This window comes from Neovison vison, chromosome 1, assembly GCF_020171115.1.
Source record: "Neovison vison isolate M4711 chromosome 1, ASM_NN_V1, whole genome shotgun sequence".
In the NCBI taxonomy this organism is placed as follows: domain Eukaryota; kingdom Metazoa; phylum Chordata; class Mammalia; order Carnivora; family Mustelidae; genus Neogale; species Neogale vison.
The window spans coordinates 212,101,969-212,223,864 of NC_058091.1; the positions used below are offsets into that span (position 1 = coordinate 212,101,969).

The 121,896-nt window shown below is 41.1% G+C and overlaps 2 protein-coding genes and 1 pseudogene across 2 annotated transcripts in view; 1 reads left to right on the forward strand and 2 right to left on the reverse strand.

Annotated features, from left to right (window-relative positions):
* BHMT (betaine--homocysteine S-methyltransferase) overlaps window positions 1-14,813 on the reverse strand; it is a 16,853-nt gene extending 2,040 nt beyond the window's left edge. Inside the window, exons 1-7 of the mRNA XM_044240507.1 lie at window positions 14,553-14,813; window positions 12,755-12,887; window positions 7,613-7,731; window positions 5,715-5,906; window positions 5,204-5,351; window positions 1,614-1,796; window positions 1-197 (exon numbers count right to left, since the gene is read on the reverse strand). The exon at window positions 1-197 is cut by the window's left edge and continues 32 nt beyond it. Coding sequence (XP_044096442.1) covers window positions 1-197; window positions 1,614-1,796; window positions 5,204-5,351; window positions 5,715-5,906; window positions 7,613-7,731; window positions 12,755-12,887; window positions 14,553-14,585 — 1,005 coding nt within the window. The 5' untranslated portion in view covers window positions 14,586-14,813. The remainder of the gene's footprint in view (window positions 198-1,613; window positions 1,797-5,203; window positions 5,352-5,714; window positions 5,907-7,612; window positions 7,732-12,754; window positions 12,888-14,552) is intronic.
* Window positions 14,814-37,497: 22,684 nt separating this feature from the next.
* LOC122918270 lies at window positions 37,498-51,722 on the reverse strand (annotated as a pseudogene).
* Window positions 51,723-51,873: 151 nt separating this feature from the next.
* Window positions 51,874-117,361, forward strand: DMGDH (dimethylglycine dehydrogenase). Its single transcript, XM_044266503.1, has 16 exons — window positions 51,874-51,974; window positions 52,877-53,051; window positions 60,948-61,046; window positions 63,069-63,233; window positions 66,296-66,500; window positions 73,193-73,441; window positions 75,230-75,428; window positions 82,030-82,199; window positions 83,007-83,160; window positions 85,051-85,216; window positions 85,689-85,819; window positions 87,078-87,295; window positions 89,173-89,330; window positions 92,081-92,140; window positions 109,083-109,217; window positions 116,242-117,361. Exons 1-16 carry the CDS (start codon window positions 51,874-51,876, stop codon window positions 116,455-116,457), a joined length of 2,601 nt encoding a protein of 866 aa, XP_044122438.1. The 3' UTR covers window positions 116,458-117,361.
* The last annotated feature ends 4,535 nt before the right edge of the window (window positions 117,362-121,896 follow it).

The following is a 121,896-nucleotide window of genomic DNA, read 5'->3' on the forward strand; positions in this document are numbered from 1 at the left end:
TAAACCACTTCCCCAGCTGCCATGCTTTTCTGAAGCTGGTGGCAAAAATCCCCTTTCTGGGGCCAGCTCCTCTGCAATCGCCCGGATGTGGTAGGGCTCAAATCCACAGCACCCACCAATGTACCTAACCCCCAGGTTGTAGGCCTCTCTGGCATATTTTTGTATATCCCATCTGGTTGCAACTCTGGGCTCCAGTCCTATAATAAATGGAATGAATTCTTCATTTAAAAAACTACTCAAAATAAACAGCTATAATATGCTTGTAATTTTCAACAGCTGAATTAAATAATTTGTCAAGACCTAATTCTTAACTTTCAAAAACCATTAGGTAATTTGTGTCTACACATCCAGTCTTAAATGTTGTTGTAGCCAACTTTCAGATAGTTCCCAATGAACGGTGCCCTTTGATATTCTCACCCTTGTGTAGTCCCCTCTTGTATTATATCAGGTTGGTCTCAGAGACCAATAGAATGTGTCAGAAGGGATCATTAGTGACTTCTGAGGCTGGGTTATACAAAGCACCGTGGTTTCTGCCTCAGTTTCTCTTAATCTCTTAGAATGGCTACCATGTTGTGAGGACACTGAAGCATCACAGTGGAAAGGCCCATAAGCTAAAATACTGAGGCCTCTACAAGAGACCACAAGAAGTGAATATCTGTTCCCAATAGCCAATTAAGGGAGCTTGGAAGTAGATTCCCTCACTCCCTTTAGGCCTTCAGATGACTGCAGACCTAACCAATATCTGGACTGCAACCCTTTAGGGGACCCTGAGCAAAATCTCTCCAGCTAGGCTGCTCCCAAATTCATGACCCATAGCAGCTCTGAGATATAATAACTATTTATTGTCTAAAAGTACTAATTTTTGCAATAATTTGTTCAATGGCAAAAACACAGGTGACTTGCCATTCCTCCATGGTTCTTCTGCATGGATTATTTTGTAATATCTTACTTCTCTGAGAGTCCCTATAAAATATAGTACCTTAGGACTATAGGACCTTAGAATGGAACAGACTGGCTGGGCTCTGGCCCGGGTGACCTCTCTGGTTTGATTTTCAGGTAGACCCATACTTCCCAAACATGCTTTCTCCCTTTTCCCAGACTGCAAGTCTGCCCTCACTTCATCTGCTTGGTCTTTTTGTTCAGATTTGTTACGTAGTGAGCCTGTGATGGTATTGTCTCCTTCCCCCAAAACTCTATAGTATCTGAGCAACATTCAGAACAGGAGAAAAGTGTCTTAGACATAAATTGGTCTGTCCTTCTAATTTTTCTGATGAGGAAACTAAGGTCTAGAAGAACTAATGGGTTTTGCTAAGGTTATATGATTGGGCAACCAAGCTGGACCAGGGTCACTATTTCTGCCAATCTCACCTGGAAGGGCATCGTTTTTTACCAAACTACAGGTAAAAGGTTTAGAAGTCTTTTTTGTCTGGTGGTTCTATCTTTTCCTTCTGCTGTGGTCCAGTAAATCAAGGAGCTGTCTGTAGGGAGGGAAGCTGGGGGCAAGAGATGAGACATGCTGCCATTTGTTTACTATGAGAATGCTCTATGGCTACAGTTAAGGAAATCTGTCCAACATGAAGACACTGAGATGATTTATAAAATGTCTGTCTTACCAAAGGGAAATTCTGGTAGGTCGATAAATCCCTGTTTGTTGCAGTCAGGAGTGTGGTAGGCCAACGGCTGACTCATCAGGTGGGCTTTTAGTCGGGCAGCCTCCAAGCCTTCCTTCATGAGCTTCACCGTTTGTAAACTGATTGTGGGGTCAAAATGGCAGTTCACACCAACGATGGACGCTCCTGCAAGTGGGAAGAACAGTTTAGCTTTAGGGATTCATCAGACAGGTGGGCTCAGCTCTCCTCCCTTAATTAGGGAGCTTTTATTTGGAATAGTGAATTGTAAATACAGCCTTTGGTTCTTGCTTCCTTGCAAACCTGTCTTAGGTTCGGGTGGGGATGATTGCTAATAGGCAGCAAGGGCTCTCTGTGAAAGGTGTTTTGAAGAATCTGTTAAAATGGAAGTGTCATTTATGCACACTTGGGTGTCCCACCTTTTTTCCAGAGACTCATTATTAGAGTTTTTTTAACTCCACATTTTAAATGTCAATTTTTCAGTCTTGGATACAGTAATTTTCCAACACTCCCAGCTGCTCGATTGCACCTGTGGTTATCATACCATTCATTTGGGGAGCAATGGTTCCTTTTATTGGGCCAGTTTACTAATATCACTAATCCAGATTCCAGGAGCTGCTAAGTTGATGCCATAGGTCATAATATCCAGTGTTCAGTGACAAGCATCTCAGTAGTCCTCATTGTGCTGGGTGATCGTTTGCTCCTTCATTCTTGTTCCAATCCTGCCTCCTGTTATTCCTCTGAAAAAAATTTTTTTTCTTTTTTTGGTCAAGAGCACCAATGACCTCAACCTTGGCAAGGCCAGCAGTTACTTCTCTGTTCTCATCTTACTTGATGTCTCAGCAGCATTCAATCTACTGGACCATTCTCTCTTTCATCAACACTCTCCTTCTCTTGGCTTCTCATACTCTCTAGTGTTACTCCAACCTTGCTGGCTGCTTTCTTTGGATGTTAGGTGCTGAGCCCCTGCTCACGGCTGAACCTTTCAATCCTTCATTGTCCCAGGATCTCCATGAGCCATCGTCTCTTCACCTCTCCTTCCTTTCCAGTCCCAGGGCTCTTGGGATCCAGAACTAGATCCAGAACTCCCAAATTTCTCTCTTTAAGCCAGAATTTTCCCTTGGGTCCCAGACTTGTATATTTAATAGCTCACTTAACATCTTCACATCTTCACTTGGCTCTTGAGTACCTTCTCTCTTTCTTCTCCTTCTTTTTTGTCTTTAAAAAATTTTTTTTTATTTTTTTGATGTTCTGCTGCCAGAGTTTCTCTTTCCTTTCTTGACTTCATTACACTAATGAATTAATCATAGGTTGGCTACTTATTGGGTGTCTGTTAGGTATAAGTGTCCTTCTAAGGGGCTGTAGAGAAATAAAAACGTAGGACATGGTCCCTGACATCAAGGATTTCATAATTTAGCACAGGGCTTCCAAAGGTGTGCTCCATGAGAGTAGGCTCTGAGATCGATTTAGAAAGTAGCTATTTAATTTGTCCCTTTCTTGGAGACTACCAATATATATAAACATATCAAGACTCAGAAATTCTGTGTATTGTTCCAATTTTAGTATGTGTGCAACCTAAGTGAGCAGTAAGGCCCTGAGAAACTCTGTTAATTGGTTTAATACAGCATTTTCTCTCTTATTTTTTATTTTTTATTGTGTTTTGTTAGTCACCACACAGTACGTCATTAGTTTTTGATGTTGTGTTCCATGATTCACTGTTTGCGTGTAATACCCAGTGCTCTATGCAATCATGCCCTCCTGAATACCCATCACCAGACTCACCCACCTCCTCATCCCCCTCTTTTATTTTTAAAGATTTATTTATTTGAGAGGGAGAGAGACCGCATGAGCAGGAGGAGCAGGGGGAGAAGGAGAGAGAATCTCAGACTGACATGGGGACTCCCATCTCACAACCCTGAGATCACAACCTGAACCGAAACCAACAGCTGGATGCTTAAGGGACTGTGCCACCCTGGGACCCCTAACCCAGCATTTTCTAAATGTATTTCACTACAGAACCCTACTAATGTTCTCACAGATTAGAAAATGTTGATTGAGGAGATCCCAAATGTGTGGTATAAGTAGAAAGATTTCGTTTGCTGAGAGGAGGGCATGTTCACTTGTGCCCAGTGCTGTCCTAGGCATGGGGGTGCTCAGCCATGAGCCAAACATAATCTCTGCCCTCTTTGATCTTACAGTTTCGTGAGTCAGACATTAAAGAGATAAACAAATAAGGCAAGTGGCAAGTGCTACAAAGAATATATATAGGGTACGCTGATGTCAAACACTGCACCTACCTTGAATGGAATGGTCAGGGAAGAAATAGATGCAGGCCAAGAATCGCTGCCAGTTATCAACGGGGTGATGAAAGCCTTCTCTGGTCTTTTTGAAACAAGTTAACTTGCTTCTTCCCCTCCCCCCATGTTTATATTTCCGGTAAAAAGTTAAGATTATTTAGTTTCATTCCTAAATCTAATTGTTATTGTTAATGACAAGTATGAAGTGAGTTTCATGAAATATCAGGAGTTGGATAAAAATCAGAAATCAAACATAGCCAGTCAAAATCTCCCCATTCCACAGAATGAGCTGGGCTCTTCACTGACATAGAGCAACTCCTTGCATTAAAAATGAGGCAGCTTTGGGCGCCTGGGTGGCTCAGTGGGTTAAGCCGCTGCCTTCGGCTCAGGTCATGATCTCAGGGTCCTGGGATCGAGTCCCGCATCGGGCTCTCTGCTCAGCAGGGAGCCTGCTTCCTCCTCTCTCTCTCTCTGCCTGCCTCTCTGCCTACTTGTGATCTGTCAAATAAATAAATAAAATCTTTAAAAAAAAAAATGAGGCAGCTTTGAAAACAATCTGTGAGTTTTCCTTTATTGAAATGAAACCCAGTGTTACGAATGGAAATTACTTGGGCGCCTGGGTGACTCAGTGGGTTAAGCCTCTGCCTTGGGCTCAGGTCGTGATCTCAGGGTCCTGGGATTGAGCCCCGCATCAGGCTCTCTGCTCGGTGGGGAGCCTGCTTCCCTCCTCTCTCTTTGCCTCTCTGCCTCCTTGTGATCTCTCTTTGTCAAATAAATAAATAAAATCTTAAAAAAAAAAAAAGAATGGAAATTACTTAAAAAGGTAAATTACATGGCCCCTATTTCATCCAAAATTTTTAAAAATTTATTATACCAATTACAAAAAGCAAAACATATCAGGAATTTATGAAAAGGAGAAAACTTCTGCAAAGAAGGCAACTGACTTAAAAGTTACTATCTTAAAACCTCAACTTAGGGTTAAAATAAAATGCACTTTTTCCTCATGCTCGTTTTGATTTACTGAAATTCTTCCTATTTCTAGGTGTTATACCTTGGTCTAGTTGCCCCTTTCAGAACAATGGTATGTGTGTATGTTTTTTTTCTTTATTTTACTTTTTTTCTCTTTAGGAGTCCATAGTGATATTATCAGTACTCCCAGGAAAGTACATTAATGGTTTTCCTTTTAACAAAACAAGTATATAATGATTCGTAGGTGGGCCTGTATTTGTCGTTTTCAAAAGACTCACTAATTGCAAACTGGTTAAAATCCATCATCACCTGCTTTAACCAGGCGCACTGCGCACTCGCCGGGTCTCACGCCGTGCAAATCCCCCTCTGGGCCGATGCACATGGTTGCTGCCACGGGTTTCCCAGATGTCTTCAAGGCTTCCACTGCCCACACAGCCTCTTCAACATGCTCAAAATACTGAAATAAGATCAAATTAAGGTACTTTTTATCTCGTTTCTTCTGAACGATTAGAAAACTTATTTTACTGTGTAATAATTATCACTAAATGACCAGTCTTCAAACTTTTGAGTTGTGGCCCATTAGCATTTTTTGAAACGGAATAGAAGGGTAATTACTGTGAAGTGCAGTCAAAAGGTTTGAAGAACACTTCATTAGATTAACTGAATCAAATTCAGTAGAAGCCCTAAACTGGAAAAAGATTTAAAAACTAAATATTTACTAACCATGATCGGCAACTATCCCACATGTTCCTCAGGAAAGCACAAGGTAGAGAAAATACACGAGCTACGATGTCTCATCTTTTGTCATATATTTGTTTACCTCAGCAATCAAGAAGTCCACATTCTTCTTCAGAAAGACCTCTAGCTGTTGCTGAAATACTTTTTTAACTTCCGTTTCACTCTTGCAGCTGAGGTACGAAGGCGTTTGACTCACGCCTCCTGCCACCAAAGCGTCTCCCTCATCAGCCACTTGCCGGGCAAGATCACAAGCGGCTTCATTGACTTTCTGCCCCTAAAATGAGTGAAATAGGATGTATCTACATTTTCATGCAGAATTGAAACCAAATTATTATTCAAATGTCCACATCTCTGTTGGATATTACCATGGAGAGTTCTAGAAGATGACGGTGATAGAATAGTTCAATTTACCAAGCTGAGCAATTTGCAGTAACAACACCACCACTAATAGTAATGAAAACAATAAATCTAATGATGGTATCTAGGATATTACATACCAAAGCTCTGTGAGAGGATAAAGATCTTTACATAAAAGGATCTGGTATCTTCCAGTGTCTAAGTGGCACTTAGAAGAGTATTTAGCAGATAGTGGTGATGATGATGATTACTTGCTGTCAAGATCAATGAGAATAAAACGTAATTAAGATGACTACAGAATTGGGGCACCTGGGTGTCTCAGTGGGTTAAAGCCTCTGCCTTTAGCTCAGGTCATGGTCTCAGGGTCCTGGTATCAAACCCCGCATTGGGCTTTCTGCTCAGTGGGGAACCTGCTTCCCTCTCTCTCTGTCTGCCTCTCTGCCTACTTGTGGTCTCTCTCTCTGTCAAATAAATAAATAAAATCTTAAAAAAAAAAGATGACTACAGAATTCAAGACTTTTTATCATTATGTATTTTCTTTTTTTTTTTTTATTTTTTATTTTTTTTTTTTAAAGATTTTATTTATTTATTTGAGAGAGACAGTGAGAGAGAGCATGAGCGAGGAGAAGGTCAGAGAGCGAAGCAGACTCCCCATGGAGCTGGGAGCCTGATGTGGGACTCGATCCCGGGACTCCAGGATCACGCCCTGAGCCGAAGGCAGTCGTCCAACCAACTGCGCCACCCAGGCGTCCCTCATTATGTATTTTCTTAATTAACAGATGCATGTATTGCAAGGTATTTTCTAATTACTTAGACATTAAAAATTGACACTTGTCTTCAATAAACCCCAGTGCTGTGGCTCACACAGACTCGTGCAATTTTAGAACTTGGTCTTTTAGACCGCCTTTTAGAGCTCAGTCAGTGAAACCTCTGACTCCTGATCTCCACACAGGTCTCAGTCTGATGGTTGTGAGTTCAAGCCCTGTACTGGGTTCCATGCTAGGCATGGAGCCCACTTAAAAAACAAATGAACAAAAAGCTTCTTTTTCATTATAGGGATTGAGAAATTGTCACTTTGATGGTGTAGGTAAATGGTTTGCCCAACATGACACAGTTGATTATAGCTGAGTCAGGAAAGTTCCAGGATCACTGTGCCCTTCCTTGTGTCTTTGACCTTTCCCTACATTGCCCCACATTAAAAAACGGTAAGGATGTAAGAATTTGTCAGGATACCCACTCAACAACTTAGGATGACTGGGAGAATCATTAATCATTAACTACCTCTACTTTGATATGCTTCATTAAATGCCTTTCTGTCAATTTTGGGGACTCCACCTAAAACCTAAAAGAGTTATTCACACATATCTCATTTCTGTATTATCTAAAAATTATATTCTGAGTTACTGGGAAAATGTTCTTTTTATAAAATGCTAGTGAGATATAGCAGGTGTTTGTTTTTGTCAGGAGAATTAATGCACAAAGTAAGAAATCAGCAATCCTGTATCACACACATCCCATTTCTGTATTATCTAAAAACTCAACATTTTTCTCTATGAGAACTTTGGTGATGACATGTAATGCCTACTGTGCCCATCTAAGAATGCCAAGTATGGCTTTACTCACAGATATTTTCTCTGCAACATAGTTTCCCCTGTTCTCCAGCTTGTCTTCACTTGCATAAAAGGTGAAGGTTTGCATGACATTGGATCCAGCTCTGAGGAACTCTCGATGAAGCTGGCGAACTGGGAGATTGGTTGAGGAAGGTTATTCATGACTATCAGTTTATAACCCATGATGCTTGCAAAAGGCTACCAGATATACAGCTAATGAAAATATCTTCTTTGCACATCCTGAGAGCAAACGAGAAGCAGATCTGGGGCTCTTGCTATGAAGGGGAGGTTATTTCTACCATGGATGTAGGGTGAAAGGAAGAGGGAGCTCCCACAGAGGAGGAATCATTTAACGTTTTTGCTGGGCAGAGGTGGGGAAAAGATTCCCTACAGAGGACCTGAACAAAAAGGAGGAGGCAGCAATAGGTTTGGATTTGGGGGTGCAGCAGGTAGTGTCAGCAGCTGAAGTTGAGGATGTATCAGAGAATTAGTAGGAGATGCAGGTGGAGAGGGGGTACTGGGCCTGCAGAGTACAAATGGTCTAACACATCATCCCAAGGAACCTAGGCTTCAGACCGCAGGTATTGAGAAACACCAGTACTTTGTAAAAATATGAATGATGTCATTAGCTCAGTGTATTTGAAAGATATTTCTGGTAACTGAGTGGAATAAGAATTGGAGGAAGGGTCCTAAGCATAGGTCCATGGATAAATGCCAAATGGCAAAGCTTTCACTGGCTAAAGAAAATATGATGGGGCAGCTCCCCCCATATAACCAATTATATTCAATTTAAGGAATTAACCTTTGCTCTAAAATAGTGGTCCTAAACTCTGGTTGCCCATTAGATACCCCGTAAGCTTTTTAAAAATAATGGATGCTGGGGTCCAATCCACAGATATTTTAATTTAGTTGGAAACTGATTCTTAGCTTACATTTTATTGAGAACCGCCATTCTAAGTGACTGGGAAAATGCTCTTTTTATAAAATGCTAGTGAGACTTAGCAGGTGTTCATTTTCATCAGAAGAATTAACTAAAGTAAGGAATCAGCAATCCTGTATCAGCCCCTGAATCTATTTTGAAATTTCGTTGGCTTTTCAAAGCCAAAGATCTGGGAGTGACTACATTAGAGGCTAGGAAATTTTTAGGACACTGGAGTTCCTAGCCCTTTAGTCTGGCACGTTTGCATCCCGGGGGCCTAGTGAAGTGCAGAGCACATAGGAAGCTCAGTGTGGTTTTAAAGGAACAAGTCAGTGGGGCCAGAAAGCTTCTGAATTTCAGAAAATGGGTTTCTAAGCATGGAATCTCTAGTTCTGAGAGGGAACTTAAAAGCGTGCCTAATGTGGAAGCTTCAGACTTGTTTTAATTAGCAACAGAACCAATGAAAGACATTTTATTAGGAGTCCCTGTTCATGGATCAAACACAGAGCTGCTGTGGCTGGAGCGGGGTGAAGGGCCTATCGATGAGGTCCTTGTACACTAGGAGGAAATGGATTCTAAACAGGAAGTCATCCAGCTGGTCCTTGAGTGGATTTCCAGGGACTGTGTTAAAAAGCCCTGGAATGGTGTGCTAATTGAGCATATGTATATTTTACACTGCATTTTACACCCTTTTATTAGATTTTCCCAGAGGGCAGTGGCCAACTCCTTGCTCTTAATCGATCTGGTTATTCTACGGTGCTTCTTAAAGCTGCAGTGCTTCTCGAAGTGTGACCCAACTGAGACTCACCTGGGGCAATTAATAAGAATTCAGATTCCCCAAGCCCCTCCAAATTCAGCAAGCCTGAATTCTTTGCTGAATTCTATGCTGATTCCACTGGGTGCAAGAACTGCAATTTTTGGCATAGACTTTAGTAGGACAATTAGTCCACTTAAATGAGCCCAAAATACTCAAGAAACAGATGGCCAAGAGATAAATGTGCTGTTTCTGTATTAAGAAAGTCAAAGTCAGTATCAGAGCAGTTTCTCTTGAACTCCTCTAATGTATAACTTTAACAAAAGGTGACTTGTAAGATTGAAGCTTAGTTTAAACTTCAGTTTAAAGCACAGTCTTACTTTATTTACACGGCGGAGTTTTCGCCAAAGTACCTCAATGTTAATACCAGTTTTGCCCGAGAAATATTTCACTGAATTTAACCCAGCAAGCAGACCTTAAGAAACAAACCGCAGATATATTTTAAATTCTCATTCTTGGATCTTAATTATACTATTGTGTTCCTTAAAGCCCTTTAATGCAACACTTCTCAAAGTGTGGTTCACCTTGCTATTGCCTGGGGACAGTTAAAAATTTGTAGGTTCCTTGACCCACTCACAGACCTAATGAGTCCACATCTCTAAGTGAAGGCTGGGAATCTATCACTTTTTTTTTTAATTAATTTATTTATTTTCAGAAAATCAGTATTCGAATCTGTCACTTTTAATAAAATGCTGGTGCAATGAAAATTTGGAGACTACTAAGTTTCCCAAGCTTACTGAATTCTCTTTTCCTTTCCTTCCTTCCTCCCTCCACAACTGCCTGCCTGCCCCTCCCTTCCTCCTTTTCTTCCTTCCTTCCTTCTTTCCTCCCTTCCTCTTTCTTTCTTTCCTTCTTTTAGGGCAGAATACAGTATTATTTCTACTTTTATTTGGAAATATAAAAGTTGTGTGTATTTGCCAGGCTTCATGGTGTGACTGTAGCTCTTTTACTTTGAATACAATTCAGAGCTAGTGTGATTTGAACACAAGATTTCTATACTTCTCCAGCAGAAATAGATACATTACAACCAAGACACTATCAAGAGAAGAAACAATGAATTTAATAATAGACTTGTAGTGTTTCACATTATCAGGCAGTATTTTAACGACTTTACACATAACTTATTTAAATCTCATAACAATCTTAGAGGTAGATGTCAATATTATCTCAGTTTTATAGAAGAGGAAACTGGGTCCCAGAGAAGCTGAGTAATTTCCCCATGGCCACACAGCCTAGTGTGCCAGAATTTCATTCAATTATTCATTCATTCAATTAGTCTGGATCCAGAATCTATTTGCTTAACCTTAAAGCTGTACTGTCACTTTATAGGCTTTGTTAGTTTCTGTCCTTTATCACTGAATTCACTGAAATACACTCTTTAATAAACATTAAAGACAGCTCTTCAACTTGGGTAATATTCACAAGAATTTCCTCCAGTTTCCTCTAAGTCAGCTTCTTTCAGTGTTGGCTACTGATGGCTGTTGACTGAGACGTCTCTAGGAAGTACCCTTGGCCAAAGGGAGCTTCCTTGCAAAGGGCTAAACCCTCTCCTGGGAGAGGGGAGAGTTGGTAGTTTGGATGCAATGCTTGGTCTCTTAGTAGGGAGAGAGCAAAGGTCCAGCTCCCTTGCCTCGATTTGGGACTACTCTGAAGGGCCTATCCAAATCCAGAGCTTCCTGAGGGACTGGCAAGTTGTTGTCTTTAACAACTGCATCACAGTGTAAATGCACTTTCCATTAAAAGTTCTGAGCACAGGGTGCCTGGCTGGCTCAGTAGGTTAAAGCCTCTGCCTTTGGCTCAGGTCATAATCCCGGGGTCCTGGGATCGAGACCCATGTCAGGCTCCCTGCTCAGTGGTGCTCACTGCTTACCCCCCTCTCTCTGTCCACCTCTCTGCCTACTTGTGATCTCTGTCAAATAAATAAAAATCTTTAAGCAAACAAACAAAAAAACAAAAGACTTCTGAGCACAAATCTCCACTTCTGGCCAACTGGCAATGAGCCCCTACCTCGTGATGGGTGTTAGAGTCCCCAACATGCTCTAGGGGTACAGTTGTTTCAAAACTCATGTGTGGTGAGCTGGAATGAGATGCCCTTAGAAGGGAATGTACTAGCAGGTGCAGTAGCTCAGATGGTTGAGAGGTTCAGAGGCAGTAGTAATTATAAGGATTTCAGAATCAGATGGCTATTGTTGGGTACAACTAACATACTAGAGAAAGACAGTGAAAGGTTAAGGGTGATTCATCACCAAATTAAGGCCAAGTATGAAGGTCTGTTGGGTTCCTGGGTGGCATAACAAGAAGCTCACCTTTTGTAGCTAGAGAGCAGAAAATGCTGAGGATCTGGCCCTGGACTAAATTATACAGGGAGCCAAAAGTCAGAGAGGGTGAATTCTCAACCAGGCAAGCCTTCTATTGCCAAAGTCAGGGCCTGATTAGGAAGATACGGCTCCCTGAGATTGGGATGAAGACATATAGGTAGAGTCACTTATGAACCTCAAAAACCTAGATCCACCTTGAGCCCTCTGGACCTGCAGAAGTGGCCCATTTCTCCCTTTAAAGGGTAATGCTTCGTACTTGGTTTAGGCTGATAAAACCCTTGTAAGACAGCATTATCTCCCTCATGTGCCATCTTAGAACCCCATCTTGGCACTTTACCATAAAAGATTTGTGGTCAAAAAAGTGAAATGAGAATAGGCTGTGTGGGTGCAGGTGCAAGGTAGGTAGACAGTTCAATTTAAATAGGATGGGACAAGTATACAATAGATTTAATGAGTTGGCAAATATACAGTGGAGGAGAGCTTATCTACAAGAAGTGATTGTTACTGTAGGTAAGATGGATGATGAACACATGGGGAGAGAATGGATTAGAAATGCTAACATGGAAGGGATGAAGGACTGAAAATATTGATGAGGTTGTAGAGTGGGAGAATTAGAGTGAGCAGAAAAGATAGAAGGTGCTTGTCAGAGTGGGGTCTTTGTAATTGAGATTTCAGGAGTAGACAGTGGTGATGGCAAGATCTAGGAGTGTGTTGCTGAGGTGAAGGATGGAGGAAAAATAGAGTTGGAGATGAGGAGGAGATCAAGGCATTGACAGGAAGAGTCCTAGGTAGACCATCTGCATGGATATCGAGGTCACCCAGAAAGGTAAGGGAGGGAGGAGCAAAAAGGAAGGCAGTGAGCCAGCTTCTAGACTCACCTAAAATGAAGGGCAGGAACCAAGAGGTGGTTATAGGTGATAGCACAGGGAGGACCACTGTGGTCAATCAATGTATGAGTCTGTCCTTACATACCTAGCACAATGCCCAGCAGGCAATAATAAATGTTGGGAAATGTATCATAAATGGATCTGTTTGATGGTATGCTCCTAGACTGGTCATTGCAGTGCTCTTTTATGAGAACTTAGAATAGACCTATGCACCAACCTGCTTCTGGGTGTTCCACAGCAGCCTCTGGGGTCCAGGGGCCTGCTTTCACGTAGCCCCTCTTCTCCAGTGCGAAGACAAACCCTCCATCTCCAATCACAACTTCTCCAGAGTTTAAACGTTCTAGGATGCCCTAAAATTATAGAAAGGAGTTACTTGAGTTTTGAAAACAATTTTCTATTTTTAGTACTTTGGTTATCATATTCTTGAAAAGAATGATTTCGTTAGAATTCTCAGAAAGTACATATATTTATAAATTCATGACTATAAGGCAAACAATCAGAATGCTCACATAATGAAAATATGTGTATACATGCGCTGGGGGTGAGGGTCTTTCAGAACACATCAAAGAATTTAAAAAATTTATGTTTTATTTTGATTTTTTTAAAAAAATTTTTTAATGTATCTATCCATCTGTTGGTCATCTATCTACTTAGAAGGAGCATGAGCAGGGAGGGGCAGAGGGAAAAGGAAAGAAAGAATCCCAAACAAGCTATTCATCCGATGCAGAGCCCCATATGGGGCTTAATCTCATAATCCTGAGGTCATGACCTGAGCCAAGATCAAAAGCGGGAAGCTTTACAGACTCAGCCACAGAAGCACCCCAGAACACATTAAAGTATTTTGAAGAATATGGTGGAAGAATGTTACCGTTGAAGAAATAAGTACAGAAGAATTAAAAGAAAAGGTTTAATTGTAAAGCCTCAAATGAATACTTAGGCACACATTCTTAAAATGGTGAAAGCTAGTCTTCTTATTCTGTTGGTAAGGTGTCCTTACAGTTGTCCTTGATCCCCGGCTGTCTCCCTGGGGGCCTGTGTCAGCCGGGTGGGGGGGCACTTTGATACCCCAGGGTCAAGTATATTTCCTCCTCCCTTGACTCTTTTCCCACCAGCCCACCCATAGTCCTGAAGTCGCTCCAACTGTCTGCGCCATGCATCTGTCCTCCTTCATCTCCCAATCTAGATGAAGGCCGACAGTCTGGACATTCATCCCAGCTAGGGAAGAGAGAGGATTGTCATTAATCAGGTGTTGGAGCTGCTGGTTTTTTTGGTTTTTAAATCTTATTAACAGCCCTTACTCAGTATCTTAGAGCCTCTCTATCCGTTTTTGTTTGGTTTGGTTTGGTTTGGTTTGGTTTTCTGAAGCATGAATGGTACATTTTGTTGTGATCGCAGAAGCCAAGCTGGGGGTAAAAACTTACCATGGCCCAACCAACGAGTGAGCCTTGGAGCTGCGGCGGGACTGGTACGCCTGCACGCAAGAACGGGGCAGGGAGGCGGCCCTGGGGGCTCCGCTGCACCCGTCCTAGCGCGGGCAGGAACTGTCGGACCCCGCCCGCGCGCCTCCCTGGCGGGCCCGCGGACGGCGCAGAGGGGCGCGCACGGCCGTGCGGGCACAGACGCGGGGTGGCCAGGGCACGCCCTAAGGAATCCCCTACTCCCACCGCTGTAGGGAAGAAAAGTCCTGTGTTTGGGTCTAGGAGCCGCACTTCTGGGGGAGTGCTGTGGTGTTGGGGTGCTGGACTCAGAAGATGTTGGGAGTCGTGGGGTTCCGGGGTGTCCTCGAGTCCGCGGTCACGTAGATCTAGGGCGCGCTCGGGATATGGGCAGGGGAGTTGGGGGGAGCTCAGAGGCACCTTGGGAGCCTGCCCGAGAAGTTCTGAGAGCACCTTCTGGTCACAGCCGGGCTCCAAGGACCCCTCTGCGCTTCCTGAGGCTGGGGTGTGGGGCCGGTGGGCCGAGACTCAGAGCCCCCACTGGGATGGAGAACGCCCTCGGGTGCCCCGCAGACTCACCCTCTTGGCCTTTTTGCCCCCAACGGGTGCCATCTTCGAGGTGTCCAGATGGCTGCTAGGCACGGATGCGGACCGACGAGGGGAGTGTACCCCGCGCGTAGCTTGGAGCTGCACCACTGTCGCCGCCGGGCTCTTTATACTGTGCGCTGGGCGCGGGGTGGGTTTCCCCAGCCTTGGCGCGGCCAACGCGGGCCTTGCTTGGGAAACACGCCTCCCCGACTTTTTTTTATTGAGGCCGGCGGTTAGTTGGGAACTTGCCCTACAGAGATGATCGAGACTGTTATCTCAAATCGGTGAACACACAAGGCAAGTAAAATAAGAAAAACTAATAATGAGGTTGCCCCTCGCTCAGGTTTCTACCTTACCTATGCAGGGTCCCTCCCATTCTCCGCCCCCGCCCCCCTCCCACTGCTTACAGGGGTCCCGACCCTGATTTATTTCTCTCTTGCCTGGGCTCTTGCACAGTTACCCACTTAAGACACCGGAGGAGGCCTCTAAGGATTCTATTCATGCACAAATATGTGTCAAAGGTCAGGATACAAGGTTACTGAATGACATTGTGTCCTCCAAGAACTTCAGTCTATAAAGTGTGATCTGTGGGCAATATATCAAGTAGTTTCATAACGGAATACAAATGGAGCGTTCACAGAACGGTCTCTGATACGAACTCTGAATTAGTGGGTATGTTCTGAATGACCTTCTGCTCTTATATCCAAAAATGCCGTGCAGTTTCTAATAATGAAGTAGTTTCTAGTAAAAATATCTTTGCATTATTTAACCAGGACGGACTTCTAATGTCTATATATCATAGTGGAGATATGTACCTTAGCCACTTCAAAATTCAGTTCAAAATCTGTGTGTAAAAGCCTATAGGCACCAGAAAAGCTGGAAAGAGATAGAGATGGTAACAGCGGTTATTTGACGATAGTGAGCTTATGGTGTGCTCTTGTTTTATTCATATATTTTACTATATTTTCCCAAATCTGTTTACAATGAGGACACATAGATTTTAAAATAATAAAAAATATTACTTTAAAAAATGTACAGCATGACTGTAAATATTCTAGAGGACAACTAAAAATTTTGAGAGTTTGGAACCTTTTACCCAAATAAAAGCACACAAGGACATTTTCTATGTGGAGCAATAACTTCCATTTCAACATATGCAAAGAAGAGAATTACTCAAACGAAGGATGAATTAGTAGAAATGTAGTTTCTAAGGTGATGTGCACTCGAGATACAACAGAGAAAGGAGAAAAGTCCTTTTTGTTGTGGTAACTGTCAAGTTAAAATGAAAAGAAAAAAAAAAGTATGGATGATGGATGCATATATTGTAATTTAAATAATGCAGTGTTTCGTTGTCCAGCAAGGATGAAGAGTGAGGTAATGTCCTTCCCAATGCTTTTTTCGACCATTAAAGCAATGGAGTGTCTGAGTATCTAATAGTTTAGTTAATCCATGAACTACTTATAGTTGTATCCTGATGAGTATTGGAATAAAGAACACGTTCCCAAAGAGCCCAGCCGTGGCTGCAGGGAGTAGATGTAGTGGTGGGTACCAGACGCCAGGGGGCGGTATCAGGGCTCTGACAGTAAAAGCTGAATGCAAACATTCTCAATTTCACTGTTCCAAATTTAGCAAAACTTAGGAGAGATTTTAAAGTATTAGCATTTAATTTAAAAACGAATTGTGAATTTTTACTACATAATATAGACACATGGCAAAATTTTAAAAAATCTTTCCCCAGCTGCTCTTCCCAGCACAAGTCCTCCCAGGAGGTAACCATTATTCCCTGTTCTTTCAGAGGAACTTTATATGCTTATCTATACATGTACAGATAAGGATGTGTATATAAACATAGGAAATTTTAGTTATTTAAACACTTGTCCACCTCCAGCTTTTCTAAAATAATTTATGGGCCATTGTTGAAATATTTTTGTTTTTTCCACAGCTTCTCAGTTTGCTATCCTACCTCCCTACTTCCATCCCAATTAGGGCCATCAAACAGAATTCAGTCACCTAGTAGTTCCACAGTTGATAATAATATCCACAATTCACTGTTTACTATGTGCCAGGCACTATATTAGGCCTTTTACATACATGGTATTATTTACTCCTCACAACTCTGTGAGGTAGGCAACCCCACTTTGCCCTCAAGAACTATGAAGTCAGAAAACTAGAGCAGTTATCAGTGTGACTTCTAAATTTCCTTTGCCCCATTCCCAGAGGACTAAGTCCATTTTCATACCACCTGGGGAGTGAGTTCTGTAATAGCTGTTCTTGGGTGGCTGCCCATGTTCTCTGTTCTTTGCTAGAGCAATGAGATGACCAAGGTCGTAGCACTGAAGTCTTTGGCCTCTTCCAAAGCTGTTTAGGATTAAAAGTAATCCCAAAGGGAAGAAGGAGAGTTAGAGCTGGTGATCCATCCTGAATCTTCAGATTTATGACCTTCAAACGGAAGTTGTCCTTCTATCTTCTGCTGCTGCTTTGCTCTTCTTAAAACCCCTTCATTCATTCAATATACCTTTAAATGTTTCACTCATACAGTGTTTCAAACACCATGTTTGCCTAGGAGGTAAAGGAGGTAATGGGATAGTGCCTCCTTTTTTCCAAGGGGGAGATAGATGCCATCTCATGAAACAGGTAAAGTTAAAATGTCCCCTTTATCAATATATAGATGGGAAAATGTCAGGACTTTTCATTTTCCATTCAATTGGGATCATCTTTATTTATTTATTTATTTATTTATTTTAAAGATTTTGTTTATTTGGGAGAGAGAGCGTGAATAGGGAGAGGGCAGAGGGAGAGGGAGAAGTGGACTCCCCACTGAGGAGGAAGCCCCATGTGGTGCTCGATCCTGGACCCCGAGATCATGACCTGAGTCATGACGTGAACCTAAGGCAGATGTTTAACCAACTGAGCCACCCAGGTACCCCACCTGGGATTGTCTTCAAAATGAAACTGGCTAAAAAGAAAGAAAGAAAGAAAAAGAAAGAAAGAAAGAAAGAAAGAAAGAAAGGCTTTTCATAGATCTTTTTAGACTAAAAATGTTAACTTTATCCTTTAAACCTTTGAAGATGTCTCATGTTTTAACACCATGTAGAACAATGTTTACAAACTGGTGGCATGGAAGTGAAGCCAACCTCTGTATTTCCTTTGGCAGGGCCAGTGCTTTTAGAAACTAAGTTCCTTTATGTGGAGCCTTCCTGTTTGTCAGTCTGTCCCACATCCAGTTGTCCTACACTCTTCTGATTCACATAATTACCTCATCTTGAAGGCATTTGAGTTTTCCATTCCTGCTGAAAACAGAAAGTATATATGGAATTATTAAAAACATTTGAGATGTTTTTTGGTTTGAATTCTCCCCCAAAGCCCCCAAATTGTAGGTTTTACTTTCATTTACATTTTTCCATTGCCAGTAACTCCAGCTGTCTTTTGTTGCCACTGCCCAAGATCAAAATGACGGGATGGTGGCGGTGAGTTTTTCATCTACGACCCTCTTCCCTGGTGCACGGCCTTTCCTCACTTTATCTTTTCTGGTAGTACCTCATTCCCTCTGTCCACTGCAGTAACCACACTCAACACACCAGGCATACCAAATCACCTCACACAATTACACCCCGCTTTTAAGAGCCTTGGTTTATTCATATGTAAAATTCCAGTTGAAAGTAGGTGGTTTTTCAGATTTCTTTTTCAATTGGCTTGGCATTGACTTAGCTTGGCATATATTGGGTCTTAAAATAGCCTTTTCCCAGGGTGCTCACTTTGCCTTCCCCTTGTGGTCATCAAGCACTCTCTTGGGTTGGCTTGGAGAGTGCCTCTGGCTCCTGTTCATGCCTCCAATGTTACCTCCTTCCTACTTCCTGCAGATACAGCAGAGTGTTTTGCTAGACTGTTCATGGATTCCTTCTACCACAGGTGAAAACACTTGTCTCAGAGCTCACAGATCTGCCAGCTTGTACAGAGTCTCCTGAATGCCGCAGAGAAGTCCTCCAGCGAAGGTTTCTGTGGGTTCTCAACACACCCAGTTTCCCCCACTATCCTCTGGTTTGGTAATTGCATCCCATTTTCCTTCTAGCTCTGAATTTTTTTCTCTTCTCTCCAGTTTTTCTTTTAATGCTTTCTAAAAAGATAATGGGCCTGTCTTCTGCTGTCATGCGCCCTCTTCCTTCTTTTGTTTGGAGTCGGCTGGTACTTGACTTTAGTCTATTTTAAGATTCTTACCAGTACACAGCCCTCAGTTGATTTAGAAAAATAATAACATATTTCTAAATAGCAAAATTGGCATCGCCTACCAGACTCTGAACCTCAAGAATATAGGAACATATTCTTGTAAAAATATGTATAGGAACATACATATTTTTCAACTTAACATGCATATAATAAGGACCCCAAAGAGTAAAAAAAGGGCATCCATAAAAAAAATAAGGCTCTCTCTAACTTCCACTTCTCCACGTCAACCTTTTTTAATAACTTACCCAGCTTGAAGAATTTTGGGGAAAATATGGTACTTTCCGAAACCAGCTTCCAATGATACCAATACACATGCACCAGAACAGCTGAAATGGAAAATAGGAGATGTTGGGGAGGATGGGGAGCACCTGGAACTCTCATTGCTGTTGTGGGAGTATAAACTGGCACAACTGTTTGGAAAGAAGTATTTGGCCGGTATCTTTTAGAGCTCCACATACCTCTATCAAGCATTTCTTCTCCCGGTGGAAACATGTGGGCATTCCTTAAAGATGTTTATAGGACTGATCACAGCAGCCCATTTATAAACCAAACTGAAAAGTACTCAAAGCGTGCATCAGCAATAGAATAGATCAATGAATTGTGACACAGTTACACAAGGGAGTGCTGTACCCAGTGCATATAATTCACTTCTAACTACATGCAACGGTGAGAATCAAAGCTCACAAGCAGTTTTGCATTAGAGAAGCCAGACACAAAAGGGCAATCCTGTCCACTTACCTGTGTATGATGTACAAAAACAATTAAAACTAAGCTATCCTCTTAGAAGTCACAGGATTGATTACTGAAGGGGGAGGGGAGAGTGACAAGAAGGGAATGGGGTACTTCGGGGATGCTAGTAATAGTCTTTTTTTTTTTTAATCTTAGTGCTATGCATATAAGTTTGTTCAGCTTATGAATATTCTCTAAGCTGTACACTTAAAACATATGTACTGTTTTTTGTATGTATCTTATCCTCGAATAAAAAAATAAAAATGACATAAAGCAGCTTCTTGGACTTTTGTGGATCCCACAAAAATCCAATGAACTAAATAAACTAAAAAATCTAAAATAAGCCAGTCGAGATTTTGAATATAGTCATTTTACCCATGGTGGGGAGTGATTCAGGCAGATGGAATTAACTCTAATAATTTTCTTATTATAAAAGTAATCCATTTTTGAAAAATAAATTCAGTACTTAATATATACAAATGGTACCCAACATTCAAAAGGTCCTTAATTGTTAATGAGATTAACTATACCAGCATGATCTAGAATAAACAGTAAAAAGAAAAAATTAAAACGCTATTTCAGGGTGTCAGTTTCATTTTATTTTTAAGTGACTGTTAGATCAGCATTGCATAATGTGTAGAAGATCCATTTTTTTAAAGTTAATTTCACTTTAATTAATGAGTTAATTAAAATAGGTAAGATGTTCATTTAGTCCAAATTTCAAAAATTAAAGAAGGGCATCCTGCCCTTCATGGCACCCAGTTCCAGTCCACTAATGTTCCAGTCTTGTGTGACCATTGAAATATATTTTAGGCACATACAACAAATATATATAAACATTTTTGCCCACTTAACCAACCAGTAGTACACCATAGACACTGTCTTTATCTTGCTTGCTTTTTTCCCCTTTCACATGTCTTCTCAATCATTTCTCATTAGTAGACAAGAAGCTTCCTCTTTTCTCTAATGGCTTAATATTTTATTGTATTTATTTATTATGAATGTAGCAGGGTTTATTTATCTTTATCTTTATTTATTTATTTATTTATTTATTACTTATGACTGTAGCAGGATTTATTTATTTATCCCTATTGATGGGTAGTAACATTATTTCAAGGCTTTGCCACTTCAAATAAAACCAAAATGAACAGCTTTCTACCTATGTTATTTCATACATTTGAATAAATATCTATCTAATAAATCTAGAGGACTAGTTAACTTTGTAGCATCAATATTTATTTGCTTTCTCCATGTAATTGTTTTAGTTTTGAGGTTAAAACAATCAAAAATGAGTTCTAGAGTTCTAAATCGTGAGGGTATTCAGGTAGAAGAGATTGATTGAACCATGAGTTCATTAATTTCTTCAACAAATAATTACCAAGTCCTACTATATTCTCCCAGATGAAAAAAGGGGACATTTTCTGCTGCCCTGGTGTTTACATTCTGGTAAATGTGGGTAGGGAGAGGAGAAAGACAACACATGAAATGGCTAAGTTATATATACATGTCAGGAAAGGTTAAATAATACCCTGGAGGAAAATAAAGCAGGGATGGGGAGTAAGTCATTCCAGGAAGGGCGTCGTAACTTCCAAAAGGGTCAACAGGGCCACTGTAAAAACTTGGTATTTACCCTGTGTGAGCTGGGGGCCGTGGGATGATTTTTTCTACCATTATGTTTTTTCTCTCTTTTTGAAAAATATGGGTTTTGTTTTGAAATAGCTTTAGGTTCATGGAAAAGTTGCAGAGATAGCATAGATAGTTCATTGTTTTATCCTCATTGTAGAGGTCCTAACAGGAGCACATCGCTCTTGAAAAGTTTGCTACAAGGATTTCTAAAAGTAGGCTGCCTCACCCAGTTTCAGTTTCCCCTGAAGATACTACCCCTCATTGCTGTGGTGCTTTTCTCAAAACTGAGAAACCACTGTTGGTATACTCTTACTAACTCAACTGCAGACTTTACATAAAGTTTTCACCAGTTTTTCCATTCATGTCCTTTCTTTATCTCAAAATCTGATCCAGGATACTACATGGCATTTAGTTCTTAATGTCTCCTCAGGTCTCTTGGCCATGACTTTCTCAGTGTTTCCTGGTTTTTCATGACCTTGACAGTTTGGGGGAGTACTGATCAGTACTGTCCCTCAGTCTAGATTTGTCTGGTGTTTTCTTTATGACTAGAGTGGGGCAGTGGCTCTGGGGAAAGAATACTAAAGAAATGAGGTGCCTTTCTCCTTCCGTCATGTCAGAGCCACCAGGGCAGGTGATACTGACCTGGTCATTTGGGTTGGTAGGTCTGCCACGTTGCGCCACTATTACTTACTATTTTCACTATTTTCCCCCTTTCTATTCGTTATTCTTTGGAAGCCAGTCACTATATACAGCACACACTCAACTCACATACATTTTAGAAGGGCTTTCCTGCTTGCTGATTGACACTAGATTGTCAACAGGACAAGGGCAAAGGCAAATATCAGGCTGAGTTCATGGAAGCTGGAACCCGTGCAGCCACAAAGGAGGCAATGAGAAGTGTCTGGCTTCCATTTCTAAACTCCAGAGCCAGGGAACCCTGAGCCAGCTCTGTAGGGATGTGAGGGTATGTATGGATGTAGCGATAGACCACCTGAAATCGTGTCCTTCTCGCCCCTCTGGGCTGGGCTTGGGCTTTATGTCGTTCCCTTTGCATGTTAACCTGGAGAAGATTCTGGCTGTAGATGGGACATGGGGAAGTTCGGTTTACTCACTGAATTACATAATTCACATATAATGCAGGGGTGTACAAGTCCCAAATACGTGATACTTTGGCTCTTGCTATTATTTCACTTGTTGTTCAATAATTAATAATGGAGAGTCAATGATTTATTTCTAGATGTAAGTGAATAATAATTGTTAGATGAAAACAGAGCACAGAGTGGGGCTCTCAAAATACTTGTTGATTCAGCCACAAGAAATTAGGCAGCAAGTGACTGACAGAGTCAGCCCCTCTCACCTGGTGACCTTGGCCTCCAGAGCTTCTCCTCTCCTCCTCTCATGGCCATCACTTGGAGTTTCCCCTCTTCCTACTCTTTTTCCTTTAAATTGCTGCTTTCTAGGGATAATCCCTTCACCTCCATCCCACGTTGGGTGAGATGGTTCTGGGGTCGGTTTGTTATGCCACAGAAAGTAAAAAGCCCCAAAGAAGTTAAGTCGAGAAACATCTCACCTATCTAGCCTTATTTCCTCCTGAAATAAAATGAATCTCTTCTTGCTTCTTTGTTCTGAGTGTCCAACAGTCTTTCTCTGGGGGTGACAGAAGAGTTATTCTTTCCCATCTTACCAAGTCTGCTTTCAGAAATCCCCATAAGGGTATGTGCTATGGTGAGTGCTGTGAAGTGTGTAAGTCTGACGATTCACAGACCTGTACCCCTGGGGCTAATAATACATTATATGTTAATAAAAATAATTAATTTAAAAAAAAAGAAATCCCCATAGGTAGGTTTTAAAGAGCGTGGTGGTCAGGTCTCTGCTGGCTCAGTTAGTTAATCTGACTTTTTTTTTTTAAGATTTTATTTATTTATTTGACAGTCAGAGATCACAAGTAGGCAGAGAGGCAGGCAGAGAGAGAGGAGGAAGCAGGCTCCCTACCGAGCAGAGAGCCCGATGTGGGGCTTGATCCCAGCACCCTGAGATCATGACCTGAGCTGAAGGCAGAGGCTTTAACTCACTGAGCCACCCAGGTGCCCCATCCTCTGACTTTTGATTTTGGCTCAGGTCACAGCCTCAGGGTTGTGAGATTGAGCCCTGTATTGGGTTGTGTGTTGGTCCTGGAGTTTGCTTACGATTCTCTATCTCCCTCTTCCTCTGAACCGCCCCACTCCCCCACCGCTCCCTCGCTCTCTCTTTCTCCCAATAAATAGTTGGGTACTTGTATTAGGTCCTGTAGAGTTGGGGTGAAAGCTGAAGCTGTGCTCTGTTCTGTTGTTCTTCCATCTGCAGTGGGCTTCTTGTCCTTGAATTGTTGGTTATTCTTTAAGATTCAGGCCCAAGTTTTCCCTGGTAAATCCTTTCCCAACCATTCCTTCCCACTTCTCCCAAAGTAGGAACTCTGTTCTGGCTTGGGAGCCTAATCAAATTCTGAAGTAGGAAAATTGTGTTCAAAGTCTCAAAATATTTATAAATTTGTAAATATACTTTAGAACACAACTATGAATTGCTTGTATCTTTAAAAAACTGCCAAGCTATAAAATATTAAGGAAATTAATATAAAATTAATATCATAATGTTTTTAATTAGGCCTTTGAGATATGGTTTTGGCTTTAGGTAGTTTACCTGGGACACGACTTGAGGCAGCCTGAAGGAAGAAGTGGGAAGAGTGAGACAGGAGAGGGGTAAGGTCCCTATGTGGCGTCCTATAAAGGTTGCTAGCTGTAAGCAATGGGGTTGCATTGCCTCTTCTGTAGGACCTCCTGAGAATCATCCAGAATATCTGTTGGAATTGTCTACTTGGAAGAACAGGATGCTGGAGCAGTAATCCACTGGATCTGCTCCCCAAGCAATTGAGGGTTGTCTTCAGGGTGTAACCTCTCTTACATTTTTGGTCATCTGTCTGTGGAAACAGAGGTTGCATCTGCATGGGTGAGTGCCTTGGGCCACAAGCAGGATGAGTCAGGTGGTACCAGAGAAGGTGCTGTTGGTGCCAGGTGAGTCTGAGCTTCAGGGGAATTCCAGTCGGAGGACACGGGGCACTGGGGCTGCCTGTTCTAGTTATAGGATGAATCAAGTGCTTAAAATGGCAGGCACTGCCATGGCTTGAAATTCTGGTCTGGGGCTTCTTAAAGTGTCAAATAGAGGAACTAATTCTGGGTGCTTAACTACTATTAACTTATTGTATAAGTTCCCAGATTTGATTGCATACAACTCTGTGATATACTCCAAACAGATATTACTCTCCTGAGTCTTTTTTTAAAATTGTGGTAGGAGATACGTAGCGTTAAATTTGCCATTTTAATGATTTCCATGTGTACAGTTCAGTGATGTTAAGTACACTCACATTATTATGTAACCATCACCACCATCCATTTCTAGAACTTTTGTAATCTTCTCAAACTGAAATTCCACACCCATTAAACAGTAACTCCCCATTCTGCCCTTCTGCCATTTCCTGGCACCCGCCATTCTTTCTGTCTCTTTGAATTTGACTACCCTGGGTATCCCATATAAGAGGAATCATACAGTATTTATCCTTTTCCGACTGGCTTATTTCATGTAGCATAATGTCTTCAAGGTTCATTCATGTTATAGCGTATGTCAGAATTCTCTTCCTTTTAAAGGCTTAATAGTATTCCATTGTCTATATATACCATTTTTGTTTATCTATCCACCTGTTCGTTTTTATTTGGATTACTTCTGCTTCTTGGATATTGTGAATAATGCTGTATGAACATGGGTATACAAGTACCTGCTTGAGTCCTTGGTTTTGCATTTCTTTTTTTTTTCCAATTTATTTATTTTCAGAAAAACAGTATTCATTATTTTTTCACCACACCCAGTGCTCCATGCAAGCCGTGCCCTCTATAATACCCACCACCTGGTACCCCAACCTCCCACCCCCCCCGCCACTTCAATCCCCTCAGGTTGTTGGTTTTGCATTTCTTATGTATATATCCTGAGTAGACTCATTTGATAATTCTATTTTTAATTTTGTAAGGAGCCACTATACTGTTTTCCTTTTTTTTTTTTTTAAGATTTTATTTACTTATTTGTCAGAGAGCGAGCACGCAAGCTGGGGGAGTGGCAGGCAGAGGGAGAAGCAGTCTCCCCTCTGCGCAGGGAGCCTCATGTGGGAGTTGACCCAGACGCTGCCAGTCATGACCTGAGCCAAAGGCAGACACTTAAACAACTGAGCCACCAGGCGTCCTGAGGAACAACTATACCGTTTTTTACAATGGCTGTACCATTTTACATTCCCACCAATAGTGTTCAGATGTTTCAGTTTCACCACATCCTTGTCAATACTTGTTATTTCTAATGGTGTGAGTGATACCTCATTGTGGTTTTGATTTGCATTTCCCTAATAATTAGTGATGTTGAGCCTCTTCCCATATGCTCCTTGGCCGTTTGTTTATCTCCTGTGGAGAAATCTCTAATCAAATCTTTTGTCCAGTTGTTTTTTGTTGTTGTTTTTGAGTTCTTTAAACTCTATAAGGAGTTCTTTATGTATTCTGGATATTAACCCTTAACCAGATACATAATTTACAAGCATTTTCTCCCATTCCATTATTTACCTTTTTCTCTGACTCTTTTGTTTGTTTTTAAGATGTTGGGCCTTAGAGTGACTTAGTGACTTGTAAAGATCACAGATATCAAGTTGGAGCCACTGGAACTTGAACCCAGCTCTCCTATTCTTTACCTAGTCTCCTTTTTTCACTGTCTCACCCCAATCTCCAACATTTGGTCACATCACCATAAAAAGTAGTTTGTCCTGCGTAGGCTAAGTACCAAGTAATAAAATTTTAACTGGTCCTTTGGATGACCCAGGCTCTTCCTGCTCTCCCCAGTTAGTCCTCCTCTCCCATCGTCCAGTGCTGATGCTTATAAAGATATAGAATGCACCTGGGTGACTTTAGTTATGTTAGTTAGCTAATTAATGAATTAAATTTATTTTCTTCATTGTACCCACCTTAAAGTATTCTATTCTGCTCCTTAAAATGTTTTTAGAAATCAGAACATGTTTTCCAAAGGCTATCTTTTTTTTTTTTTTTAACTTAACAACTGCGTGGTGTTTTACAATGTAGACGGCTATGGGTTTTTCTACCACATTTTAAAGAAGAGACTTTTATTAGATGGAGTAAGTTTCCATCCATCCCAAATTAATCCTAAAGCATCGATGCTAATAAATGCAGGCCACTGCTGAGTAGAATGCCTGACACAAAGTAGGTCTCCAATAAACATTTGTCACATGAGTGCCACGATGCCACAATGGGGGGGGGAGGATTTATAGGGGAAGCAGGCTCAATTGTTTGATTTAGCAGGGGAAAAGAAGCAATATTTTCTACATTATGGCCTCTGTGGAAATTGGTTTTATTTGTCTCATTCTTCATGTCTGAGGCTTTGGGACACAGCATGCTCCGGAGGGGGCAGGCATAAATCTCCACAGGAGAACACAGCAAGCTGGAGTAGCTCTCTGGCTGGGTGTTGCAGGGAACTTGGGGGTGGGCCCTTTTGAGCAAAGCATTCTGCTTCCCCACTGTATTGTGGGAGGCTCTGAAAAAGGATTCTTGAAGAAATGAGGAAACTATTTGGACTTTCAACATGATTTCTTTTCAGCAGAGACCCCTTGAGCAAATCACTAAACTTCCCTGGGCCTCTGTGTCCTCTCAGCAGCAATAATGGAGGTGAAGTAGAAGAGCTACTTTCCTTGGGCTCTAAGATGTTATATTTCTAGTTCAGTATTCAATGTGCAGGAAAAGTCTGGAAAAATAACTTGAGCAGGCCTAAGAGTTAAATATACATATTTTAAATCAGATCTTTTTTTAAAATCAGATATTAACTGTTATTAAAATTTTGGAAAATCTATTTATTTTTACTTTTTTTTTAAAAGATTTTATTTATTTATTTGACAGACAGAGATCACAAGTAGGCAGAGAGACAGGCAGAGGTGTGGGGGGAAGCAGGCCCCTTGATGAGCAGAGATCCTGATGCGGGGCTCAATCCAAGGACCCTGAGATCATGACCTGAGCTGAAGATAGAGGCTTAACCCACTGAGTCACCTAGGCGCCCTTATTTTGACTTTTTAAGAAAGACTTTATTTATTTATTTTGTCAGAGAGAGAGCACAAGCAGGAAGAGGGGCGGGGGGGAGAAGCAGGCCCCCTGCTCAGAGGGAGCCCGATGTGGAGCTTGATCCCAGGACCCTGGGATCATGACCTGAGTCGAAGCCAGATGCTTATTAACTGACTGAGCCACCCAGGTGCCCCCAGACAGCACATCCGTAACACCACTCTGTGACGGTATGTTCATGTTATGTGAGAGTTGTGATTTAGATGACACCATTTATAATCTTCATGTTTGAAACTGTTTCTCTTTTATTACAAAATTTAAGGATCAATAGTCATAACTGAACCATGAAAGAGTAGACTCCTCCTTTTTTTTGAAAAGATAAATCTGGGGACACCTGGATGGCTCAGTTGATTAAGCATCTGACTTCTGCTTAGGTCATGATCTTGGGGTCCTCGGATCAACCCCCACATCAGGCTCCCTGCTCAGCAGGGAGTCTGCTTGTCCCTCTTTCTCTGCCCCTCTCCCCTGCTCATGCTCTCACTCTTTCTCAAATGAATAAATAAAATCTTTAAAAAGAGAGATAAAAGGAACATAATCTTTCCATCAGTTTCGTTGGGCACAGCTGAGAAGGACTAGAACTTTCCAAGAAGATAATTTAAGGGGCACCTGGCTGGCTAAGTCAAAAGAGCCAATTCTTGATCTAATCTCAAGGTTGTGAGTTCAAGCCCCCTACACCCCCCCCCGCCCTCCTCCCCGACCCCTGCCGCCGTTGGGTATAGAGATTACTAAAAATAATAATAATAAAAGGACAATTTAAATACTACATCTCCCTGTCCTATTGTTTCCCTTCTATGGCTTATTCTTAACACAGCAGCCAAAATGATCCTGTCCCTTCCTAGGTCAAAACTCTCCTGTGCCCTCTCCTATCACTCAGAGAAAGCTGAAATCCTTGCTAGGACTGGCATGTCCTCACATAATCCATCTGCCCTTGTCTCTCGGATCTCTTCTCCTTTGCCTCTCCTCGCCCTGTGTCCTCAGCAATCCTAGCTTCTTAGCTGCTTCTTGTGCTCATGGGGCCAGCAGGGCATCTCTGGCTTTGGCCTTTCTGGACAGCTCTTTTCCAAGAAATCTGTGTGGCCATTATTATCTACTCCAGGGCTTTTCTTCAAAATAATCTTTAGCAAGGGCTTCCTAGGGCCCTCTGTACCTAAAATCTCAATTCTGTGGGCTCTGGGATGACCAACATCAACCCAGGAGAGAGGGCTTTCCTAGCACAGAGGACTCTCAGCTAAAACTAGGTTTCTCCTGGGCACACCAGTCCAGTTGGTCACCCTGTATAGTCCCAGCACCTAGAACAGAGCTTGGCTCATCAGAGTCTTAATAAATATTTGTTGAATACAAGGAACGAATGAATGAATGAGCAAGTAGGTAAAGGAAAGAAGCATTTTTAGTGGGAGTGTAGAGGAGGTATATATTGCCCATAAAATCAGAATATATAGATATATATGTTCACCATAGCAACTTGTAAGGCTTCTTTAGCATGGAAAGAAACCCAACTTTCGTGAACAGGGGACCAGTATTTCTTAATCTCCTAATCAGAAAAGTCTAATTTACCAATTTTGCTGCTACCGAGAGTGGTTTAAACATAGTGTCCTGAACTCATCTTTTAGAGAAAATTAATGTGGCTTTGTTAGCTTCCCTGTTTTTAGACTTTAACATGGTTTCTGTATTTTAAATGGCACTGACGCATTTCTCAATGTGTACTTTTTCCATCACTAATGACCCTGAGTCAGAGCCCCCTCCTCTATCCTAATCCTTCCCTCAACTCTTGCAGCCTGGACCTTCCTGGAGCTGCTCGTTTAGTCGTTCTGCTCACACAGCCTGCCATTCCACTTATTGATGCCCCCTGTTTACTCCCACCCATCTCTCCAACTTCAGCTCCTTTGAGTCAGCACGGCTAATGCTGTTCTATCATACATGATGTACTTGTTCTTCCAAATTTTTGGTTAGAGAATTCAACAAGGCAGCATAAGACAGTGGTGTATGCGTCTTTGTAACCCTGGACCCGACTCTGGTTTGTATGTTCATTCATTCATTCAGCATCTTTTTGAGTCCTACAACGTGCCAGGCCCTGGGACTCTAACAATTAACAAGATATTTCCTCTGTCCCCTCAAATAGGGACAGGCGAATTAACAGGAATGATCCAGGGAGTACTGACACTGTATTGTACTTTTTTATGATAAATATTGGGTACTATGGGAAGGGTGCTGTGACTAACACAGGTCAAGCACTAAGTGCATGTTATTTGGGTAATGAATGGATGAGTCAGTGATTGAGAGTGGATATAATTTTTTTTTTAATTTAAATTCATTTAGCCAAGGTTTGGGACATCATTAGTTTTTGCTGTAATGTTCAATAACTCATTAGTTGAGTATAACACCCAACGCTCATCATATCATGTACCCTCGAGAGTGGATATAATTGTTATGAGAGCACAGAACCCTCAGAGTAGGTCATCACCATCAACTGGAAAGATGCTTCTTCCATTTTTCTGTTTTGAAGAGGCCAGCTCATCTGGGTCTCTATCATGAAGAGTATGGTTTCTCTTTCCCTTTCTCTCCTTTCCGCTCTAAGTAACAGAATGGAAGCGCAGGTGGCCGCAGAGTGTCGGCAAGGCCCCTCAGCACGCCCCATCTCCTTTGCTAAGGACTCTTTAGGAAAATAACTCTGATGGCCGGAGAAATTGTAGCCTCCTGAAATTCTCTCCAGCATTTGCATTATTGATTAGACAAAGTGTGTGCTGGTCTCCAAGGCAGCTGACTGTACAGCCAAAATGAGTTGCTTAACTCTGCTTACGGTTTTGCAGAAGGGAATCAAATCTGGTCTATGCTGCGGGTGAAAGGAATTGTTTTTCCAGCTGAACTTTGCCCCTTAGATGCCACACGTGTCTTCCAGCCCTTACAGCTATTCGGCGGGCGTGCACTGTTGATTCTACTCGCAGCGCAAGCAGGGTTTATCAGGGGGGCCATCGACTCTTCTAGGTAACTCCCGGGTACAGTAAACATCTGCTGCAGAACTGGAAAGAGCTGGTTCAAGCCAGTCATTCTTCGTTTCACTGGGCAGTCTTGATTTTGACAATTACCTTATTCTTAATTCGCCCTACCAAATCAGAACCTTGCTCTTTAAGAAAACCCTCGTTTTTCTATGTTGAAAATATTTAAGGTAAATTTTAAACGGGAATTTAACATTTCAGTGTGCATTAAAAAATTCATATGCATCTCTGTAAAGGGAGGACATTTTCCTATGCAGTCAAAATTAATTCTGATTCCTTAATACCCAGTCTGTAGCCAAATAGTCCCAGTCTGTACCCAAAAGGTCTTTTATGGCAGGTTTATCAAAACTAGGATCCAATCTAGGACTATGTATTGTGTTGGTTTCTCCTTCCTTTCTTCCTTCCTTCCTCCCTTTCTTTCTTTCTTTCTTTCTCTCTCTCTCTCTCTCCCTTTTTATTTTATTTTATTTACTTATTTGAGAGAGAGAGAGAGAGCAAGTAGAGGGAGGGAGAGGGACAAGCAGACTCCTCACTGGGCATGGAGCATCTGATGGGACTGGAGGCAGGGCTCGATCTCATGACCAGAGATCACAGGATCACGACCAGAGCCAAAACCAAGAGTCAGAAACTCAACCAACTGAGCCACCCAGGTGCCCTGCATTGGTTTCTTATATATAGATGAGCAATCCCAAGGTACTGACCTGTGGAATAGACCAGACCAGCTCTCCTATTGAATATATGATTCTCCTGATTGCTTCCTTGTGGTGTTGTTTACCTTATGCCTGTATCACTTGTATTTCCTCTAAACTGGATTAGATTCCACTCAGGTACGTTTGGCTCTATATATTATTGATGATGCAGTGTTTCTAATACTGTGTCATGACAGGGAACTCATGATCTGATGATTTTTCCTGTTACAATTAGCAATCTTGGTATAAACTTTGAAACTAATTGATTTTATTGAAAAAGTCATGACTACCCATATTAAGACACTAGAAAAGGTATCAGAGAAAAGCAAATCTTCCTACTGTACCATAGTTTTGTTAGGGTAGGCAGTTAGGTTCTAACAGGATACCTAGAGGCTAATGTGGAGGAACTCATGGGCAGCTATTGGGCAAGTCAGAGGCCTGTCATGCAGCCCTCCCCAAGAAGCCAGATCAAACCAGATATGACCAAGATGGCAGGTGCCATGACCGGAAACTCCTGACCAAGTGAAAAAGAAAAGGCATGAAACCCAACTTCCAAGAAATCCCTTCTCCAGGTAAAGAATATTCTAACCCCTAATTAAAGACTGTCAATAAAACATTGAAACCCAAACCCCAGGTCAGCTGCTCTCTCTCTTGAGTTCACCAGCTCTCATATTCACTCAAAGAATATACTTTTGCTCTCATAAACTTCCCTGCTTGCGTTGTATGTCCGTCCTTGAAATCTTTCTTGTGATGAGACCAAGAACCTTTAGTGACTTCTCTGGGATGGGTTGAATCAAGGCCTCAGGGCCTGGGATCTCCCCACCAGGCAAAAGTCTCAGTCACTAGTCTCCTTTTCAAAGGAGGGAAGCATTCCTCCTGGAAATATTCTGAACAAACACAGTAGGAACATACTTCCATTTAACAACATATCTAGGAGATCCTTCCATTTCGGTACATGTTGACCTAATGTATTCTTCTTAATGGCTCCATTGTTTATCATCCTGTAGATGTTTCTTAATGCACTTAACTGATGTTTCATTATGGATATTTTGGTAATTTCCAGATACGTACTTCTGCACAAATATGAAAATAAATATAGGTTAAATTCCTAGAAATGATACTGCTTGTTGCTATGGCCTATTCTTTACAAATAGTACCAGTTTACACTTCTACAAAAAGCCTATGTGTGATGCGTCTTTCCCCCATACCCTTATCACCATAAATTATTATCAGTTTTTTGGTTTTTATCAATGATAGATGAAAAAAGATATTTCATTGTTTTGACATGTACTTATCTAATTTTAATGTGTTGCATATCTTTTCTGACCCTACATAGATTAAGGAAATATATTTCCTAATCTATAGGGTAAGGAAAGTCTCTTAGTTTCTGAAAAGTGTGGTATTTGTAGCAGGATATTAGCATTCAGTTTGCTTTAATCTGTAAATCTGTTATCCCTCCCTTTTCCCTAACTGCAAAGCTCTAAGGCAAATATTTCCCCTGCCTCCAATAAAAGTGCCTTTTAGGAAAGTGGACTTCATTTTTCTGTTAATTTTGGTCTAACATCCTATTGTAACTCATACAGTGAGAGGAAAAGAGGCTTTCTCTGAAGACCTTAAAAGACTGTGGGAATTGAGGGAAATGGAGAGAAGACAGTATGATGCCCATGTGCAGGGTGCAGGAGCTGGGAACTGATCCCCAGAAGTTGCCACAAAAGGGAAAAGACCTGCTGCCTGGGAAAGGAAGAGGCAAGGAGCGCTTAGCAAGTACCATGTTAAGGGATAATGAATGTGTCCATGCCCAGAAGCTGCCTGAAGTCTCTGGCAGTGCCTGGAAGCTCACATCATCTCTACTCGGTGCACTGTGCTTCCTGGCACTGCTGACTCCCAGCGTCATAGCTTACAGTGGAATAATGATTGTCGAAGAATGGTGATGTTCCTGGGGCTTACTCCAAGGTTTTGCTTGGTCCCCAGTTGCATACAGCTCCTTCTCCTAACACTTGGAAGCCCAAGAAAATTGAGTGGAATGGAACTCTGAATCCCAATCTCAGAGGTGAGCCCCACCTTCATAATATCTGCATAGAAGGGAAGACAGTTGAACTAAGACAGCTCAAGATCCCCTCCTGGAACAGTAGTTATTAACCGTGTACACAGTATTCCCCTTTGACTTTACCTTTGTTTAGAGGATTTTGAGTTTTGTGCAGACATTTAAATTTTTTTTGCATGGTAAAACTGATGTTTCTTTTCTTTAATGACTATTCTTTCATGCATTTATGTTTAAAATCAAACTTTGATCAACCTTGAACTTGTTTTAAGAGATCTACCTTTTTCTTTCCATATGATTGTCCATTATTAAACAGTCCAGTTTTTCTTCACTGACCTGAAATCCCCCCTTTATCATACATTAACTTATATTGATCTTTCTTTCTTTTCTTCTTTTTTAATTTTTTAATGCACATACCCAGTGGCTTTAATCGCTCCAGCTATGTTATATATAGTGATTTTTTTGGGCAAGGCTACACCTTCCTGACTACCTCGGTTTTTCTAATTTTCCCATAAGCCCTATGGTTTTTCTCCTGATATGAACCCAAGAGTTTGCATGTTTATTTTCCCTCAATCCTGATGATATTTTTCACTGGGGTTATATGATAATTATTAATTGATCTAGAATAACTTAGCATCTTACAAGATTGTGTCTTTGTCTTCATAAGCATGTGTAGATGTATTCATCTTAATCTGTATCCTACAGTAGCACCCTCAAATTCCCTTCAACAGCTCTTGTACATTTCTTGTTAATTTTTTCCATAGCTACTTAATCATTATGCTGAAACTGTAAGAGATCTTTACTTCCACTATACTCTCAAAATACTTGTAAAGTTTATGTAGAAAACAATGACTTACATATATAATTAAGATTTATTCATTTGTTTATTTCATCTATCAAGCTGTTTACGAGCATCCACTCCTGGAGTGTGGAGTTCAGGACCGAGTTACCAAACTTAAGGAGAGGGGCGCCTGGGTGGCTCAGTGGGTTAAAGCCTCTGCCTTCGGCTCAGGTCATGATGCCAGGGTCCTGGGATCGAGCCCTGCAGCGAGCCTGCTTCCCCTTCTCTCTCTGTCTGCCTCTCTGCCTACTTGTGATTTCTCTGTCAAATAAATAAATAAAAATCTTTTTTTTTAAATCTTTTTTTTTAATAAATAAAAATCTTTAAAAAAAAATAAATAAACTTAAGGAGAGACTTTGGTGCTGGAGTGTGGCCAGAGGAGAGTCGTCGTGAGGGTACAGGGAATGGGAACCAAGTCACTTAATTATATTACACTATATTATGTACACTGAATGCCTGCTATATGCCAGACACTCTTCCTAAGTATCTTGTTATTTTACTTAATCCTCATAGTAATCCAATGAGGACGGTTCTGTTGTTATCCTCATTTAAGAGATGAGAAAATGAAGGTGGAAAAGTTAATTGTCCAATTCACAGTGCTAGTATGGCAAGGCACATCTTAGAAGTCTATGTCTTTGGTTGAGGGAAATGAGGTAGAGTAAGTGAAGGGAAGCATGACACCTACTTTCAAATTTTTTTTCTTTTCTATTTTTTTTAAATTTTTAATAAACATATTTTTAACCCCCGGGGTACAGGTATGTGAATCGCCAGGTTTACACACTTCACAGTACTCACCATAGCACATACCCTCCCCAATGTCCATAACCCCACCCCCCTTCTCCCCACTCCCCTCCTCCCAGCAACCCTCAGTTTGTTTTGTGAGATTAAGAGTCACTTATGGTTTGTCTCCCTCCCAATCCCATCTTGTTTCATTTATTCTTCTCCTACCCTCTTAACCCCCCCATGTTGTATCTCCACTTCCTCATATCAGGGAGATCATATGATAGTTGTCTTTCTCCACTTGACTTATTTCGCTAAGCCTAATACCCTCTAGTTCCATCCACGTTGTCGCAAATGGCAAGATTTCATTTCTTTTGATGGCTGCATAGTATTCCATTGAGTATATATACCACATCTTCTTTATCCATTCATCTGTTGATGGACATTTAGGTTTTTTCCATAGTTTGGCTATTGTGGACATTGCTGCTATAAACATTTGGGTTCATGTGCCCCTTTGGATCACTACGTTTGTATCTTTAGAGTAAATACCCAGTAGTGCAATTGCTGGGTCATAGGGCAGTTCTATTTTCAACATTTTGAGGAACCTCCATGCTGTTTTCCAGAGTGGTTGCACCAGCTTGCATTCCCACCAACAGTGTAGGAGGGTTCCCCTTTCTCCACATCCTCACCAGCATCTGTCATTTCCTGACTTGTTAATTTTAGCCATTCTGACTGGTGTGAGGTGGTATCAATTTTTTGAAGCTCTCTCATATGTAAGAAACTATAATTTTTTTTCTTTGGGTGCCCAGACACTAATATGTGGACAAATAGGCAAGAGCTGTTGATAAGTAGATTTCTGGCTAATGTACGTAATAACTTTCAAAGAATGAAATATATCTTAAAAAAGAATATGTGATCTTGCAAGGAGAGAGTTCCGACTGGTAAAGTCCAAACAGTGGTTGGATGGCCTTGGTTGAAGATGTTGGCAAAGCTACTCAGGCTTAGTGATTTGTATTAATCATTCTTAAGGACCCCCAGGGCCTTGGGAGGATGGTAAAGGATTTACCCTTTAATTTCCAGTGTAGTGGGGTTATTGGTACAGTGGCAACATTTAATGAGTTCCAGGTTATCTATCTTACAAAAACAGGATTGAAGGGCTGATTCATATTAAGCAAAGCTGATAAAATCCATGAAACTCCACAACAGAAAAATTTGTATAGCATCTAATAAAAGCAGCAGCAGTGTATATGATAGTGGTTGTGCAGTACAGTCCTTGTGAACATGGATTCCAGAGCCAGACCACGTGGGTTCAGATCCCAGTTCTACCATTTACTAACTATGGACATCAGGCAAGTTAACTTAGCCTTAGTCTCCTCACATTTAAATTACTGCGTTAAAAACACTCTCGTATTTTAACCCCTGTAAGGGACAAATTAGTGTAAATAGGTAGGTAGGTGGATGGATGAATGGATGGCTGGTTGGATAAATAGAGTGTGAGAATGAGAAAGAAGCAATAACCTGAAACACAATAAGTAATCAATGTTTGCTATTATTTTTCCAAAGGATTTCCATGGTATTTTAAATATTCAAACACAATAACAGTAAATCATCTTTAATTGTATAAATTGTCACAAACTAATACATTGTTTTGGAAAAAATAAAGAGATGCACATGGCAAATAACACAAACATAAGTCAAGAAAATACTAAACTATGATAGACTAGAACTCTGACTCTTTTTTTTTAAAGATTTTATTTATTTATTTGTCAGAGAGAGAGATCACAAGTAGGCAGAGAGGCAGGCAGAGGCAGAGGGAGAAGCAGGTTCTCCGCCAAGCAAGGAGCCCAATATGGCACTCGATCCCAGGACACTGGGATCATGACCTGAACTGAAGGCAGCCGTTCAACCAACTGAACCACCCAGGCTTCCCTAGAACTCTGACTCTTAAAAAGTTCTTCTAAAACTGTCGATCTATTTTTATTTATTTTAACAATCAAAAATAAGTATTTCATAGAGCATCTAGAGTGTCTATTATTAAGCCCAGCACAGTGCTAAATACTTGAAGGAAAAATATAAGACTATCACATTGTCATTGTCCTTAAGTAGTTTATAGTTTAGCTATTTGTGATTGTAACGACACATTTTTTAGATTTATGTTTTTTACTGAGGGTGGAGGGGCAGAGGAAGAGCTAGAGAGAGAATGCCAAGCTGGCTCCACGCCAACTGCAGACACAGGGCTCACTGCTGGGCTGGACGTAGGGCTCGATCTCATGACCCTGAGATCATGACCTGGGTGGAAATCAAGAGTCAGATGTTTAATTGACCGAGGTGCCCCTCAGTCTGGTGCACCTCTTAAAGACACATTTAAAAAATGTGCCCCTCTGGTGCCCCACCAAAGACACATTTAAAAAATTCTAGGACCTAACACCTTTTTTTTTTTTTTAAAAGGACCTAACACCTTTAAGTAAAATCATCTCTGAAAGTAATCACTTTGAAAAGTTATACATTTACTTCAATAACTCTGCCATTGTTCAAAACACTTTTTGCATCTATCCCTTTGGGATTGCCCTTGGAGTCATTATACAAGTAAGTCATGTAAGAAAAGTAGACTCATTGCTCCTCCTTCTTCCTCCAACAACACCTAGCTTAGTTGCCTGAATTCATCAGTAGATTTGGTGTTAAGTGACTTCTGGTTATTTTAACATCTCAGACTGACCCTAAAAGACAAGTTTTGCTATTCTTGATGACCTTCTGAAGAATGGACCGTGACGTTACTGGACAGTAAGTAACTGGAGGACCAGGGGCCTTTCTCATTGTCTTTGCATCTCCGGCAGCACCCAGTTGGGTGCGCATCCACAGCAGGAAGGCAAGAGGCATATGTTGACCTGAACTGAAGGTCCAGGAGCACATTAGCTGTTCACCTGGAGGCAGCAGAGTGCGCTGAGGGTAAAGGCGAGTAAGAGTTCCAGATGGGACTTGAGGGGGATTTCTTTCTGTTCTGTCATTTCACTGTTTCCTCTTACCACTCCTTAGGTGTCCGGAAGGACAGAAAGGTCTGCCTGAAGCTGGCAGCAGATTTTCCCAATACTCCCTTCTAGCCCTATGTTTGAAAAAAATAATTAATTAAAAATGTATACCTACTTTATAATTCCAATATGTTTTATATATATATTTGTGTGTGTGTATATATTTATATAAATATATATATGTATGTGTGTGTGTGTGTATTTGCCAAATACACACAGAAATTCAGTTTCAACCTTCAGACTAAAAAACTATGTCCATTAATGCCCTTCTCACATTTCTATCAAAAGCAAGCATTGGGTTTCATAACACCTTTCAGAAAAAGATGTGTTTGAAATCTGGAGGTATTTAGAATCACCAGGAAGGACAGCTAGACCCCCCCACCCCGACCCACCCATAGGGGTTATCTCGAGTGACCTGCTGAAAAAGCCAGGATCTGAAAGGGAAGTAGCAGACAGTGAAGAATGCAATGCCTGTGGCATGAGAAGTACAGACCCAAAGTTCCCAGTGGAAGCCTGTAAGGAGCACTGGTAAAGACCTGGCAGGCCCAGAAAATGCAGTCTTCCTGTTAGGCTGTCAGCCAAGTACAAGCAGTTGACTCCCCTTGCCATCCTCTCTTCTCTCCCCTTGAATCTGAAGAGCTCAGAAATCCTGGTTAGCAAGATAGGAAGAGAGGGCTAGAAGCATGAGACAGAGAAAAAGAAGGATCAGGCTGGCCTGGCCTTCCCTAGTTGCCTGCCTTTTGAAGACAACTGCTGGAAAACCAGAGAAAATACAAGTGTCATGTGTTCCAGATTTTTATTTTATGTGGAACTGAACATTTTTTTTTTAAAAATCAGCCTCCATGCCCAGTGTGGACAGCCCAATGCAGGGCTTGTACTCACAACCCTGAGATCAAAACCTGGGCTGAGATCAAGAATCGGATGCTTAACTGACTGAGCCACACAGGTATCCCTGGAACTGAACACTTTTAATTCCTGAATTAAGACTATGTTTGCTAAATAAAGTGGTCATGGAGCTTTCTGTTGCCTAAGATGGACCCAGTGAAGTCCTAGAGCATGTCAGTATTTTCAGATAGGGAGAGAGGATAGACTTCACCCAATGGGCAGGTTTAAAGAGACAGAGGAAGACAAAAAGAAAGTTGCCTTCTGATTATTATATTTCATGAATCCTGTTTGTTTATTATGATAATCATAATAATATTGTAAATGTTATTTACTAGCTTTACATTTTTATTATAAATCTATAAAGCTTGAAAGACTTAATTATATTTATAGAGCAGAACACAATGGCTCTAAACCTTGAAAATTTAAGAATAATGGCATAACTTAAAGAAGCCAAGAGGTAGGGGTGCCTGGGTGGCTCAGTTGGTTAGGCAACTGCCTTCAGCTCAGGTCACAATCCTGGAGTCCCAGGATCGAGTCCCGCATCGGGCTCCCAGCTCTATGGGGAGTCTGCTTCTCTCTCTGACCTTCTCGCCTCTCATGCTCTCTCTCAAATAAATTAAAAAAAAAAAGAAGCCAAGAGGTAGATGAGGGAGGAAGAGTAGAGGGGAGTGGAAAGAGTTAATTCTTATTTTACAGAGTGTAAGTAAGAGATGTTGCTTTACATCAATGGATTAAAGAAATGGGAAGTTAAACAGAAAATTCAAAACATAAAGATAATGAACAGAAGAAGTAAAAATGTAATCAAAATTGGGAAAAGTAGAACAGGGAAAAAAGGGGGAGTGTTACATGATTTAAACGCTTGAAGCTTTGTAAAGGGTTAGCAGTAATTACAGCTTAAAATGGTAAAACCAGACATTAGGTATAAGACTTCAAAACACAAGCAGCAAACAGGTCATTAACTCTGGGAATTGGAATGGTGTCAGGAGAGGGACAGCCATTAGTTTTAATCTTATACACTCTATACTTTTTGAATATTTATTGCATGCATAGTGTTTCTACCAATAAATAAAATGAGGTTAGAGAAAAAGAGTGATCTTAATTAAACAATTCCTCCCTGGCTCAAATCTAGGGTTTGATGTGCATATTAAGGCTACTTCTCCAGCTGCCATGTTTTTCTGAAGCTGGGGCCAGAAATGTACCAGACCCCTAGGTTGTAGGCCTCTTTGGCATATTTTTTAATATCCCATCTGGTTTCAACTCTGGGCTCTAGTCCTGCAACACGATGATCACAGCATGTCTGTCACCGTCCCTACATTCACATCGTAGGCGCTCTGATGAGCATCTTTTAAAGTTAAAACATGATTGGGATGTCTGGTTGGCTCAGTCCGTTAAGCAGTGCCCTTGGCTCAGGTCATGATCCCAGGGTCCTGGGATTGAGTCTCACATTGGGCTCCCTGCTCATCGGGGAGCCTGCTTCTTCCTCTGCCTTCTGTTCCCCCTGCTTGTGCTCTCTCTGTCTCTGATGAATAAATAAATACATAAAATCTTTTTAAAAAATAAAATATGATGAACTTTAGATTATCTCATTTTTTTCATTAACATCAACTGTTTTTGGTCTTACTCTGTCTCTTTTCATTAGACTGTACCATTACTGTTCATTATAGTCTTTTCCATGTTCTCAGCATAAAAAAAAACATGAGGACAGGGCACCTGGGTAGCTCAGTTGTTAAGCGTCTGCCTTCGGTTCAGGACATGATCCCAGAGTCCTGGGATCGAGTCCTGCATCGGGCTCCCTGTTCAGTGGGGAGTCTGCTTCTCCCTCTGCCACTCTCCCTGTTCCCTCTTTCACTTTCTCTTTCTGTCTCTCAAATGAATAAATAAAATCTTAAAAAAAAAAAAAGAGAGAGAGAGAGAAATTAAAAGAAAACACAAGGACCGCTCCTATGCCCTGAACTTACCAAAGGGATATTCTGGGAGATCCACAAACCCACCTTTGCCACAGTCAGGGGTGTGGAAGCCCAGGGCCTGCATCATCAGGTGTGCCTTCAACCCTGTAGCCCTAGAGGCCCCTCCTTCATGAGTCTCATTGTCTTCAAGCTGATGCTGGGCCCAAAGCAGCAGCTCATGCCCACGGTGGCCATTCCTAGGCAAAGAAATAAAGAACTTGTACATTTTACTTATTTTATTTTTTAATAGTTGGAAATTGCCTTAGAGATTAGTTATCCTGCTCTACTTCCCAGGTTTTACCAAGAGGGAAACCAGTGCCAGTTAATTCTATTTCTGAACTGTTCTCACAAGATTAAGCAACCCTTGTTAAATTTCTCAAACAAAAGCTGAATTGCTGACCACATTATGGGTCCATTTACCTGCCTTCACCAGCTTAACACCATTCTCCTGATGTCATACTGCGCATATCTCCTCCGAGCCTATGTACATGGTAGCTGCCACTGGTTTACCCGATTCTTTTAAGACTGCCACAGCCCATACGGCTTCTTCGGCATGTTCAAAATACTGAGAGATTTCACTTTTTCTATTGGTCCAAATGTAAAGCAGATTTTGAAAGGTGAAATAAATAGGTTGCAAAATCGTTATAAGAATGACCAATTATATGTGATAAAACTTGCTGAGGAACAGGTCTTCATCAAACTAAAGAATACTCTTCTGAGTAAACGTTTTAATTCCTTTAACAGTAATACAAAGATTTGCATTCAGAGATCATTGATTCAGCAAGATGAAGACTGTTACGGAAAGAACAGAAAAACAACACAAAGGTTTTTGACGTACTTGAGTATTTAAAATCATAATTTTGAAAGAACTAAGGTTTGTTTGTTTTACGATCTTCTATTTATTTGAGAGAGAGAGCAGAGCAAGCAAGAACATGAGTGGTATGGAAGGGGCAGTGGGACAGGGAGCTCCTCACTGAGCAGGAAGCTGGATGCAGGACAGGATCCCAGGACCCTGGGATCATGACTTGAGCCGAAGGCAGACACTTAACCTACTGAACCACCCAGGTGCCCCAGGAATGAACAATTTAGAAATAAATATTATTATTTTTAAATTTTTTTTTAAATTTTTTTTATTAAGATTTTATTTTATTTATTTGAGAGAGAGAGACATTGAGAGAGAGCATGAGCGAGGAGAAGGTCAGAGGGAGAAGCAGACTCCCCATGGAGCTGGGAGCCTGATGTGGGACTCGATCCCGGGACTCCAGGATCACGCCCTGAGCCGGAGGCAGTCGTTTAACCAACTGCGCCACCCAGGCGTCCCTATTATTATTATTTTTAAAGATTTATTTATTTGAGAGAGAGAGAGAGAGAGCACACATGAGTAGGGGAAGAGGTAGAGGGCGAGAGAGAGAGAAAGAGAGAATCCCAGACAGACTCCCCACTGAGAGCACAGCCCAATGTGGGGCTGGATCTCACGACTCTGAGATCACAACCCAAGCTGAAACTGATTGACCGACTGAGCACCCAGGTGCCCCTTACTAATAAATTTTATACTCCTCTTTATGGAGCTGGGGTAATCTCTGAAAAATAATGAATAGTTTATTATACTTTCTACTTCAAAGTGATTTTATATTCACTTCTCTTTAGATGGGATTTCCCCCCATGAGACCGCTGTGGCACAGAGCAGGGAGGAATAGCTGCTGAGTTTCTTTGTCGAGGGTGGACAAGACACCTTGCCTGGCCAACCCAGGTCATTTGTAGGGGTCTTCCCAGGAATGCCCTTAATGCCACAGTTGAAAAGCTGACCTTAAGTAAGAAAAAAGCCAGCAAAAATCTAAGTCTTCTTGACTTAGATTCTGCAGAAGCAATGTGTGAGGAATCACAGAGAGAGTCCACAGAGAGGTTCTTAACAAAATGAACTTGTGTTCCCATCCATCTGGAGAACCTATCAGGTGGAGTTTGTGCCCATCTGTGCAGGTGATTGTTGCCAAGTACGTCTGCCAGGATTGGGTGGCCCTGAGCCTTGGGAAGGTTGGTGAAGCAACAAGCTTTTCAACAGATTCAGAGAGTGATAAGGGAAACAGCAGCTGGGAAATTATTGGCCTTGTTGGGGGCTAGAGACTTGGGCTGAGAGCTCGACTCCAGGTGGATGCAAAGATGGGAAATGGGGAATGAGGGCTTTTTCATTTTTAGAAGGGGAAGAAAAAGAATGTTCTGGGCCTTCCTGTCCAATCAATGACGAATTCTCTTTCCTTCTTCAAAATATCCCTCATGTGTTATAGCTTGAGTGAAAGCAGAGGGATGGGAGTGAGCACAGCACTGACAAAGGAGGGCAAGGAAACTTGCTGGTACTGAGTATTACTAGCGGGGCCTCAGGAGCCTGACTAGCCACCTACCTCTTAAGCTTTGCTCACTCACAGCCTCCACCCCTGCACAGCTCTGTCCAGCTCTGCCTCTCCCACAGGAGAGGTTGCTCCCTGAAGCACTGTTCCCTTCTCACCCAACATTGTAGGGTCCCCTTTGAGTCCCCTGCTACAACCATCCAAAGAAAACCAAGGCTATGGCTGGGCCTCTTCTGGGTCTGCCCTTGAACTTCACTAAACCCCAGCATGCAAGTGAGAGATATTTGCCTTGACAGTAATGCATGTACATAAACCTTTGACCCTGTACCCTGAGGAAATGAGGGCACAAAGCAATCCAATACCCTCATGAAGCGTGAAGACTATGTAGTGGGATTTGTCAGAAGAGGGTGACTCCTCTCCCTAAAATACTAGGCTTACCCCTGCAATCAAGAAGTCTGCTTTTTTCTTTGTAAAAACCTCTAGCTGGAGTCGAGAGAGTTTTTTTTTTTAATTTTTTATTTTCTTATTAACATATAATGTATTTTTATCCCCAGGGGTACAGGTCTGTGAATCGCCAGGTTTACACACTTCACAGCACTCACCATAGTGCATACCCTCCCCAGTGTCCATAACCCCACCCCCCTCTCCCGACCCCCCGACCCCCAGCAACCCTCAGTTTGTTTCGTGAGATTAAGAGTCACTTATGGTTTTTTAACTCTAGTTTCATCCTCGTGGTGTCTGCACACTGATGTCTGGCAGATCCCTCTGCTATTAAAGCATCACCTTTGCCAGCCACTTCGCCGGCAAGGTCACAGGCACCAGCGTTCACATCTTCCCACTGAGGTCAGAGAGCAAGAGTTTGGATGGTGAGCCTGGCATTATCATGATAAATGTAATAGATAACAAAGGGGGCAATGAGCAAGTCAGACGAATCCCAGTCATGGTTTAAACTGCAGTTTGAGGGGGATGGGGTGGGTGATGGACATTAAGGAAGGCATGTGATGGGATGAGCATTGGCTATTATATGCAACTGATGAATCACTGAATTCTACCTCTGAAATTAATAATACACTCTATGTTAATTGAATTGAAAAAAAAATTAAATTAAAAAACCCTGCAATCTGAGAAGACCAGCAGAGTTAGGGACCTTCTCCTTTCCTACCAGTGAGCTTGTATTTCCATTAATGTTCTCACCACATGGCATTTTAGTAAATGTTTGTGTTTGCCTCTCTCACTGGACTGTGAGCCACTTTCGAACAGGCTCCGTGGCTTTCTTTCATCTTTGTTTTGAGCACAGAGATTGGACTATAACAGGTACTCAATAAATGTTGGTTGGTTGGCTGAGTAAATGGGCATGAGCATTGACAAGTATGGACACTTTACATGTACACGGTATCACACAGTACCTCCACGTTCTTCCCCTGCTCTAGTTTTCTCAATAACCCTGTGCATTTAAGCACAAATGATCTCCATTTTGCACAGAGAAGACCAGTGCTCTGAGCAGCCAAGTGTCCTGCACAAAGTCACATGCCCAGCAGGTGGCAAACTTGGGCATCAAACCCAATTCTTCTCATTCCCAGGCCAGTGCTGTGTTCCCAAGGACTACCCTATCTCTAGATGGACAAGTTAGAAGAGAAGATGGTTAAATAAGGTGAAAAGGGCACCTAGAAGTGTTTTCTCTACAGAAAAATAGCACAGGATAACCATGTCCTTCCAATGGCTTATTCCTTTCCAGTCCTATCTTCCCCTCCTCCCCAGCTAAAGATGCAGAGAAAAGCTCATTTATGTAGTACATATTCATTCTCATAATAATTTCTTAATAAACATTTTATGTGGAGTTTGTTATAAGTATAGTAACATATCAGGTCAGTTCCATACCTTACCCTCAAGAGGTTATTTTTATTACAGATGATCCCTCGCACTAAACCCTGCCCTCCTCCCACCCCCCATCCCCACCCCCACAAAAATGACAGTTTATCTTGCTCTCTAGATTGTCCTCACTGGCAGAATAGTGAAAGTCTGCATGACACTTGATCCAGCTCTCAAGAATTCCATGTGAAGTTGACGAACTACAAAGTAGTTTTTGAAATTAAAATTAAGGAGATAAAATTCATAGGAGCTATCATGTGCAGCAAATGCAGCTTACGCACTCATAATCTCTCTCAATCACACACAATTTCAAACCTAGTTCTAAAAAATTGCAGTTTGAGGTCAGTCGAGTTCAAGGGCAGGAAATGGCAGAGTCAATACTAAATTGGGACTGTTTGGAGTGGCCTCATATTGTCCTGTCCATGGGCCTCAATGGTCTGGTGCAGCCATAGGCAGACATTAAGGTCTAGGTGACCAATTGCCCCTTGGTCTTTTGGTCTACAGAGGGTTTATTCATTCGCCTGTGTTGTGGAGGATGTGGCTAGTCTACTTACAGTCAGGAAATCCTTCCATGAGGAAATTCTCATGGCGGACAAGGTGTGTGTCGGTGGTGCCCCCACCAAACTGATTCAATGGCAGGCAGCTGGGGAGACGCGGTCAGAGAGCTTCCGTTGGGCTGTCAGGACATCCCTCCTTTCTCTTCATTTCTTCCCAGCCTCAGTCCTCATCCTTGCTATTTCAACACTTTCTTTCTGGTTGAGCAAAAAGATCTTCTAAAATTAAGAACAAGTTCTCTGTGGGCCAGATGAAATCTTGGTGCTAAGCTCCAGAGAAACAAAACTTGGTCCTACTATATAACTCTGAGTGTCTGATGAAACAATAAAATTGCACAGTGGGTATGATGTGTTGGGCTTTTTATGCTGGTTAACCCAGGAGACCCCACAGCTAGCGCCTGTCATACCCTCCTGTGTCATGTGTCAAAAATCTAAGCCTGGGGGTGCTGAGTGGCTCCTTCAGTTGAGCAGCCAACTCTGGATTTTGGCTCAGGTCATGATCTGGAAGTCGTGAGATTGAGCCCCGCATTCGGCTCCATGCTCAGCGCGGAGTCTGCTTGTCCTTCTCCCTCCACTCCTCCCCCCACTCACACGCTTGCTCAAAAATAAATGAATGACTCTTTAAAAAAAAAAAAAAAAAACAGAAATTTACCCTTGGAAAACTCAAATGACTTGAGCAGTCACACAGCTGGTGGGTGGAAGCATCAAGACAGGAGCCCAGGTTTCTCAGATACACAGTACATATATGAATATGATCAGAGCAAATCAAAAGACCCATTCCCAGCTTGCAACCATTTCATTCTTTCGCTTTATTTTCCGCTTTAGTTTAGGAGACTGCTCTCAAAGAAGAGTAAAAATAGAATCAAAGCTCCAGTTTGATGTTACTCGCCAATCCCATCACAGTTTTTACCTCCAACTCTTACTGTTTGTTTGTTTTTTTTCCTAGCTCAGGGGATAAGGTGAAACTGTGTTGGTCTCTTCACACCCTTCTCCCCCAACAAAAACCAAATGTCTGCTATCTATGCTGTGTTAGTCTGGTGGTTACCATTAATCATCTTTACCAAACACACTGTTATAGTACAAGACACAAATTAGCCAGAGGCATTAATGTGAAGCAATAGCAGTTTCACTTTATTAAGGAGACTCTTGAATATCCACAGGGTGGATATTCATGGAACAAATATTAAGGTGTGTATTTTAGCACTCCCTATACCTGAAGATGCTGGTGTGTGTGTGGAGGGGGGCACTGGAAAAGGGAGAGGTCGTTTTCTTCTATATGCTTCAGCCCATGTACTGTCACTGTCTCAACGTCTTAGCAACTCTGGCAAGGGAAACGGTCCTTAGGCAACACTCAGAATTATTTATTCATCTTCTCTCAGTCAGATTTAAACAAACTCTCACCCTCTGAATTAAACACTGTCTTGGGGGATGCCTCCACTGACCTGTGTCAGGATGGTCTGCGGCCACTTCCAGAGTCCAGAGGCCTTCATGTAGCCCCTCTTCTCCAGAGTTATGAGAAAGCTGTCACCTCCAACTACAACCTCTCCACTACCCAGACGTTCCAAAATACCCTGATGGAAAGAAAGAAAAGTCACTTGGGATACACACCTTTTTTTTTTTTTTTCCCTCCTAAAAGCAGTCTCCAATTTTAGGAAAAGTGGTACTGTTTTCTTACAGCTCCAGTTCTGTTAAAATCCTCAATGTCTAATAATATTTCAGAAAGATTGAGTATATTATATGTCTTGGACACTCCAGATATTCGTTTTGTGCAAAATGCTGTGAATAGTTTTTCTCAAATAACATTTAATCTGAGTCAAGTTACAGTGAAAGTACTGATTCTATGATAATTAGTTTGCTTTTTCAACATGTTTGTGGCAGGCAGTGATAGTTGCCTAATTAATATGTATTTTCTCTCCTCTTCTCTGTTAATGTATTTCATTTGGGGAGACAAATGTCCCTAACTTAAAACAAATCCTTGGGCTCCCTTGCTTCTAGGGGTGGCCATTTGACACGGTGCTGGCCAGTGAGACATAGGTGGAAGTCAGTTAAAGATTTCTGAAAAGTTTTGCTTTCCTGATGTAGAGGGGCACTCCCTTCTAAAAATCTGGGCATTTTTCCTTCCCCTTCCTATTTGGAATGTTACCATAAGTCCTGGAGGAATATCAGTCATCTTTTACCCATCCCATTGGAAGCTGACTAAAAGCTGGTGTAACTAGCAGGAGTGTGTGTATGTGTGTGTGTGTGTGTGTGTGTGTGTGTGTGTGTGTGTGTAGCTAGCTGCAGCAACCAAGGATTCAAAGACCTCATGTTAGGTGGAAAAAATAGCCTCTTTTTTGTGTAACCACTACACACAATCCTAAGGGACACGTAGTTTCATAACAATGCCCTACATTTTCCAGCATGTTTACATCCACGTTTTTATTTGGTACTCTGGACAACTTTATGAGCTAGACAAGGCAGATGGTTTTTATTCCCATTTTATAAATGAGGAAACAGACATTCAGAGAGGCTAAGTGACTTGTCCAAGGTCACAGAGCTAAGCATGTCAACAAGTAGACTTTGGATCTTCTAAATTCCTAATCTAGCCTCTTTCTACTCCCACTTCTCTGTTGGGCCCAGTCATACTTGTATCCAGAGCAGTTCTCCCAGGACTTACAGTTTCCATTGTCTAAAGGGTGACTCCCCCAGATACCTGCATGGGTCACCCTCTCACTTCCTTCAGGACTTTGGTCAAGGATCATCTTTTCTGGGAGGGCTTTGCTGACCATCTTATAGAAACACTGCAAACACCCCATGGCCATCCCCATTCCTCTTGTATAGACTGCCTTAGTGTAAGGTAGGGTTTTTCTTTTTTTAATTTTTAAAGATTTTTAATTTATTTATTTGTCAGAGAGAGAGAGAGAGAAAAAAAGAGAACACAAATAGGAGGAGTGGCAGGCAGAGGGAGAAGCAGATTCCCCGCTGAGCAGGGAGCCTGATGCAGGGCTCGATTCCAGGACCCTGGGATCACGACCTGAACCGAAGGTAGACGCTTAAAGACTGAGCCACCCAGGCATCTCAAGATACAATCTTTTATTGAAAATCAAGGCCAGTTCATTTCAGCCAGTGTACGGTTGGACACAGAGCAATGCATGAGTGGGGGAGAAAAGCATCTACTTGCTTCTTCTAACCAGTCTGCAGTCCCAGAAGGTACATTAGCAAGGCTTGTACTTGAGGCCACCTTATCCACGGCATCTCCATTTTGGAATGGAATTTGGAAGTGGAATGGAGACCAGCTGTGTTAACTGTGTTAGCCAAAGACACTGTTTTGACAGAGAGGCTCCCGACTCTGGGTACTTTTTCCATACTTCATATCTAAAAATGAATTTTAGATGAATGTGGAAGAAATGTTAAGATTTATTATGACTCTCTCTTCTCTCTATAAAATGCAATTCACCCTTTTGATTATGAACTTTTGAAACATAAAAAGGACTTCAACTTTAAACTCTCCCAAGATCTTTCCACCTGCCAGGTGCAGTTCCAGGCAAAAGGGATAGAATAATACACCTTGGAATAAGATGAGGTCCCTGCCCTCAAGAAACCCAATGTCTGGCCACCTTGGGGAAAGCCAGGGTGTCAAAAAGCCCTCACAACTCGCGTGATAAATAAATGCTGCAGAGGACTATGGAAGAGAGAATCAGAAGCAGAGTCGTTTGCATAAAATGTTGTCTTGAAAAATCTAACACTTCAGTTAAGCTAACCATGTTAAGAATCAAATTTAGTTCTAGAGGGGGAAAAACACTGCCATACAATCTGGGTGTTACAGGATAGTATCTCACCTCCCACATCCAGTCTGTCCCAGGGTTATGACAAGTGTATCTATTTAACACTTCTTAGAAGTGAAGCCCCCTCCCGTCCTCACTGCCCCTACATTGTTGAAATGGCCTCCATCTCACTCCAGCCCACTCCAGCATATCTTCCGTTGCTGCAGAGTGAAACCCTGCCTGACCTACTCTCATCTGGGATTGCCGCCTGCTTTGTTCTGCCCAAGGCCAAACACCATCCATTCCTGCATCTATCACCTGTACTGCACGATCTGGTTACCTTCCCGTCTCCTCTGTTTGGCTTTAAAATGCTTGAGGCTCAGGTGACAAATCTCATTTGTCTCTCTCCCTACCACCGCATACGGCAGCTCACCAAGAGTAGGCCCTTCATAAACTGTGCCAAGAGTTAGCAGACAGGGAAGACTTTTGAAAATGTCCCTTGTTTCATAAATGCTGCAAGTCTGGTCCTGAAGAGGGGAAAAAATGGCACTCTGGAACAGAAAATTAGCTATTTTAAGAAAATGACAGGGCTTATTTTTATTGTATCCTCGTGATAACAAGTCAAGGCATTTTGATCTGTTACCTAGATATTTGTCCAAAATTTCAAATTTTGCCTGTTTTCTAAACAGCCATTAGCAAAATAACCACATCATCAAGATTTGAATTCAGAGCATCTTTTAGTTCCTCCTTCACTACTCTATTTACCGCCTCAATTAATTTCTACACCAGGAGGATCTAAAGACAGCACTAGTATGACAGAGGACTGTGGAAAACACAGATCACTGTAAATTTACTTTCAGTACATTTCTATTTTCATTCCATTCTGTCTTTCATTTTGGCAGTGACTCTGCCTCGGAGCTGACAGTGAGCTCCGAGAAGCATTTTTTCTTCGTTTTTGCAGACCTCAGTCTCTAGACTTTTGGATTTAAGGTCTGGCTCCCGGGTGCCTCTGTTCACACACAACACACAGAAGAGCAGACCAACTTCACCCTCTGGCGGGAGGCTACCAGGCATCCATTCTGCCGAAGCAGCCACTAGGACTGCTCTTGGGGATTAATGAGGCTACTGGAGGTGTCCCCTGTGGCAATCAAATGAATTCTTAAGATGTACCTGTTAGCTGACAGGAGAGGTGAGATTAGGTGATTTCCACTAACATTTTAACTCTTGGGTACACATTAGCATGGGTTATCATCTGATACTATTGGTGTTACAAGAGCAGGGGCTGGGAAGAAATTGGACAGGGACAACATATTTTTAAAATCTTTTTTTTTAAATGAGCTCAAGGTGAGCACAGTATTACAGAAAATTTAGAGGAACAAATCAGCACAATGTCTTTATCTTTTTATTAAGCACATTTTCTTCAATGCCCATATTTTACTTTCATAATCAGAAAAATATATCCAAAGATTTTTTCATTAATTGTTAAACCCATGTTGCATATCTTATGTAATTATCACCATTATTATTTCCTTCCTTGCACTGCATATATAAATATTTTTAGGTAGTTGAGATCAGTCCATGACAAAGTGTAACTCCTTTCATAAGGTAACATTGCCAAAGCAGTTTGCTTGTTCCCATACTTAGCTTCTTAATTGGCTGCCCAATAAGTTGGTAAGTGGGTGCGCCTTTATTTAGGGAGCCCAGCATGGTTGGGCATCTTGGTTATTCCTAACTTTCTATTATAAATAGATTAGTGGTTCACATTTCCACGCCTATATAGCTGCTCCCTTCCCCACCCTCACTGAATTTTGGGGCACAGGTGGGTTGCTTTGAGGGATCCTGGAGATGTCCTGCGTCCAAGTTCATGCCTTTCCTAATTTTGTTTTGTCATCCCTTCTCCTCAACAAGCACACACCCCGCAGAGAAGCAGGGCGGGGCAGGGCGGGGCGGGGTGGGGTGGGAACGAGGCTCACAGTTGGTGAGCAGATGGGGAATGAAGCCTGGAGAAGGGGCCAGGAAGACCCATCTGACTCATCAGAGGAGTCAGAGGAGTCAGAGGAGGCCGAGCCGCTCCAAACCACCTTACTTGCACCCCCCTACCTGCGTCCCCCCCACACATCCTCTCTCTGCAGCCTCGGGTATGGGGGGGTCTGCACCCGGGACTGGTTTCAGGCCAGCCCCTTGCTTGCAGGGCCAGGCCGCCACCCTTCCCAAAACGTGAGGGAACCGAGCTCTGGGGCCAGCTGACCCGAAGAAGACCTGACGGTGTTGGTGGGCTGAGGATAGAAAATGTAAGCATGGCCCCTGAATCCAAAACTGGACTTCACCTGCCCCTGCCCCCCACACTTCACCCTGGAGTAGAATGGGGTGAACTTGAGCTAGTTGCCTGACTCTCTGGGCCTCAGTTTCCTCATCTGAAAAATGGGAATAATCGTGAAAACGAGATAATTTGCGTAAAGCAGCATGGGGCACCGGGTCAGGGCTCCATAAATGCTACCCGAAATTGTTATCTAATCCTGTCGTCAAGGTGGTATTGTCACCCCCGGCAACTGGCGATCGCGGAAACCCAGGCGCGGAGCAGTCTAAGTTACCAGCCAAGAGCTGAGGTGGGGTTTGAACTTCAAGCACCGGGAGCCCTGTGGTCCGCGGGGCTGAATACCTCGCCGACGCCCGGAAACTCACCTTTTTGGCCCCGGGGACTCCGGCCGGTGCCATCGCGCTGCGACTGTGAGGGCGCGGAGTCCGGGAGAGCGCGCCAGCCCTCGAGCCCGCCCCTCGCCCCGGGGGAGGGTTCCCCCTTTCAGCGGAGCGGCCTGCCCCGCCGCCCCAGGGTTTCGGCTGGCCGGCTGGCCTCGGAGCTCGTGCCCGCGCCCTCGGCCTCGGCCTTCCTGGCCTCGCCATGCTCCGCTCGGGCGCACAGCGGCTGCGGGGCCTCCCGCTGCAGAGCCTCCCGCTGCGGGGCTCCCCCGGCCGCCCGCGCTTAGCCTGTGGCCGCCAAGGGTGAGTGGAGGCCCGGCCAGTGCCGAGGCCAGAGGTTGGGTGGCTGCGGGGCGGGAGCGAGGGCCTGAAGCAGTGTGCAGGGTCAGGGGCGCTTTGGTGTCCAAGAAGTGAGCGTTTGGATTTCTTCTAGATTTCTCTGTTTTCTTTTACATGCACCCACATACAAAGTGAAATAGTATTCAAGGGTTCCCAGTGCGAAGCCACTCCTACCCCCATCTTTTCCCCTAGTCAGCTGTTAACAGTGTCCTCTGAATCCCACCCCCTCAATCGTCTGTGTATAAGCAAACGGGTGTATATATATATTCCCCTTCTCCTTAATTACACCTTGCTTTTCACAGTGTGTCTTGGAGAAGTTCAAGATCCAGCTAGGAAGAAAGTCATGCAAATAAATATATTGAACCACTGACCAATAATTATAAAATGAGAGAAGAACGTGAGCAGTGAGGAAATTAAGTGAGAAAGTAACATTTTACTCCACCTGTCTCTTCAGCCTGGAACACAGTGGATGGAGGAGGAGATCCAAGGTTTACAGAAGCTAATCTTCACGTTGATTAGGGGTTTTCATGGAATAAAATGATTATAAGTGTGTTCTTTAAGTAGACTGAGAAAAATTATTCTCTAGATCCTTCGGAAATTAAAAAAAAAAAAGTCACGTTCAATTCTTTAGTTCTGTTAGTTTCAATGGACCAGAATTATATGGAATGGGGCTCACATGCCTCCTCTTCCTTCCCCTAACCAGGTTGCATCAGTCAGGATTTAGATGTCCTAAATGATTAAAGCAGCACTATGCCAACCTCCCAGGCACTGTTAAGATATTAGAGAAACCAGGAGGAACACATGAGTCAGTAAACTATAGCTACGACTGCCTAGGAAAACTACCATTTAAAAAAATTGTCTTCCAGAGAGGAGAACCCACCCTTATCTGCAGAAACAAGATGGAAAGACAGAGCAGAAACTCTGATCATTGGAGGCGGCTGCGTTGGTGTGAGTCTGGCTTATCATCTCGCCAAAGCGGGGATGAAAGATGTGGTCCTCCTGGAAAAATCCGAGCTCACAGCTGGATCTACCTGGCACGCAGTAAGAAAAGCACGTCGAAACCCTCCCAGGCACTGAATCGGGTACCAGGGCAATCACTCTTCTTCCCCCTCAGAACTCCCCACTTCGAGCTCTGTAGAGCAAGTTTCCTTTCAGTCGTGTTGGAAGGTGCAATTACAATTTAGTTGGTGTACTTCCAGGGCATGATCAACATTTTTAATGTCTTTTTCTTGGACATGTGGTTTCCGGATTCAACCCTGGCTCCGCCATTTTCTACCCAGCTGACTTGGGACCTGTTACTTAAGCTTCCATTTCTGCCGGGCAGAAAGGGGCCATCAACAGCACCTACCCAAAGGGGTTGTGACGAAGGTTGAGTTAATATGTGTAAAGTTATTAAACACATGGTAAATGTTTAGCAAGTGTTAGCTTTCGTGTGGAAAGACCCTGGCTGCCTGATCTCAAACATAGCAGGAGACCTTTCCCTAAACTCCCCTCACCTGGGTTTCGTGGTCCTTTTGCTTTTATGTATGATTTTAATTCCACACTGCGAGTCGGCAGCTTGGCTTCATGAAGTTGAGAACTATGAGGGCTGGGAAGATGCGACATTGTTTTCAAAAGTGTTGTCTAAATAGACACATAGCCTAGGCAATCGGAAGTATTTAATGATACACATAATTGTTCCTGTGCTACACAGTAATTGGGCTGAAATGGAAAGTTGCTCAGGTAAAGGAAGTGATTGACACTTCCTCTCATACCAGTATGTCATCCCAATGATTTCTGAAGTCAGGTAAGGATGGGAGAGGAAGTTTTGGTGACTGTGGGTACAGATCTCTTTTGGAGAAAGGGTTGAGCAGTGTTAGCCATGGCTCGCCATCCCTCTGTGTCTCTAGTTTTCCTCGGCTGAGACAAGAAGGAACCCTGCTATTCGCGGACTCTTGAATCTTGGACCCACTCTAGGTTTGGGGGTTGTCAAGTACTGAAAGGGTTGCCTTTCTCGTGCTGAGATTGCGGGAGAACGCAGCTCAGATTTAGGCCCAGTTGGGTCCAGCATCCCAGTGATCTCATAGTGGAGGGAGACTCATGGATGGAGACTTCTGGAAAAGTTGTGCCAAGCCCAGCTCCTCTCCCCCTGTCTCCTTTCCCTCAAATCCCCTCATCCTTCAGTCTGAGCAGGAGGTGCAGGCACCTGGTGCTCCCTCAGTGCCCTTTCAGAGCCTTTACAGGCACACTGGCTCTTGTTTCCTCAGTTGTCCCTCAGCTCACTTCCTCCTACCTGGAGAGAGGGGTCTCTCCAACACTCCTGACTCTACCCCCCTCCCTGAACTAGACTTTTCGAGGTGACTTCATATTGTCACACCGGAGGAAGCCTGCATTTCTCCTGTGGCTCTCCTGTAACTTATCCTTAGTGGCCATTTGCTCATTCTTTCAACATTAGTCACTGAGAGCCTGTATTGGGTTCAGGCCAGTCCTATTCTAAGAGATGAGGACACAACAAGGAAAAATGAATGCCTGCACCCGCAGAGCCACATTCTGTGTGGCAGACAGAGAACACACAAGCAATGCTTGAGAGTAATCAGTGCCATGAAGAAGAGGAAGGTGGGGTAAGGGGATGAAGGACAATGGGATGGAGGAGTCAGGACGCTGCTTTGAGGAGGTGATGCCTCAGCACAGACTGGGAAGAAGTGAGCAAGGGTGTGGTGAGGCTGTCCAGGTAAGGGCATGTAGGCAGGGGGAAGTTGAGGCAAATGGAGATGTTCTGAGAGAGAGGCTTACACCCTTTTAAGACTTCTGGATGGTTAAGGAGGGCATGTGTATCAGTATTTTAATTACAGATTTGATCGTTTATATTTGATTGATTTGATGTGGCCTATGTTTTACAATAGATTATTAGACTCCCTGCATTATTACTTCTTGGACAGCCTGTGAACGAACACTCAAAAAAGCAACGTACTCCGAACCTGAGTTTTTTCAGGAGAAGTGGGCAAAGTTCTTAAGATGATAGCTTCTTGTTAAATGTTAACGGTGCAGAATAATTTCCCCTTAACCAGAGAGATACCAGAGTGAGTGGGAAAGGTATGCTCCTACTTTATGCTCTACAGTTTACAAAAAAGAGACCCAGGCAGTGTGAGCTCAACATGGACTCAGGCATCAGGAGCCAGATTATTTGACCCCCTGGGGATAAAGGAAAAAGCAACATGAAGTTCCACATATTCAGAATTTTTAACGCAGAGAAGTATTTGGAGCAGATTTTGGAATGTGGAAGGCTGGGGAGCCAGCTAAAGGGGCAGATTACAAAAATCCAGGCAGCATCACTGAAACATGACACGTGCTCAAGGTTAAATGTATCTGTAAAGTACAGGAATCAAATACTTATGGAGGAAGGCACAGCTTGCAAAATGAATATTAAAAATGGAGTCACAAATCCCCAAATCCTGAGGCTTTGCTGTATTTTAACAAGACTGCTTTGTCAGCAGGTGCCACGACTACCAACTTAGAACATTTCATGTAGGATGGAGGGAAAGGGGAGAGGATGGAGGGAGAAGCAGCTTTGGAGCATGGGGCGTCCAGGAGAGAAAGTCCCTGGGGATGGTGACAAAGTGAATATTCTGGAGAACTGAGGACTGAAGATCTAAAGATGCACAGTGATCTGTTCGGGGTGGAGGGAGACAATTCTAGAACTTTCTATTCATTTTCATCTAAAAATGTAACAAAGAAATTAAGCTTTACTGGTCTTTATAAAGAGCCTTCACTTGTGATGCGGGTGACATACTGGGTATGATTCCAAGGTCGGCAGCACAAAGGAGGCACCCCTATACTTTGTTTTTCTTTAGTCTACATGGCATAATGTAGATCAGGTGCTATAGAGAATCACTGTTGTGATGAATTGAATGGAAACAAGGCTTTAAATAATACAATTTGTGATGAAAGGGAGAGGGAATGAACTTGAAAGTGTTGTACACATCTCATACAATAATTTAAAGGGTTGTGAAACAAAATTTTTCTTTCTTTTTTTTAAAAAAGATTTTATTTATTTATTTGACAGAGAGTAGAGAGATCACAAGTAGGCAGAGAGGCAGGCAGAGAGAGGGGGTGGGGGGTTAGGGGGGAGAAGCAGGCTCCCTGCTGAGCAGAGAGCCCGATGTGGGGCTCCATCCCAGGACCTTGGGATCATGACCTGAGGTGAAGGCAGAGGCTTTAACCCACTGAGCCACTCAGGTGCCCCCCAAATTTTTCTTTTACAAAAAGACAAGTGTCCTAAATCTAGTGACCTTTGTAGTGATGAAAATGGCTGCCAGTCATTTCCATGTAGCAGATACACATTAAAAAAAAAAAAAAAAAAAAGAATGCAAGCTGTCCTTTCAAAGTAAAGATGATATTTTAAGTGAGAAATAACTGCTTTCTGCAAAATAGTCCTTTTGGGAAGAGAGCATTTTGAAAAGAGATGTTTTGAAATGTTGGCATCATTATTAGATTTTTCTGGCCAAAATGATATGTATCTAGAAAAACTCATATATATATATATATACAAGAGATAAATTTTTCAACACATCTAAGATTTTTCCAAATGATGAGTTTCAGTGGGACTTGTACCCATATATTTAAAATATTAAAATGCGGTGACTTCCAATTAGCTCATAAAACAACTGCTGGACAAGAGTACATGAAAGGTGACTAGTCAGTCAAGTTTCAACAGAAACGTTTGTGTAGGTGATGATGGGGGGGAGGAGGTGGGGTCACGATGCACAGAGTACAGCCAAGAAAGTGCCCTTTTTCCGCTCAGACCTTTGTATCATTCATAGCTAGCTTACCCACCTAACATAGCCATTCAGTCTCAAAATAAAAGAAACCGGGGATTAAGCCTTCAAGTTGCTGCTTTACCAAGGCTAACCCTATATATATATTTAGTAATAAAGCACATTATTCACATAGCTTTGGTAAAATTTTAATAGATCAGTTGACTATTCAAGCTATTCTATATAATAAACTTTACATAATTCTATATAATATATATAATATAGAATTACATATCTATATTATATATTTAATTTCAATTATATGTAATTATATATTACAATAATTTAAGTTGTTTTATAATTCTATATAATAAACTTCAAAAGCACAAAAGCGTTTTTACGTAAGTAAATTTTAAAAATTCATAAGCTTTTCTACACAATAAACAAAATAAAATTATTTAAAATATTTAACTCATTTCATGTTTTTTTTGTATGTTTTATGATTTCTGTTACAAATAGTAATATGGGGTGCCTGGGTAGCTCAGTCATTAAGCATCTGTCTTCGGCTCAGGTCATGATCTCGGGGTCTGAGGATTGAGCCTGGCATCAAGCTCCCTGCTCAATGGGGAGCCTGCTTCTCCTGCTCCCCCTGCTTGTATGTTTTTTCTCTCTGCCAAAACAAAACAAAACCAAAAACACAAAAAAACTTTAAAAAAACCCAAATAATAATACTATTCATATGTCATGTGAGAACAAGGAAATCCACATATTTTAGTGGGTGTGTTTAAATATTTTTATCGATGTGTGTGTGTCTGGTCCACCTGGTTTATGTAATGGCTTAAGGTCAGTGGGCTTTTTTGAGGTTGTAGAGGCTCGTGAAAGAGAGGGCAGGCTTATTAGAGAAAGATCATCACTAGCTTTAGAGATAATTGATGATTTCTCAAATGCCATCATTCATTTCCTACTCATTCATTGTTAGCCTACTGTAAGAAAGAACTTTTTCTTCTCCCTGTCGGAGTATTTATTTATTTGTTTAATCAATAAGGACTCATAATTCTAATTTCATTCAAAGAGTTATAGTTCTTAATGATTTTTAATAATTTTGTTTCCTCAAATCAAAGGTAGGCCCTTTCCTGTCCTCCCTATAGACTTGTGACCATTCTAGTATCTTCTCTTTTTTTTTTTTTTTTAAAGATTTATTTAATTACTTTAGAGGTTGGAGAGGGTCAGAGTGAGTGAGAGAGAGAGAGAGCAAGAGAAAGAAGATACCACACTGAGTGTGGAGCCTGACTTGGGGCTCAATCCCATGATCCTGAGATCCTGACCTGAGCGGAAATCAAGAGCTGGAGGCTAAACAAGAGCCTGAGACTTTTCTCTTGGTTCTTATGTCTTTCTTGAAATGCTTTGGCATTTAATCATATGCTCTTGATTTCATTGTTTCATATATGAAAGTTTCACGACTTCAGTCAAGCTACAAAATCTTGAAGGATAAGAAGGATAAGAACAATGTGTTCAGGGAACCTGGGTGGCACAGTCAGTTAAGCATCTGAGTCATGATCTCAGGGTCCTGGGATCCACTCCTGCATGGCTCCTGGCTCAGCAGGGAGCGGCTTCTCCCCCTCCCTTAGCCCTCCCCAACTTGTGCTTTCTTTCTCTCAAATAAATGAATCTTAAAAAAACACAATGTTTTCCCCTTCAAAATTCCTATTTACTATATTCTTTCTGAAGCCCAGAATAGAAACACATTGTTCCCTAAACAGAGTTCATTGGGCTAAATGTCTTAAATAACAATTTTACAAAAACAAACCCATGTGACTTTTTCAGATAAAAGATTATTAATTCATAAATGAAACAAGATGGGATCGGGAGGGAGACAAACCATAAGAGACTCTTAATCTCACAAAACAAACTGAGGGTTGCTGGGGGGAAGGGGGTCGGGAGAGGGTGGTGGGGTTATGGACATTGGGGAGGGTATGTGCTATGGTGAGTGCTGTGAAGTGTGTAAACCTGGTGATTCACATACCTGTACCCCGGGGATAAAAATACATTATATGTTTATAAAAAAAATTTAAAAACTTAATTAAAAAGATGATTAATTCATAATTCTATTAAAATAGCTTTCTGGGGAAGGGAAGAGGATTGATATAGTGTAGATAGACAATTTTCTGGTGGTCTGATTTATTCTAAGTTAAGCTCAGAGGATCTTGAGTAAATGGTGAATGGAACCCTACACCAGGGCTTGTGAATATCATTTTTTTCCCAACTGACAGGAGATATATGGAAGACATGCCTAGCAGACACCTGAAGGCTAGGGATTCTCCATTGTTGATCTAGAAAAGCTCATATGCACACTGATACTAAGGAGAGTGGGATATTTGAAAGTGAAAGAGCCTGACCCACACTTTCCTCTAAGCCCTGTCAGGGTTTTTCTTAAAAAAAAAAAAAAAAAAAAAAAAAAAAGCTGTGCATGTGTCCAAATGCTTGAACAAGTACCTGACAGAAGCCCTAGGGTTCTGATCCGTAAAGGATGACACTGAGGAACTTCAAATGGAGTGCATTTGAGTTCAGGAGAACCAAATATTTACCACTATCGTAGAAGAACCTTATAAATCCTCCCAAACAGATTTTATTTGGAACAGATTGTGTTCTGATGAGCTTTCCAGGATAAATTAGCTACAAAATGGGGCTCCATGTTCCAAGATTCATTGTTTATGTACCACAAAAAGGAAAAAAAAAAAAGCAAAAAAGAAAACGGGGCCCCAGATACTTAATTTAGAGAAGCTGCTTCATAGAATTGCTTAGAATTCTTTTTTTGGATACTACATTGCATCTGCCAGAGTTAATAAAAGGAGTTTTTGGCATGCTACTATTTAGATATTTTTTTGTGAGAGTAATTCATAAGTGTTTATTCAGCAAATATTTGTGGGGTACAATCTATGTGTTCATCAGACAGGTTAAGCTTCAACAAAAGTCTCTTCACCAACTAGCCAGGCTCTCATTCTCAGGAATTTTCCAATTCTTGAATTTTGGAAATTTCAGGAAAGAGAACAGGAGGGCTGTTCCATTTAAGGGAATGGTGGGAATTGGGTCAAGGAAAATTTTGCTGGTCCATGCTCCTCCTCCTTATGGGAACACAGGATTTGTTGGTTTGGGTCCATACTGTATACCACCCCTCCCTGCATATTCTTCCTAACAGCATACATCCCTGAACTTCTCATCTAAATCATCCCTTTATGAACCTATGAACACTCTTTCCTTAGTAACTTTTAGGGACTTGCCATATATGTTCATTGCCTGACTTCCCATTACCTACATGGTTCAAATTGCCCATGAGTCTTATGCCCCGCTCTGCTTAAGCTGGAACTGATGTGTTCTGATCCCAAAAGAATGGCTGGCGCCTCCTGGTTTCTTGCCAGTAATAAAGTCCTGCTTAACAGATACATAACTTAAACGTAGAGAATGTTGTTGGCAAGGATGTTGATGAAAAAGAACCCTTGTGCACTGTTGGAGGGAGTGTAAATTGGTGCAGCCACAACAGAAAACAGCATTATTTGCAATAGCCCAGTTGTGGAAGCAACCCAGATAAAAAGATAAAGGCCTTTTACACAGCAGAAATCTTTTATAAAATCTTTTTAAAAAATCTTTTATACAGCGGAATATTAAGCAGCCATAAAAAGGGATGAAATCTTCATTTCTGTCAATGTGAATGGACCTGGAGGGTATTATACTAAGTGAAGTAAGTCAGATGGAGAAAGACAGATAACATATGGTTTCACTTAATGTAGAATCCAGAAAAAAAAAAAACCCAAATGAATAAACAAACAAAAAGAAGAAACAGATTCATAAATACACAAAATAAACTGTTGGTTTCCAGAAAGGAGTGGAGTGGAGGGCGGGGGGGGGGGATAGGCAAAAGGGATAAAAGAAAGGGAGAGATAGAAGCTTCCAGATTATGGAATAAGAGATGGGGTAAAAGGTAGTGCATAGGGAATATAGTCAGTGGTATTGTGATCGTGTTGTATGGTGACAGATGGGAGTTACACTTGTGACGGATATAGCACAGTGTCAAGTTGTGGAATCCCTGTGTTACACATGAAACGGGTGTAACACTCTATGGCAATCTACTCAAATAAGAAAACATTTTAGAGAATGTTGTTATCATTATTTTTTTTATTTAGTATTTTCTTTCCTTTCCTCTTTCAAGGCGGGTTTAACAACTTACTTTCATCCTGGAATAAACTTGAAGAAGATACATTATGCTAGCATCAAACTTTATGAGAAATTAGAAGAAGAAACTGGACAGGTAAGTGCATGTAACTTGAAATTGTCTTTTAGGTCGATTTCCAGAAATACGTAGGATTTCTGAAGAAGTTGGACATACCATCATTAAAGCTGTGTGTAGTGACATTAATAGCATGTGAAATGTTTCACATGGTAGAGAAATCTGATGGGTGTTTCAGGTAAGAATCCCGAGTGTGCTTTACTATCCATTTAATTTTCTGAAGTACATTTCCCATGTAGTTAACCACTCTTCTTGATTTTTTTTTAAATGAGGAAATCATACAAAGAAGCTTTCAAAAATATCTTTAGTCAGTTACTATATCTAGAAACTAAGAAATCGGAGCGTTTCAGCAACTGGATTACAAAGGAGCCGAAGGCAATGCCTGCCAGATTGTCACACAGTTTTGAAAAGTACTTCACTAAAAACCCTTCCCTTTTATTTTTATCTCTTCTCATACTTATTAGAGCTCTTAAAATAAAGTGGCCGGCAAAAACTATCTATAGGCTAAGATAGGAACTTACTTAAATTTTTCATGTTATTTTCCTTGCCTGAAACTATCAAATGACTCCCCACAGCTTGTAGGCCAAAGGCCAAAGGAGGAGAATCTTTATCAGCTGAGCCCTGCCTGCTTTCCGGCATTTTCTTTTGCCACTCTTTGCTATGTTCATATGCTTCAGCTATTCTTAATTACATATATTTTTGAAATGTGCTGGGCTCTCAGCCTGAAACAACATCTTCTCAGATCCCATCTCAGTATTTACCCTCCACCCTTCCCCAAGGTCATCCCCCTTGAGAAGCTGTCCTTGACTTTCCACATCCACCAGTCAAGCCAGCTGAGGCAACATCTTTTGGTTCTAACAATATATAACATTCTTTTTTTTTTTTTAAAGATTTTATTTATTTATTTGACAGAAAGAGAGTGAGCTCACAAGCAGGGGAGCAGCAGGTAGAGGGAGAGGGAGAAGGAGGCTCTCAGCTGAGCAGAGAGAGAGCAGAGAGACTCTATCCCAGGACCCTGGCATCATGACCTGAGCCAAAGGCAGATGCTTAACTGACTGAGGCTTCCAGGCACCCTAACATGTAGCATTCTTATAACACAAATCACAAATCAATCTCTCTCTCTCTCTTTCTTTCTCTGTCGTGGTAGTTGCTTTACTGTTTGGTCTTCCTAGGGACTATGAGAAACTTGAGGGCAAGGAATCCATCTTTGATCTCTGTAACCCAACGCCCAGCTGAGTGCTTGGCCAACTGAAGGACTTCAGCGAATGTCAAATAAATGTGTGTTTCCATTCACGCTTAGCTCATCACTGCAACATTCTGATTCTTTATATTCCTTTTGTTTTTCATTTAATTTTATTTCTTTTCAGTGTTCCAAAATTCATTGTTTATGCACCACACCTAGTGCTCAATGCAATACGTGCCCTTCAAAATACCCACCACCGGCTCACCTAACCCCCCACCCCTGACCCCTCCAAAACCCTCAGTTTGTTTCTCAGAGTCCACAGTCTCTCATGGTTCGTCTCCCCCTCCGATTTCCACCATCTCACTTCTCCTTTCCATCTCCCAGTGTTTTCCATGTTATCCCTTATGTTCCACAAGTAAGTGAAACCATATGATACTTGAGTCTCTCTGCTTGTCTTATTTCACTCAGCATAATCTTTCCTCAGATCCTTTGTCTTTCTCGTTTTCACAGGGTTTTCTTTTCCTCTTCCATGAACACTATCCCATGTTATTATGATTATGCTTTCAGCTGTCTGCCTTTCACCCGCAGACTGTAAGCGCCTTGCCTGCAGGCTCTTTGCTTCCTGTTCACAGCAGCATCTCTGGGGCTTACCATAGGGTCGGACACAGAGGAGCCAGTGAGTAAGTAGTTGCTGCGTGAATGTCTTCTTGTAAGACACAAAGATTTTACATAGTTATCTCTTGCAGCATAGGGTAAATCTCTTTTTTGTATGCTCGCATTTTTATTGTGCTGCAGAGGAACCATGTTTGAATGCCAAATAACAATTTACTTATGTGTTTCTATTGCCATGTTTGTCACAGGTGGTGGGATTCCATCAGCCAGGTAGTATCAGAATTGCCACAACTCCCGTAAGGGTCGATGAATTTAAATATCAGATGACTCGGACTGGCTGGCATGCAACAGAACAGTATATTATTGGGCCTGAAAAAATTCAAGAGATGTTCCCTTTACTCAACATGAATAAGGTATTTATTTTCACCATTTGTTGACTTGAATTAGGATTATAAAAATTTACTTTGAGAAGTTTATTAAAGGTAGAAAAGCTTTGCGCACACATTTGGAATGGCAAAATCAGATGATAAACACTGGAATCTGGGTACGTAATAGGTGAGCTATTATGTATGCTAAATGAAATATAAAAGCATAATGAAAAAATTTATTAGTTTTCCACCTGTGACAACCGAGGAGGCATTGTTATTACCTTTCTATTACTGTGTTCCCCAGATCTCAGGATTTCCATACATAAACTTCTGTTTGAGAACCGCAGAGAGAATAATTATCTGGTATGATAAATATGCATTTGACAGGCTGTCTTATTAAAACTTTTTACAAAATCAAACTTAGAAGTGCCATCCTATGTTGTTCCACAAATATTACCGAGGTCTTAACTGTACTCCCAACAAGTTCTATGTAGGTATTGATCTGGTTTTAACCAAACTTGGCTGAGGAAATCCACTTGGGAATTTAGTGGCTTTTTTTTTTTTATTGTCTAGCCAAAACATGCATAACAAGCATGACTAACACTATATAATACTGCAGCATAGATTTACATACCAGCTACTATACGAGGCCCTTTATATGCATAATTTTACTTAATTTTCATAATAATATTATACAATATATATTATTACTGCATAGGAAATTGCAGTTTAGATCATTTACCTAATGGACTCAGGCTCATCCGGCTAGAAAGAGCAGAGACCTGAAGCCAGGTTCTGTCTCCATTGTGCACGCTATTCAAGTTTACCACCAGGTGGGGCTGGTGAGAGAAGCAGGGGCATATGGTCCTCCTTCGAGACTACGGCAGGATCTGAACTGAACTGGGGTGCACTTGGTATCATTGATCTGGGTGAGGGGCTGTTTGCCCTCGGGAGCCTATAGACGTTTAGATGTATAGGCATTCTCTTGTCTGTAGTTTTGGGTGATGACAGTGTGGTGACAGACTGAGTTGCACTGTCTGCATGGAAATTGCATCACTGTAAGGTTATGCATATTATCTGTTTATATGTCACTGTTGGAATGCTTTACTGGAAGTCCCCACCATCACAGAGTTTTCTCAAAGGTATTAGGCAATGGAAACATGTGGGAAGAGTATTCTCTGCATCTGGGAGCGGGTGCCAAATCAAATAGATAATGGGATTACTGCAGTGAGACATATCCATTATAAAACACCAATGTGACATTTGGAAGTCTACAGTAATATGAATTCCATTAAAATAAAAATAAGTCTCTTGGACTAAAACTGTAAAAAGAGATTGGATTAGCAATCAAAAGCTGCCTACAAAGAAAAGACTGGGCCCAGACGGCTTCACTGGTAAATTCTACCAGACATTTAAAGAAGAATTAATACTAATCCTTCATAAACTTTTCCAAAAATAGAAGAGAACACTTCCCAACTGATTCTAAGAGGCCAGTATTGCCCTAATACCAAAACCAGACAAAGACATCACAAGAAAAGAAAGACAGGTGAATTATGTGAATATTGGTGCAAAAATCCTTAACTAGCAAACCAAATTTAGCAATATATAAAAAGAATAATGCAGTATGACCAGGTGGAATTTGTGCCAGGGATTCAGGGTTGATTTAACTTCTGAAAATCTGGGACACCTGGGTGGCTCAGTGGGTGAAGCATCTGGCTTCCACTCAGGTCATGATCCCAGGGTCCTGGGATCGAGTCCTACATCAGCTCCCTGCTCAGCATAGAGTCTACTTCTCTCTCTGCCTTCCTCTCCCCCCAGCTTGTGCTCTCTCTGTCTCTGATAAATAAAATCTTTAAAAAGTAACACTTGAAAATCAATCAGTGTAATGTGTCACATTAATAGAATAAAGGACAAAAACACATGATCATTTCAATAGATGCAGAAGACAGTTGACAAAAGCTCTTTGATCGTATTGGGTACTTAGTAGATTTCTACTGAATGAATGAGACCTAAATATAATACTGCACAGTGTTCCCTCTATCAGCTTGGTTCATCAGACTGTCATTCTTCTTTGTTTCCCCATGGTACCTAGCCTGATGGCCTACTGCAACATAGATATTCAAGCATTAGTTGTTGAATGACTAAGTCAAGTATACATTTTCCTGACACCTATATGCATTTAACATGTGAAGTTGTTAATAGTATTGAACAATGAAATATAAATAATTGACCAATTAGTATCAGATTGATTGCAAATGTCAGAAACTAAAATGGTAATGCTTAAACACGACAGAAGTTTCTCTTTCATTTAGGCAGTCCAGGATTTGAACAGTGGTTATTCTCCATGAAGATTTCAGGAGCCCAGTTGTCTTCTAGATCATTGCTCTGTCATTCCTAGGGTGTGTCTCTTCTGTTTTTATTCCAAGATGGCAGCAGCTAGAGCTTTAGCCATCATGTTCTGCATTCCAGACAATAGGAAGGAGGAAGGACAAAGAAGGGACAAAGGGCATATGGTAGTGGCTTTGGTTTTTTTGTTTGTTTGTTTGTTTGTTTAAGTAGGCTTCATGCCCATTGTGGAGTCCAACTCGTGGCTTGAACTCAAGACCCTGACTGAGATCAACACCTCAGTTGAGATCAAGAGTCAGACAATTAACTGACTGAGCCACCTAGGTGCCCCATGCCAGTGTTTTCTAAAAAATGATTCATGAAAGCTGCCACATGACGCTTTCATTTGTATTTCACTGACCAAAACTTAGTAATACTTCTAGCTACCAGCTGGAACTAGTAACTGCCAACTATTGGAAATTGTTCTCAGTGGCTGTGTTTCTAAATAAACATTCGATTTCCATTACTATGGGGGGCAGGGGAGAGAATGGATATTGGAGACAGTTGCAAGCCTCTCTCAAAGAGCGTGTCTACTTAACACTCAGTGTGAGTCCTGCCCCTGCCTGAGCTTTGATAAAGGAAAAGGAAGGACAGACTGATCAATCTGATGCCATGATGCCCTTTTAAAGTCCAGTTTTACTAAACATTTCCTGGCAGGATATAGTTACACTGAATAATGGGTAAGTTTTTGTTCAGTATTGACTCTTCTATGATTAATTTAGGTTTTAGCTGGACTGTATAATCCTGGAGATGGTCACATTGATCCTTACTCTCTAACTATGGCCCTAGCTGCTGGGGCTAGGAAATATGGTGCCCTTCTAAAATATCCTGCCCCAGTGACTTCTCTGAAACCCAGGTCTGATGGAACATGGGATGTTGAAACGCCACAGGGATCTATGAGAGCGAATAGAGTTGTGAATGCTGCAGGTAAGCATTATATATAATATATATATTTTTTAAATTAATGGGTTCTTTCAAGTGGCCAGACATGTGACCACAGAGTAAAGTTTTACACTATGCACATTGTTGGGCAATACTGTAATGTTCCCGAGATGGACATTTTGTCTGTTTCTAAGCTACGAAGTCCTGCCTCCATCACTTTGCTTTTGGCGTGTGATACCACTCTGCCCTTGGTGACGCATGGAAAGTTGGTGTTCTCGTTCATCCTGTTTTCTTCTACTGCAGATCATGTTTTGTTAATTATACTGCTTTTTCTCTTCTGTGTTCGCTCTTTATTTATACTAATAAACAAACTCTAGTGTGGAAATTTGTGAACATCCTTTTTGTTCTCAGTTTGCTTTTGGGGGCAGAGTTATTCGTTTGTGTTCTCTCTCACCCATTTCTGATTGGTTGACTCCAGTCAAACTAATCAGAAATGCTAATCAGGGTGCCTGGGTGGCTCAGTTGATTAAGCAGCTGCCTCTGGTTCGGGTCATGATCTCAGCGTCCTGGGATCAAGCCCTGCATCAGGCTCCCTCCCTGCTTAGTAGGGAGTCTGCTTCTCCCTCTGCCCCTCACACTGCTCATGCTCTCTCTCGTGCATGTGTGCTCTCTCTCTCAAATAAATAAATAAATAAATAAGTCTTTAAAAAATATTTAACCTTTTTCCTTTCAGAACATTATTAAATATATTTCTCATATATATATACACACACACATATGTATATATATGTATATATATGTGTGTATATATATACACATATGTATGTGTGTGTGTGTGTGTATATATATATATATATATATATTTTTTTTTTTTTTTTTTTTTTTTTTTTTGCTGTGTTACAACTTAGACTCAGAGTAGTGCAGTCAAAAGGGATATTTGAGATAACAAGTCACTCATTTTCCACTGTGGAGACCAAGGTCCAGAAAGGTCATGTTACTTGGCATAGTTAATGTTGGAGCCAGGACTTGGACCTGGGTTTATGACTCCTGAGTTAATACACTTTCTAACAGGTCATTTACCTGTGATGTCATTTCCAACTGTCACACATACAAAAGTGAGTTCTTGTGCAAATGAAAATGCTTATGCAGTCTAAACTGGACTAATAATTTGTATTTACCTGTAGTTCAGAGTGGTTAATTTAAAACCCAAAGTAAGCAGGAGGCAATAACTGATTTTCTTGTGGTCTGCTCTTTGAGTCATTGCTTAAATTATAAAATGAAAACAATCGTTATTTATCAAGTGAAATGATATGTCCATGAAGACAGGTCAGAAACATGGACCCTTAAGTTCTTTCCTCTAAATTAGTGATTTTTGATTGATGTTATTTTTTTTTAACAAAACATTTAGTGGTTCCAGAAAAGTCATGTCTTCAATATTTAAGAGTTTAAAATAGTATTTCTGAATTATCCTGATCCATGCCCCCCATTTGAAAAGCATAAAAATCTCAGGCTTTTTTCAATATCATTTGAAATTCAAAATAATGTTAAAGGACTTGACTAAAAAATAACAGCAAAGGCATAAAACATTGCTTTGTTTCTGAGCCTCACCCCTCACCCCCCCAATCCCTATCTGAGACTCCCCCCACCATTACCTTCCTTAGGGACCATTGATCTAAATTCTGTTAAAAGATCTAAGATAATGAAATAATTCATCTTTTTTTTCCCCATTTAGTAAGGACTCTTTCTAATCTTGCAACTTTACGGTCTCACAGATTTAGTCCCTAAAAACACTGGACTGTTTCTAGAGTGATAGCAAACTAAGCAAACTAAACAAACACACTCTGACCTCCATACCCACACCTGGGCAGACATCACAAATTGATCACTGCACTCATTTGAGATGCACTTGGGCATGTGCCCCCATTTCTGTCACCATAGTGCGTCAGGCAACCACTCCCAACTGATACTTTGAGAAATCACGTAGAAGAAGTTATTTAACTCATTTATTTATCATTTTCTGAAAATAGTAAGCTTAGGTTTACATAATTCATTACTGCTGTAATAAATTTTTTCTTTACTGTGAGGAATAAGGAATCACTGAAGGTAAAGACAGAATAATTCTCAAGGAGATCTCACCTAAACAGTGAGTGTCCAGATGAAGTTTTCCATGCAGCTATGAAATCTGGTGGTGTGATTGGGGAGGGGAGGGCAATGGCAGGAGGAAAACAAACCCTGGAAATTAGGTTGATGGTGTAGCCCTGTGTTTACCACTACATGAAACCGAATTCCTGGGATTGTTCTCCGGGATGTCCTTCTTTGTCTTTTGCTCCTGAAACTTTTTATCCAGCCACATCTATGTCCTTTCCCATCCTCTGTTCTTGGTAATCCAGGCAGCTCCTTCTTTAAAAAAAAAAAAAAAAAAAAAGGATTTTATTTATTTGAAAGACAGAAACTGAGTGACAGAGTACAAGCTGGAGGAGGTGCGTAGGGAGAGGGGGAAGCAGGCTCCCCACTGAGCAGAGAGTCTGACATGGGACTCAATCCCAGGACCCTGGGACCATGAACTGAGCCAAAGGTAGAAGCTTAACCCACTGAGCTACCCAGGCATCCTATAGGTAGCTCCTTCTTGAAAACTGTGTGAAGAACCATGCTGTCTCCATTTTCAATTCTTTATTTCATTCAGATCATATCTCTGGCCCATAATCTTGTTTTTCATTTCTTCCTCCATCTCTTCTCTTCCACTGGGTAGAAGTTACTGGAGGAAATCTAACTGACTGCATATTTGTCATCCATGGAAGGTATAGAAAGGTATGTATTTAATTATTTGTAGGTCTGTTTTCAAAAAAAAGTTTATTTAAAGTATAAAAGCTCCCCAAAAGGTAAGTCTCAGTAACTGAGGGCAGATGTTTGCGCATGCCTGCTTCTACAATTGAAGCTAAAGGAGATTCAATTTTATGAATAAAACAACCATCCATGGAAGGCATTGTGCTAACATGATTTGAGAATGCATGGCTGATGAAATGTATCCCAGAGTTACTCAGTGAGACCAGGATGTTTCACAAATTCAGGCAAGGCCTTCAGGCCAGCTCTGAAATCTAATTAGAGTAACCAGGATATAGACTTGGAAATGTAACCCCAATGAAAAGATATAAATACCACTATTATCTACTCAATTGAACCATAGTCTGCTAGGAGTTTCTTTATATGAAGTCATAACAGAAGGCAGCTGAATCTTCAGGATATTCATGAAAAGGGAAGTCTAAAAGTAAAAAATGGGTTTGTTTGCTGATGTGTCTCCAGGACAGTCTAGGACAGTGGGGTTCTCTGGCCCAGAAACACATGTATTCCCAACCCTGTGACTGAGCAGATTACTCCTTTGTAAAATGGAGATAATAGTGCCCATCTCAAAAAGTTGTTATGATCAGTAAATGAACTAATAACGTAGAGCACACAGAACAGAATCAATACCACATAGTAAGCAATAAAAAAATCAAGTGTAATAATTATGATTCTAGGTATTTCTTTGAAAGCCTTATTCATGCCACCTCCCTCCCAACCCGCCCCCCCATTCCGGGGAGACTAGCATCAGTTAGTATGACCTCTAGGTACAGGCTTTAAGATTACCCACCTCCTTTCACTTGCTGTGTGGTCATGTAGCACCCATTATGCGGGTACATTTGGTTCTCAAGATAACAGGTGTAAGAATCACCAGAGGCCATTTCCCAGACTTGAGAAGAAATCTAACTGAAGTGGTCTGAGTGGGGATTCAGAGCTGTATTTTAAATAAATGCTCCAGGTGCTGTGGGTTCTGCTTCAGATGGTCTAAAAAACAAACAAACAAATAAACAACAACAACAAAACTTTAGAGAAACACTACTACATAGATGTTCCTACAGGAAAGAGAATGTAGTAACATTATTCTTGAGCAAGCAAAGCTGAAAAACATTTTCAGACATTCCTAGCATCTCGGGATGAAGTCGACTATCCTGTCTTTGCTACCTGAAGCTTTTAAAATTTGCTTCATTCTACCTACCTAATGTGTAGCTCAGGGGCATGAACAGAAACAATTTGTTATGATGTAAGCCTTTCTCTGTGTGGTGAAGAATGTTTCTCTTTACTTCATTTCTAATTGACTCATTAAGCCTGAGATAACTTGTAAGCTTTACTTAAGAATTTTCCTAACATGGTAAATCAGAAATATGATTGGATCATGCCAACATGAAGCCCAGGGTTCAGCCAAAAAAGAATTGCTTAATTTTGCCTGATACTCTGCATCAAAGAATGTCACTGTATAAACCATTATCATCACTGCATAAACGATCTTACACAAGTAAACTTGTCTGTGAAACTTCGCTCTTCATTTGAAGTCCGTTTCTATTAATCATTGCATTTTTTTTTAAAAATGGAAGAGATTTACAATAACATTGTTATTGACCCTTCAATTGTTTCTCAGGTTGAAATGGTAGATTTTAGTGATTCTTCCATATTTTGTCTCTCTTACCTCTGAACTTGGTGGGTGGGTGATGTAGCAAGAGCTGAAGTGTAATCCTGCCAGATTTAGGTTAATTTTCATGACAAAGAGAGGAAGAAAATACCAACAAACAACACCACTATAGGGTAAAACAGCGTAGAGCTTGAGATGGAGTTCAAAATCATAGAGCTCTAGAATACCTATGTGTTCTGTATTTTACCTATGTGCACTGTATTTTAATGATCAAGTGCATTAATAAGCAAGCAATTAGACTCAGAAGTTCATAAATATGTTTGACTAGGACAGAATTTATTTTCTTCAATTTATGTTTTTAATTGAAACAAGTGTATTGAGGATACTGTAGTAGTTTGAATTGCCAGGCTAAATAGTTTGGGTTTTTTTCATATTTTAAATCTGCTAGAGTTGCATATAACTAGGATATATGGCTTTCCTGTATTTTCCTGCAAAGTCCTGACATTGGAAATTCACATCTTCCCTCTGATAAAAATAAATTAAATCTGTAAATTATTCAAAGACCAATAAGAGACTCTAATGCCCACAGGTATGATTTTTGGTTTGCAAATAGGCATCCATTTATGGGACTATTAAACAAGTAAGGCCAGTTTAGCCATTAGGCCAGAACAAAACAACAGGACACAAGGATGATGTTTAGATAGTTAAATAGAAATAAGTTTGGAGGGGTGCCTGGGTGGCTCAGTTGGTTAAGCGACTGCCTTCGGCTCAGGTCATGATCCTGGAGTCCTGGGATCAAGTCCCAAATCAGACTCCCTGCTTAGCAGGGAGTCTGCTTCTCCCGCTGATCTCTCTCCTCTCATGCTTGCTCTCTCTCTCTCTCAAATAAATAAATAAATAAAATCATTTTTAAAAAAATTTTAAAAAAAGAAATAAGTTTGGACACATAGAGTACGTAGTCTGGGTTCCCAGACTGATTCATAATTGATAATTCTGTATCTAGCCCTGAATCTCATAATGACAGAGGCTCTAGAACTCATTATTAGATGCCTAAAAAAAAAAAAAAAAAGCAAAAACGGTTAAAAATTAAGAGTGCATCCTCTAAAGAAATAACCTGAATAAGATTCTTTAATCATTTGAACGATTACTCAAAATTATTATGAAGTGAACAAGCAACTAGAACCTCTTCTGCCCAAATAATCCACTAATGGGTCAGGTGACACCACTTGCCTGCTCTAGAATCATTCTAGATTCTGAAATACCTTTACGTAAATAAAGCTGTCTTCGATTTTTTTTTTTTTTGTCTTGGATTTTTAAAATAAAGTCTTTCCGTTGCAAGAAAACCAGTAAAGTGTGACAATTCCAGAGTCTCCTGGTGGGACCTTGGATGTGTCTCTTTCCTTCTCTGGACTTTAGTTCCATATCTGTATACAGAATCAAGGGTACTTTGAGCCACAATTTCATTCCTTCTTTTACAAAGTAAAAATACCATTCATCCCCATGGGTAAGACAATCCCAGCACACACTGGAAAGTGAGGTACACTCTCATACAGGAAGTCCCGCCCACATAGGAGCCCTTTCTGTTTTTCTGTAGCTCCTCATCCCTCCCTACTCTGGACTCTTGGTTCCTTCATGGCCCTTTGCAGGAAAGGATCTTACAAATGTATTCTAACTAAACTTGTACAATAACAGATAAAACTTACTGTGTGCTCTCTCCCAAAGTATATACGTTTTCAAATTTTAAGTTAAGACCACAGTTCTATATTTGTAGAACCTTAGGTATCAGTAACTTGGGGAGAGGAGGGCCTGGAGGATGGGGGGGTACTGACTTTCAGGGCTTTCTTATGCATAATTATTATGTTGACCACACTGGGCCCCTTATCACTTAATCAGCGCACTTTCAGGAACAGGGTCAGTCCATTACTGTCTTTCTGATCAACATTTGTACATTTTATATAATTGGGTTGTTTATGTTCCCCTTCAAATAAATTTGTTTTTGTTGCTGTTTGCCTGACTGCCTCTGCTTACGGGCAAAATCTTTTTTTTTTTTTGGAGTAAACTCTTAGATGATAGATAACTTTAAAACACTGGGGCAGGGTAGAATACTGTCTTCTCTTCCCCCACTTAGTTTTGCAATGACAAAACATTTGAAATCATTTTGACATTCCTTTGACTTTGTCATGCGTACTAAAGTCTTCTAAATATTTTATTTAAAAATAAATTGCCATATTAATGTCAGATGTGGCATGCTTACATATGGGTTAACATTTTTAAATGATATTTTTTCTTGAAGGATTTTGGGCTCGTGAAGTAGGTAAGATGGTGGGACTAGAACATCCTCTCATTCCGGTCCAGCATCAATATGTTGTTACATCGACTATACCAGAAGTGAAAGCTTTGAAACGAGAACTGCCGGTGCTCCGTGACCTGGAAGGCTCCTATTATCTCCGACAGGAAAGGGATGGGCTTCTGTTTGGTCCATACGAGAGTCAGGAGAAAATGAAAGTGCAGGATGCGTGGGTCACCAGTGGAGTCCCTCCAGGTGGGTTCCATAAACGCAAGCGGGTGCAGGTCAGTCACATATGTTTTGTCTTCTCTGTGGCTGGGGGCTGGCTGGAGAATCAGAGGACATCGTGATATGAGACTACCAGATACTGGGACTTTGGAAGTGCATGGTTTGTGATAAGCTCTGTTCTCACATCCCTTGGAACTATCACAGCAGGAAGTAAGGAAAGAGAAAAGAGGCCGTTGGTGATGGAGAAACTGAAGAAACATATCTCCCCATGGTTTGGAAGTCTTCAGGTCATTTTTGCCTGCCTACGTCGACTTCCTGTCTTCCCCTTTTTCCTCAATCCCCTACCTAGTTGGTCGAGTTTCCAAACGGTCATGTTTTGACTGCTGGAAACATGGTGGGTATCAGAGACAGAATTTCCATGCTGCTAAGAATGAAAGCCTCAAAGTGAGTCACAGAGCGGGATAGGCTGGCCTGCAAACTGAAGCCTTCCCCTACTGCATAAATGGCTTAGAAGAGTCCTATGCCACAGAAGGAGGAACTGTAGTTTCTCTTTCAAGTTCTGTAAGGGAGATGGACCTGTTTGTGTTTTCATGAAACATGTCTACAGAGCTAGATTAAAGATGGAGGTTACGTAAGGAGGTAATCAATTAAAACAATCTATAGAAAGTGCTAAAATGTCACTGGGACACTGAAATAAGGAAATAAAGAAATGGAGGAAATTGTACTTCTAGAATTATAATTGCCTTGGGATAGGGGATGAATCTCTCCTCTACTTCTCGGTATGCCTATGCCCATGTTACAACAGATGGTCACTTAGTTGCCTTCTACAGCAGTTCAGCCAGCTCCAGCTAGCTGAGAGGGCTTTTGTCTTGTTGTGTGGCCTCTGCATGTTTGGGCCTGTGTGGAATAGGTCCTGATCGCAGAGGGAGGGCTGATCGCTACTCGAGAGCCTTCCTTTCTGCTCTTCCCTCATGCTGGCAGCCTCACTTCCAGATAAATGTTGAACAAATACTTAAATAATTCCACCTGGAGGGAGAGCCAGGGTGTCAGCTGGCCCTGGGTGCATGCACATCCCTGTCCCAGCCTAGTGGTCTGCAGCCCTCCATGCAGCTGACCCAGTGCGGAGGTAGCGGGAGGAGCAAGCTGGCTGGCTGCTGTGTGGGAAAGTCACCAGTCCCCAGCTCATGTGCGGCCCTGCCTTCAATCACAGTACCTTTGAGGACTGAGAAAAAGATTGTGTTCCAAGACCCTAACTCTTTTCTCGGAATTCTAGCTCTCGGATACTTGGGGGAGCAGGCCTGTGGAAGGAGGCCTCCATGCCCTTCCTCCTCTGCTGAGACCTGAAAGGCATCTGGAATCCCTTATCCTCGATCCTGGAGTAGTTTTCTGTTTATCCCCCATGTCCTGACATGACTTTGTAAGCTTGCATTTGCCCTTACCTGGGAGGATAGAATAGACGTAGGCTAATTGAAGAATAAAAGCTCTGCCTTGAGAAACCAGTAATTGTTTTTTTTTTTTTAATTATGGTTGGATTAAATGTTGAAAATTGTTAATATACCTAGATTTAAATGTATTATTAATGAAAAAGGTTGACTTTCATGATTTTTATTGTTTCAACAAAAATAACATTATTGTTCTTGGTATTGTGATGGGTTCCTGTCTGTTGATAGTGAATATTAAGTTTAGACTTAAAAAAAAAAGGAAGTACCTTCCTAAAGACCATCTTTACATGTAAGCTGATTCAGATTTAGGTCACTTTAGAGTACGTATCAGGGCAGCTGTGGCATCCTGACCACAATGGTATGTCTCTTGCAGGGTTTGGAAAGGAGCTCTTTGAGTCTGATCTTGACCGAATCATGGAACACGTTGAAGCTGCCATGGAAATGGTTCCAGTCTTGAAAAAGGCTGACATCATCAATATCGTCAATGGCCCTATCACCTATTCTCCTGACATTCTGCCTATGGTGGGGCCCCATCAGGGCCTCAGAAACTACTGGGTGGCTATAGGCTTTGGGTGAGTATCTCCATTTGATTCAACGTTTATTACAGAGTTAAGTTTTTTTTTCTTTTTTAAATGGAGTCAAGTATTTTAGATAAGTCTTGTCTCCTAATCTCAGGCCAAAATGGAAAGTAGTGGTGGGGCAGAGAGTTTTCTTCCTTTCATGACCATTGAGGGATGAGGAACAATTTTTTTTAGGATTTTATTTATTTATTTGAGAGAGAGAGAGAGAGAGAGCACAAATGGGGGAAGGGCAGAGAGAGAAGGAGAAGCAGACTCCCCTCTGAGTAGGGAGCCTGATGCAGGGCTTGATCCCAGGACCTGAGCTCATGACCTGAGCCAAAGGCAGATGCTTAACCGACTGAGCCACCCAGGTGCCCTGAGGAATAAAATATTTGAATTTTAAAATAATTACTATGGATTATTAATGGTTTAATCACTGGTATAGGTTTTAAAGCTTATCATACAGAAGGGCAATTATTTCCTGGAAACTTCTCTTTGCATATTTCCCTCCATTTCCATTATTCATGTGTCTTTTCATGCTGTATATGTTCAGATTGGTCAATTTACCCCAATTTTACAAGGATGTTTTCATAACACAATGTGACAAACATAATTCACAATATCAAATGAATAATGTATCTGATGCATTTTTTCACCGTAATTCATGTGTGTTCAACATAATTTACTTCTTTATGATTCCTCAGGTTGCTTACTACTTATGATTCCATTACCCATTTGATGTTTCATCTTTAATATTTGTCCCATTAATCTGGTGAATATTGATGTCAAGCCCACTTTACCATCATATCGGAGCTTCTAATATTCTATTTTTCTTCCCCATTTTATTTGGCCATTTATTCAGCTAATATTAATGATTGCTAGCTCTGTGCCAGGCCTCATGGTAGGCAGTGGGCTACAGCTGAAAGCAAGGCAGTGAGGTCCTTCCAGAGGCACAGGGCTGGTCAGCATGTGGTCCTGCCAGTACAGTATAGAAGCTGTGGTCTGAAGAGAGAAATGGGAGACAAACTTACTTGGACTTGATGATTGATTGCAGTAGGTCTTGAGGAAGAGAAAAAAAATAGCGAATGATGGCAAACTATCTAACTTGACCTTGAGCCCTGGTTGGATGCTGGAGCCATGGGGAGAGAGAAACCAGAAAAATAATGAGTTTCATTTTTGAGAGTTTGGGTTTGAAGTGTTAAGTTTACATCTGTGGGACATCTAGAGGGCAAAACCCAGTTGAAGGTATAGGGCTAGAGGGCATAAACTAACTGAGGGTTTAGGTGATCACCTATAGCATCCATATGCAGGCATGTGCATGTAGGAATGTTTCTCAAGTATGTTACTTTCATATCTTCTTTGGAGGAATGCCTATTCATATACTTTGCCCATTAAAAAAAAAAAACAGTATTTGTCAGAGTGCGTGGATGGTGCAGTCTGTTAAGCATCTGGCTCTTCATTTGGGGGGTCTTGATCTTAGGGTCATGAGATTGAGTCTTCGTGGGGCTCTCTCTCCCTCTCCCTCTACCTACCCTCATGCACAAGCTCTCTCAAATGAATAAATAAATCTTTTAAAAAATTATTTGTCTTTTTATTGTTAAGTTGTGGGAGTTCTTTACATATTCTAGATATAAGACCTTTACCAGATACATAATTTGCAAGTTTTTTCTCATTCTTTGAGTTGTCTTTTCACTTTCTTGATGGTGTCCACTGAAGCATGAAAGTTTTAAATTTTGTTGAAGTCTAGAATGTGTATTTTTTTTCTTTTTTAGCATGCAGTTCTGGTGTCATTTATAAGAAACTATTTTTTAATCCAAGTTCATAAAGACTCATACCTATGTTTTCTTCTAAGAGTTTTATAGTTTTAACTCCTACTCTTAAATCTTTGAAAAATTTTGAGGTAATTTTTGTATGTGGTGTGAGGTAGGGGTCCAACCTCGTTCTTTTGTGCATAGCCAGTTATCCCAGCACCATTTATTGAAAAGACTGTTCTTTCCGTGTTGAATTACATTGCCTTCTGTGATATCTTTTTTCCTAACACCACACTGACACCGACATCCACTTTTCTAAGTCTCTTACACCAACTGAGTATCCAGCAATTCAATTCAATTCTGATACTAACTTCCAGGGTTAGTGCAGATCCCACTGGTTAAGGACTCAGTCCCACAAAACTGTCTCCACTTTAGACACCAATTGCAAGTTCCAGGGATCGTCTGTTCTTCTGAATGACTGACCATAATGTGGGATTTCCTACAAGTCCCTTTTCAGGTTTGATAACTCACTGGAATGATTCACAGAAATCAGGAAAAAACTTGCTTTCACCCATTTGTTATAAAGGATACAACTCAGTAACAGCCAGTATAAGAGATACATGGGGTGAGGTCAGGGTGGGGGGATATGGCACAGAGTTTTCATGCCCTCTCTGGCATACCACCTTTGGAGCACATCAGTAGGTTCACCAACCTGAAAACTCTTTGAACTCTGTCATTTAGGGGTTTTTATGGAGGTTTCATTACATAGGAGTAATTGATTAAATCATTGACCATTGATGATTGACTTTTTTTTTTCTTTGATGATTGAACTTCTTGTGACCAGCCCCTATCCTAAAGCTATTTAGTCCCTCAAGTACCTCTCACCCCATATTGAGCCATCTGCTCAGCATACAAAAGACTATGAATTCCAGAGGTTACTAGAAGTTCTGTGCCAGAAAATAGGGGCAAAAATCAAATATTTATTTTCTATGATACCATGACATCCTTGTCAAAAGTCAATTCACATATATATATGGGTTCATTTCTGGACTCCCAATTCTAGTCCATCTATAGGTCCTGCCAGTACCACACTGTTTTAGTTACTGTAGCTTCATAGTAAGTTCTGAAGTTGGGAAGTGTGAATCATTGTTGTTTTTCAAGATTGTGTTGGCTGTTCTGGGTCCCTTAAATTTTTATATAATTTTTAGGATCAGTGTGTCAATTTTTGCAAAGAAGCCACCTAGAATTTTCTTAGGTATTGCACTGAATCTGTAGATCAACTTAGGGAGTATTGCCATAACAATATTAAGTCCAATTCATGGACATGACGTGCCTTTCCACTTATTTAGGTCTTTTAAAATTTCTTTCAGCAATGCTTTATAGTTTTCAGAGTATAAGTTTTATACTTCTGTTGCTAAATTTATTCCTAAGTCTTTATTCTTTTTAATCCTGCAATTGACTCATAGAATTATTGATTTAGTCAACAACTACTTGTGGATCATTGGCCATAAGCCATGCTCTGAACAAGCAGACAGTATCCCTGGCCTTGTTATATTTGTACTTTAATGGAGCATATATTACTACTTGCCAAGGAAATTAGGAAGTTGCTTTCTTTAGAACACCAGTTACTGATTATCTAGAAGTTGTATCTAATTGCATGGGGCTGATGTTGCATTCCTGCTCTGATTGTTCTGGGTAATTTTCCCAGATTGTAGACATTGGGAGGTGGATAGGGAAGATGACAGATGGGGGAGAGGCAAAGTACCTCACTCTCTTTGACAGGTTTAGTCTAACCCAAAAAGGACTTCTTGTTATCTACAAGTTGAGATTGCTAAGATATTTCTCATGTAACATAGAATGCTCACCTTGGCTGTCCCTTCTGGCTTACATCTGTGATCATTCCATGGTTCTGGAGGGCAGTGGTTTTCATACCTGGCTGAGCAACAGAATCATCCAACTGGCATGTTAAAATAGAATCTCTACCTTGTGATTAGTCTCTGGCACATAATTCATCCTCCTTTACATCCTATCTGTGAAATTCCTGTTTGTCAGGAGAACCCATGAAGTTGTGTTGAATCAGAAAACCAATAAAAGCAAACAGATTCCCAGACATTACTCCTATAGATTCTGACTCCATGGTCTGGAGAGGGGCTCATGGATCCGCATTTCAGTATTGTCTGTTATTCTCATACAACGATTCCAGAGAATTTAGAGAATTTGCAAACTGTCTACATATATGCCAGTTTTTTTTTTTTAACCTTATTCACAGATCACCCTCAGTCAAGGCTGTTTTACTTTTGTTTTGTCACAATTCTAACAAGGTTTTCTGTTTCAAGGTGACTGATGCCATGCCCCCCAAATGTTGAATGGATTGTATTGAGTTGAATCTAGTTTTCTTGGCATAGCACAGATTACAAACAGCAAATTAAAGGAGGGGGGGAGTGCTATAAGTTGTTACATGTGACAGTGTAACAGAGCTATTGCACAGGGCAGACACAAACACTCAAAAAGCACAGGAGCTGGGCCATCTAGAAGAAGCAGGCACCACAGCTTAATGCCAGCAATGGAAGAACCCACCTCTCCTTTCCCCATCAAGTTCTCTTCCACTTCACCTTCACACATTAGTTCCTTATGAAAATCTTACCAGCTGGGCACAGGCATAATCAGTTGTTGGCTATACAAGGACCCAACAGCCACCATGTATTGCTTGCCTGTTATGGGCTCTTCAACGCCATGTCCGTGAATTCTCCACCAGCATCACAAAGAAAGCGTGCGCAAAAGAAGACTAAAGCCCAGGGTGGTTACGGAATTTGCCCAAGGTCACACGGCTAATACTGGCAGAAGAAAAACCATACCAGGTCTCTCTTACTCCATGCTTACATTTAGCTACTAAGCCAGGGGCTCCCAATAATTGTTTTGGAACACTCAGTTGTGTGGCATTTTACATATAACTTGTTAATGGTTGGAGAGCTGAAGTTTGTCAAGGGTTTACTTTCTGAAAGTAAATTAGACTTGATTCGGGATTATCCCCAGTGAACAGCGCTCTGCACTACTTGTTAGCTCATATACATTGTTAAAAGAGAGAGAACATAATGGTGTAGCAGTGAGACCAAAGGAAACCATGGCACAGCCCTGGCTTGGCCCAAAGTGTCTGTCAAGAATGTGAATACTATCTGTCACGTGTGTCTTGGCTGAAAAAAAAATTGAGAACAATCGAAGGAGTAAAGTCCAGTAATAGAGAGTGAGCACCGGGGTCAGATGAGTGAGTCTGGGTCCTGAATCTGCTCTTTATGAAAGGGTGACCTTACTGAACCCCTGTGTGGGGGCTGGTCTTCCTGTTGGTGAAATAAAAGTGTTAAAGAATAAATCAGCTGGTACATGTTAGATGGAAGCAATGCCTGGCAAAGAGCAGTCACTCAATGAATGTTAATAAAACTTTACACAATTTCAGGCCCTATAAACAGTATCTCTAGCTCTCAAAAATGACGGCTTTTGTATATTGTCCATGGACCTGGATGGGTGAATTTTAAGCATGTTTAAACATTTTTATTACCTTCTTGAAACTTAGTGAAAATTTTTATGGGTGATTGTGATGACCCATGTCACTTTTTAAAATGATTCAAAGAAGTATAAATTATTGCCTCTTTATTCTCTCTGAGGAATATCCTCGTAACAACTTTAGTCATTCTTTTTTGTTTTTTAAAGATTTTATTTATTTGAGAGAGAGAGAGAGAGAGAGAGCATAAAAGAACACAAGCCGTGAAGAGGGAGAAGCAGTCCGCCCATTGAGCAGAGAGCCCGATGTGGGGCTTGATCCCAGGACCCCGGGATCATGACCTGAGACGAAGGCAGACGCTTAACCAACTGAGCCACCCAGGCGCTCCAGTCATTCATTTTTTTTATAAAATAACCAAACTGGTATCTTGTGGGAAAAGTTAATTAACATTTATAGTCTTTCGCTAAGGTCCTCCCAACCTCTCAGAGTGATTCTGGCTGTCAGAATCCATTTGGGATGCTGGAATTTCTGGTATTTTGAGGTCTGCCCCTGTAGCTCCTTTTCTTGGTCCACCCCCCATCCCCAATGACTTTCTGCTCATCCAGTTACTCAGATGCTTCTCCTGACCTAAACCACAGACAGACCTACAGGAAAGTCCTTCATGACTAGCATGAGTTGGTAGAACTACATGCAGCCAGTGTGAAACTGTGATTCCTTCATCTGAGATCAAATTATCCACCACAGTCATGTTCTTAGTTTTAAAGCATCGTCATATGGAAATAGCGAACAAGCCAACCTTTGCCACCAAGTGACCCATTTGTTGCAAAACACAAGGGACAGTGGTCCTTTCCCTCCCCTCCCCACAAGCCCCTGGGTGAGTGCATCTTCCTCTGAATGTTTCTGAGATCAAGGTTCAGGTACCTGCACAGAGGTAAATTGAGTCTGAGAAGAGATGCTTGTGCCCCTCTGCAGTGTACAGTTTCTCCAGCAAGCTTCCTAACACTCCAAGATACTCCTAGCTCCTGGCGGGGGTGGGGATGGGCGCCGAGGAGATCATAACTAAGTCTTCCTCTGTTTTCTTTCCCCCATTTTCCTAAAGTGAGCCTCTTCCCTAGAGCTGTAGGGTATTTTGCATGTATGCATCTCTTGAAACTATGGAAACAAATGAGCTATACAGTCAGGTCCCTTTAATTTAGATGCCTAAACATTTTTTTTTTTTTGAGAAAAAAGATTTCATTATGTTGTCGAGTGTTCTGAATAGCACAAAACACTCCAACTTGGGGGATCTGTAAAATAGTTGGACATGTTTCATTATTTGAAGATGACATATTTTAGTAACGGTGTATTTATCTCTGTATTTTGAAAGATACGGCATAATTCATGCTGGCGGGGTGGGGAAGTATCTCAGTGACTGGATCCTACATGGAGAACCGCCGTTTGATTTGATAGAATTGGATCCTAATCGCTATGGCAAATGGACGACAACTCAGTACACTGAGGCCAAAGCAAGAGAGTCATATGGATTCAACAATATTGGTAAAGTGCAAATTCACAGTTATCTACAAAGTGTATTCCGAATCGACTTGCAGTGCCTCTGATTTGAGCTGCTTGCTATTTTGTGCACTGTGGTAGGAGTATGTAGGGATTCTAATAAGCACTATGCCTTTAAAACACAACAAGGAATCTATGTGAACGTGTATCTTTAACATCAGAGTATATCAGTGATTTTAAGGTCTAAGTCTCCTTTTACACTATTCTTGGATAGTTATATAAATGATAGTTTGGCTTTTTTACACAAGATTTTTAAAAAGATTTATTAATTTATTTGAGAGAGAGAGAGAGAGCAAGTGAGTCAGGGGACAGGGGAGAGGGAGAGGGAGAGAGAGACTCTGTGTTGAGCCCAGAGCCTGAACTGGGGCTCCATCTCAGGACCCTGAGATTACGACCTGAGCTGAAACCAAGAGTCAGTCGCTTAGCTGACTGAGCCACCCAGGTATCCTTTAACATAATTTCTTAAAATTGCAGTATAGTTGACATACAATATTATGTTAGTTTCAGGCGTACAACAGCATTTTGACATTTGTATACATTGTGAAATGGTCACCACAAGAAGTGAAATTACTATCTTTTACATAAGATATATAGATATAGATAGATACCTCTATCTATCTATATCTATATCTATATCTATAGATATCTACAGATATCTAGATATAGATAGAGGTATTGATCTATATATATGCTTCTGGGTGTTAAGAACTGTGTTTTCTATTTTTTGAATGCCTTCAAAGTTGTTTATAATTTTGGTTATATGCTACTTAGGTACTAGTTTTCCTTTTTCAGTTGGTTATCCTAAAGAAGAACGATTTGCTGGGAGGCCAACTCAGCGAGTCAGCGGGCTTTATAAAACCCTGGAGTCTAAGTGTTCCATGGGTTTCCACGCAGGCTGGGAGCAGCCACATTGGTTCTACAGACCGGGTCAGGACACTCAGTACAGGTAAGTGAATGATGTAACCTGCCTGAGGCTCCGAATATAGAATGAAATTTTGGAGATGGAATGGAGGGACATAAGAAAAATACCTCCACCCCCCACTCCAAGTCACTTCACCCCATTCCCAAGAGCATGGAGCCTTTTCCTACAAAAGTTATTTTCTGTGGGCACCTGGGTGGCTCAGTGGGTTAAGCCTCTGCCTTCAGCTCAGGTCATGATCCCAGGGTCCTGGGATCAAGCCCCACATCAGGCTTTCTGCTCAGCGGGGCGCCTGCTTCCTCCTCTCTCTCTCTGCCTGCCTCTCTGCCTACTTGTGATCTCCATTTGTCAAAATAAATAAATAAATAAAATCTTAAAAAAAAAAAAAGTTATTTTCGGCAGTGGAGGCATTATGCCATGTGACACTGGCTTGCATCTAGGATCCCTGTGGCCTCCAGAGTCCTGCAGCCAGCTGAAGTGAAGTGTCTACTTGGCATTTCCAGGAGCTCAGAGAAACCTTCCCCACCCCCTCCACATCCCCGCCTGGCTTCAGTTGGCTCCTAAAGATGTGTCCTGGTTTAGGAGGCCTGGTCAAATCCCATTGAATGGAAATAGTATGTCAATATGGATTTTCTGTTGATCAAGGAAGAGCTCATAGCAACAACTTTCTAGTGTGTGTGCAGTGAGTCATGCAAATTATGTGTACCATTGATAAATTAGGGGGAAAGATTATTTACTTAGCATTTTACATTAAGCTAAAGCATAGAGCACATCACTAAAACAATTCTCTGAATTCCTCTAAAGTTGTTGCCATAGTTGCACTTGGATTACATGCCATTGTCATTTGGGATTAGTAGTGATTATATATTTTTTCTCATAAGAATCCATAAACCAAGAGAAAACAAATAGCAAATCTAGAAATTGTTACTTCTCTCTCTCTTTTTTGGACTTTCCATTTTGTGTGTTTAAGCAGATTTTAATGTCTACTTTAAGACCAGATCTAAATGGTATAAAGAATAGCAGAGTCCCAGTTGTTGATTAATGAGTTTGGGCTCAGCTGACAATCAGTCTAGAATGTCTGGGGGCAAAATACTGGTTCGGTTTTTCCTAAATGACTCAGGTAAATGCCAGATCTATTCTTCACCTTTGCTCTTTGGATCTGACCGTTTTTTTCTATTATTTTAATAATTAAACGACTGAAAACTCATTTAGCAGACAGTTGTCTGTTCTGCGGTTAAAATACCACATTAGAAGTCACCTCTGTCAAGTAGAAAGGACCCTGCATCAGTCAGTAGACAAGCTCTGTCATTTACTAAGGCAAAAGCCTTGGAAATCACCCTATGCCTTTTCTCTAAAAAATGAAGATGTTGAACCAAGTCCTTATTCTGGGTGTGGACCAACAGCATGAGCATCACCTCTAAGAATGCAGAGTGTAGGACCCTGCCCCAGACCTGCTGCGTTAGAATTTGCATTTTAACAAGTATAAGTGATTTGTAGTTGTGTCAGTGTTTGAGAAGCACTGGAGACGATAGCTCTACCCCCTCCTATTCTGATTTAATTATATCCAAAAAAAGGTGATTTTTTTTACATGCTCCCCAGGTGATTCTAATATGCAACCAAGATTGAAAACCTCAGGACTGGTAGACTTCTGTGCCTCCTTCCAGATCTGAGAGCCCGCATGTCCTATCATAATCTCCACTTAATTAATATTACGTCATTCACTCCAAAATGGGTCAAAGGAATAGAAGAGTACCTTTAAAAATATCAATTTCTACCATATATGTATGATTCACGGAATAGAACGTTAGGTTGTACTTTTTTCCCTGAAGAGGATTTTCTAGATTAATACATTTAGTACATATTCTGTATTTTTTTTAAATGAATGACAGTTGTTTTATGACAAACATTGTGTTTCAGGCCCAGTTTTCACCGCACAAACTGGTTTGAGCCTGTGGGATTTGAGTATAAACAGGTTATGCAAAAAGTAGGGGTTATTGACCTGTCACCATTTGGCAAGTTTAACATCAAAGGCCAAGACTCTGTTCGATTGTTGGACCATCTCTTTGCAAATGTCATCCCAAAGGTAAATAACCTTATATGGGTTCGAGGGTCAGGATTCTAGCCTGCTTAATTCTCTGTTCTCTCTCTCTTTTTTTTTTCCAGTTAGTATGTTATTTTAGAACACCTAATGATTTCTGTATGAATGCTAGAGCTCTTCAACCGACCATGAATATTCTAGCTAATTTTCTAATTTAAATTTTGTTGAATGAATTATCATCCAAAGACCTTATGACTTTGCTAAATTGTGTCAGCAGGGAATTGCAAAATTGACTCCAGTGTAATTTTTATGACAAATAGTTATAATTATCATTGAAATTAAGAACTTCAAAATTAATCTTGGGTTTAGGTTTAAAGATAGTTCACACAATTGATATAAATGGTAAGATTCAGATGTTTTTCATTGTTGACACTTGCATTTTTATTTCCATGTTGTATTAAAAGGATATGTAAGGTTTCATTTGCATCCTGAGGTAATTTTAAATTCTTCTGTGTAGGTGGGTTTTACGAATATAAGTCACATGTTGACACCAAAAGGTCGAGTATATGCTGAGTTGACTGTTTCTCACCAAACTCCTGGGGAGTTTTTACTAATAACTGGTTCTGGATCTGAACTTCATGATCTTCGGTAAGTACGCACCTAGTAAGAAAATTTTATGTGGATTATGTACTGACTCAATCTTGCAGTAAGCTTTTCTTTAACCGGTAGCTGAAAGTACAACTTTAATTCTTAAACCTTTTTGTTTCAAATAAATTTCATGTCTTTTATAGGAAACTATTCAAATGAGGGACCCTGTCCCTACTCTTCCCCCCAAAAGGGAATCCTTTCATAGGGTTTGCTGGTTCTAAAAATATTAACTCCTAATTATTAGACATCATCAAGTGTCAAAGCTCTCTTTAGACATTATCTCAGTTAATCCTCTTAATAGATATATCTGCAAGGTCTATATTATTCCCATTTTCATATGAGAAAACTGAAATCTGACTTAGAGTAACTTGTGTAAACCAGTTCCTTTGGATCCTGATGCCCGTGTTCAGTCCACTTCAGTAAGCGGCTTCCCCGGGTTATCTTCCTCCTTCTTCATGCTTGCTGCTCTCTGGCCCACAGCTAGATTTAAATCATTGACTTGACACGTCAATCCTTCATGTGAGTCTTTGGCCTATGATTTAGTCTACTATCAAACCTTAGTCTTTAGTATTCCAAAAATATTTCAAATGCTATTGTTTAATAGATGTCTTACTCTGAGATTCTCACTATGGTTGTAAAATGATGCAAAGAATACCCTCCAACCCAAGATGTATCTTAGTAGCATAGCTTTGTGTAAACCCAGATATCATTTTATGTAGCTCCAGGGACTCTCAATAAATTATAAACAAACCCTAAAACTGGGTTCCAATAATTCATCAAGACTTAGAAATTGAAACCAGTCTTTAGAGTTTTTATTGTTTCCTTCTGATCGTCAAAGCAATTATGTGTCTGGTGGCAGGCACATTATTAACCTTTAGCAGCACAAATGGGCCTTCTGTGTATAGGTATTAGAGAAAATTTGGGTTCAAATTAATCTTTGAAGATTGAATCATTAGTTTAAATGCAATAGAGCTGTCACTATTTAAAAGAATTATGTGGCAGAACTTACTTAAATTGAAGGCTCCTTCTGTACTGTGAAAAATTATCCCCAAGTTTATAAGTGGGTAGTTTAAAGAGAGTCACTTAACATCTCTGGGACTCAGTTTCCTCAACTTAAAAAATTAGGTTGTTATACGAAATGACACTCTGGGGACTTCCTGGTAATTCTAGACACAGAACATGTCTTCAGAGAATTAATATGTTACCAACATGCATTATTCAAGCAAGATTTAACACAATGTTTGTGACTCAAATGCAGATGGATTGAAGAAGAGGCTGTCAACGGTGGATATGATGTTGAAATTAAAAACATAACCGATGAGCTTGGGGTCCTTGGTGTTGCAGGGCCCCATGCAAGAAAGGTTCTTCAGAAACTGACTGCTGAAGATCTTAGTGACGATGTTTTCAAGTTTCTTCAAACCAAGTCTTTAAAGGTTTCAAACATTCCTGTCACTGCTATTAGGATATCTTATACTGGTAAGAATTAGAAAATAATTCTCTAAAATTTCAGAGGAGGCCTCTAAAATGTAAAAGAAGTGAGCACAAATGAACATATGCCTGTGCGTACACATACACACATGCCCTTGCAGACACGCACACACTGACTTTTGTCAGTATGACTGTGGAGGAAGATTTCTCCTGCCCAGCTCTTAAAATAATAAGTCTCTTCACTCCTAGTCTGGGAGAGCCATTTCCCAGATTTCCAATCATTGATCCAATCCCATGACATCTTACTATTTGGAAGGCTAGATGAAAGAGTTGGAAGAGGATATCTGTTAGAATCATTGGAAGGGTTGACAGCATATTCAGGTCACCTGACCCTTTCTAGGAACATTCAAGATGGTCTCCTATGGGGCGTCTGGGGGGCTCTGTAGGTTCAGCACCTGCCTTTGGGTCAGGTCATGATCCCAGGGTCCTGGGATCGAGCCCCATATTGGGCTCCCTGCTCAGCGGGGAGTTTGCTTCTCCCTCTCCTCCTGCTTGTGCTCGCTCTCTGTCAAATAAATAAACCTTAAAAATCTTAAAAAAAAAAAAAAAAAAGATGGTCTCCCATAGATAAAATCTCTTATAGAGACCTTAAATGTATCGAGTATCTCTGTTCAAGTATTACCATTAAGGCTCTTTTAGGGAAGTCTTCTTATAGCACCTAACCTTGTGCATAGTGTGTCTTTGAAATAGAAATGAATGATTGCTCTTCGGTTCCCCATTCGTGCTGTGGGCTCACTTTCAACTTCCTCTGGCCCTCCTTGTTCTTTCACACAGTACTGGGTGCCCAGGCCTTCATTCAGTTACACGTTACTCATGTTCTGGTGGTATCCTGGAAAAACACATTAGCATCAGCCCTCAGCACCGGGGAACAAGGAGAACATACAGGAAGTGTAAAGGCTATATATAGTTCTTCTCTGGGCTTCCACTGTCCTCTTTCCCCATCCTTCTCTCACTTGACCTTCGCAAAGTAGTGACTAGCATAAAACATAAGCAGAATAAAAAATAGACTGACTGTTTGGGTTGGGTTTCATTTCCTTTGGGTTTTGCCCAGCTCTCATGGTAAATGAAAGGACCAAGGGGGAAGAAGAGGAGTGTGGGGGGCATTAGGGTTCATGGCTCTCCCACAGTGAAGACCCTTTGAATAATTGTCGATTGCCTATATTTTAAAGCCTTGTGGTTTGGGGACAAGGAGCTGGGGGTTGAGGTTCCTTCCTTTTCTTTCTTTCTTTCTTTCTTTCTTTCTTTCTCTTTTTCTCTCTTTCTTTCTCTCTGTCTTTCTTTCAATAAAAATTTATTTGTTCATTTGAGAGAGAGCAGAAGCAGGGGGAGGGGCAGAGGGAGAAGGAGAGAGAATCCACAAGCAGACTCCCACTCCCCCTTGAGCCCAGACCCTGACCTGGGCTCAATCCCAGGACCGGGAGATCATGACCTGAGCTGAAATCAACAGTTGGCCGCTTTAACCGACTGAGCCACCCACACGCCCTGGGGGTTGAGGTTTCTAAACCTCCAACCCTTTATCGTGATAAACTCTGCTGTGCTAATTACTCACTTAACATTATGAAGCTGAGGTCAAGGGTCCAGATTAAGTCTTGCATTACCGGCTTTCTGTGTCATGAGAAGAGGTGTCCTTGATATCTCTGTCTATCTGGGAGACAGGCTGGGGCATAAATGCATCTGTGATATGGCATCGGCCTTTGCAGGGGGGAGTTTGTTGCAACTTTGTGGTGAGCTGATCTTTTAAAACTCCAGCATATCTATATTACATAAGTGGACACACTCCATTTATTTGTGTGTTTTCGGTAATGCACGTCAGACCGAGTGATCATTGACCTCACTCAAGTGTGGTACTTGTGGGTTTGTTTCAGGTGAGCTGGGCTGGGAGCTGTACCACAGACGAGAAGACTCTGCAGCCCTTTATGATGTTATCATGAATGCAGGCCAGGAGGAGGGAATCGATAACTTCGGAACATACGCCATGAATGTCTTAAGACTGGAGAAGGCTTTCAGAGCCTGGGGGTCAGAGGTTTGAGATGCTGGTCTTCGTTACAGTTTTGTTTATTGTATCTGACTTTGATGTAAGGGCTAGTTTTAATTGCATCAACACTGGCTCTGGCTGTTATGTCAGAAACGATGTGCTATAAGATAACTTTATTTAATTAAGGGAAGATGTTTTTCTCCTTCACTTCCCAGCTGAAAGTTTGGTGGAATTATGACACACTGTTTATTCTGCTTTACCTCCTCCCATTTGGCCGCGAGCCCTAAACATCCATCTCTGACTGTGTGTGGAGCTGCGGCTTCTCTAGGGGGCCTGCTTGCCCCCACAGTGCCTGAGGGGTGCTTTTCTTCCTCTTCTTCTGTTGCATTGCCCACCCTCATTTTCTTCTTATGTGCCTTTTGGGGAAATGACACCAAAAGGTGTCTTTCTGAGGAAGAGAGTTGGTGATCTACTTCCACTGTTGGTAATGGGAACTAAGGATTTCTGTGGGGTTTTCATGGGCATGATTTATTTTACTTTCTCAACTCTCCCTGAAGAAGTTATTATTGTTGATTCTTGGGCAAGGGGTTTGGAGTTGGGGGGATCTAAATGATCTTATTCTATACACAATCACACTGAGAAACAGTAAACAACTTAGTTCTGATTATAAAGAAATAGCCAAACTGTGGTTCAGAGTCTTTTCTGTTTTATCTCCAATGGCAGGCTATCTCTGGACCCCTTAATTTTTTCATATCTCCTTAGAAGTTGTTTCCTTGAGTTTGAGGCCTGACAAGTGACATAAAGGATAGTAGTAAAGGATATACTTCAGAGTGCAGTCTCTCGGGTTTGAATTTATCCTCCGTCACGTATTAACTACGTGGACTTAACCCTCCAGAGCCTCTGTTTATTTCTCTGTAAAATGAAGATTATCTTATTTTTTAAAAAAGATTTTATTTATTTACTTGAGAGAGAAAAGGAGAGCACAAGCAGGGGATGAGGAGGGGCAGAGGAAGAGTGAGAAGCAGACTCCTCACTGAGCAGGGAGCCTGGTGTGGGACTTGATCCCAGGACCCCCAAGATCATGACCTGAGCCAAAGGCAGACGCTTAACCGACTGAGCCACCGAAACACCCCTAAAATGAAGCTTATCTTTATCCTACAAAGTTATCAGGGTTATTAGATAAAGTTCCTAGTACACGATGAATTTAACTGGAGCACAAGATAGGTTTGAAGGCATAGCCGGGCCCTTGGGGCATCCAGACTGTGGGCAGAAGCAAGTGGGCTTCGAGGTGGAGAGGAAGCTTCCAGGAGCCACTGAAAGAACCAGGGCTTTGGGGCAAGTTGCTTTTTTTTTCTTCTTTCTTTCAGGCGAGGCACTGTACTAGGGGGTTCTCAGCCTACAGCAGGGGCTTTCGATGAGGCTGCTGCAGGGCGAGACATAGAGGACAGAGACAGCTCTGTCCCCACATTCCCCAAGGAATGAAGCAGCAGATGCCGCCTTTGGAGTTAGCCATTTCTCCACTCTCCTTGGTCTTCCCCAGCCCTCAGAGAAAAGTGTTTCTTCCTCCCACAGTCCTCGGATTTCCCAGCAGTGCCAGCACGCCCTCTGGTGGTACCACAGCAATCTTCTTTGTTTTGTTTTCATTTTGTGCTTTGTTTTCATTTTTTTTCTAGAGAAATTCTGAAACTTTGAACAGACAGAAAAATAAGTTTAGAGTTGCTCAAATTGATTAGCATGTATGAGAGACCAAATTTTATATCATATAAAACAAGTTTATATTACTCCTCTTGTTTATATGAGTGCAGTGTTGTCTTTTTTAAAAAGTTTGGCTACTTTTTATGGAGTTTCGACCAGTTTTCTTAGTGCAAAAGAGAACAATAAGAAAACGAACAAAATCCAGTAACTTCAGGTCTAGTCTCAAAGAGTGGCTTTACTTTCAACTTAAAGTGTATTATAGGGATGTCTCAGTGGCTCACTTGGTTAAGTGTCTGCCTTAGGCTCAGGTCATGATCCTGGAGTCCCAGGATGGAGCCACACATAGGGGCTCTCTGCTCCGTCTGCTTCACCTTCTGCCCCTCCCCCCATGCTCGCTCTTTCTCACTCACTCACTCTCTCTCAAATACATAAAACCTTTGAAAAAATAAAGTGTATTGTATTGTAATTATTCAGTTATTCAACCATAAATGAAAAGGCAGATATTCAATCCTTGTCTCCTTTTTTCTTTCTTGAACTCTGTCGAAGCCATTTTCCTACCATCTGCTTTCTCCTCCGCTTGTCCTGATTCCTGGCTGATTGCAAGATAAGTAAATTACCTAATAGCTTTTCAAGACCTAACTATATATAACTATTATATAAAAACATATTAGTGTCTTATTTCGGGGAGGACCAGCATGTTGTGATATCCCTCAGATATTTATTATCAGTAGAAGAGCCACAGGAACAAACTGAACTGTAAGGTCTAATATGCTATTCCAATGATAATATTTCCTGACAAGCTACATTTCAACTTTAGATTAAAAATTACTTTAAAGACCAGTCTATAACTTTCCTTTCAGAATCTGTGTTCAAAATCCAAAAGCGTTTCTCTTCACTGAAAAAAACTGACATACGAAGGTGATGTTACTGAAATGATTTTCACTCATCTAAGATTGAAAATTCATGTTTCCAGGGGCACCTGGCTGGCTTGGTTGGTAAAACACGTGACTCTGGATCTCAGGGTTGTGAGTTCAAGCCCCACGTTGGATGTAGAGATTACTTGAAAATAATATCTTTTAAAAAGATTTGTGCTTCTCTTTTAGATGAACTGTGATACAAATCCCTTGGAAGCTGGACTGGAATATTTTATAAAGTTAAACAAGGTATGTTTACATTCCAAAGTGTTCTTGAAGTAAATTTTAAAGTTATGAGGCTGTTTTGTGACAGAGCCATGCTTTAAAATTTAAGCAAGGGTGGTTATAGGACAAATAGCTTGAGCATAAATACTAAGCATTGCTCAAGGGCTTTGTATTATGCTTTTGTCAAAATTACGGATCGGTCCAAACTATTACAGTGTGCTTGTAGATGTAGGATAGCAGAATCCAGAAACTTTAAAGAGCAAATCTAAATTCTGGGATAAAAATTACTAAGGAGAAGATGTCAGGAGACGTTCTTGTCAATCCTGGTGATCTGTGGAGTCACATGTTAGCTCATCGAACATACAGCATTAATGCACTCTCGCTGGGTGCTCACAGCAGAAAGTAGTCTCCCCTCAGCAGATCTGCCCATCTGCTTATTAGACACTTTTGTATGTAAGTGCGACATTTCAAATGTGTTCAGCGGAAAATGGGTATTTATCGAGAAGCCAATACAAGTATGATAACATATTAACGGTCATAATATGGGAATCCCTACATTAGTATTTTTTTTTTTTAAGATTTTATTTATTGATCTGACAGAGAGACAGAATACAAGCAGGGGGAGGGCAGATGGAGAAGAGGGCTCCCCGCTGAGCAGGAGCCCGAGGAGTTGAGGCTTGATCCCAGGACCCTGGGTTCATGACCAGAGCAGAAGGCAGGCGTTTAAGGACTGAGCCACTCAGGCACCCTTACATTAGTAGTTTTCCAAGTGTGGGCCTCAGACAGAACATCAGCATTACCTGGGAGCTTGTGAGAAATACAGATTCTCAGATCTCACCCCAGACCTGCTAAGTCAGAATCTCTGGGGATCAGGCCAAGAAACCCGTGTTTTGATTCACTGCAGGGGATTCTGCTTTGATTCTGGTTTGAGAAGCACCATCTTACATAATTATTGTGGAAAAGCAGATTTATTACCGCCTAGATCATCTACACATGTCCAAAGCTAATAAAGGAAGTGATCCCTTTGTTACAAACTGAATGGTTGTGTCCTTCCGAAATTCATGCGAAGAAGTCCTAATCCCCATGTGACTGTGTCTGGAGGTGGGACCTTTGGGAGGTAATCAGGTTCTGGTGAGATCATGAGAGTGGGGCCTACACAATGGAATGAGGGTACTCATGAGAAGATACCAGAGCTTGCTTTCCATCTACATTGTAAGGACATGGGGAGAAGGCAGCTGTCTGCAAACCAGAAAGGGAACACTCACAGGGGAGCTGAACTGCCTCCATCTTTGACTTCCCAGCCTCCAGAACAGTGAGAAATAACTCCCTGTAGTTAAAGACGCCGCGTTTGTGATACTTGGTTATGGTAGCCCCAGCCGACTCAGACACCCACTGAGTAGTGGCTTAGTTACTGGAAAAGAACTTAACAGCGATGCAGTTAGTGCAAATATTGAAGGAGAGGACAACAGCTGCTGCTGTGTAGGATACTTGTTAAAATTCCAGAAATAAACCGTCCTGTCGAGGTGCTAATAAGCTAAAGTAAAGGCCATTTTCCCATTCTACGGAACTATGTGAACACATGCATATGAATCAGGCTAAGGAAACTTTTTTTAATGCCCCTGCCTCAAGTTCCCAAATTCTAAGCTAAGATATTAACATAAACATGTATATTTATAGTATTAGATTTTAGGAAAGAGAACCTCCTTAAGGGTTTTAAAGGGAATAGCTTTCTGTACGTTTTCCCTATGACTTTTATTTTTATGATATACCATCTGCCTCCAGACCAGAGAAAGCAGGTGCTTGGAATTTGGGCGGACCCTTGCAGCAGATTGCTCCTTCTGATAACAGAAGTCTTGGTTTAGCGGTTTAAAATAAGGATAAAAATGGCCTGACTCTTGAAAGCACTAAAGTTCCATTGTTGGTCACCGATAGGTAAATAGATAACTGACCCTCTTGCTTCACAGTGTTTGGGTATTATTGTTTGGGGAGAAGACACAGATAAATGAGCTCTTCATGTTGAAATTGGGTCTTTGAAACCCCCTTTATGATTATAAGCAGGTGTGGATTGTATATTTATTAGTTCCTTTAAATTGTTTCAATAACCAAAGCCCAACTCACAACTAAGCTGTTTAACAGAGAATGATTTTGGTTTATGGTATGCTTTTTATGATTTCCGAATTGTGGTTTCGCATTTTGGTGTCACATAGTTCATTGTTAATGCTTTCAGTGGGTGCAGGTCCACGGAGCCCAAGGACCTGGACCTAACTGAGCTAGTCTCTTTCAGTTATGTGGACTATGGTAGTGAGTGGCTGTCTCAGCGATGCTAGCCTATTTTCAGGACTGATGACTACTTTGAATCCATGTTGCCCAGATCCAATATGGTGGTTTCACAACAACTTCATCTTTGTTTTGCAGCAGTCATTAAGATGAAGCAGGTTTCTGGAAAACTAACATTGTAAGCGAAACTGTAATTTCATAATTCATGTTCTGTGCCTAAAAACAAAAATGTGAAAGTAAATTAAAAAATGTTTCCAATCTGGCTTCATACTACATTATAAAGAATATATAATGTCCATTCAAATTGCTTTGGAAACTTGGTGGTCTATGAAAACTGAAGCAGTAGCTGAGACAGGGGAATGTTGATATTTCCAAAATATACCAATAAAAACAAAATTTAGCAGCATTTTATAATTGTTTAAAACCCTTTTTAAAATTTTTATTTGGAAGATTTTATTTATTTATTTGATAGACAGAGATCACAAGTAGGCAGAGAGGCAGGCAGAGAGAGAGGGGGAAGCAGTCTCCCGGCTAAGCAGGGAGCCTGATGAGGGGTTCAATCCCAGGACCTCGAGATCATGACCTGAGCCAAAGGCAGAGGCTTAACCCATTAAGCCACCCAGGCACCCCTAAAACCCTTTTTTAAAAAGATATTTATTTATTTGATAGAGTGAGTGAGAGAGAGAGAGCAGAAGAGAGAGAGAGAGGGAGAAACAGACTCCCTACTGAGTTGGGAGCCTGACTTGGGATTTGGTCCCAGGACTCTGGGATCAAGACCTGAGCCAAAGGCAGACGCCTAATGGGCTGAGTCACCCAGGCGCCTCTTTTTCTTTCCCTTTGAAGCAAACATGTAGAGTTCCTGGCTTGGCTCTTAGGTATTTACACAACAATTGATAAGCCATCATAGGAAGAAAATTACCATAGGATGCAGGCTGTGGGAGCTAGGAGGGCCCAGGGAGATGGCTGCGTACCACCTGTTGAGGGAGAGGAAACAGAAGCACAGAGAGGTGAGGTGACCTCTGATCTCACTGTGATGCTTTCTCACCCACCACTTTCCCCAGCAAGGTCCCTTCGCATCATGGGCCAGTCAGCCTTGAATAATTGCCCAACCATGTTTTTCTGGCAACATCATCCTAAAATATGCATGCTCTACATTTTATTGATTGATGCCTCCCACAATCATGTGTTTGTTGTAACTGATTTTGTAGGATCAGAGTAACCCCTTTAACCACACTCAGAAGGAAAACAGGTGGCCGAGGGAATGGGCCATTGCCAGGCCTCTTAAGAGAGAACTGTGTTCTTGTCAAAACTGGTAGGAGAGTAAGGAAAAGAAAAATGGAGTGTTGTGCAATCTTAGATGGCAAAGGAAGATAGTGCTGGTACTTGCCAGCCTTACTCTTGAGAGTGGTTTGGGCCCTAGCCTTCCAGTGGTGTGGGGTTGTGTGACCTGCACAGCCAAGCCCACAAGCGCTCTCCTTCCTTGTCAACAATGAGTAAGTACTAGTTATTAACACTTGGCGAGGCTGCAGGTCTAACGGTTGAGGATCTAACTCCTGATGGCTCTCCGATCTCACAAGGCTTGAAATAAATGGTATTTCAGGAACTAAAGCTGTAGGACGCATTGTTAAGAATCCAAAACCATCTTTGGGCTCCAGCGAGGGCGTGTAGCGGTACGCAACAGTGCCATCTTGTGGACAGTGAGCGTAGACGTAGAGCCTGAAAAGGAGCCGTTCACCAGGGTGGTGATACAGCAAGAATTAAATAGATACTTTGAAATCTCAACTAAAATCCCTTTGCCTGAAACAACTTATATCATCGTTATTATTGGTATTATAATTCCAAATGAAGCTACTTCTTGGGAAAAATTAGTGGTTCTGTTTTCTTGTGGTTTTTTTTTTTTTTTTAATTAGAAATAAAGTGCATTAACCATGAGCAAAAATCATCTGCCTTAGGATGGAATCATATGTAGTATTGGAATTTTCCTCTTGGAAATGCTGAACCTTTGTTCATTTAGAGAGAACCCCATCCAAGATTCAGAGACTGAAGTACAAATATCATGTTTAAGATTAGAATTTTTTAAAGATCTCCTCCACGCCCAATTTCTTTCTTTTTCTCATTTACCGTATCATAGGCTTCTATCCAGTAGAAATGGAATAAAGTGATGATAACTGATGTGGGAAACAAAGGCAAAAGAAATACTATTAAATTTCCTTACCACCCATGACCCATTGACAAGTGCTTGAAACAGAGTGACCTCTCTCTAGGGACACCGCTGCCTCAAAGTTAATTTTTTGCTAAGGGCAAAAGGGCAATGCTAGCCTCCTTCAGGACCCTGTAAGTCTACTTTAACATAAAAATTTCTTTGGAAACTTCCTTTATCTCTACCCACCAAGATACATGTTGGCAATCATCCCCAAGCATATGACCCACTGATACACATCTGAAGAGTCTTATGACTGAGGGTTGTTTTTTTTTTTTTTTTTAAGATTTGATTTATTCATTTGACAGAGAGAGAAGAGCACAAGGAGAGGGGGTGGCAGGTAGAGGCAGAGGGAGAAGCAGGCTCCCAGCTGAACAAGGAGCTTGATTCAGGGCTCAATCCCAGGACCCCAGGATCATGACCTGAGGGAAAGGCAGACGCCTAACACACAGAGCCACCCGGGGACCCCTCATGACTGATTTTACTAAACAGTGATAAATGACCTTTTCCCAGCAATAGCTCGCCTTCTCAAGGTCCTGGAAACCTTGCTTCCAAAATTCCTTAGAGACTTAGGCTATCCCTAACCCCCTCCTAACTTGTAAGTAAGTAATGGGCCACTCCTCATGACCCCAGTGCACTCTTTCTGCTCATGGGTCCTGTCCCTGTGCTTTCATAAAACCACCTTTTTGCACCAAAGACGTCTCAAGAATTCTTTCCTGGACATTGGCTTTGAACCTATGAATCTTTTCATAGGTTCATAGGTTTGAACCTATAAATCTTTGAATCTTTTCCTCCATCAATAACCACAAGATAGAAGACAGTGTTCATAGAAAATACAGGATTTCTCATTGAGGAAAAAATAATTTAAAGCGGGGCGCCTGGGTGGCTCAGTGGGTTAAGCCGCTGCCTTCGGCTCGGGTCATGATCTCAGGGTCCTGGGATCGAGTCCCGTGTCAGGCTCTCTGCTTGGCAGGGAGCCCTCTTCCCTCTCTCTCTCTCTGCCTGTTTCTCCATCTACTTGTGATTTCTCTCTGTCAGGTAAATAAATAAAATCTTTAGAAAAAAAATTATTTAAAGCATAACTAGTAAACAAAACAAAACAAAAAGAGGCAAAGCATCACCAGGCTTACTACATTCTATCTATTCAATAAGTGTTAACATTATTAAAACATCAAAGTGAAAATAAATCATTGTTCACAAACAAGTTAGAAAGGGATGTCTCATGTATGGTATTAAGTACGTACCTTTAGGGAAATTTTTTGCTTGTTTTTAAAGATTTTACTTATTTGACAGAGAGCACAAGCAGGGGGATGGCAGGCAGAGGGAGAGGGAGAAGCAGGCTCCCTGCAGAGCAGGGGAAGCCCAATGTGAGACTTGATACCCAGACTCCGGGATCATGACCTGAGCCAAAGGCAGTGGCTTAAACTGAGCCACCCAGGTGCCCCTTGGGGAATTTTTAGGTATCATAGTAACAGGCAGAAAATTTTCAGGGATTCTCCATCTTGGCTGTACGTTAGAATCATTTGGTGTATGTCTTTTTAATCATATAATGCTTAGGGGCGCCTGGGTGGCTCAGTGGTTTAAGCCTCTGCCTTCAGCTCAGGTCATGATCTCAGGGTCCTGGGATCGAGCCCCACATCAGGCTCTCTGCTTAGCAGGGAGCCTGCTTCCCCCTCTCTCTCTGCCAGCCTCTCTGCCTACTTGTGATCTCTCTCTATCAAATAAATAAATAAAAATCTTTAAAAAAAATTTCCTTTAAATCATATAATGTTTAAAAAATCTGAGCTTCATGCTGCAACCCAGATCAATTTAAAAGTCTATTGAGGTAACGATTCAAGCTTCAGTGTTTTTTATTGGGTTGTGTTTTTAATTCCCCAGGTGATTTTAAAGAAGGTTGAGAGTGATTGTGTTAGACTGATGCTTTTCAAAGGGCTGTATATTACCATCATGGAGAACTTCTTAAAAATGGCTCTACCTTCAGTGGTTCTCAAGTGTGGTTCTCAGACCGGCAGCATCCGTGTTACCTAGGGATTGGTTAGAAATGCAGGTTCTTGAGTACCATCCCCAAATCAGAAACTCTGGGGTTGGGGCCCAATAACCTGTTTTGAGAAGCCCTCCAGGTGGTTCTGATGCCCGCTCAAGGTTGAGAACACTGACCTACCCCAAATGAGTTGGATTAACTCTGGGGGTAGGGTCTGGGTTTCTTGGTTTTATTACACAATAAAGATTGACAAGCTCTCTCTTAGGTCTTTAGCCTTATGCCTGCTGTGCTCCTGTCAATAAGAAGGAGAACAGAAAGACAAGTGGATTGGTGAGTAAGGGGCTTATAGAATCTGTAGCGAATTGGAAGTTAGTGAATCTGTGACCTACTCTGGCTAGGGTGCAGGTGATATATTCTGCCCCTGGGGCACCTGGGTGACTCAGTGGGTTAAGCCTCTGCCTTCAGCTCAGGTCATGATCTCAGGGTCCTGGGATCAAGCCCCACATCAGACTCTCTGCTCAGCAGGGAGCCTGCTTCCCCGCCACCCTCCACTGCCTGTATCTGCATACTTGTGATCTCTCTCTCTCTGTCAAAAAAAAAAAAAAATACACACACACACACACATACACACACACACATATATTCTGCCCCAAATCTATTTAGCTCTCTTTTCTTGTGCATGTGTGGTTTTGTTTTGTTTTGTTTTTTAATTGGGCAGTAAATGAATTTTTTGTTGTTGTTGTTATTTTTTAAAGATTTTATTTATTTATTTGACAGGCAGAGATTACAGTAGGCAGAAAGGCAGGGAGAGAGAGAGGGAGGAGGCAGGCTCCCTGCCAAGCAGAGAGCTGATGTGGGGCTTGGATCCCAGGTCCCTGAGATCATGACCTGAGCTGAAGGCAGAGGCTTAACCCACTGAGCCACCCAGGTGCCCCTAAATGAATGTTTTTTAAAAAAGTCACCAAATTCTAGCTGTGTGGCCTTGGGAAAGCCACTTAATTTCATTTTGCTCCTGAGACTGCTAGTCTGTAAAATGAGGCTCCCTTATAAGTCTAAAAACCTATGAAGTACCACCTAGAAGAGTAGTTGAAGACCCCGTACAGTATCCATATGAATTGTGACATTCCAATTAAGCCATCCTTATTCTCCTACCCATTTCCATTGCTAAATGATAAAGGAAAAACCAAAGGAAAGAAAAAAGGAAGTAAAACCTAGGCTGAGAGGGAGTTTATCATTCATGAAACATGTCAGAGTATATTAAGCAAACAGCCATTGAATCAGTATCCTCATATACATCCAACTTCTGGTAGGAAACAATATTCTGTTTCCATCCTAAAAGCTTAAATGTGCTGTTCAGCTGCCTGCTTTAAAATCTGCAAGTCTATGGAAACCCACATCTAGGAATAAATTGAAGTAATTCTTTAGGTTGCTTTATTATATTTCAATTATTTTTTTATTTTAACAGCTTAACTGAAAGTGCAATAAATGGATGTATTGAAAGCGCACCATTGGCTAAGTTTTAATACAAGTACACACGTGTGAAACCCTGACCATGATGAGGGCGGTGAACCCATCCTTCATCCCCAGAAGTTGGTTCAGGCCTTTTTGCAGTCCCTCCCTCCCAACCCTCCCTACACCCCACCTACTCCCCAAGGAACTTTTTGTCACAACACACCACTTTGCATTTTCTAGAGTCTTCTTCTTCTTTTTTTTTTTTAAGTTTTATTTATTTATTTATTTGTCAGAGAGAGAGAAAGCACACAAACAGGCAGAGTTGCAGACAGGCAAAGGAGGAGAGGGAAGCTCTCCTGGGCAAGGAGCCTGATGCAGGACTCAATCCCAGGACTCTGGGATCATGACCTGAGCCGAAGGCAGCGGCTTAACCAACTGCGCCACCCAGGCATCCCTCATTTTCTAGAGTCTTATATAAATGGAATTCTACAATATATACTTCCTTCCTTCTTTCTTTCTTTCACTCGGCACAATTGGTTTGAGACTCAACTGTGGTATTTTATGTATGAATAATTCCTTCCTTTTAATACTAAGTAGGTTTCCACTGTGTGCATATAGCACAATTTCTTCTTTCACTTGGCACAAATATAAAGTTGTTAAATATAAAGTTGTGCCTATGTGTTGAAGACTATTTCTGGACTCTTTCATTAGATTATAGGTTTTTCTTGTTTCCAGCAACATATTGTATTGATTACTGTAGCTGGAATCAGGTTTTGGTAGCCTTGTAATTGAGTTCTTTTTAGGTTGTTTTTGTTATCTGAGATCCTTTGAATTTCCATGAATTTTAGAATCAGCTTGTCAGTTTATTAAAAAAAAAATCCTGGAATTGCATTGTATCTGTAGGTCAATTCAAGTCTTTCAACTCCTGAACAAGACCTCTCTCTCCATTTACTTCAGTAATTTTTAATTTCAAAAATATTTTGTAGTTTACAGATGTTGCATGTCTTTTTATAGGTTGATCCTTAAGTATTTCATATTGGTAACTCTTTATATGGTAATTTTAATTTTCAACTTACTGCTAGTATAAAGAAAACACTTGGATTTTGTATATTGATCTTGTACTTTGCAACTTCACTAAACTCGATAGTGGTTCTAGTACTTCTTTGTATTGTTTGTAGATCCCATTATATATATATTTTTAAAGATTTTATTTATTTGTTTGACAGAGAGATCACAATTCGGCAGAGAGGCAGGCAGAGAAAGAGGGGAAAGCAGGCTCCCTGCTGAGCAGAGAGCCCGATGTGGGGCTCGATCCCAGAACCCTGAGATTATGACCTGAGCCGAAGGCAGTGGCTTAACCCACTAAGCCACCCAGGCGCCTGATCCCATTATATTTTCTACATGGACAGTCCTATTGTGTACAAATAGTTTTTCTTTGTCTTTGCTAATTTAGATGCCCTTTTTATTTCTTGTGTTATCTCACTGACTAGTACTTCTGCTGGTTGAACTTTGAACCGTTAAATAGAATTGTTACTTGTTCCTGGTCTTTGGTAGAAAGGCTCGAGTCTTTCATTATTTTTTGTTTGTTTGTTAAAGATTATTTATTTATTTATTTGACAGAGAGATCACAAGTAGGCAGAGAGGCAGGCAGAGAGAGAGGAAGAGAAACAGCTTCCCTGCCAAGCAGAGAGCCCAATGTAGGGCTCGATCCCGAGACCCTGGGATCATGACCTGAGCTGAAGGCCGAGGCTTTAACCCACTGAGCCACCCAGGCGCCCCGAGTCCTTCATTATTAAGTATGATGTTAGCTATAGGTTTTTTATAGATGCTCTTTATCAGGTTGAGAGCATTCCTTTCTTTTTTTTTTTTAATTGTTTTGAATTACTATATGTTGCTAAAACATCATTATAATTGTATATCAAAATATGCATAAAGTAGTAGAAAATAATATAATAAACATCTGAGTCCCCAATAACTTGTTTTATTAAATGTTTGTAATATTTCTGGGATTTGGTGTTTTAATGAGCAGGGTATCTTATTCGACCCATAATGCCAAAGAAAACAGTTTCATCTTTTTTCACTGAATTTTATAATTAATTTAAAATGTGGAATCCAGTTCACGGTACATAAAAGTATCCCAATTATTTCCTTACATAACCTATTTATATATATCACAAAATTAAGAGAAATATTATAAATCTAGAAAGTTGAAGTATAAAAATGATCAGTAATAACTAATATTTAGTTTTATCACTTACTAATATTTTTGTGTTTGCTTTGATTGTATTTTGTTTTTTTGGTTTTAAATGTTAATATATTATAGATATAGTTAATGCTCAATTTTTAAAAAACATTTTATTTATTTATTTGACAGAGATCACAAGTAGGCAGAAAGGCAGACAGAGAGACAGAGAGGGAAGCAGGCTCCCTGCTGAGCAGAGAGTGGGATGTGGGATTTGATCCCAGGACCCTGAGATCATGATCTGAGCCCAAGGCAGAGGCTTAACCCACTGAGCCACCCCGGCGCCCAATGCTCAATTTTTATTTCACTTTGTTCTCACTGCTTTCCTTCCCTATTCCATGTTTATTTATTTATTTAAAAAAATTTTTTTGTAAGTAAGCTCTATACCTAGTGTGGGTCTGGAACCCATGACCCCAAGATTAAGAGTCACATGCTTTTAGTTAAGAGGGTCACTTTCCTAGTTACATTAAGGACTTTTTTTAAAAAAAAGAATGCTTAAGGGCGCCTGAGTGGCTCAGTGGGTTAAGCCTCTGCCTTTGGCTCAGGTCATGATCCCAGGGTCCTAGGATTGAGCCCCACATTGGGCTCTCTGCTCAGCAGGGAGCCTGCTTCCTCCTCTTTCTCTGCCTACTTGTGACCTCTGTCTGTCAAATAAATAAAATCTTTAAAAAGAAATAAAAATAATGCTTAACTGCTGAGTAATTTTGGTTAGAAAATGGAGATGAATTGTTCTTTGTACATTGCTGAGAACAGAGAATGAACACTCTGTAGGTGGTAGTATTGTTTTCCAGCCAACGATAACAGAATTAAGTTGCTATCCTAATAATCTAACATTTTGCTAATAAAGAGATATTGAAATTGTGGTCATTATGAACATATGTGGAATGTTACTAAGCTCTGCAGAGTGGGAAAGGAATGGAGAGTTGAGAAGCCTGGGTTCCAGGTTTGGTGCTAAACTCACTTCATCACCCCAGGCAAGACCGTTGAGCTTCCTGCCTGCTTAAAAGCTGTGATTCTAATGATGTAAAGATGAAATGAGTGATAGTTTGCTGTATCTTGATGGGGTGATGGGTCACTTGATTCACCCCCTAAATGAATGAACCCATGTATGGCTTTATCAGTGTGAGTGTGGGATAAGCATGGATGTACCTGTTGTTCATCAACTGACTAAAGAAAGTTAAGATTTACATAGACTGCAGCTTAGTAATGGCCACATGCTTTACAGAAGCATTCCTATCAGGCCTGTTTTTAAATGATGAGCCCTGAAACCCATTTAAAATAAGAAATGTTTTAGGGTGCCTGGTTGGCTTGGTCAGTTAAGCATCTGACTCTTGATTTGGGCTCAGATCATGATCTCATGGTTGTTAGATCGAGCCCCATGTCAGGCTCTGCACTCAGTGGGGAGTCTGCTTGAAACTCTATCTTCACTCTTCCTCTGCCGCTGCCCCCCACCCCATAGGCTCACTCTGTCTCTAAAATAAATCTTAGGAAAAAATGAAAAATAAGAAATGTTTCAGTAAAGTATTACAGGAACAAGCTCTCCCCATACCTGTCTGTCAGCACAGGAGCATGATTCTCCCACTCGTGCTATACCCGGTTTCTAAGGGAAGCCATGTTGGGATCCAGAATGTTCCACTGATTGTCTTATTTATTCTTTGGAAACTTCTGGTATTTAGGTTAAAAGGATTTTGGACAATTAAATGAAACTGATAATTTCCTTGAATTTTCTGGTAGGTTTTGATTCCAAATATATGGTATAGAAAAAGTTCTGAACTAGGTTTTCCTGGTCTGTGAAAACCCACTAAACGACTCTCCATATCAGAACCTTCTTACCACTACTCCTGTTAAATTCATGGGAAACTCTCCATGGACCTAAGAATCACAACCACAAATATACTGGTTTAATTTGTTTCATTTCCATGTGCTTTGGGGTAATAGGAGTACCTTTTTCCCAAGATTTCTCTGTTTATTTAAAGAGCGAGGGAGAGGGAGGGTGGGGAAGAGGAGAGGCAGAGAGAGGGAGAATCCCAAGCAGACCCCAACAATGAGCAGGGAGCCCAACATGGGGCTCGACCCCACAACGCCGAGATCACGACCTGAGCTGAAGCCAAGAGTCGGAGACCAACCGACTGAGCCACCTGGGTGCCCCATGAGTGCTTTTAATAGAGCCAATAAGCTGAATAATTATATTTCATGTAAAATCTTAATTTATCATCCTTGTGGATATTATATTTAGAATATATTACAGATGGCTATTTTAGTGGCTCTTACTGCTTTTATAAAATCAATAAATTAAAAAACCTGAGCCAAGACTATTTTTGAGCTATAGTCTCAGTGCCCCAGAAATGTATGTTTCTCAAATATATTAACAGCTATTTATACAGTTAATTTGACAGTGACTCATTAAATATATTTCCGTTCCCAGGTCGTCCTGATAGCACCAATTTTAATCACAGCACTTAACTTCAGACATATTTTTTTCTCTTGTTCATAATTAAAAGCTATGTAATAGAGTAAAACCTACAGTCTTAGAAGAAAAACCAAGTAAAGGAGAATGAAATGGCATTGCCCCCACTTCAAATCTTTCCATATCAGGTGCAAGGTTAGCTCGGGAAGGGAGAATGGTCTCCAGAGGCAGCTGGGATGTTTTAAATATGTGTTCCTTACTTTTAATTAGATTTAAAGTGTGTTTTTGTTCATGTCTGAGGGCAATATTGCTGACCAGATGACTTCCTAATTCAGGGATATGCAGAGCTAGATGTCAGATTTTATCAATAGTCACCTTCAGAATGTTTTCAAATCTTCTTTCGTAATATAAAAATACTGTGCAGTGAACATCATTCCCTCAGCAGAATGTCTGGCACACAGCAGGTATCTAATAGATTGTAAATAGTACTTAATATTTATTTTCCCTGAATTTATTAATTGTTCTCTTCTAAAGGAAGTTCTCTGAGGTCCTCCCCCACTTTTCCTATTTCTTGTGATTCACTGACCTTAGACTTGGGTTAAATTGTGCTTTTGGCAAAAGTGGAATTAGCTGTCTCTCCCTTCTAGCATATCTGGTTCCTCTCACTCCACCACACATGCCCAGGTAGCTCTTATCTAGCATCCCAAAGGGACCCATTTCTTTTCTTTCTTTCTTTCTTTCTCTCTCTCTCTCTTTCTTTCTTTCTTTCTTTCTTTCTTTCTTTTTTTAATAAGGTGAAAAAACTTAGATTTAGCTAGCTGGACTCAGTTTAGATGATCCCAATTTTGTTGGCAACATCCAAAGCATCATAGTCAGGAGCCAGTTGAACATATGCCTTCTTTTCTCCATCAGACCTGATCAAGATGTTGACCTTGGTCACATCAGTGACCTAGAACTTCTTCACAGCCTGTTTAATCTGGCGCTTGTTGTTCTAGACATCTTCAGTGAACACAAGTGTGTTGTCTTCTGTTTTCTTCACGGCTAACTCATGGGCAGGGGGAATTTGATGATGTCATTGTGGTCAAGCTTGTTCCTCTGGAGGAATCTATTTCTTTTTTTTTTTTTCTTAAGATGCGTTTATTTATTAGAGAGCAAGTGAGCAAGTGTGCATGTATGGTGAGGGGAGGGGCAAAGAGAGAGGGAGAAAGAAAGAGAATCCCAAACTGACTCTGAGAAGAGCATGGAATCCAACATGGTGTTTGATCTCATGACCCCAAGATCATGACCCGAGCCAAAGTCAGGCGTTGGACGCTCAACCAACTATGCCATCCGGTGCCCCATGAAGGGACCCATTTCTGAAAGCTTTGGTTGTGGCCAACTTTTGACACAGGTGTAGCAGACATTGGCCTAAGTGGTTCAGGACTGGGCATGTTGTGATGTGGAGGGAAGGAGTCACATCTCCTTAGGGGCCTCCTAGAAGCCATAAGAACATAGTCTATTTATCTCTCAATGCCTCCTGCCTAACAAGTTTCTGAATACAGCAGGGATATAACAACAGTTGAGTAAATAACTGAAAGAAAATTCTCTAATAGGGACTCAGGAAGACCTAAAACCTTCGAGATCTGAATGACTCTGTAACAGGAAAGATCCAGATTCCATTACAGGAGATAAGGAAACTACTTAGGATCTCCTGGAACGCCACAAATCACAAAAACTAGCCCGCTGGCCACTCAGTATTGTTGTTAAATGCTTTTCCACACAAAGAGTGAGAATTTTTTTTTTCATTTTTTCATTGATTCCTAGGTAGACAAGAACTCTAAAGAGCTCCACGTGTCACCATTTATCCACAATAGCAAGTTGTCTTTTAAAAAGATAGCAAAAATTTGTTATTCTTGAAGTTCTTTCCGTATTTAGAAGTGTTTTTACTATAATGCATTTTGGTTTTGTTATTAGAACTGGTTCTGAACTCAGTTGGCTGCTTGCCACTGGAAAGTCAACACTGTAGAGAGAAGAGGTGGTGGGAAAGGAAGGTGCCTGCTTTATTCAGGAAGCCGGCAACCTGAGAAGATGGCGGACTAATACCCCAAAGACCGTCTTCCCTGTCTAGGGGAAGGCTGAGGGTTTAAAGGGGGAATGTAGATGGGGGTCAGTGGCTACCCACATGGGAAGCTGGTACCCAGGAGGTTAGTTGTACATTGACATGACCCCGAACAGACTTGTTGGCCTCAGTGGCAGCTGTTGATGGATGTGGTCGGGCCTTATCTTCTGGGAAAGTTTGGTCCTTCCCTTCTCAAGGCCAGTGGTCTTCAGATCTCAAGAAAGTAGTTAATTTGGCTACAGACTAAGGGACTTAAGTCGGCAAGCAAGGAGTGCATAAGCTTGAAGCCAGTTGACCTTGGAGACCTGTTGGAATGCTGTTATAGTTCATTACCTCTGTTATCATGAATTTTTCTTAGATATGAATTCAAATGAATCAGGCTTCTTCTGTGGGTTGGTGGTTTTGTTTTTACCCCCAGAAGTCCTGTCTTAAATACATCACATCCAGCTGTCTTTGAATTTTTATCTGGCTTCATACTAAACCTTATAGTTGGTTCTCGCCATCTGGATTACCCTGGGGGAGGTCATCGGACTTTGATTCTGCAATAATTTTAACCTTCGTCAATGGAAACTTTCAGTTTCCTGTGAAGGTCAGCAATTTAAAGTTGCAATATCTATAGAAATCATATTTCATTGTGGGCTTTGCCTAGAAGGTCTGTACCATAAAAGAGTGAACAGGGAGGTGTCAGGCAGAGGGTATGTGAGGCCCCCTCCTACCCTTTCACTGAGAGGTTAAGGGGACTTCCTGCGCCCAACCCGAAAAGTTTTGTGTGCAGAAAGAGCCGTATAAATCCTAAATGTTGGTGACAGAGGACATTTTTGGCACGAGATACTGTTTCCTTTCTTCTTCCGCCAATGGGGAAATTAAAGTTGTTTCCTTTCTTCTTTCAGGAGAACTCTTCAGAATTTCTTCCCTCACATTGTAACCTCTAATTAAATCTCCTTCGTAGAGATGTGATTTGTATATCACAGATCCCCCATTCCCCGGGTAAGATCGGAGAGACTTGTTTGGCTTCCTTATGGAGAAGCCTTAGCCTACGCCCCTCTGGGGGGTCAGCCTTCCCTCCTTCCACTCTGACTGCTCTTGGCCTCTGACTACTTTCTCACACTTACCCCATGTCCCTGGCATGCTGGTTATGTAGAACTACTCCTTCATTAGCAAAGTGTCTCCATGAGGAGTCCTCACTCAACTGTTTGTTGTAGGTGTATGACTAAGTGTAGAAGTCCTGAAGTTTGCAGGAGGCCTGCTTTTTTTTTTAAACACATAAGCATGGACTCAAGAAGGTTATCCCTAGAGCAATGTCACTCTCACTTGTGTTGCATTTGCAGTAACCCTGAGTGTGCCCAGGGGGAACATGTGAGGAATAGGAATGTCATCCGTCAAGTGTTGGCTAGGAGGAAAAGCAAGGTTGACAAGCGTAGTGTTAGAGAATAAGCTCTTCGATCAAAGTGTCCACATGTAACTTTGTAACCCACATGATGGGTTACCACATGATGTAACCCACCTAGCATGATGTCTCACACACAGTAGGGCAATCAGTACACTCTTGAATGAACTGAGTGAAATGCAACAGTAGACACATTTCTTGGACCACTATTCTGAAGAAGAAAAAAAATTGTGCAACATCCCGGGGGGGTGGGTTTGACATCACATTTCAAAAACACAAATTTCCTCCTTTTTTTTTTCTTAATTTTTAAAATGTTATTTATTTATTTTAAAATTATTTTTATTAACATATAATGTATTATCTGCCCCAGGGGTACAGGTCTGTGAATCATCAGGCTTACACATTTCACAGCTCTCACCATAGCACATAACCTCCCCAATGTCCATCACTCAACTACCCTCTCCCTACCCCTCTTCCTGCCGGCAACCCTCAGTTTGTTTTGTGAGATTAAGAGTCTCTTATGGATGAATTTTCTTCTAGAAAAAGGCTTACTGTGGGTGGAAATTGAGTGGTCCTTTGCTCACTCCCCTCCAGTAATGCTGTCCAGAGCCATTAGATCCAAGGGTCGCTTTCATAATCCACCATCGCCATATCATGCCTTATGTTTTTCTGCCTAGGTGGTTCTGGTAAAATTGTTATCACAAGTGATTACCCTTAAGTCTAACCTATTCTGAAGGCGAATGTGGCTGATACTGTCATTTGACGACTAAGAAATATTTGTCTAGACGTTTGATCCAATTTGTATTTTTATTTGATGTGTAATTGGCGAGAAAATCGCAAAGACAAATTTAAATGCTTGCATCTCTAACCTTGTCACAGTGTCTGAGCACTCATTCATCATCATTATCTTGGATTCCTGCAGCCAGCAGACTTCATAGGAAAGCAAGCACTGAAACAGATTAAAGCCAAGGGGCTGAAACGGAGACTGGTCTGCCTCACCTTGGCAACAGACGATGTTGATCCGGAGGGAAATGAAAGCATCTGGTATGATGGCAAGGTGAGTGCTGAGTAGCCAGGGGCCACTGCAGTTTTTCACACCAGAAACCCTCCTTGCCTCTGTTTCCTTTTAGAGTTCTGTTGCTTTTTTGTTGTTGTTTTTTGTTTTGGGTTCGGTTTTTTTTGTTTTGTTTTTTTGCTATTTATTTATCTATTGGTTGGGTAACACACTTTGATTTCTGAGCTGACATTCAAGAAATAGAAACCAGTTAACTGAAAGAAAAACAAAAGGCTCATTTTCAAAAACATCAACTTCTCTCTGCTTTGATTAAAGAAAATAAAACAAAGCACTTAAAATACAATGGACAAGGAGGAAGGTATAATTGAGAGGCTGCGATGATCTACTTGCTCACCAAGTCCATCTCTGTGAATACAAGAGATGGATTTTATTAAAAAAAAAATTTGGTATTCTGGATTAGCTTCTCTGGGGTCTTGGAGAAGGAAGTAATTCTAACCTTAGCACATTTGCAGGGGGAAAAAATGCCAGATGAAAATCTCCATGACAACAGAGGGTAGAGCCTTAGAAAGTAAAGTGAAAGGTAGGAACCAGTTAGCTCTTCAGAAAGAATAAATGTGCCTTCCTGTTTGGGAATGTTATTTTATTCTGTCTGTTGGTATTCAGTAAGACCAGATAATTTTCCAGTAGAACTTGATATCTTTGACTTTTTGTAACTCTTTTAAGGCCACGTTTGTTTTATGATTTTGCTGTGTTTTGGCTGGGGTTATCAGGCAGGCGGGGTACTCTCCCCTTAGACCAGGAGATGAGCACATGGTCATTGAGGCTCATCAGAATCGCTGTTCCATACTGACCAAGGTCTGCTTGGTCAATACCCAAAGACTCAGAGATCTGGCTCCATGGGTTTTTTCTCATGCATGGCAGCCTCCTTGATCCTTGTTTTCATTTCCCTTTTCTCTTCAGTGACAAAAAGAGCACCAGAGTGGGAGAAAGCCAGTGGCATCCCTCAGTCTTTGGATTACTAAAGAAATTGTCACATGGGCTGAGGCATGGATTGTTTGATGTACAACAAACATCTACACAGTTTCTACTAAGTGCTGGATATTTTTTACATACTCATTTATCTTTAGAACACCCCTCCCAGATAGGTATGGTCACCCCATCTTAGAGATGAGGCCTTGGGGCTCAGAGAAGTGAAGTAACTTGCTTGAGGTTACACCGCTAGATATTGACAGAACTGATTTCTGACCCGGGTATAGTTAGACTTTGCATTCCTTATCCTTCCTTCTAAGCCATGCTGAATACTCTGATTAGCTCTCCTCTCTGTCTTTGCTCTTGTCCCACTGTATTCTCTTCAGCACTTAATCAGAGCGTCACAGTTGTCCTATATCTCAGAAGCAGGGGATGTTGTTGGACCCTTTGAAGCCAGCAGACTCTTTTCAGATTTCAAACTGTTTCTTAAGCACCTTACCCTTAATTGTGCTGAGTTCATTCTCTTTGAGCCTCTTACCTCACTGTCTCCTCCACCTTTCTGTTCTAAATTTCTGGTTCAGACCTCTTTTCATAATAGGCTTTTCCTTATACTTCACTTTTGCCCAGGATTGCCACTGATAATCACCTCTGCCATTAACTAGCTGCTTCGCTTGACCTGATCTTAGCCTCTCTGGGCCTCCATTTTCTCATGTCTTAGATTCTTGGTGCCTCTAATTAATTTTTTCCCTAGTCATCAAATTTCCCCCCACTTCTTCTTTCTTCTGTTTCTCGTTTTTTCACTCTGGTCTTGGCCAGCTTTCTAATACAGTCCACACCAACCCCTGCACAGACTTTCTGTTTTGGCCGTGGAATGACAGATGATACTGTTCTGTTCCTTTTTTTTTTTAAAGAGAGAGAGTGAGTGAGCGTAAATGAGTGTGTGCAAGCCAAGGGACAGAGGGGCAGCAGGATCAGATGGAAAGAGAATTCCTAAGCAGACTTCCACTGAGTGTGGAGCCTGACACAGGGCTCAATCTCGAGACCCCGAGTCACAACCAGAGCTGAAATCAAGAGTCTGACACTTAACCGCCTGACCCTCCCAGGCGCCCCTATGCTGTCGTGTTCTGTATGTGACCACACAACACCACCCTGATGAACACAGTATAAACCTGACACCCACATTCAAGTTAAAAAGGCTGGAAACTTGTATTTTAAACATACACAATATTACACATCAACTATAGCTCAAAGCTGGGAAGGGTCGAGCTGAAAACCCGAGTTCCATTATTGAATTTCATCTCCTTTTCTGTATCAGTGTGCTGTTTCCCTGCTGTATCTTTCATCTTTCCTCCTATATGCTATCTGCTTATGGAGCTGTTAATCCAGTTGTAGTTGCCTTTTTTTTTTAAGATTTTATTTATTTATTTGTCAGAGAGAGAGCTCAAACAGGCAGAGCAGCAGGCAGAGGCAGAGAGAGAAGCAGGCTCCTCACTGAGCAAGGAGCCTGATGTGGAACTCAATCCCAGGACCCTGGGATCATGACCTGAGCCAAAGGCAGCAGCTTAATCAACTGAGCCACCCAGGTGCCCCTGTAGTTGCCTTTACAAATAGGCCTTGAATTTCCTGATACCTGCTTGCCTGCTCTTCTCACCATGCCGACGAATCTTCTGGATCCTCTTTATACTCTGGAAATATAGGAAATACTCTTTGCTCTATTTCCTGACTTTGTGGGGACTTGTACTACCTTTGGTATTTGGTATTCTATTCTTGCAAATATTTTACTGCCAGGGATAAGGTGCAAGCTTACAAGGTAAAAATTTGTTATTCAACAAATGCTAGGCACCAGAGATAGAGCAGTGAACAAAACAGACAAGTTTCTGGGCCTCCATAGGTCTGACATTCCAGGGCAGAGAGAGCTAGACGGTGAACATACTCACTAAATGGCACATCCGGGGTGCTGAATGCCCGGAGGAAAAGGAAAGTCCCGCTGAGAGATGGGCGGTGATGCTGGGAGGGATTATGATTTTAAATAAGGCTTAATTTTTAAAAATTGAGGCATTAGTGTGGGTATGAAAAGGTTTCTGTTATAAAAGCAGGCTTGTTAGGAAGTTTTCTTTCTTTTTTTTTTTTCTTTACAAGATTTTATTTATTTGAGAGAGAGAGAGAGAGAGGGAGAGACAGCATGAGCAGGAGGGGCAGAGGGAGAGGGAGAGAGAGAATCTCAAGCAGACTCCATGCTGAGCCTGACCCCACGACCTTGATTGAGTGGAAACCAAGAGTCAGATGCTTAACTGACTGTACCACTTAGATGCCCCGTTGGGGAGTTATAAAGAAGGTGTTTTCTATAAACGATGTAGGCAACTAATGTAGGTAGTTTCACTAATCTTAGCAACTGGTTAAAGCAATTGCCTCTTCAGCAACTACAGACTTGTATAGAAATGAGATCCTTTATGCATTAGGATGAATGTTGTCCTTCCGAGTAAGTAATCCTGGGTTTTTTTTCTTTCCAATTATGTTGCCATTACTAAATATTTTTCTGAAAATGGCTAGAAGAGTTCATTTGTAAGGCATCCAAAAGAGTTAGTCTTGTCACTCATTTTTGTTGTATGCAATTTTTTTATTAAAAAAATTTTAAAGATTTTATTCTTAAGTAATCTCTGCACTCAGCAAGGAGCTTGAACTTACAACCCCCAGATCAAGAGTTGCATGTTCTGGGGTGCCTGGGTGACTCAGTGGGTTAAAGCCTCTGCCCTTGGTTCAGGCCATGATCCCAGGGTCCTGGGATGGATCCCCACGTCAGGCTCTCTGTTCAGCAGGAAACCTGCTTTCCCCTCTCTCTGCCTACCTCTCTGCCTACTTGTGATCTCTGTCAAATAAATAAATAAAATCTTAAAAAAAAAAAAAAAAGGGTTGCATGTTCTACCCACTGAGCCAGCCAGGCACCCCAGTCACAGGTTCACTTTGACAAGAATCTTGACTATAGCTGTATGTACTTTGTTCATCAAGCTTGATTAAAAATATTTTATAGTTATAAAAAAAAGGTATTTTGTAGATATGAAATTTGGAGAGTTGAGAAAGTGGTCTTTTTTATTATTTAAAAACAAAAGCACACAGGGACATGCAGAGAAATAGAATGCATCCTCCAACTTAAATTACATTCTCTCCTTCAAAGGCCTTCTACCCTGTTAGCTCCCCTAAGTCAGAAGGGTCTTGAGTTTTCACAGAAAGGAATGAGAAAAGGCTAAACCTGAATGAGGACTGCTTCTTTGGTAAAAGGAAAGCCAGTGTTTAGCAAAGAATATGAAAACCTGTAAGGCAGAGGGTGGGTACAGGTTGTTTTTGTGATTCACAGAGCAAAAAAGAAGAATGGATTTAATTGAATCTGGAAGATTTTAAGGTAGAACGAAATAAAATTGTTGCTAGGGAAAACCTTCCCTTAGAAATTTAGATAAAAAGGAAAGGCTGGACTTCTAAAATACTCTAGGCTACTCAGCACTGGATTAGAGAGAAATTAAAGGAGACATGAAAGTAATCTAGGACAAAGCAACACATTCAATAAATACATTAAAAATAGCACTTGTGGGCGCCTGGGTGGCTCAGTGGGTTGAAGCCTCTGCCTTAGGCTCGGGTCATGGTCCCCAGGTCCTGGGATTGAGCCCCGCATCGGGCTCTCTGCTCAACAGGGAGCCTGCTTCCTCCTCTCTCTCTGCCTGCCTCTCTGCCTACCTGTGATCTCTGTCTGGGTCAAATAAATAAATAAAATCTTTAAAAAAATAGCACTTGTACAATAAATATGCTATTTCTTTACATTACTCATGCAGTGATAACTGTAAGATGAATCACTGCTGGGATTTTAAGAGATGGGAAGGCCTGGGGAAGTGGTTCACACAATCTCTGAAAAGGGATGGAAGGTTTTTTGACCCAGTGAGTTAGGGGATTTAGTCAAGAGCCTTGCTTTGGCCTCTTCTTGTTTTCTTAAGATACTTGCCCAAGCAAATCAGGTTACCTCTCCAGGATTCTAAACACAGACCTCAGGTTTACAGACTGGGGAGTGAAACCAAGGTTACCAAGAAAGTCTTCCAAAAGCTGTGATTAAAACTCCAACCGTCCTGACCCAAATCCCTGCCTTATATTACTCACAATGATTTAAAGGGAAAAAAATCATTTTAGGGACACCTGAACTGCTCAGTTCGTTGAGCGTCTGCCTTCGGTTCAGGTCATGAACTTGGAGTCCCAGGATTGAGCTGGGTGTGGGGCTCCCTGCTCAGCAGGGAGTCTTGCTTCTCCTTCTGCCCCTCCCCTGCTAGTGCTGATGTGCACACGCCCTTGCTCTTTCTCTTTCTCAAATAAAATCTTAAAGAAAAAAGGAAAAACCATTTTAAAGCATATGCATTCTTTCAGCAGTACCTCAGCAGTTAATAATTTGCCAGAGAAGCTTTTACTAATGAATACATTTATTTTCTTTAAAATCCACCAATTCTCCCCATAATAAGCTCAGAAATGATATGGAGAGCTTCTGATTTGGGGTTTCAGTGAGATAATTACAGACTAGGGCTATAGAGCCAGGAGTCTGTATTTAACGTCATAAATGTGTCGGCATCTAAGAGATGAGAAATGCTGTAATAAGACTGTTGACTGTGGGCTCTTTGCTGAGGCAGCTGGAGGATCACCAGGCTGATTCCCACCCATGAATTTTTGAGCGCCAGCTACAAGTGGCCTGCTATGCAAAACAGTCAGGCTGTATGGATTAGTGCAATGTTGTGTAGCCAGGAGAAGCCATTTTGAGTGGGACTATATATCATATTTTGCTTTTGTTGTCTTCCTTTTACAATTTTTAAATGTGGTGTTTTAACCTGACATTTTCTATCACCTTTTTTCCCTTTCCTCTTTCTTCCTTTCTTTCTTTAAGTTTACTGTTTCTCTTTCATCTTTTCCTTTAGATCTCGTTTTGACTTATCCTCTTATCTTTAAAAACAAGCCTGAGTAAAGCCTTTGTTTTCACCTCCTAGGTTTTTTTCTTTGCTCAGTGTTTTTCTCTGGTTTGCCATCCTTTGTGATTCCATTTCATCCTCTGAAACGCTAATTGCTCACGCCTGACTCCCTGTCTCCGCTCATCCTGGAAGTTTCATCCCCCTTTTCCACCAGCCTCATTCCACCCAGCTTCCAAATGGAGAACAAATCCTGGCTTGATGATGTTTACTTCCTGGCTTCTCGGTTCTGTTTTCTTCTATCTCTGTGTTAATTCCTTAACAAGGCTGGAAGATTCTGAGGGTGGGAACCAAACCTCATTCATGCTCTAGAATGTCCCCCAAAATGTTTTGGACGTGGTGGGTCTAGAGAGGGTAAAGTTAACATTAAGTGCTTAGCATTACCAAGAATTGCTAAATGCTATGTACTCAAAGAATGTTCCCTTCACATTAACTATTGATTTATCAGTAGTTTAATTCGGCAAGCCATTTCCTCAGCCCCAAGAGGAACAGTTGACTACATTCACATTAGGAGTTTTAGAAATTTTTTTCCCTTGTGTCTTTTGTCTTGCTAGTTGGATGGTGGAAGAGAATTCTTTTGAAGTTTAAAATGGAAACATTCAAGTCTTTGCCTATCATATCTCTTGGCATGAAACTGAGGAAAATAGTGCCAGCTATTAAAAAAAACTAGGTGTGGGCGCCTGGGTGGCTCAGTGGGTTAAGCCGCTGCCTTCGGCTCAGGTCATGATCTCAGGGTCCTGGGATGGAGTCCCGCATGGGGCTTTCTGCTCAGCAGGGAGCCTGCTTCCTCCTCTCTCTCTCTGCCTGCCTCTCTGCCTACTTGTGATCTCTCTCTGTCAAATAAATAAAATCTTTAAAAAAAAAAAAACTAGGTGTGATTTAAAACTGAGAAGTTCGAGGCTGTTGATAGGTATTTTGAGAATTATTTTTCACAATTTGCAAGCCTACTCTTCTCAGAAGTCAAGTTTGCTTCCTCGTGTTATCCCCACAGAGAATAATCCCCAAGACTTTCAGGTTGTTAGTTGAACCTATTTTTGAATGTTTAATCTGAAGGGAGGAGCACAAAGCTGTGGTTAAGGTGCTAAGGATTGCTGGGTCTTGTTTTTCAGGTGGTTGGCAACACGACATCTGGAAGCTACAGTTACAGCATCCAGAAGAGTCTGGCATTTGCCTATGTCCCTGTAGAGCTAAGTAAAGTAGGACAACAGGTGGAAGTTGAACTGTTGGGCAAAAATTACCCAGCAAGCGTCATACAGGAACCCTTGGTATTGACAGAACCAACCAGAAACCGGCTTCAGAAGAAAGGTGGAAAGGACAAGATTTGAAAAAGACCTTTGGCAGGCAACTGAATTATGTTAGCTCTATGACTAGGCCAAACATCATAACTGATTGTTGGGGGAATACAAGAAACCAAGAATTCATTTCAAAATCTTCAAAATCTAGATTTATGATCTCAATAAAATCTTTCTCAATTTTTTCCTCAGCAAGAGAGAATAATGGATTAGTGATTTATGTTGTTCTTTCAAATGAAGACATTTGAAATGAGTGGTTTTTTTTTATTAACCTATGTTGTTTGTAAAACTCAACAAAACATTTAAGTGTCCGCTAATATACAATCACTATTACAATTGAATTAGAGGATGTTTTATATATAATTTTGGGAATATATGCTTATGGTTCTTGTACCTGAAAACAAATTGTTTTACGTAAAAGCAAAAGTGGTACTCTGGATGGATTTGTTTCATTGGGAAACAGTGGTTGAACAAGGGATAGTTTTAATTTTTTATTATATATCTACCATGAAAATAGTAAAATTTAATATTGATACATACATTTTTATTCAATTCTCAGAAATACTTATTTTCTTAATGAATTCCCTACAAACAGTATTATGGGACATCATTATTGTCCTTTCAAAGGTTGTTTTAGAAGAGTAATTGCAAAAAAGAACAGTCTTCCAAAGGAAGCAGTGCTTGTAGACCTTCTGAAATGAAGCTGAAACATAGATTGTGCCAGGAGAACACAGTTTGAATACTGAACACCTCTCTTTGGGAAAGAATTAATGAAAGTTGACATCACATGTACCCTTCTGAATATCCTTTCACAAAGCATTTGACAAAGCAGGTCAAACAAGAGCTTAAGAGCTGACAGGATTGCCCTTAGCACTGTGTACAGCAAGAAAAAGGATGTATTTAGAAATAATTCTCTAATAAATTTTTCAGAATTGAATCTAGTTGACTGAACAAATCAAATTTTTTTGTAAAAGGTGGCTTATCACTTATAATTTGTTATATAAATATTTGTTAAACATTTACGGAATCTTCCCTAGATATAAAAGTTGAATGTGAAACATAAAATGTATTCTAACTACAGAATTTGAAAATTTCTCATAAGTTTTACCAAGATGCCAAGTATACCTTTAAAATGTTTGATCAAAGCAATCATATATTAGAACTCCAATATGCCATTCATTTCTCATTAGTATAGCTTTTTGTATGAGAAAAGAGGGAAATCTTGGTAACAAAATTTAATAATCTTGATAATTTCCTATTGTCAAGAATATTATCTTGGTGCAGTCACTATGGAAAATAGTATGAAAGTTCCTCAAAGAAGTAAAAAGAGAATTGTCATTTGATCCAGCAATTCTATTTCTGGGTATTTATCTGAAAACAAACAAACAAACAAACCACTAACTCACAAATCTTGCCGTTTGTGATCATGTGGGCGGAACTAGAGGGCCTTCTACTAGGTGAAATTAGAGAAAGACAAATATCATATGATTTCACTTATATGTGCAGAATCTAAGAAACAAAATGAACAGACATTATAAAACTCAGATACAGAGCACAAATTGGCAATTGCCAAAGTGGAGGGTTGTTGGTAGGTGGCAGAATGGGTGAAGGAGGTCAGAAGGTACAAACTTCTGGGTATAAATACGCTTTGGGGATATACTATGTATCATGGTGAATATAGTTAGTATAGTACAGAATATTTCACCCAAAGTTGCTAAGAGAATAAATCTTAAGAGTTCTCATCATAAGCAAAAAATGTAACTTTGTATCATGATGGGTGATAACTAGACTAGTGGGATCATTTCACAGTGTATATGAATATCAAATCTTTATTTGTATACCTGAAACTAATATAATGTTAAATTTTAGTTAGACCCAATTTTTAAAAAAACAACCCTCCATATCCATGATCTCAGTTCTGGTGTTAGGTGCTGTTTAAAGCCTTTGCCTGGGAAATCCCACTTCTTATTCTCTGCCTCTGTGTAGTCCTTTAACCATTAAGATACCTACTTACCGTCTCTGGATTCCTTTTCTGCACCATAGACACTCCAGGTTTTTTGGTGCAGTAATCAATAACGAAAGGACAACATTGCATTCACGCCTTCCAGTTAATATAGCACTAGTACAGATCAATAAAGATCCTAGAACATTTAGATGAATATTAAAGAAGTCCTACCCATAGTGTAAAAGACATGTGCTTCCTAATTTCCCTAAGAAGTTGTGCCCATTCCTCCTTTCATGGTTGGTTGGTGCTGTTAAGTCACCCTGGCATCCCGGGCCCACCCAGCCGGTGCACCTGGCCTGGCTGCAAGGCTTGGCCTCAGCCAATGCATCGGCTGACCAGTGACCTACGAGACCACGTAGCCAGACTTCCCATGGGAAGTCGCATTGTGAAACATCGGAAAATAAACTGATGAGCCCTGAAAGCTGAAGCTGAGAAGATGAAGTAAAGGTGTAAGAGAAGTTTTGGTATAGCAAGAACACCTGACAAGGGGAGAGGCCCCAAGAGAAAGACCAGTTTCTGAAGCTTTCAGTTCCCAAGTCAACACCTTGACCCAAAAGAGCCTCCCTAAAACCGTTAGCTGCTGGAGGGTGGCCCAGGCCCCGAGAGAGGCCTCACAGGAACAGGCCCAGGATCAGGGTCAGCCATGAAGAGCAAACAACCAGCACGCTTGAAAGTACTTTTTACTGATGTGCAGAAGCCCGTGTCTACAGGCTTAGGAAAGAATGTTCTCAAGAATGTGATAGTGAATGATGGGCGCTTTTTTCCCTTGAGGTAGGAAAGCGTCTTAGAACTGCAAAACCACTGTCTAGTCAGCACAGTACCAGAACATGGATGGATGTTGTTAGGTTGCTGGTGTTCACCGTTAATCTATGTTTTTCTCCTTTTCTACTGATGGAGAAGCTGGCAGAGAAACCCATATTTAAGTATGCCATATGGTCCATTAAATAACAGATTCTGGAATATTACTGAGAGGACTTTGTGCATGTTTGAACTGCACAAAATGGTTGGCATTAGAAGGAAACAAAGCATCTGGGAGAGGAAGAAAGTTTCAGCTGTACAAATAGCATCCTTTAGCCCAAGTCTCATAAAGGCCAAGAGCCCAAAATCAAATCAAACTCTTCTCCTGATGAACCAACAAATGAAATGTAAGTAGAAATGATCAGACCTTATTTGTCTGCCATTAATGAATCTCCAGAATAGTTCAGTTTATAGAAGCTACTTTATGAATTGTAAAAGGCAAACAAATGACAATTATATTTTCTCCAGGTATACACTTTGGAAATATTCGCATGCTATGAAACATAGGAGTAGGTGGTTAAAAAAAAAAAAAAAGGTCCTGGACAAGCCAGAAGACTTGTCTTTCCCAGCTCTTTCACCAGCCAAGAACAGACTACATGATCATCTGCTAAAGCCTTTCTTGTATTTAAAGTTCTCTGGGTAATTGCTTTTCTCACTGAAATATTTGTTAGTTTACAGGTGTTCATTGACTATTTCCAAACAGGCCAAGCACTGGAAAAGCAGTGAACAGACATGGTCCCTGCCTTTGTGGAATTTATAGACCAGAGAGGTCAAGCATTGAAGGGAAAAAACAGGTGTGTATTTCGTTACAAACTGAGGTGTCACGAAAGCCAAGGGGAGAAAACATATTGAGAAGAGGAAGGCCTACTGCTTCCAAAGGTAAGATTAAAGGCTGAGAAGTGCCTCTGAGGTTAGACTACAGTGTCATTGGCGCTGCTGGCATGAGCTCTTTCTGGGGGACTGGTGAGGGTGGAAGGTAGACTGTATTGAAAAAGGACTAGGAGGTAAAGCGTTGGAGGCAGTGAACATAGACTCTTAGCATCCCGGAGCAGCTCCTACTAAGGAACAGAGGGTAGCAGTCAGGAAGATTTCGGCTGCAAATAAGAAAACATCCTACTAACAGCAGCTGAAGCAATTATTTATTTTATTAAATAACATAGTAAGAAGTCTGGAGGTAGGCTCAATGATGCCATTAATTATCTCAGTTCTCTTGATTTCATTATGTCAAATCCTCCTCCTTGTAAAACACTTTTTTGGTCTAAATCATCTGTGGTCAATTGTTGATGTTTTGATCGTCTATCTACCTCAAATTAGCACATCTTTATTGCTTCTCTTATTGAATATTGGGTTCCATATGGAAATTAACTTAGAGAAGCCCTGGGCACCTGGGTGGCTCAGTAAGTTAAGCATCTGCCTTAGACTCAGGTCATGATCCCAGGGTGCTGGGGTCAAGTCCACACCGGACTACCTGCTCTGCAGGGAGTCTGCTTCTCCCTCTGCCCCCCCCCACAACTGGTTCTCCCTCTCTCTCTCTTTCTTGCTCTCAAATAGGTCAATAAACATCTTTAAGAAATTTTTAGAGAAGTTCTGGTTATGCCGTAAGTACTTAACCACTGACAGACTCAGCTGTATGCATTCATTTCAAGAGTAAGTTCTTCTTTTTTTTTAAAGTAAATTTGCCTTTCTTTCTTTTTTTTTTTTTAAAGATTTTATTTATTTATTTGACAGATAGAGATCACAAGTAGGCAGAGAGGCAGGCAGAGAGAGAGAGAGAGAGAGAGAGGAGGAAGCAGGCTCCCTGCTGAGCAGAGAGCCCACTATGGGACTCGATCCAGGACCCTGGGATCATGATCCAAGCTGAAGGCAGAGGCTTTAACCCACTGAGCCACCCAGGCGCCCAAGAGTAAGTTCTTTACTGCAGGAATCATTCAAGCTTACTTCAGACATAATTTGAGTCTTCAATCCCTGTGGGGCCAGTTATCCCACACTGAAACAGTAGAGGGGATTGTAAACAGAAAGAAGTTCCAATTCTGTCATTCTGTGCGACTAGGACTTTCTATTGATGCTGATTATGAAACAGGGCAATTGTGAGGTATAATATCGTGTTCAGTAAGAACAGATTTTAGTTCATACATGAAATATCTTACTGGTTTTGAACATTATCTCTAAAATTCACATGTTCTCTTTTTAAGTGGTTGTTGAAACTCAAAAAAGGATTAAGAAAATACAGTCATCAGTGGTATAATTTTTTTTTAAAGGTTTTATTTATTTGTCAGACAGAGCTCACAAGTAGGCAGAGAGGCAGGCAGAGAGAGAGGAAGCAGGAACCCCGCTGAGCACAGAGCCGATTGGGGGCTTAATCCCAGGACCCTGGGATCATGACCTGAGCTAAAGGCAGAGGCTTTAACCCACTGAGCCACCCAGGTGCCCCATCGGTGGTATAATTTAATAGTTACCTAAATTGTGACTTTTCAGTATTTTATTAGTTACTAGACAAATTATTTACATAAAATATTATATGAGACTCTAATCAAAGGAGCAATACACAGTTTGTGGAGAAGGTTATTAATCATGCACTAACCAAATCTCAGAAACGGTCGTTTATTCAGAATAAACAATCCAACTTCAAAGAATGCCAGGAGAAACAACAAAAGATGCTGGTCTTATAG

What these genes read in the sequence shown, in the direction of transcription:
- DMGDH (XM_044266503.1), top strand. Translation starts at nt 51,874, where the DNA reads ATGCTCCGCTCGGGCGCACAGCGGCTGCGGGGCCTCCCGCTGCAGAGC. An exon ending in TAGAGTTGTGAATGCTGCAG is followed by an intron (nt 66,501 to 73,192) that starts GTAAGCATTATA and finishes TTTTTCTTGAAG; the next exon opens with GATTTTGGGCTCGTGAAGTA. An exon ending in GGTCAGGACACTCAGTACAG is followed by an intron (nt 83,161 to 85,050) that starts GTAAGTGAATGA and finishes ATTGTGTTTCAG; the next exon opens with GCCCAGTTTTCACCGCACAA.